Source organism: Brachycentrus maculatus, unplaced genomic scaffold, assembly GCF_059751285.1.
Source record: "Brachycentrus maculatus isolate JH-2025_06_01 unplaced genomic scaffold, ASM5975128v1 h1tg000614l, whole genome shotgun sequence".
Taxonomy (NCBI): domain Eukaryota; kingdom Metazoa; phylum Arthropoda; class Insecta; order Trichoptera; family Brachycentridae; genus Brachycentrus; species Brachycentrus maculatus.
The window spans coordinates 174,742-287,500 of NW_028281352.1; the positions used below are offsets into that span (position 1 = coordinate 174,742).

At 31.1% G+C, this 112,759-nt stretch overlaps 13 protein-coding genes and 1 non-coding gene across 21 annotated transcripts in view; 5 read left to right on the forward strand and 9 right to left on the reverse strand.

Annotated features, from left to right (window-relative positions):
* Positions 1-2,005: 2,005 nt before the first annotated feature.
* On the reverse strand, positions 2,006-5,521 carry LOC148301069 (prefoldin subunit 3-like). Its single transcript, XM_088273849.1, has 4 exons — positions 5,291-5,521; positions 4,802-5,044; positions 3,147-3,301; positions 2,006-2,338 (listed from the first exon to the last, which is right to left on the reverse strand). Exons 1-4 carry the CDS (start codon positions 5,366-5,368, stop codon positions 2,245-2,247), a joined length of 570 nt encoding a protein of 189 aa, XP_088129975.1. The 5' UTR covers positions 5,369-5,521; the 3' UTR covers positions 2,006-2,244.
* A 688-nt stretch (positions 5,522-6,209) lies between these two features.
* Positions 6,210-8,003, forward strand: LOC148301070 (uncharacterized). The gene has a single exon (XM_088273857.1). It carries the CDS (start codon positions 6,423-6,425, stop codon positions 7,203-7,205), a length of 783 nt encoding a protein of 260 aa, XP_088129983.1. The 5' UTR covers positions 6,210-6,422; the 3' UTR covers positions 7,206-8,003.
* A 1,745-nt stretch (positions 8,004-9,748) lies between these two features.
* Positions 9,749-13,467, reverse strand: LOC148301071 (superoxide dismutase [Cu-Zn]-like). The gene is made up of 4 exons (XM_088273846.1): positions 13,162-13,467; positions 12,608-12,658; positions 10,997-11,200; positions 9,749-10,135 (listed from the first exon to the last, which is right to left on the reverse strand). Exons 1-4 carry the CDS (start codon positions 13,225-13,227, stop codon positions 9,992-9,994), a joined length of 465 nt encoding a protein of 154 aa, XP_088129972.1. The 5' UTR covers positions 13,228-13,467; the 3' UTR covers positions 9,749-9,991.
* A 1,236-nt stretch (positions 13,468-14,703) lies between these two features.
* LOC148301072 (uncharacterized) lies at positions 14,704-29,000 on the forward strand. 2 transcript variants are annotated; one of them, XM_088273859.1, is made up of 4 exons: positions 14,704-14,847; positions 15,069-16,230; positions 23,664-23,742; positions 27,724-29,000. In XM_088273859.1, exons 3-4 carry the CDS (start codon positions 23,685-23,687, stop codon positions 28,548-28,550), a joined length of 885 nt encoding a protein of 294 aa, XP_088129985.1. In that variant the 5' UTR covers positions 14,704-14,847; positions 15,069-16,230; positions 23,664-23,684; the 3' UTR covers positions 28,551-29,000. The 2 variants fall into 2 exon arrangements, 1 of the variants encoding a protein (XP_088129985.1); XR_015838851.1 differs by lacking the exons at positions 23,664-23,742; positions 27,724-29,000 and having other exon boundaries at positions 14,815-14,942; positions 15,069-18,268.
* A 676-nt stretch (positions 29,001-29,676) lies between these two features.
* LOC148301073 (uncharacterized) lies at positions 29,677-34,146 on the reverse strand. Its single transcript, XM_088273870.1, has 4 exons — positions 33,873-34,146; positions 31,933-32,084; positions 30,901-31,017; positions 29,677-29,885 (listed from the first exon to the last, which is right to left on the reverse strand). The coding sequence occupies exons 1-4, from the start codon at positions 33,873-33,875 to the stop codon at positions 29,765-29,767; spliced, it is 393 nt and encodes a 130-aa protein (XP_088129996.1). The 5' UTR covers positions 33,876-34,146; the 3' UTR covers positions 29,677-29,764.
* A 1,216-nt stretch (positions 34,147-35,362) lies between these two features.
* On the forward strand, positions 35,363-39,877 carry LOC148301074 (dopaminechrome tautomerase-like). Its single transcript, XM_088273854.1, has 7 exons — positions 35,363-35,963; positions 36,040-36,161; positions 37,386-37,609; positions 37,709-37,823; positions 38,586-38,666; positions 38,864-38,974; positions 39,662-39,877. The coding sequence occupies exons 1-7, from the start codon at positions 35,516-35,518 to the stop codon at positions 39,800-39,802; spliced, it is 1,242 nt and encodes a 413-aa protein (XP_088129980.1). The 5' UTR covers positions 35,363-35,515; the 3' UTR covers positions 39,803-39,877.
* Positions 39,878-40,289: 412 nt separating this feature from the next.
* Positions 40,290-43,196, reverse strand: LOC148301075 (transmembrane protein 183-like). Its single transcript, XM_088273855.1, has 3 exons — positions 42,962-43,196; positions 41,987-42,693; positions 40,290-41,653 (listed from the first exon to the last, which is right to left on the reverse strand). The coding sequence occupies exons 1-3, from the start codon at positions 42,984-42,986 to the stop codon at positions 41,375-41,377; spliced, it is 1,011 nt and encodes a 336-aa protein (XP_088129981.1). The 5' UTR covers positions 42,987-43,196; the 3' UTR covers positions 40,290-41,374.
* An 824-nt stretch (positions 43,197-44,020) lies between these two features.
* Positions 44,021-46,271, forward strand: LOC148301076 (transmembrane protein 183-like). The gene is made up of 3 exons (XM_088273850.1): positions 44,021-44,255; positions 44,324-45,039; positions 45,872-46,271. The coding sequence occupies exons 1-3, from the start codon at positions 44,216-44,218 to the stop codon at positions 46,148-46,150; spliced, it is 1,035 nt and encodes a 344-aa protein (XP_088129976.1). The 5' UTR covers positions 44,021-44,215; the 3' UTR covers positions 46,151-46,271.
* Positions 46,272-48,105: 1,834 nt separating this feature from the next.
* On the forward strand, positions 48,106-57,013 carry LOC148301077 (uncharacterized). Of its 7 annotated transcripts, none has more exons than XR_015838847.1 (12): positions 48,106-48,519; positions 48,811-48,922; positions 49,026-49,101; positions 50,036-50,284; positions 50,499-50,672; positions 50,745-50,930; positions 51,262-51,648; positions 51,729-51,806; positions 52,430-56,019; positions 56,120-56,184; positions 56,619-56,750; positions 56,875-57,013. XR_015838847.1 is itself a non-coding variant. In XM_088273851.1 (4 exons), the coding sequence occupies exons 1-4, from the start codon at positions 54,144-54,146 to the stop codon at positions 56,989-56,991; spliced, it is 2,190 nt and encodes a 729-aa protein (XP_088129977.1). In that variant the 5' UTR covers positions 54,051-54,143; the 3' UTR covers positions 56,992-57,013. The 7 variants fall into 7 exon arrangements, 1 of the variants encoding a protein (XP_088129977.1); XR_015838846.1 differs by having other exon boundaries at positions 48,822-48,922; XR_015838845.1 differs by having other exon boundaries at positions 48,867-48,922; positions 50,036-50,314.
* Positions 57,014-57,821: 808 nt separating this feature from the next.
* Positions 57,822-62,802, reverse strand: Fnta (farnesyl transferase alpha). The gene is made up of 5 exons (XM_088273853.1): positions 62,481-62,802; positions 61,766-61,889; positions 60,286-60,376; positions 59,244-59,383; positions 57,822-58,356 (listed from the first exon to the last, which is right to left on the reverse strand). The coding sequence occupies exons 1-5, from the start codon at positions 62,608-62,610 to the stop codon at positions 57,825-57,827; spliced, it is 1,017 nt and encodes a 338-aa protein (XP_088129979.1). The 5' UTR covers positions 62,611-62,802; the 3' UTR covers positions 57,822-57,824.
* Positions 62,803-81,424: 18,622 nt separating this feature from the next.
* On the reverse strand, positions 81,425-82,715 carry LOC148301079 (uncharacterized). The gene is made up of 2 exons (XM_088273843.1): positions 82,704-82,715; positions 81,425-82,091 (listed from the first exon to the last, which is right to left on the reverse strand). Exons 1-2 carry the CDS (start codon positions 82,713-82,715, stop codon positions 81,501-81,503), a joined length of 603 nt encoding a protein of 200 aa, XP_088129969.1. The 3' UTR covers positions 81,425-81,500.
* Positions 82,716-92,654: 9,939 nt separating this feature from the next.
* TRNAD-GUC (transfer RNA aspartic acid (anticodon GUC)) lies at positions 92,655-92,726 on the reverse strand. The gene has a single exon. It is a non-coding gene; the product is annotated as a tRNA-Asp (tRNA).
* A 10,753-nt stretch (positions 92,727-103,479) lies between these two features.
* Positions 103,480-109,806, reverse strand: LOC148301081 (putative cytochrome P450 6a14). Its single transcript, XM_088273856.1, has 4 exons — positions 108,415-109,806; positions 106,908-107,138; positions 105,870-106,121; positions 103,480-103,673 (listed from the first exon to the last, which is right to left on the reverse strand). The coding sequence occupies exons 1-4, from the start codon at positions 109,274-109,276 to the stop codon at positions 103,492-103,494; spliced, it is 1,527 nt and encodes a 508-aa protein (XP_088129982.1). The 5' UTR covers positions 109,277-109,806; the 3' UTR covers positions 103,480-103,491.
* A 2,898-nt stretch (positions 109,807-112,704) lies between these two features.
* Positions 112,705-112,759, reverse strand: part of LOC148301082 (cytochrome P450 6a2-like) — a 6,908-nt gene continuing 6,853 nt past the window's right edge. The window contains exon 4 of the mRNA XM_088273858.1: positions 112,705-112,759. This exon is cut by the window's right edge and continues 255 nt beyond it. The gene's annotated coding sequence lies outside the window, so the exon portion shown is untranslated.

Genomic DNA, 112,759 nt, shown 5'->3' on the forward strand with positions numbered 1-112,759 from the left:
TTAAAAATATTTGCTGGCATACCAGTTATAAAAATTACTCCTCGTGATTCATGCGTAATTTATATTCGAAGCACTAACTTTGTGATTTTCCATTTTTTAATTAAAATGTAACTTAATTGCAATGTCTACCGGTTTCGAAGCTAACCGCTTCTTTATCAAGACTGATTAATATTATGTGACCAATACTGATTTAACCAGGCTAGTCTCAGACAAGAGAATTGGATACTTAAGATTCTTTCGTCAACTGGAATAGGCAGTGCTTAAGATGCATTAGAAATAATAATAGGGTAATGGGCTGGTCGTATGGCATTACTTGGGCCTATATGAAAGGTTCTCTACCTGTTTTTACATACTGCCCCTCCACCAGAATCTGTGGTCAACGGGGGTAGGAAATTACCAAAATGTCCCCTCATACAGATATATTGACCACTTCTCTGTCCCCGACTGTCTCCTAGGACCTTCAGAAGACATCTCCAGCATCCACCGGAGGATGGTAAAGTCTCTTATATTCAAGATTCTCTTTGCAAAATATGCTAATCAAAAACAGGATTTTTAGTAAGTTAGCGAATCATTGCATTAGAACTTGGAGGCAGGTGATATAATTTTAATTTAGCTCAATGTATTAAAATTATACCAGATGTACATCAGTGATTGGCAAATACCTAACCAACAGTACTTGAAAAAAAATAACTATTTTTAACCATATCATAATAAATAGGTTGGCAATCTACAAAATATTAAGAATAAAAACACCTATTTTGTTAATATTATTTATTACATAGTATATAAAAAAGCAATGTGTGAATCAGCCACCGCAAATATTATCTGAAATTAAATTAATAACTTCTTTTGTGTTGGACAAAGAAGTTTTTTTACCATTTTTTAATGCGAATTTTAGATTTATTTTTTCTCAACAAAATAAATATTTAAAAGCAATTTTTCAACAAACATGTTTTCAATGATGGAAAATTTACTTTTCCAATGATATTTAACAACAAAAACAAACATGATTGAAATATATATTTAAGGAAATATGTGGTTAGAAATTTTATGGTGCTATATTTTAGAAATATGTATTTAATACCATCAAAGGTTAAATAAAGTACACACCATACTTTTAATATTTATGAAGAAAAAAATACACACGCACATCATAAACAAACATAACAAGAGGTTTCCGGCTCGTTTATATTTGATCTCTTGTGGACTTCAATATTACAAGCTTTGTGATAGTTAAAAAACAAAAAAAATCTTGAAGATTTAATGGTATGTATGTTGAATCGCTTACGCACTTTCTCATACTACAAAAATTTGGGACCACAGAAGCATTTTCAGCAGAAGCAAAGGGTCCCAGCGTAATTAGGGTAATCATAGGGACTGTTGAGGTAAGGTTCACAGAAGGGATATACCAAAGAATGGAGTTTTTTTTTATCAATAAATCGAGCAGATTAGCTGTAACCAGTATGGAACCACTTGTGTAAATGATAGAAGAATTGATTTGCAAATAAATCAAAATCACCCTGCCTTCATATTACTACAATCAACTTATCACTGCACCAATATGATGTGGCGAATTATGCACCACTTAAGGGTGTAAACATGGGCCAGATTTTTTTTTGTCATAGATATTTACGAAACTCAATGTTTTTTGACTAACCAAGATAATTCTTTCACCCATCAATCTTGGAAAATTGCGAAATAATATAAATGTATATCTTGTGTCTCTCGCTTTTGAAAATAAAATAAGCTGGAAACGATTCACGAAATACATATTGAATTTTTAATGTAGGTATATTTTGTTCGATTTTTGTACATACATACATCATTATTGGTTCAATAATATTTGTAAAATTGTATAAAAAAATGACATGCTATTTTTGAAATAATAATAATTATTATAAGCACTGGGCTAAAATCAAGTTTTCAGATTTCCAAATTTACATGTGAATGAGATATCACAGAACTGACAATTTGTTCAACATCATCCATGTACACAAGATATATATATGTATTGCAGTATACAAAATTTCTAGCTATCTAATGTTTGAAAGTATAAATTATGCGTTACATTTCAACCAAATTAAGCTATACCTGACATAATAATTGAACATTTCAAATGAAAAAGTGGACACACAGATTGAACACCGAGTTTAGTAATTTAATTTTATTGGACAACAGGTGTGCACGATTAATGAATTTCCAATAGCTGGTTCAGGAGTAAGTGTTAAAAGTATTTGAGTTAATTTACACGGCTACTTTGGCTTTAGAAGCTTGCCTTTTAGTCACATCCCAATTGTACACTCTGGCCATGTTCACTTCAGTCGTCGTAAATTGATCTCTGAAAAAATATATATTATCACTCAAAAACATGCAATGTGAAAATACCAAGGTCTAAAAATAATTTGCGTTAAAAATGAATAAATGCTTTAGGGGGATGATAATAAGAAAGAAGCAATATCTTCCAAACAACAAGAAATATTTTGAATAATCAGTATAAACTAGCTTTTGTTTCCAGATCTTCATGTGATGAAAGCAGCCTAGCCTGACAAATAGTACGAGTGATAAAACAACTCAGATATGACCATTTTAATGTAATTATAGGTAGAAAACAAACCCAGATGTTAGTAAATGAAATTGTCTCTTCACACTACAGACGGGAAAATATTTCTACCCGTTCTACTTCGAGGATTTATGTACTCACCCACTAATTGATCTACTAAAAATTTTATAATTTTCAAATGGCATAATGATTTTTCATTGTCATTTTTGTCGAATAAATTTATTTACAATGTTTGAGTTACATCCACAAAAAAAATAGTATACGCCACCATTTCAGTGATTTTCTTGATGAATGTATACCTATTGTTAATGTCGCCGCTGCGGCGCCATCGAGTTTTTAGAATGTTTTCTATGTCGCCGTGACGGTGACAATGAAGTACAAAGGGTTAAGAGTGCCGATGTGTCTTAGGTCAGTACCGTATTAGCCACTTTTTCTAAAATAGTTTTTAGTTACAAAAATACATATGCCCAGATCGCAAAAGGATCATTAAAGGCGGAGACTGGAGTATTTTGTCGTAACATAACGTTATGTTACGATGAAATGCTCCGGTCAGTCTCCACCTTAAGGGTTTATAAATATGGATTACCTGAGATAATCAAGGTCGTGTTCAACATAGCCCAAGTTTCTATTGGCATTACTCATATTTGTTTCTAATAATTTCTCTGCGTCATCCAATGAATATTCCAACATCACATTAGCACCGAGCCAAAGGCAAACAGTTTCTGTTGGAGGGACTGTGGCCTGCAAATAGAAAAAAAATTAAAGCGCCATAAACTCATGCAAACAGTTATTATAGTGATAAGTGCTAATATTCATAATATGTTTCCTTGTCATTCTATGAAATAGTGAAAAATGTAATTTGGAATTTGATTAAATCTATTTTTCACAATATATCATAAAATTTTAATTTTTGGATTTGTGGTTTGAGTAGGACAAAAGAGTAGAAATGAAAAAATTATAACATAAAAAATCCGCTCTTGCATATATTGTTTTGACCAGTTTTCTGCCTTAAGCACGATTATGCGCTCTCCAATGCCGTGCTTACCAGGCTGGCCATACAAAGTTATCGTGTAATTTCAATTTCACTTTATTTAATTTCAATTTATTTATTTGATTTACAATTAGAATTAGAATACTATTGCTAAAGGTGTAGAAGAATCCCGCTTCGGAAAACTCATTCAGACACATGGAACACATCAATATCCAATGAGATATTGTTCAACATAGCGGTAGCTCTTCCTACAGGCATAACCATCGGCAGGTTGGTCCTGTGTATAGGAATGTGAAACAATCTATGCCGACGCTGGCCAACGTCTTAGGTAACTATCGGGAACATACAGACCAATGCTCCGGATAATTTCAGGAATATCGATCAAGCGCTTTGAGCTTGTTTCTAGCCTGTGTCAAGCGCTAGCAATTTCAATTATTCAAAATATGGAATATATATGTATACATTGAAAACCACACAGTGCACATATTTGGTCTTAATCTTTTGACCGCGTTCACTTTGTTCCTGAGAGACGCTCGTGCGCGGCGGTATTTTGCCGTTTTTTAAATGATTACTTTTATCATGTATTTAATTAAGAAACGATTTATTTTCCTAAACAAAAACGTTCAATGGGATTCATTGTGCCTTTTTGGTATTCTATAATACACTCATGTCACATTATTCTTGAAATATATCGTAATATAAACAAATAAGATCGTAAGATAAATAAATCAAAGCTCGCATCGTGTGTCACTCTTACCCACTGGCGATGCGTAGCGTCGAGAGTGAGACAGATATAGGGCATGATTATGGCGCGGACTAATTACCGACCGCAATAAAAATCAGGGATCTGTTTTTTTATTTATCCTTGTGATGTTACAAATTATTAGTCAGATATTTCAACAGATGTCATAAGGCCAAGGATTGACGTATTATTTTATCCAAAGTTCCACACCATGAAAAAATCCCTCCAAGTTGAACTGAGGTTCGAAACTTGAAGTAAAGTAAAAACACAAACGGTTATGTCAGCCGCGTACGGGGAATGTTTTGTGAAAACACATACGGTTATGCGAGCCGCGTGGATCCGGTTAATAATATCCTGATTTTGTTAGGTTTTACTTTTTAATGTTCCCGGTAGGTAACAGCCTTACTAATACCTTTTGACACTTAAAAGGTTAAGGTGCAGTAACTCTTCATTTTAAAGATTGATTTAATACTTTTGTACATTTTAATTTCTTTTATAGGTGAATTACCTTAACAAACACCTGTTCATTGAGTAAAAATTGGGTGTGGAGATCTTCCTTTTGTTGTTTCAGTAATTTGATCATGTCCAAAGACCTTGCGAGATCCGGAATTTGCTGCTGCAGTCTTCTTCTCTTGGAGAGAAGGTTATACTCCATAAATTTGTACTTGCTGTGTTGCTCATCCAACCTTTTAAGGACTTTGTCGACACCGTCACCATTGTCCGGAAGAACCATAAAAGCGTCCACATCTTCCTGCAAACAATAATCAAATGCTCAGTCTACGAGAAGGAAATAATGTTCACATGCAACTTTAACGCTATAATGTAACGTCAAGCATTAATGGGTCAATGAAAATTAGGTGGGAGTACAAGAATGAGAATGCCATCATACGTATCATTTTAACTGATCACTAATGAGCTTTAGGTGGGAAATGAGTAGTTTAATAAGTGGAACATCGGGTACACTTGTTTCAAATAGTACGTAGAGCATCGATCTTACAATAAAATCAGCCTGCGGTATACCGGCATAGGACTTCACTTCCTCCTTGCTAGACGCTTCTGGAACTTCGTTGGCCATTATTTATTAAATAAAAAATACAAACAGATTGGTATTTTAACGATTTCCAGCCGAACTGACAGTAAATAAATATGATAAATTCTTAAACTGCGATAATCTTAAATCAAGAAGCACCATGTGTATGTACAATTTATAATTTATAAATTTAGTTCTGCGGTTTCCTCTTCTTCTTATTTTATTACAGATTCTGTGTTCTATGGTAAGCTCAAAGGCCTCGTTCAGATGGACAGCGACAGTTGCGCAACAAGAGCTCGCGCAGTGTTTAGGGGTAAAGTAAAAATTACATGAATATGATAGAAGTTATTTTCATAAATCATTTGAAATTAAATACAGCATTATAAAATCCTTTTAAAATATATAAATAAATATTTTTTTATGCAAAATGTGAAGATGCAAATGTCCTGTAAAAATTATTTTTAACTACGGGGTAACTTATGTATGGAGCGCTTGACCAAGAGACAAGAAATTTATAGTAAGTAACAGAAATTACCCACTTTAAAAACAGAACTGTGTGGTCCATTAAAATTAGGAGTTTTAAATTTGTGAGGTGTTTCATTGCAAAAGAAAGTTTGAAAAAACTCCCCTCTAGCTTAATAGGTAACAACAATAAACCCTAGTTCAGATTCAGCAACAGCCGTGTGTTTAGTGGATGTGCATTTACAGCACACATGGTCATTAATTTGAGATTTTTTTAGGCGCATGTCTAATTTGTATACCACGGCAATCGTCCAATATTCACTGTTTTTCTAAACGGTGCTTAATAGCCCATATTTGATCAATGTCTATGGTTACGACTGTGATTTTAGTACGTAATCGTGAATTAATCTATGTACTGATACGTCAAAATTACGATATATCTTTGAATTTTGAGTCACCTAAGCTGGAGACATACAAATTAGTTAGTCTTTGCAGTAGACTGCGTACGTTTAAATATCAAATCAAATACCGTAATTACGAGTTAATTATCAAGCTGCATTTTTTTCAGTGGTAAATCATTTCTTCTTATTTGGTATACGTTTCCTTTGATGTTACCAAAGTAAGAGCAAACAAAACCATGTCGGATTTCGCAACTCAACGTAGAAACATTGAAAGATTATTTAAAAAACGTGCATTTTGTGGCCATTATGTGGAACGTCGGCTAGTAGACGAGCAAAGAGGGTACCGCGATATTGTGTGGCTATCCCCAGAGGAGACAGAATTAGCGGATGATCTATCATTCGCCAGTGAAGGATGTAGATCCCTTTCGACCGACATGTTTACCTCGTATTCTACACACCCAGTGCCGAGTATGTGGGTGACACTTAATGATGTTCCACTCGGATGTCATTGGTTCCAGATAACATCGACTAACTTCACTGACAATGAATTGGTCTTTCACCTCAAAAGTTTGCGCTCATTCCCAGGTGTGAAGTATAAGACTCCAAAGAATGCATTTCCAGAAGATATAAACATCACCCTAGATGGAATTGTTAAATCGCTTCAGTACAATGTTAAATACTTTATTAGCAATATAAATATCGATACTATAATTGGGATTATCAAATTTATCCTTATACTTTTTACTACTTTGGTGACTGGGTTATTCCAGTTAATTTTTATCACGGGGGACTTTAGTATTAAACTTTTTAGAGAATTGAACATTTTCATGAGAGCTAGTACCCCCATGATGTTGGGATTTTTAGATCTTATTACTAAAACAATTGGCGGTTTTTATATTCTGTTAGCGATGCTTTGGCGAGGGAGCTCACAACCTCGTCAATACGGACCGCAACAATTTGTTCCAGCTATTGACTATACGAAAACTAGAAATCCTCCACAATACAGGCAAAACTATTAAGATATATTTTATCCATTAAACTGACATCTTGTGTGAATGTTCATTTCATTATTGTGTTGTTATTGACTATGTACATGTACATAGCATTTTTTTATAAGGGCTGGCTCCTAATTTTCCTAATTATCGCATTTAAATATTTGTATTTTTTAATGGCTGTGTGATTGTTTTACTAATACAATATTAGAAAAGCTTGTTACAGTGTCATATTTACGACATTGAATCGGAAGGACCGAAAGTCTGAATATTTGGTGTAGAATGCATTTTTTGTGTGTGCTATATCATTGTAGTTGGTTCGAAGGTGAATGTCATGGACAGAACAATGGCCTAAAACACTGTTGAACTATTAATTTATTTTTCGGACATTGTTTCATATTTTTAAATTAAATAACTCGAAACAGGACTACCCGAACACTGCTCGGGTTAGTCAATAAAAACAAATACATTAATATATTTGGCTCGGGCAAATCAATACCACCAAGTGGGAATACGATTTGCCCGAGCAGCATTCGGACTCATCAATTCAACACTAACTCCTTGCCCGAGTCAACTGGATAAAGTAAACATTTTACTGGTATCTTGACCAAAGGGCAAATTGGCTGTTGTGTTGAACTGTGGTTTATAAACGACATATCGCTCACTCATATATAAAAAAACTTGATTTTTCAGATCGTTTTTAAAGTTTAAGAATATAATAAAATGTATTGAAAATAAATATCAAGCTGCTTTTTGAACTTTTTACTGTGCAACAGATCTTTTTAGGTAAAACCTGAAGGTTATTTCTCCTTTTGAAAAATATTTTATTTTTTTATTTTTAATATGCCACTTTTGCTGGGATATAGTACATTTTCTGGGCATTCCGAAAACATGTACAACTGAAAATTTTCAATTTTTGATATATGACGTTGTTGAAAGGAGTGAGCGATATGTACCTTCCTTCACCAGAAGCGAGAAATAACAATATTAATTGGCATTATTATTAAAAATATTAAGTTGTTAACCCTTTGGTAATGTTAAAATCTGCTTAAATTACCCATCTATACAAGTGATATTTTTGTAATTATTTATATGATGACCACATGTGTGGTTATTGTACCTATCAATTGCCAAAGTGCTTTTCGTGTGTATGGTGTTAGCTTATATGATATTATTATTCCGTTATACAAAAATTATAATTAATATCAAGTGTTACCATCTATAAATCAAATTTCTCTTATGTTTTAATTTTTTAAATATTTTTTAGTTAATTTATACCACTTTATTTATTTTTAATATTACAATTTTTGCACTAAATATCATTTTCAATCAATTTTCTCTTTATATTTTTCAATGAAATTACAAGGAAGGAATTTCCTTTTTAAATGTTTCATTAGTTAATTTATACCACTTTTTGTTCATTAAATATTAAGATTTTAGCACTACAATATTATGGTTTTATGGCGGCACCTCTCAATCAAGTGAATTTATTTGTTATCATTTATTGCTTATGGTATAGATGTATTCTATACAATTGAAATTGTTAGTAAATGTATAAAAAAAATATTAACAACTTGTGTTTTATATGTATAGTCCCGTGTTTAGTTACTTTATTTTTTTATTTTATGTTTTTTACTAATTTCCAAAAAGGAATTTTTAAATTCCATCAATGCAAATTACAACAAAAAAACATACTATGGCAAGTTTTTACCCTTAAATACCCAGCTATTAATTTTTGGATTCCTTGCACTTTGTAACCATATTGTGTTCTTTATTGGAGTATTTTAACCCCAATACTGCAGGACCTTAAATATCAACAGCCCAGTTCATCTTTTTATTAAACGCTACTAAATTTGTATGAAATCCCCTTTTTGTGTTGAATAAAAAAAAACAGAAATTTTATCATCTTTTAGTTTTATCACTACAGGGTAACGAGTGATTAAATTGGGTTAAGTTTTACCTTTTGGTATTTAAAAATAATTTTATTGCGTGATAAAATATTTTAGGATAATTTTAAACTTTTAAAAACCACCCCACAGGTTAGGATTTAGTCCGGCCTACTTTGAATAATTATGAGCTTAAAAAACAAAAACAAAACAATCTTAAATTTATTGATTGTAGGGTCGTAGATAATAAGCACAACATTACGTACAACACATCACAGCAAGAAACTGACGTCGCTGGTTCAATTTCCACCAACTGCAAAGTAAATTCAAGAAAGATTTATTTTCAATTGGTCTGGGTGTTTGTGATGTATTTTTCACATTTACCTTCCCTATCCTTCCTGTCCTACCTGGAGACAACCCTCTAAATACAGAGGCTTTGCGGGTCATTCCTTTAAATAAATAAAAATGTGTCAGGCAGCAGGGTTTCCAAGTTAACAAAGCAAGAATAGCATATATTCGAGGTTGTACAAATGGGGTTTAACTGTATCTATTATGAAAATAATGTTGTCAAACAACATTGCAATTTGTTCTCCTTTTTTTGTTTCCTCAGCAGCTACAATTAAGTCTAATTACTTGAGCAAATGGTACTCAAAATCTTTGTTTTTTTTAAAAATAACAAAACAGTTGGTTTTTGTAAAATATTTTATATTCTCAGTTAAAATAAATGTAGGATGTAAAACAATTATAAAATGCCAAAACCATCAGGGAAATAACCGTAGTACAAATTTGGCTGTGCCAAATTTTAAAACAAATATGCATGCAAATAAATTTAATTTTCTTAAATTTTAAATTTAAGAAAAGCAGCAGGCAATGACTAATGGATTTGATGACAATATGCCGTCAGGGTAATAAATGGCAGTTAGGTTTTTATTGTTGACGGAATCCGATAACTCCGCAGGCAATACGTGCCCCGGCATTACCAGTTGTCTTGCTGAGTTCATGCCCACCCAAGCCCAAGTCATCAGGATCAGCGTGTACTACCAGAGTACGCCCGACGATGCTCAAGTCTCCCTGTAATGAAAAATATTGATTAAAAAGAGCAAATTTTTGGCTAGTACATATTTAGCACCATATAAACAAGATTCAAGCAATCCACCATTTACTTTTTATAGTGAAAAGCAACGACTATGAAAGGAAGTAATACTGACAAAAAAAATCATTACAACCTCCCATGACTGCCAGGCGATATGAGAATTTTTAAAAATTTATCTTTAATAAAAAGAAACTTTATAATTATTTGTTTTTTACCAGATTACAGGTTAAAAAAATGACTGGATAGTAACTAAACGCCCATTGTCTAGACTTACCTTTACTACAAAGGTCAAAGTCATGAATATTACCAGTATTGAATGGACAAATCTAATTATATGAGTAATCCATTCATTCTTTTATTGAGTCATCAAATTTTATTAAATTAAAAAAAAAATAAAAAATATATTTATTGATTTACAGTACAAAAATACCCTTCAACAAATACATAATTAACAACTGGTAACACAATAAATACTACATAATAATCTATAATCAATACGAAACAATATTTTAACGGCCATAATATTATTTATTTAATACATAATATGAGAATGATTATAATACGTATCGTAAAAATGAGCTGTAAGATTAAATCCTTAGTAAAAAAAAAACATTGGATCAACACAGTACTAACATGATCATTAAACCTTTGAGATATGATGAACAGTCCTATATTTAGGAGTGGAATATACTTCATAATTGTTTGTTCTGGTGAAGTGATTTTCACAGAAAACTTACTACATCAAAAAGCATATACATATTACTTTCTTCAAATCACATAGTTAATCCAATTTATAATTATTCTAAATACAAAATACTTTTTATTTTCAACAGTATTACCTGAAGAGATATTTGAGAGTCCTTGATGTTAACTTTGGTCACGCCTTTGTCATCACAAGCCACTATGTTGCCAAGGTCTCCAGCGTGGCGTTCGCTGGCATCCGGACCCCCATGAGATTTCTTGAATGGGTTGAAGTGAGGCCCGGCCGAGGTGCACCCGTTTGTGTTGTCCCCAAACTCGTGAATATGGAATCCATGGTCACCCTGAAAAATATTTAACTTAGGGTTACTATGCAAAAATGACAGTAATTTAACTATTTTAGAAAAAAACAATAAATAAGTATGCACAACTTGTGTTACCAAAAAGACATTGCTTTAATATCTTGGTGATTTAGTACTTGTGACCCAGACTACATCAGTGTTTCTTTTTCTTTACATAAAATATATGTATGTATATATTTTTTCTCAATGATGTGGACACCTCACATTAAACAGTATGGCAAAAATCAAAGTTAAGTGTATAAACCAAATATGTATGCATATTAGGTTGTATCATGTTTATTGATCTACAGCTACAATAAAACCGTTAAAAAAAACAACAGTAAAAAAACATTTCATCCATTGTTACATATTTAGAATTAAATGAGCATTTATAACCTTAATTAGTTGTCTTATTACAAAAATACTTAAAGAGAAATAAGAAAAACAAAGTACATTAAACCAATTTTGTTTCTGCGAAAAATAAGTTGTGTAAAACTGTGATATTATTCAAATAGAAACATTTTTATGTGTCAAGGTACAATACACAATAAATTGATACAAATATCATACATATATTGCATAGCTAAATTAAAATATATATATTTGTGGATTACTCACACCCCTACTCTATTTCTATGTCGTCAATTAGGTCGGGTAGTTTTTTGATGCGCACGATGTAAAAAGGAAGAGGACATTAAGCGATCAGGATTTAGTTTTAGTAGATTTTTTATAACCTTGCAGACATTTAGTTAACTAAACTGCGAGAGATATTTTCGTCGTGCCAGAGATGAAATTTAAAAACAGATTTATTTCAAGAATTGCACAGAGTATATATAAACTATTGAACATATTTTACTTTTGAATTATTTATGTTTAAATCGCGGTATTTCTAGCATAGTAACCTCAAAATTCCTGGTAGCGAAAGGTTTAACAAAATATTAACTAACATTATGAAGAAGAAAAAAAGTCATTTGCATGATAAAGTAATGTGAAAATTTTAGTCAATTTGAATTGTGGTATTGCAAATATTGGTATTACAGGTGTGAAAACTTCGAGAGGTTTCGTCACTGTAAATTATATTTAAAAAAAAAAAAAAAGAGTTCTTGAATTTTAAGCAACAACACATTGATACTCTTTTGGCACTAATATTTGTAATAAACTTATATATTTAAAGATATGTCGGATTGTGGTCCCGTGGTTAGTGTCGCGGACTCTTGAGTCAGAGTTTCTCAGTTCGAACGCACCTACCACAACTTGACACCTATTTCTAATAATGAGCGGCTTAGGCTCATAGAAATAGTATGTAATCGAAGTATTTTTGTAAATAAATAATAAGAACACAAATATTTCTCTTTTAATAAAAAATTGGTTTTAGAAGATAAATAATAATAATATTCAACTCAAATATACCTTGGTTAACCCTTCGACCTCTCCTGTTACCACTACCGGCTTATCGGCACTCTGAAATACATATTTTAAAAAAACATGAGTGATAAGAAAACATTGATTATTAACCGCGTAAAAATACATATAAAGGAAAAAGTTTAAATTGAATTAATAAATGATATTGACGAAACGCATGGATGGCAAGAGGAGGTTTATCAGTATTTGTAATAAAATGCATAAAATAAAGGAGACATTACATTGACATTGATATCAAAAAGTGACAAGTTTGATAACTTATATATGCCGTTAACCTTGAAAACTGGTTGTTGAAAGACAGATTCTACAATAGGTAATTATTATCTTAAGTTATTACAAATCTAAATATATATATATTGTTATGTGACAAAAGGTTTTTGTAATAATCATTACATTTTAAAAATCCAAACTACCCGCATGTAAATACAAAAATTGTTTAACAGTAAAAATTGCCTTTTTAATACTCGGAGTGAAATGTGTATTTAATATGTGAAAACTTTTCAAAACGAAAAAGATAAATTGCGTAATAAAGTTTAACTTGCCTCCTGTTCGAAGAATATTGTGCCGGTGACGTCTCCCTTCAGAACGCAAACCGCTTTCGCTACCATTTTTAGAAGAATTATATTATCAAATCACGTACCGCAAGGAATGACTTGCAAGTGCAAATGGAAGAAGCGCTGTTGGTTGCGCCCGTTGCGCCTTTTGAAATAAATAAATAATATCAGTTAGTACGATATAAAACCGGCACCACAGCGATCAAAGATCAACAATATAATTAAAATTTAAAATACATATAAAATTACAATATGATAAACCATACATGCACAAACGATATTTTTCTTTTCTATGTGTTAGTAAATTCAAAGACAATATTTAGACAAGAAGTCATGGATAAAAATCGTATTCCAAAAATCCGAACACCAGGCAACTATTTTTTTCTTCTCGCCTCTATTCATATTTAAGTGGTACATAGGGCATTGCATCGAATCAACGCAATGTTAATGTGATATTTATAATATAAAGGCAAACTGATCAATCTTACGCTACAGATTCGTGGATATAGAGTGGAATATTTTTAACAATATGCAGATGACGTAAGTAAAGGCTTATGGTGAAAGTTTTTATTACTTCATGGTGATGAAAATGGAGCAGGAATAGTTCTTATGATATATCCCTTAAGGACGTATTTTAGAATTAAAAAAATGGGAGCTCTAATATTTCTAGTTAAAAATTTAAAAATGTTCAATTTATGTCCCAAATATCTATTTACAAATAAAATATGCTGTTTTTCAAACAACAAAAAAAATCTGGAAGATCCAGAATATCCTTGCAAAGCTGTAATATACCATAACGCCAACAGATAAAATGTCCACTCAGAGGCAGCTAGCCATAATTATTCCCGTAAGAGATCATAAAATATCATCATGGGTACATCGCTTATTTTTTTTTAATAGAATAAGACATTATGTTAACTTTGAACATAAGAAGTAAAACAACTAATACTTAGGCATGGGCTTTAAGGGGGTTCTTTGGATGTTTTTTTTAAATGTATTAAGAAAACAATATTAGTCATTGATAGACACTATTTAAATATATTTAAAAAAAAAATAATGAAATAAATACAAAGTTTGTTTCTGTGAAAAAAAGAGTAACAGAGAGTACGATTTTGAATATTTAATGAAAATGACGTTGAATATTTTTTTATTTACCCACAAAGTTAGAGCATGATAAGTGATGTTGTAGTTTTAAGCTGTACCTAGATCTCACTTGGATATGTAATTTTAAAAAAAATCGTTGACATATTTTCTACTAAATAATCTTTAGGCAGAGGAAGACCGAAGAAAACTTGCCACAATCAGGTATGTCAGATACTTAAAAGCGGCCGGGTCGGGTATGTATGAGGAGATGCATGAATGTGGAAGAGACAAAGAATGTTTGCAAAAACAGGGCTGTATGGCGTTCTATTCTCTCTGCCTACCCCTTCTAAGAAGGGTGGGATGGTTAGTAATTTAGTTAGTAATCTTTGGGCACATCTTTATTTCGTTTGTCGCTGAATATACTTATTTTTCTATGTAATTTGAAGTGTCAAATTAATGTCAAATTTAGGAGCTGCTCATTTTCCTGAATTGGCATTATACAAATTAGTTAATCTTTGATTGACATTAAAATCGCTAACTTGGGCTTCTATTTCTTCATTGTAACTTAAATTAAGTCAATGGACTTTGAAAGTAAAAGCTTTTTACTAATATATTTACAACATTTGTTAATGTTTTTTAAATACTTTTATCGCTGATTCTTATGCACTGCCTTTCTAATTATAGTTGTGAGTCCTTCGTGATTTAATACGAACGCTCTAAAATTAATGAAAAACCTTCTCAAAGTTCGAATGAATATTATATGCTTATGTGTTAATCAAAAAATAATGTTCTTCGTTTTTGTTTTATTTTAGGCAATGGATCCACCTCCGTCATATTGTCCGCTTTGTGCTAACAGTGGAATAAAATCTAAAATTCTCCCTTTTAATATAAACTTTTCGGAAAGTGTATATTTGTGTAGTTCCGTAAAATGCATATATCCATTTGGGGATTATATTATTTCATCTGTACCATCACTTCCGCCTGAAGAGCAAGCTAAAATAAATGAAGAAATCTTCGAAGTAAATAAAGGGATTGATGTGTCTAATATTATATTGTCATTTGGTAATGTCAATGGTTCTGATATAAATGATTCCATTTCATTAAAAATATTACCAACAGAAACAAGCTGTTCTATCAATAATCTGGAAGATGTTGTCAAAGAAAATATCAGTCAAGGAACGGAACATAGCGACAAAATGTCAACAAGCGTGTCTGATATCAACAATGTTGATTCCATTTTATTAAATATATCACAGACTGATACGGGCAGTTCTAGCAATAATCCGGAAGATGTTGGAAAAATGGTTATTTCGGGGATTCAACATAGCGATGAAAGATCTACAAGTGAGTCTGATATCAATAATGTTAATTCCATTTTATTAAATATACCACATACAGATATAGGCGGTTCTAGCAAAAATGCAAATGTTTTAAAAGAAGTAAATGCTCCAGTACCGGCACATGACTCTGAAATATCGAGTGACTCTGATAACAATGATAAAGCAGATCCATTACTTCGTGAAAAGAAGCGCCTTGATGATAATATACCATATTTATGCAATAGAGAAAATTCTTCACTCGTTGAATTATTTCTCTCTCCGAGTAATATGAAAAAGCAAGCTATTAAACCTTCTAGAAAAAATAAAATAAATATGGAATTTATAGCCAGCCCGGATAAAAATCTAAAATATACTAAATGTGGGGAACCTATATTTTTAGATGAAATAACAAAAAAGTATAATGATATAACGAAGGAAACATTTCCTACAGATATATTTTTGGATATAGATATTAATAACAGTAAAATAAATAAATGTTTGCCATTGTCTTCTAAATTGGAAGTTGTCAAAAGAAATAGTAAATGCTCAAATACGAAAGCGGCTTCTCCGAAGAAAACGCAACAAGAAGAAGATAGTGAGCCAGATATAGAAATTGCTGAAGAAAAATCCCACGAGAAAACTGATATAGATTCAGGTAAAACCAAAAGACTTAGACAGAGAAATTTGAGGATTCTCTCAATGTCTCGGCGACACATGGTAGTGAAAAGAAAAACCTAACAGGCGTTTCTTATACGTATTCTCAATGTTTAAGTATGATGAGGAATTATAGCTATTTTCTGAATTTCATTTTATTAAGAAATTATCCCAATTGATTAAAAAATCACTAGCATCAAAACAACAAATGCCACGGTAACCTTTGTTTTAAAAGACGGGTGGTGAACCTTTTCGTTTCTAAAGGCCACATTCATCTGATTCAAAATAAGGCAGTGTTTGTAAAACATTCCTCACCACTGCTTTTCTTGTTTTGAGAACACATCGCTTACTCCTTTCAAGAACGTCATAAATCTAAAATCGTCAATTTTCAGTTGAGCATGTTTTCGAAACGACCAGAAAATGTACTATATTCCAGCTAAAGAGGCTTATTTTTAAATTAATATTTACCCGCTACAGGGCAGAAAGTTTTGTTTTTGCATTTTGAAGAAATGGTATTGTTTAATTATTTTTTTAAATATACTAAATATTTTTCAAATGGAGAAAAAACCTTCAGGTTTTACCTAAAAACATTTGTTGCTCAGTAAAAAGTTCAATAAGTGGCTTGATATTTATTTTTTATACATTGTATTATATTTTTAATGTTTTCAAGGTTTTTGATTTATTTCGTTCTTGAAAGGAGTGAGCGATATGGAAACTGATTTTTGATATGTAAATATATTCGCAGATTTATTTAAAAAAAGGCATAAGTCAAAAGGCTGTATCGGAATAGCGAATAGGCGGGATGTGGCCTTAAGGCCATGAGTTTCCTACTCCTGTTTTAAACACTAAAATATCAAAGTTTTATTTTCTTATTGCATTTTAATTTATCTAAGACGGTGGTTCCCAAAGTAGTTCTTACAGACCCCTAAGTATCCACTTGATCGCCAAGGAGGTCTGTGAGGCATAAAAATTTATTTGGCAGTTCATAGACACCGTCGAGTGGCCACGAATGTTTTAAAATAAAGTATTTTTTTATTTTATTATATATTTTTTAACCCATTTTCATCATTATGAAAGTTAAAATAAATAACGATAAATTACTGGGTAGCTATCTTTATATCGTTTTAAGTAAAGATTAAAGATGTAACTAATGGATACTTATTACTTTTTTGGCTGCCCAATTGGAATGATATTCATTACTTTTTTCAGTTTACATTTCTTTCCAGCTTAAGTTTTTTTATGCTAAATTGCCAATATTAGGAGATAGAAATATGCAAAATAAAAACAAATTGACATAATGGTTGGCATAATTAGTTTTAAATGATGCTTCTTTTAAAGAAGCAATTATTTAATTCACACATTTAAGTCCATAGAATATAAATGATGCTACAAGATTGACAATGAAATTTTATCATATTTAAAAAGAGAATAAAATCGTTTGCCTCTCAACTTTTTCTATACTAATATTATGTAAGGAGAGAAAAATGCTTCAGTTTCCAAATCTTTCAAAATCCGAAAACGAGATTGCTTCTCAACACTGAAGTCTTCACTGACCTCTGCCAAAGATTTGAAGATGTTTTCCACTTGGCTTTCACCGATTGGGGTGAATTCTTTTGCAAATAGATCCACAAACTCGGATGAATCCACACTAATACAGGACTAACTTGTCGAATTATTCATACGTTAGAAGCTGAAACAATTGTTTGAACAAGGATACCACAAATTCTGGTTACAGAAATGGATACCAATTTTATACCCTGCATTATGGATCAATGAACAAACGCCGTTGAATTTTTTTCTCTCTTCCTATTAAGTAGATTTAGTGCAGTTATGAGTCTATGAAAATATGTAACTGACTAGAAATACTGCTTGGCAACACTTACGAATGCTACTCACATACATAGAGTCAAATCATCTCATCTGGTTCACCTGTATTTTTTTGTTTGTATTTTTACACTATAATATATTTTTAAATAAATACTTTAAATAACAAAATATTTTGTTTAAATCTTATTTGTCACCATTTACCATTTAATACATCGAGGTTTAATTTTGTTTTTGTAAATTTATTTTATTTGTGGTAAGATTTTTGCTATAATAATGGTCCACAGGCAAAATAATTTTGGGAGCCACTTATCTAAGATTTTGTTCTCGAGGGATTTGTACGAGGAGAATAGAAAGCCACACTACTCTGCCTTTGCAAACATTCTTCACCTCTTCCACATTCATGCGCTTCTTATACATAAACGACGATTATTTCTACTCCTGGCCTGACCGCTTTCAAGTATTTGACATAACTGATCATGTCAAGTTTTCCTCGGTCTTCTTCTCCTAATTCCAACTACATTCGCCTCATTAAAGAAATTTAATAGTCCTGATGTTGGTCCCCCACCAACTAAAATGTTATTGAGTCCTCTGAAAGCTCTGCTCTGATATGGTGCATAGGGCACTGCATCAGATCGATACAGTGCTGACTTGATTGCTGATTTTACGAAGGCAAAGTGATCAGTTCCACGCTCCACATGCTCGGAAAAAAATAAAATATGTTTGATGCAATGCAGATGGTGTGAATTCAACTTAAAATGATGCCCCTTGCTTGGAATGTAAAACATTTCCGCTAAATCGAAAAAATGTGGGAGAAAATAGATAATATAGAAGAGAGAAAATAGAATTGCTGCAATGGCTAGGGCATTCGGAGTTGCATATTCGTACTCACACTGGCTTGCGTAAGTTGTGCATTGCTAATACATACGAGTCCCTTGAGAAATATTTATTTGGACCAGATGACATCAAGAAGATTATGTAAGGAGTATGCAGCCTAGAGACTGGACTATGCAACGAATGAAACGAATTGCTTAATCTTGAAGAGACATTGCCAAAAACATTCAAAATTAGAGGTTTGTTGTGCGACTTTCCCTGCGATTTGATTATTAATAATACCAGTTGACTTTTGGGTCTGGCTTCCGCATGTAAAATTTTGGTTTCTCCTATGTTACAAATAAAGGAAAAAAAAATTCCCATCAAAGTTTGCTTTTGTAGAAACTAAAGCAAATTTCCAAGAAAAATTACCAAAAACAACAATGAAAATTTATTTTTAATTGCAATTAACACATTGTCGGCGGCACACGGCATTTGCCGTTTTTCGCGGACTGTCGGTCAACTGCGGGACACTGCAAATGCCGTTTTTGCCGACTGTCGGTTATCGGCGGGAAGCGGCAATATACGGGTTTGTTATCAGCGTGAAATAAAACACGTTGAAGGGTATTCTGCTACCTGGGTGCTAGGCAATAGTCTGTTGAGTTATTTGAGATGTCTTGTCCAGATTGGCTAGTGTGTCGCTTGTAAAGGCATCCCTAGAAATCTAGAGTTTTTATGCGATCTCAATCTCAAGTTTAGTTTCAGCCATTTCACGTATTGGACTATTTTTTATACCGCTCGCACTTTTTTTTTTTTACTGTTTGGTATGTTATTATTTGATTATATTAGCATTGTATAGGGAATGATACCTCGGAAGGGAAGATTATTTTTTATAGTTTACAATGCTTCTAAAATTATGAAATACGGAATACTTAATTCAAAATTATGATTATAATTTATTTTTGATGATCAAATGTCATATATGATTTCTTTGAAAATTTCAATCGAAAATATTATTTGATTTAGAAATTGGGTCAATTTTAAGAAAGCGATATATTTTTGCGCTAATCGCGAAAAACACCCGCTATAGGCTAGAGTCTATTGTTCGAAGCGCCCGACTACAACGTGTTAACAATGCTGAACATCAAAGTCTTGCTAATTCAAGAATTATGATAAATAAGAGCATATAAATGTAAAATAACAAAAATGTAATTTCAAATGGAATATTTCTAGTAGTTTTCTTATGTTTATATGGGTCTTCTCATATTAAACCCCAAATGTAATCTCTCATCATATTCTCATTGTACTACCCTTGGTGATGTCTTTCCGAGTCTATCACATCTTCTTGACACTCTTCAAGAAAACATTCTTCTTGCTTCTGGCTCCCATATTGTCTTTCAATTGATCCAGGTAAGAATGTAGCATATAAAGTTTATATAACATTTTGCAGCCTATAATTTTAATGCTTTTAAGCATAGTTTCAATCAACTCTTTATAACCGTCGGCTCCATTATTACCAAGAACACTTGTTGAGACTCTCCCAGTCTTATTTTTCTGTAAAAATAGGCTTCATTAGCTTCGCAAACTTAAAAATTTGTTAAAAATGTTTTTTTTCTTCTTTTTACTGTTATAAAATGAACTCACTACTGTGCCACAAATAACATGCAATTTGCTATTGGGTTTTAAGTCTTTTTTATGTCTAAAATCAGAATTCAAGCATTAGAACAGAAAACAAAAACAAAAAATTGATTTGTGTAATATATTGTAGTAATAACATGTAGGTATTAGAATTTAGTATGTAAGAGTAAAATATTAGTCAATAGTATTCGCTTAATTTTAATTGTAAACCTTATATGCACCCAATTGTGCATAGGGCAATGCATCGTGCCGACGCAGTATTTTCTTCATCGTTATTTATTTGAAGGCAAGGTCATCAGTCTTGCGCTTCAGGTATTTTATGGTTTCATTTAATTAAATAAATATTAATTATAATAGCAGTATTTGTTTTGATATTTTTTTAAGAGAAATTATTGAGTTTTTTCATGGGTAACCGACACGGCGCAATTTGAATAATTCAAAAGATGGCACTGTGTCAACCACCTTATCGACGCGAGCGCGGGTTTTTTCCACTCGGAATAACAATTAATACATACAGCGCGTGTGTCTGACAGCTCAAAAATGAAGTAAAAATAAGGTAAATAGTTAGTGTCAAACGCAGGTGGCCGACAATAAATAATTTCAAGAAAGATTTATTTTCAATCGGTCAGGGTGTTTGTGATGTATTTTTCACATTTACCTTCCCTATCCTTACTATCCTACCTGCAGACAAGCCTCTAATAGAGGCTTTGCGGGTTATTCATTTAAAAAAATGTTTTGGTAAATAATGTATTATGGACGTTTAACTACCCTACTCTCGGGTTATTTTACAAGAAACAGGAAAAAATCATAATTATTTTTCTACAAAATTATGAAAAAAATGTTTGTTATAGGTATTCATACCTGCCAGAATTTTTACGTAATAGGTGCATTTAGGATGGAACTTTCTCGTTATCACATCACCCTCTCTCTGTCTCGTTCGGATGTTTACCACCGACGCATTAAATATTTTTGGGACAGATATTTTTGTTGGGTAATTAATACATCCAATATTAAACACGGTTATTGGATTGAATTGATTGATTCTACTTTATTTACATATATGATATGGTATCTACTTTATTTACATATCATATATCGCTCACTCCGTTCAAGAACGTCATAAATAAAAAAACTTAATTATTCACGAGAACGTTTTTAAAGTTTAAAAATATAATACAATGTATTAAAAATACATATCAAGCCACTTATTGAACTTTTTAATATGCAACAGATCTTTTTAGGTAAAACCTGAAGGTTTTTTCTCCATTTGAAAAATATTTTGTTTATTTGAAAAATAATTAAACAATACCTTTTCTTCAAAATACAAAAACAACACTTTTTGCCCTGTAGCAGGTAAATATTAAGTTGAAAATATGCCTCTTTTGCTGGGATATAGTACATTTTCTGGGCATTCCGAAAACATGCTCAATTGAAAATCGACAATTTTTGATTTATGACGTTCTTGAAAGGAGTGAGCGATATGTAAATAAAGTAGAATTCAATCTAATAACCATGTTTAATTTGAGATATATTACCCAACAATTCAATATGAAATTCCACCAACTGTCTGCAGTTACAATTAACGGATATTTTTGTTCATGCGCGTACTGAACGGGTTAGCGCGAATGGTGCAGAAAAACGTGCGTATTACGTACGTTCGTATGCGTACCACCCAAGCCAGCTCGGCTGTCCAAACTTAAAACACAATAAGGGTCATTTTTTGTAGAACGTTTTTTTTTGCATTTTTTGACTAAGTCGAATTTACTTAGTCCAAAAATGCAAAAAAAACGTACTACAAAAAAATATCCCTTACTGAGTTTGGACAGCCGAGCTAGTGCCAGCAATGGTCGCAAGCCCTGGGATGCTCATATTTCCATATTACTTACGTAAAAAATATCGTTTCTATTGAGATATCTATAATATGTACAGGCAGAAGACAAATATCCTGGACAAATATATCCGAAATATATGAGATTGGACGGGGATCAGAACCGTCGAGGCGCTGTTTAGAGCTGCTCAAGACAAGGATAATTACTCTCGAGTGATAGTCGACGTCAGGGGGATCTGATATCACACGCACAGAAGACATAAGATAATAAACATATCTCAAGAAAAAAAATGTTGAAAAAGTAGTTATGATTACTTACAAGTGTAAATGACCGCTTGATCAAGTTAGAGAAAAAACACGTTTGTTTTCATTCATGATAGGTACCTACTCGACGTCTACGTAAGTTGTAGGTTGGTAGAAAAAACGAAGAATGTAATTGGAGGTTACTTTTTTCTAATATTTCCTTATGAAAGCATTTTCTTCTGATACTTACGCCTAGTCTCATGTGCTCGAGATCTTCGACCCCTCTTTCATCTGGCGGGAAATCCTATATAAACGCGCTGTTGAAATTTTAATACCGACAGTACTTACTCTTATACCCGTTCTAATACATATCGTGTGAAAATGCACCTTGCGGTAATTGTTGGATTTCTTCGTTTAACAGAAACTAGACTCAAACTAAGCTTGTTTTAATCGAAATGATAAAAAATAAAATAGACCCCTTTGTATTTAAACAATAATGAAATGTTTCATTTTTAATTTAAATTTCACTCGATAAATACCGCTACTTCTAAAAATCTATTGTGGTACGTTTTCGATGCATTCCGCATCATTTTCAAACACTGTTTTTGAAAATGACGCGGAATGCATCGAAACATGTGCCACAGTAGATTTTTTTAAAGTGGTATTTACCGGGTAAAATTTAAATTGAAAATGGATAGATATTACCTTAACGTGACTGCCGAATCAAGTAATGAAATATTGTAGTTATTTTTTTTTAATGTAGCTTTCGTAAATAATATTTATTAAGATTCCCATAACTAATCGCTCCATAATAAAATAATGTGTATTACATAAAAATATTAATATTTCCACAGTTTTTTCTGCATAATGTAACTTACTTTTACCACATACTTTGTATTGCTAAAATATAATTGTTTGTTTTTGTATACGTGCGTTTTGATTTATTTTATAAAAACGCAATTAATCACGTTTACAAAACATTTGAAATGATCGTATAAATAATTAATTACTTTATTTATATGTGTGTATTTTTTACGCGCGCGCATATGATGTTTATCTTTTTATAATACTTACTAAATTATTTTCAGAATAATTTTCTTCCAAGTTCTATGATGCTCCTTTGCTGTCTTCAAACTGCAGTGGGGTTTCCTGGCTTTGGTGCAAAAAGTGAGTGATTTTTATAACTACTACAATGACAAGTAGACATTTTAGAAATAACAATAAAACATACAAAACAAAACCAACTCACAATATAGACGTGGCTAATTTACGACTCTGGGAAAACACGTCCCTGCCCTTATTTTTATATATGTTAAAGTATAAAAAATGCAATAATTGAGGCTTAATAATTATTATGGATAAATTTCAGAAAGTCTTTTAGCTTTACTAAATGATTTTAGGACATATTTTATAGATGGACCAGGAATTAAACCATTATTTGTAATGCCGAATTAAAGTTTATTAATATTTTTTATTGTGTCTCAAGTAACAAAACATAATTGCCACCGTTATTTTCAACCTCTCCCCACATATTTTATAATTTTTCAGTAAGTCCTTTATAAAAATCCAGTGGTTTTGAATTTAAATATCGGATTAAGTAATTTTTAATATCAACCACATTTTAAAATTTTGGAGTGCTCTAAAGATTGAAATGGACAATAATCAGACGAAGCAAGGTCTGGTGAATATGGAGGGTGAGGTATAACCTCCCATTTTAGGACTTGGATTTTTTCACGGGTCATTTCTGCTGAGTGCGGGCATGCATTGTCTTGATACAGTGTTACTCCACTTCGGTTGACTTAATTTAGGCGTTTTTTTTCTACTTCAAGTTAGTCTCTCCAATTGCCGACGATAAACTTTTGACGTTATTGTTTCACTAAGTTTTAATAACCCGAAGTTAATGATACCTCAAATAACCCATCATATGCACGAAAGAACTTCTTTTAGTGTTAATCTTTGTTCTCGGAATGGGTTTTTGGTTTTTCGTAAGACATAGTTTTTCCAACTAACATTATCATAAATTATCCATTTTTTCCGTCACAAGTTGTGCCAAATAACGTTTGTAGTAATAATCAAATAAATAAATTTGGATAATTTATACAGCGCCATTTTTGTAAAATACTATATCAAGGGCGCTTCACTGTGAGTAAATTGGGGAAAATAATTTACTGGAAATGATTTAGCAAACAAAAGTCTTTTTGTTTTTTTTTCTAAAGATCATTTGTATATGTTCTCGCTTATAGATGAACTGTATATGTTCACGCTTAGCGTCGAATAGCTCGTGTAGCATCCAAAAATCCATCTTATGCACTTTCCCAATCCGGTTTAAATAAAAATGCACTATAGACCAGGAAGATCTGAGTCTCTGGCTTAATTCTTGAATAGTTTGAAGTTGATCGCACGCAAACTGAATCAAATCTGACCGTTTTCAAATAATGGCGTAATTTCTAGTTCACCTATTATATTATTACACATCCATCTCCAGTTTTTCCACCTCCTGCTCATTCGTGTAAAAAATACGTTATTACATATTATTACATAACTTAATTGTCTCTGTTTCACTCACTTTGATATGCGAAGGAATAAATGCGATCTACAAAAGATTAATTTTATTCGGGGATGAACCAACTGAAGGGCCATTTCTATATTAATTTATTTTATGTATTCAGATAAACGACCGTATACGAGAATAAACGTACAGAGAAATATAAAAGAAGTACAGTAATAAAAAATAACATTTGGTACATTCACATACATACACATGTGTATATTATTTTAAAAAAAACGTGCTATTAAAATTAACAATACGTAAAGTAATAAAATGTACTTTGGTGGACTTGTTAGTAAGAAGCAATTTTTTATTTGTTTTTTTATTTTATTTTTATTTACTTCATAGATACATACATTTTTTTACTATATGCATTACGGCTCTTTAGGCATGGCTATATCTTCTAATCAGCTGATAACAGAATGGTGATACTGGTTGAGGTTTGTTTGTACCTTGTTCAGATTTGAAAGAGTGAGTTTGAAAGATGAAGTAATTGCAATATCATATATTTATGAAACTGTAAATAAATGAAAACAATGAGAAGAAAGGGAGTTGCGGGGGGCGAGGAATTATAACCAAGGATGGACTGATATGATGGACAGTTAGGGTTCCAAGAATACTGTGTAAGGCATTTCTTGAAAGCCATCAGAGAAAATGGATTTTTTACGTGATGATATATATCGCTCACTCCTTTCAACAACGGCATATATAAAAAATCGACAATTTTCAGTTGTGCATGTTTTCGGAATGCCTTTAGCAAAAGCGGCATATTTTTAACTTAATATTTACCCGCTATAGGGCAGAAAGTGTTTTTTTCATTTTGAAGAAAGGGTATTGTTTAATAATTTTTTAAAATAAACTAAATATTTTTCAAATGGAGAAAAAACTTTCAGGTTTTACCTAAAAAGATCTGTTGAGCAGTAAAAATTTCAATAAGTGGCTTGATATTTATTTTTAATACATTTTTTTATATTCTTAAACTTTAAAAACGATCTCCTGAAAAATCAAGTTTTTAGATATATGACGTTGTTGAAAGGTGTGAGCGATATTATATAGTCTGGCCTCATGGGCAGCAAAGGAATCACTGGAAAATGACGTATATGAGTATGTCGAGGAATGGAAAGTGTTCTTTACTGAGAAGAGCGAAACGGTAGACCATGATTATGATTTCAAAGATATGTACATACTTATGTACTTTAAATTTACTGCTCAGGCTTATAAGTACTATACGAAGTTCATTAACGGCAAATTAACATCTATGAGTACATTATGGATTACTATTATACCATACTTATGTGTATTAAACCACTTTCCTTTTTACTGCAGTGGATCATAAGTTTCTTGTAGATATTCCGTAGTCAATGATTTCTCTTGGCGTTGGTATCCAGTTTCCTAGGAATTTCTTTTGCGAAACCCGTTCTGAAGGATAAGTTCTTGAACTTGCACTAAGCTCCCCCCGTTACTTCCGGCCAATAGTTGATTTTCTACTTTAATCTCGTTTATCTGTACGGTGTTGAAAAGTAAGGTTATACGCTTTAATTACACAACACTACGATCATACATGAAAGTATAATCTTACTGTACTAATGATAGATGATAAAGGAAATTACACCCTTAAAGTAATTTTCAGTGGATGCTGTTGCGCAGATCTTGAAAAGGGAATGTAATCGGTTTCAAATTTTTATAATTACATTTTTGTTTGTGTTTTTTTATTTTATCATTATAGTACGTGGTTTCTCAGTAGTGCACGTGTGTATTTCCCTATTTGTCCTCACTTAATTAAATTTACCAATATCTACTATATTCAGTTTTAACATCCAGTATATTTTGTAAAAAGAAAGGTTCCTGCTAGAGCTTTTACTAAACTATACCTGAACCGCAAATGAATTACCGTGCAAATGTTGGTTTACACTTAATTCGCTACTACCACGATATGAGAATCTTTCCATTCCTTGGGAAGGTGACATGAGCGAGACAGAGTACGCTCGTAGGGGAAAATCATGCGTGAAGATAATATATCTCCGTGCAGTGCCTGCGCAAAAATGTCTTGGCGACAAGTCACTTTAAACATTCGTAACATAATCTGTGATACATAAGCAATGCATTATGGAATTTGTGATAAGTAATATACAATGTTAGCGCCATTAACATGGACAGATACACACATCCACACATCCACATATATCAATGCGATAAGTTAACGTGGCTATCTTGGGCAATTCAAAAGTGAATAGTTTAAAAAAAAATAGAAATAATAGCTATTTAATAATAATTATTTAAAAAATTATAGAAATTAAAATATTGCGATAATCGTTGATTTAGCTGCAAGAGGTCATAATGAGTGTTTGATAGATTTAGTTGTTTAAATTGTTTTGTTTATGAAGAAACATCTTCAGAAAGCATCTGTTTTCAAAGAAGTTTCTAAAACAATCCACATTGAATGCAATTTCACAAGTTTGTCACCAGAAATTTTAACATAAAAATTTGCAGTAGACCCATTTTATAAGCTACCATTTTTGAAGTGAAATGCACTGCCTACAATGTCAGTAACTGGTCGCCTCTGGTAGATATACCGATTTTAATATTAGTTTTTTTTTCAGTATTTCCAAATGATCGAGAATTGTACCCGCCATTTGAAGAACCGCCAAGAACACCTCAAAACCACCAAGAAAATATTGACAGCCCTGGATTTTACGACCCCAGTTATGGGTTCTCGAAAGAATCCATGGCTGGGCTCATAACGAGAGGAACGGACTATTCATCGGCAGAGCCAGTTGTTGACGAAGTTCCAGCCGAAGGCAGCACGTACTCGGACGATTTTCAGAGAAACTATTGGGATGAACTCAGTAAAGACATAAAAAATATATTGAAAACCGACCCGGAAGGTTTAGAGTCTAATCAGCAGATAGACGGCAAACAAAGCACGACATACAAAAATCCCATGACATTTTTTGACACCTTGGTTCAGTTGAAAAAACGGCAAGGGAAGCATTTTAAAAATAAACAGTCCTTAAAACATTCAGAAGTAGCGCTCGATGGGCAAGATTACTATCGTACTCAAAGCGAGTATCCGCAACCTTCTTTTGATCTGACGAATAATAAACACGCCAACGGATTTGACAAGAACAATTGGTTCCAAGGAAATCAATACAGAGAAAACAAACGGAATAACCTCAGAAAGCCTGGACATCATGGTAAGAACGGTCAGCGACCAGAAGTCGATCCTGTCAATGCACAAGAGATCGCCGAACTCTTCAAACAGTCTAAGGCTCTCGGAGAGTACCTCCACAGGCTGAAGGCGAGGGCGGAAGCGGACCTGGCTACTGATGCAGCACCGTGGAACGGGGAACTCCGTACAAGAGGAGGAAAAGTTGGTGGACCGAGACGTGGAGGAAGAGCTGCATTTAGGCCTAGATTTTACGCCTAAAGGTTATCGTCAATTTACCAAGAGTGGCGGCCCTCGCAATTTCTCGAGGTGGGATAACGTCTCCAAATTGCGACCCTAGTATCAATATAATTGATATTTTATAATATATCGATGTAGAATCTGTTATTTTTTATTTAATTTCCATCAAATAAAAAATGACAAATTTGTAATACTTACTTGGATTTGCTTAGTATTCGCGAGTATTTGTTTATTTAGGTTTTCTAGTATAGGGATAATAGTACCGCCGAACCTGGTTATAAAAGATTTCTTCATAAGTAAAAATAATCCCTGTCCTTTAGGCTCTCTTATATCCAGGTTCGACTGTATTATGTTTGTTTACCTAAATTATTGATTGTTGTCCATGTTGTTATAATAAACACCTCCTGTTATTTGTAAATATGTATATTATAGCGAAATGATTGATGTTTAATAAAAGTATTAAAAAACAAACGTTTTTATCGATCGAAAATACATTCCTAGTAATTGTAATTTTTAGTAATCTATACGATGTATGTATCATAAAATATGATAAGACAAAATATAATTTATAATACTTAACATTTTGAGGTTCATTTTTAAAAAATATTTGCGATCTTTGGAGTTATTTTATTATATAAAAATCGAAAAAATGACAATTACAGAGTGTATATCCGAAAATATGTGTACAAAGATTATTAACAAAATTTTGAGAAATTAACATCCAAATAATGAAAAGGATATTTTCTGGCATTCTCATGTATGTGATTATAATCCAGGATTCGGACTTCAAATATAAGAGTTTCTGAAGAATAAAAAAGCTCTTCGTCTCACCAATAAATGTCATTAGTGAAAATTCTAGTGATTCTTGTACAATGTTTCAAAATTGGATCATATACATATATAAAGAACTTCCAAGAATTTGAGTAGTGTGGTTGTCAATCATGCGTAGAATTGGTGAATGTTACGCGTGTGTAAAGTGATCACTTAAACCAGCGTATGACGGTCGTAAGCAAATGCCCAGACTTCCTTATTCTTCTTCCATGTTGAGATGACAAAAAATAATACAAATATTATGTTTTAAAACTGATGTTTGCAAACGAAACAACGAATTTTAAAATGGCAATTATGGACATCAGTAATTACAAAGTAATGGATAAAATCGTTAATATTACGACATTTTTATTTACAAGAAATATATAAATAGATCATTAAAATTAGGTACATGTTTATTTCGTCTAGTATGAGAAGTTTGGGTTGTTGTTTCCTCCAGCGGCATATGGTGAAGTCGGCTTTCGAGAAGTGGGGGAGGTTGAAAAGTCACCACTAAAAACGTTTTCGTCAATGCTTTCTGCTTTCCTGAAAAGTTCACCACTTTATTTTATTCAATAAAATGCAAAATTTGAAAAAAATTAACCTTCAGAAAGAAAATTGGTATCTTTTATAATGTGTACAAGAGTAATTATAACTTAAATGAATATATAATTTTAATGAATCTAAAAACTATAGTATTTCAATAAAATAAGAGAATGGGTGGAATTGCTGCAAAATTGAATGTTAATTAGTAAATTATATTAAATAAAATTGTTAAAATTACTCTGAACATATATAAGAGTATTCCCAGCGAATGAGAGTGCTAGAACGTACACAATAACCTTCCTTTCCAAACAGAATACAGACAACATATTTTTCATTTAATATCTTTTTCATTTAATCCTTTTTGTTCATACAATTTTCATTTTTTTAGTTTTTTTTTGTGTATTCGAATGTATCTGTAATTTTTAAACATTCTAGGCTCCAAGTTTCTTTGCTTTATTTCAGATTTTCTGAAATTTTCAATCACTCAATTTTTTTAAAGAATTCAGTGAAATTTCTTGACAGCTTTTTAAAATTTCCGGGATACCAAAAAATGATCAAATAAAAAGGTTTAAAATTAAATCCAGATTAAAATTCTTTTGTAGAAAATTTTTAGTCTCAGCCTAGTAGATATCGTTATGCAATATACAGCCTAGCAGTTATATATATATATATATATATATATATATATATATATATATATATATATATATATATATATATATATATATATATATATATATATATATATATATATATATATATATATATATATATATATATATATATATATATATATATATATATATATATATATATATATATATATACATATATATATATATATATATATATATATATATATATATATATATATATATATATATATATATATATATATATATATATATATATATATATATATATATATATATATATATATATATATATATATATATATATATATATATATATATATATATATATACATTTATGTGTGAGAATTGTATAAGAATACCCAGAATAAGGCGCATGCGCTGAATATCCTCTCTTCGCAAGATCCTCTCCCGGAACAATTGACGGACTTCCGTAGCTGTACACCGAATTGGCCTTCGTTGTCACGGCTTTTGGATTGCTAAAAAAAAACATTATTATATCCCATTAATAAAATTGTAACATAAGCGATGTAGAAATATGCTGGCCAGTGCCTACCTTTACTAGAAGATTAATATGAAAAATCAGTACCTACTCATACCGCGTACAAAAAAATATCAAAGGTGTTTATGGTTTAATTAATTAACATAGAAAGTATGTACAGCTTTTGCTTTCCATGAGCTGCGCACAGTATCTGTGAATTAATCTCTATTATATAAAAAGTGTTCGTTGATACTAACTAAAAAACTAGCTAAAGGAGTTCTTTCTTTAATATTAATATTATATAATATAATAACTTGATTTGATATGGATAAAGTAAAAAATTAAGGCTCCTAAGTAAATTATTATGTTTGCATTATATGTAACATATGTATATACAGAGTGGCAAAAAAGACACTAAAAATTTATATATATACATATATATATATATATATATATATATATATATATATATATATATATATATATATATATATATATATATATATATATATATATATAAATATATATTCTGTATACTAAAGTATTGTTAACTTTGTGGTATGGTAATAAACACTCTCCTTATCATTCATCATTCACTTGGTGTAATACCGCTTAAAAAACACTAATTCGTGACTACCGGTTTCGGAATAATCATTCCATCACCAGGTCAAATGTAGATGAAAGAGAAATTATTACGGTCTGACATTTATACAAAAATAAAATATTAAAAGAGAGAAAGAAAACAAATTGTAATTAGACAGACCGTAAAAATTTCATTTTCATCTACATCTGACCTGATGATGTAATGATTATTCCGAAACCGGTAGTCACGAATTAGTGTAAATAGTGTAAAGTGGTATTACACAAAGTGAACGATGAATGACAAGGAGAGCGTTGAAAATATAAGTCTTACTTCATGTACACTGAAGGTCTATTTTGACGGATTTGGGTTTTTTTCTTGAGCTTGGTGCAAAGCACCAATACACTTATGGCCAATACTACCCATAGTCCACTCAGGATTCCGCACCATATGTACACCAGATCTCTGTCGCTTACAGTGTCAGCCTGAAAAAAAACATGTTAAAAATATTCAAATAACTCACATTGTCATTTTTCATGATATAACATACAATATAACTCTCTTATAAAGTGACAATTATTAGTACCTAACTTGGATGTCGTTATACAAGCGTTAACGTTAAAATTCAGGAAGGTGTGTTGAGATGGTTTGGGCATGTGAATCGAATGAGCGAAGAAAGAACAGAAGGTAAAATCAATTTATGAGCTAAATATAATTGGAAATAGAAGCAGAGGAAGACTGAAGAAAACTTGGCATTACTAGTTTTTCGAGTACTTGAAAGTGGTCAGGTCTTTAGTCGGAATAATCGGCAGGTATGGATGACGAGATACATGAATGTGGAAGAAGCGATGGTTGTTTGCAGAGACAGATTTGTGTGGCGTTCTATTCACCCTGCATAAATCTGCGTGATGGTTACATTTTTTTTAGGTAAGTTTTATAGGTAGGTAGGTACTTATTTAAAAATTTATGACTCAAGAATACTAATGCTATTAAGTATTACGAATTCGGATATAGTACGATAATAATCGCAATCATAATGCTATGAGAATTTTGATATTTATCATCTACATTAAGTACCCATGCATGTTAGGTTTTAGTTATTAATTAAAACATAAAACATAACACATGTATCCAGTATTAAGTTGTATCTAATCAGATAGATAAGACAATTTAGAGACAAAAGTGGAACTCGTTACTGGAGGTTAATTAGGATTAATTTTTTCAATAAATTGAGACAATTATTTGAAATAACACTATCTGTAAAATACAATGGATATATTGTTTTGTATTTATTTATTGTTTATATTTTCAAATTAACCAAAACAATAAAAAAAATCTAACTATCCAAAGAAGAAGAAAAAAACGATGTTTATGGAAATAATTATTTGGATACTATACATTCAAAACAATAAAAATGTATTAAGAATCATATAAAAATAATGTAATAAAAAATAGGTTATCAAATTAAATTTTAAATATAGGTTTAACCCATTATGGTTCTATTGTAACGGCTTATCAGTAGGTAAGATATTAAACAGGTATTCCTGGATTTAAAATGTTATTTTTAATTATCTTAAATTACTGACGTAAGCTTTATACCAAATAAAGAAAAGTGTTTCATTTAATACAATAATTTAGTTTAATACAATAATAAAAGTTTTTATTTTACTCCTATATATTGTGAGTCAATGAAGTTGTTCAATTAAGTCTATTTTTTTAATTAGCAAAAGGTACAATCAAAATAAAAACGTTTTTTGGGGGTTTTTACTGGAATTTTTTAATTCTACGTCATATATATAAAATAAGGAATTTTTCAATAAGGATTTTTAAACGTGTGTTTATCACTGTCTGAAATATCAGGGTAACATTGAACATTTTAACATGTAAAACTTGCAAAATTGTATAATTATAGTCATATAAACCATTAATGTTATGAATTCCATCTCATTTGTACCCAAAACAAAACAATTCATGGTTGGAAACTGACATTTTTTAAGAATCACTACCATATCACATTACGTGGAAACTGATTTTCGAATTATTTTTTGATTGGTGAAAAATCTTTATTATCCAGTAAAAGACTTATGAGAAAATTTGTATTGAAAAAAAACAAATTTGCTCATAAAAGTTAATGAAAATGTTAGTATCTAGTATACAACAACAGTTACAGGTGGATAAAATTTATGAAATTAATTGTTTCTGCTTTGTTTTATGTAATCCAGGTAATCCAGGTTGATTGTATATTAAATTTACAATATTGTGTAGACTCTCACCATTTGAAAACGTTATATTGACAGATTAATGTTTACACGTAACAGATTTAAAAAGAAGTGACCAAACAAACACAATGCAAATACAAATAATACACTTTCAATCGATGTGTATCATCGATGCTCTTATTTTATAAACTAAACGCTATATTTTAGACTGTTATCTTTATTATCGGTATCTACGTAAATTGAACTTATCAGCAATAGTAATATCTAAAAGATAAATGATTTATTAAAGAATTACTATTGAATGATATCATTCCCTCAATAAAGTAATGGTTCTTTGTTTCACTTTCTCCTACTGTTCATTCATTTATAACATCAAAGGGATAAAAACGTAGGCTCATCTTATTATGTATGAATATATATAATAAAAAAAGATTTACTGAATACATTATGACGCAGGGTAATTACTACAACATGGTATCTCTTAAAGTTGATTTTAGGGAAATTGAAATATAAGATTGTAAGAGGTTTGATAATTAGTTTTTGTGTTTTTATAATATTTAAAAAAAAAACATCGTACTCATGACAGAAGGATCTATGAGGAGAGCTGACCCCAACAGTCTACCAAGACGATAAGTTGAGATGGAGCTAGGAATAAGAAGCAGAAGAATAGGCAGAAGAAGAAGAAAAAACATCATATTTTTGAAAATTATTTCAATGCGATGTAAATATGTACTCGTATACACAGATCAAAAAAGTTATATTTTTTGTAGCGAATGCAGGGATGTCAATGTTACCTAGTTTTGATTACGGTACGATATTACAATATTATGTACAAGTATAAGAAGTCAGTATACGGCGCGCCTTCAATGAGATTAGGTACAAAGAGACACCAGTTATGCGTAAAAGTTTGAAATTTGCATTATAAAACAAAATATAAATGACGAATTTAACTGTATCAAAAATAAAATACAATTAATAGGAATTTAAGACGTAAATATTAATCGCTGTAAAGCGCTGCGATTCGTGCAATATGTATTGCGCTCGGGAAATTCCTAAAAATTATTCATACATTTTTACATAGTTCATTTTGATTATTATGAAAAATATTTTCTTTATTACAGTGTCGGTACTACTAATTATGTATGGGACCTACTTTTGACTGAAAAAATACTATTTTGAAAATACTGACACGCATAATTTACGCTTAAAAAATCTGTTAAAAATACTGTTAAACAGTCTAGTACATCTGGAATATACATAATTATTGTGTCAAGCATATCAGATGTCAGTCATTCTAATTTTATTGTACGTCAAAATAACAAATTATCGCGAATTGAAATATTTTTTTTTAGATGGCTACAGGAAGGAAATTTATTATTCACAAAAGCCGCCACAACGCGAAAATGAGTTGTACTTTCAATGAATCCAGTAATCACGTAATCATCAACAAATTATTGCTAAAAATATGTTTTATGTAGCTAAGCCGATTAAATTCATTGCATTGACAATCGAAATTTTGTATTATAAACGTATGAATACAGCCTGCACAACTCAGTTATTTGGTTTACGCGAATAGACCTACAGCAAAAGGATTTTTGTATAGAAAACTAAAGGATAAAAAATTCTATATTGAAGACAACAAATCATAAAAGAGTTATTTTTAAATATTTAAAATTCTGGTCTCATATTCAAACAGGATGATTTTATTATTGCTTTGTACTTTGGTATTGATGGAGCACTCTAGAGCTGTTTATGTGGATGAACAGATGGCGTGGAACGAGCTAATTTTCAATTGGCCGAATGATACAATGAAAGCCGAAGCTATCAAGAATGGTTCATATATCCCTCAGAACAACTTACCAATTGGTATTGCAATCTGGAAAGACAAGCTCTTCATCACTGTCCCGAGATGGAAACCCGGAGTAGCGTCATCTTTGAACTACATCACTATAGGTCCAGATAAATCTCCACCGTCACCTACAACACCGGCTCTCAAGCCTTATCCTTCGTGGGACGCTAATTTTTTCCCCACGGGGCTAGAAAAAATGTCACAAAACTCCTCTGTAGTCTCTGCTTTCCGGGTATGGACTGATAAATGTGATAGACTGTGGGTAATGGATATGGGAACAAATAATGATAGCTTAGGTAATAATTCCCATGTATTAAAGAAAAAACACTCGGTATTTAAGTTTGTTGTCACACACTAATGTTTTTTTTTCAGGAAAAGTAAGTCAAATGGCTGAACCGTCTCTCCTCATATTTGATTTAAAATCGGACACACTTATTAGAAGACACTATTTTAATAAATTGGATGTAAAACGAGATTCTCTTTTCGCAAATGTCGTAAGTAAATACTATTTTATTTCAATATGGGTAATGATTTATATTTTATTAAATAAGGCCTTTTTATTATTGTTTTGTTTTGATTTATGCATTTTACGAGTATGTAGACGTTACCCGTTGATATGCATATTTTACAGTAAACAATATATCGCACGCTCGAATAAATATAAAGTGCTATTTATAAAATAAAACAACTTTGATTTTAACCACTTTTTAAAAAGAAGTAAAGTGGTTGAAAAATTAAGATAAACATTTTATAAAGTTTATAAAATGTGCCACAAATAATCTGTGAAAAACATTTAAAAAAATTAAGAACCCTAATTAAAACTTTGCTTTTTTTTAAAGCGATTTTCACGTATTTATGATAAAATAAAATAATACAACGAATTGACAATGTTGATGGTAATAATAAATATTTTATAAATTGTTTTACGTATTTACGGTAATAAACAAATGTGGTGAAAACATTAATCTCTCTAAAGTATTCAAAATCTGTAAATTTTTCTATAAGCTTGCAAGAAATTATCAAATATCCGAGAGCTGTTTTTCACCTAAAATCGTACGCCTTCAGGGCTGAAATCAGTAAATTTATTTACACTTACACAGATAAATTATGTGTAGATAAATTTAATTTTCCTACTGAATACTTATCTTAAACATTTGTATTTTGAAACCAATTGTTGATTCGTAATGCCATAAAATTTAATGTTCCTAAGTTGCTAAAGAAAAATGAGAATTAATTATAAGGTAAAAATTAAATTTATCTTCTTTTCTTTTAGCTCTTATTGCCACGTCACACAGTGTGTAATATGATCGATCTGGTTATACTTTAATACTATTAAGATTGTTACTGGCATAAAAAATCATTTAATAGACAATTGAAAATATATTTGGTGATAAATTAGTCCATATAGTTGGCTTGAGTTTCGTGCAGTGAAAATAAGGAAAATGTGCCGTGGAAATCCGAGAAAATTATATTAAAAACACATTTGAATTTGTTGCAATAAAATAAATAAAACACATTTGTATAACATTCAAAATATGTATATTACCAAATAAAATAGTACATAAACAGCTATTAAAAAAACATAGTGCTTTTTATTTGCTATCGAATTCACTGTCTTCAAGGTGACGCGCCACCTTGAGCCGATCACAAATTATAGGTTAAAAATCTGGATAAGCAATGATTTTTTGTATAAAAGATGCAACGTAATTTTGTTTTAGGTTGTAGATGTGAACACTGAATGTTCTGACGCCTTTGCATATGTCTCGGATCTCGGAGCAAGCGGACTGGTGGTCTACAGCTTCAAGACCAACAAATCTTGGAGAGTGGAGCACCATTACTTCCACTTCGACCCCGCAGCAGGAAACTATTCTGCCGCAGATATCAACTTCCAATGGGCCGACGGAGTGATTGGGCTGGCATTGGGAGACGTTCAGACTAACGGGTTAGATGTTCTCTTCAGATCGTAATTGTGTAAAAAAAGAAGGGTTGTAAATAGTTAAGGGTTGTAAAATGTATTTTAACATCATTGTATTATTTATAGATTCAGAAAAGTATTCTTCCACCCTCTGTCCAGCACAAAAGAATTTGTAGTCTCGAGCAGAATTCTCCAAAACGAGACCAGAGCGACCAGTACTGAAAATTACAATGATTTTAAGGTAATATTTACACATTTTAAGATATTTCAACAGCGATGAATTAGTTTGGAAAAGAAATATAGAATTGTACGCATCATTTGCAGGGCTTATGACATATCATCGTCTGGTCGAAGAGACCATTTTATAGACAATGTGACATTCACCATTTACCTTATATTAAATATACATATCTCTTGATTTTTGGAAGTTCTATATAATATGGTATTTCTCGTTACAGAAATCGTTGAGACATAGAAAGAATATCGGTTATACTTTCGTCAATCGAGAGCAGTCATATAAACAATTAAATTGATGTGAAATAATTTAAAAAAAAATCTTAATCTGTTTTGTAAAGAGAAAAAAATATGTGTTAATCAGTCACCAGTTTGATGATGTCAGAAATGACAAAACTTAGCCGCTGGGAAAATAAAATAAAAATGGAAAAAGCTGTTTAACTGTTATTTTCTTCTAATATAAAATGCAGTTTCAACAAGAATTATCAGTTTGTTTTACACTAACTATGGACAGAATTTGAAAGTTAATCATCTATTACAATTTGACATCAAATTTGCTGTTCTAAAACAGTTAAAATATTTCACTTTTCTCACATGCGCGTTGGAGCAATTTTTGATTTTCATTTTGACGAGTTTTCATTTCAAAAGAAGCCTCATTCTGCAAAGGTTTTTAGATTATAACAGCTAGGAAAATAAAAATATAAGCTCTAAAATATTTAAAACAAAGGATAATTGTTTAAAAAAGAAATCACCATTTTTTTTCTTACAGACTCTTGGAGATCGTGGTTCTAAAACGCAGTCTACCACAAGCTTTTATGATCCAGGAACAGGAGTAATTTTCTTCACGCAAGTAATTATCACATTCATCAACTACCTTTCCTTAATTATTTAGTGATTTGGGATTAATTTTGTGGACTAACATAATTATTTAAATATAAAAACGCCTGTAAAAGACTACTTTTGAGATTATTTATGTAACATGTTTACAATTTATAGAACTGCAGATGTTCTCATCATCAGATGAAAATACAAAAGTATGTTTTTTAGGTTAACAAAGACGGACTGTCATGTTGGAATACAAAGAAAACCTTCAATCGAAAAAACGTATTTATTTTTAAACGCTGCCACGAGGTCTTACAATTTCCAAATGATATAAAGGTAAAGGTTTTTTTTTTAAATATCTGCTATTTTTAGGCATCTTTTATTTATTTTATGACATAAAAAAATCATGTTACTGGATTATGTAAAAAGTGTATTATCTTAATCTGATTAAAAAGATAAAGATTGCATGAATAAATAGATACAAACAATTTGAAGTATATAAAAAAAATACAACAGGAAGAAAAATAGTATATTTTAATAATATGTAATATATAATACTATAGTCATTTTCAGAACCTACTTATTACTTATTAATTGATATTAACTTTCTAGTATAACATGATGATTTGAATATAAAAATAAAACTCTTGTACAAGATTATTATTGATGTAAACACGACTAGTTTCGAGAGCTACGGATGTTCTCATCAATAGGTGAAAATACAAGCTTTGTACTCTAAATCTGAAAGGTCTAAATATCTCTTGAGATATTTAGACCTTTCAGATATTCTCACAGGTGAAAATGCAAAGTGTATAAGAGATATTGATATACCTGTTGATGAAAACATATGTAGTTTTTGAAACTTGTGGTGTTTACTTTAATAATATATGATTTTTACGAGTATGTAAAACTCAAAAGTGGTATGTATGATACAAGATTTTTTAAAACTTTTAGTTAGTCATACAAAAACTAAAGCCATTTTATTTCCAAATTACATTATATTAATGAATTTCGTCATTTCAGATTGATGAAAATGGAATGATTTGGGTATTATCTAACCGTTTACCAAAGTTTCAATACTCATCAATGGATCCCAATGAAGTTAACTACAGAATAGTATCTGCTAAAGTCCAAGATTCAATTAATGGCACAGTTTGCGAATGATTTAAAGCATTTACTTGGTTTTGTTAAATATCATAGATTGTTTTGTGAAAAATATAAAAATTATGCTTTACTAAATTCTGTATTATTAAGTCATCGTGCTACGTCAAGTGGAAGCTTCAACTACCTACATGGTTTGGATAAGTGGAGCGAATATAATATTTAAAAATGAGGATATCAATCGAAATCTCTATTTATAAGAGGTGTCCTGTCTTTTCTACTTTACTTTATTTGCTTACTTTCATACGAAAACTCCTAATAGTTCTATTCAGTAAAGGTGCTTTGCAACTCAATAAATAAAACATACAATAGTCGTTGAATACTTTATTTCATCAAAAATCGTAACATTTTGAATAAATATATAAGGTACAAATAATTTATTATTTATTTCGGTTAAAATAGTTTCATATAAATATACTTTTAAAAAGTTATTTCAAATAAATAATAGTTAATACATTTATAAAACACTTATTAATTGTTGACACATATATTTTTTAATTTTTTTTACTCTGATATACCATACAATTTATTATTATAACACCCATTTTAATATCTAATACTGGTTATACCATATAATTATGATTATTAGACACTGATATAGCTTAAACTGTATACAGCAGGACCTCTTTAATCCGAACCCCCGCTAATCCGAACACCTCTGTAATCCGAACACCTACTCATCTTAAAAAGGTAATCTGTGCCAGGGAAAATGTTTTTAGGTAAATTGCGAGACAAAGCTTTTTACTTGTCATTAAATAAATCTCAACCACCTAAAAAGTTTTATTTCTTTAAAAAAGTTTAGTAAATGCATTTATAATTTGACAATACATTTTTATTTCGCAATAATTTATTTGATAAAAATTCCCTAGAGATTCTCTGTGCTGTAATCCGAACGCTCCACTAGTCCGACAAGAGGGTAAATTTTCGGCGTTCGGATTATAGAGGTCCTGCTGTATTTGTTACACACATATAATTTTACATCAAACACCAATTTTCATTTACACTCTGTTTCAGCAGAAACCACATTTCATTGCTTTTCCATTATATTATAATGTTCACTACTGAGTATTATTTAAGTGTACTAATTGATTTAGCTTTTTTTTGTTTTACTTAAAGTTCTACAAAATATAATATTGGTGCAAACTCCCTCCCTAAAATCGTGCATTGCGCTATATTAGAGAGATAAATCGTTACTCGTCAAGTTTATTATATTTTGATTAATGTTATATTTATAAAAAATAAATAAACATCTATTTTTTTTAAGTACTAGCGGACCCGACTGACGTTTTCCTGTCTGAACGTTGATTTGCCTGGTATGAGCTGGTTCAGCAAACGTTTCCACGATATTCGAATTTTCGATGAACTACATACTGTAGTAACATTTGACATTGAGTTTGACATTTAATTTTTTTTCCGCCATTGTGTGATCGCAGTGCCACCTACGGGATCCAATTGTGAATCTTAACCAGTCCTTTTTTTCTCAAAATCGGTCCAGCCGTTTAGGAAGAGTTGAGTGGCACGTACAGAATAATTATATACATAAAGATATCACAGAAAATTATAACAATACTTATTCTATATATGCAATAAGTCCAAAATGTAATTGAAAGTAATGTTTTGTGTCGTCAAGGACAAAAACTCCCCGGAGTGCGGATAGAATACATTCCACCAATTTATAACTCTTATCTTTTTGATTGCGTCCAATACGATTATGCACTCAGGTTTCTCATGATATCCGGAACTAAAACCAAGAGTTAGTCTTTTACTCTTTCTGTTAGGGCAAAGAGTTGCTTCAAGCAGGCTTAATGTCATGCCTATTGTCTCCGGCATATTAGAAAAGCTTCCACACATTACCTGAAAGAAAAAAGAAATAAGTCGGATAAACAAATAATATTTTTTTTAAATATATACTTTCGATCAACAGATGGCGCTGCCATTGCGGTCGAAAATGTTATTTTTTCAAAAACAGCATGTTTTTACCTGTCAAATGCATATACAGAAACACGAGTGTATTCGGATACAACGTTGTGTTAAAATTTCGAAGCAATCGGTGAATATCTTCAGGAGATTTAAGATTTTGATCAAACGAACATTTATGATACTTATTTATTTAAATAATTCACGAAGGCAAATAGTCACAATATTTTGAGCAATAAGTTCGTGTGAAATATATATTTTTTTACCAACCTTTAAAATTCTGCAATCTTCCTCAGGATTTGCATTTATATCATCTAATATAGTTACCAAATCCCTTTTGGGGTGATTTGTGTGATAAGATCTATAGTAAAGAGGGTTGTCGATTAATTTCAATTTGAAAAATAGTAGCCAGTTGTCTTTGTACTTCTTATACCACATACAAGTGCATCGCCTTTTTAACAGATCTTGAGGAGTGTAGGATGGGTGCAGGAAGCGCCGGTCGTGGAATGGCAGATACGCCTTGTACAGACTGTAGATGACGAGCGGTCTCAATCCGTACTTCCGCAAGCTCTCGGGATGAAGGCGCTTGGGAAGCTTCGTAAAAGGCTTACAATATATTTTATGCAACCTGAACCAAAATTTAGCTAAGGTAGTTACATAAAGAGACCCTTTACATATACCAGCAAATCTTCCTACATCCTCTGGCCGGATATATTCTGATAATATAAACCATAAATCCAACGGATAATCAATCCCCTCCTCTTCTACTAACTTAATATTTTCACACTGTTTTTTCTTTAAATCTATCTCGGCTTCAGTGGTTTTAGTATCATCTTTGTTTTCCGGCTTTACAAGATTCAAGTTATCCCTAATTTCATCACTGGACGGCTGCTGCACAGGCACAGGGATAGGAATTGGCTTTTTAGGACGAAAACGAGTTGCATATTTTGCATCCGCATAATCACTTAGCGTCAAACCTGAAAATGCATTGTATATTCATATTTTTATTTTTTTTAAATTAGAGGCTATGAATCTATTTATATATTCGTATTTATCTATACTAATGCATAATGCATATTCCTTATTTCAAGGCCACGAATATATAACAATACGTATTATATTAGTTTTAAGACTATGGATAATAAATTTTAAAGTAATCAGTGTTACTTCTATGTGAAAAAATTACAGTTTCAATAAAACTTTGATGTAAGAATTTGTAATAAAATTGTACATTATTTCTCTTACCAGTATAAATGGTTTGTCTGTTCATCGTACGTACATAATAGTGCAATTTACAAAAAAACCTTATCACATATATTAATCTGAGAATATGTTTTCATTAATTTAGATTCTTGGAACTTATAAATCACCGAACGTAATGTTTCCCGGCTGATCAGATGTCAAATCTGAATTATTGATTTTTAGTTTTCTCCCTTACTCGTTTTTGAGCGATGGAGTCAACAGGTCTTGTAACGTAGTCAATGATAACGTAACATCTAGACAGCCAGAATACGTGAGTTTTCCGCCGGCTTTTACCTTTTTATAAATTCTAAATTTAAGTACGTATTCCATGCAAAAATTTCGCACGCAGAATATTTTTCACTCGGAAAAAAATACCATGTGCTTCGTACATAGTTTTTGTATGAGATCATAAATTTGGATATATATATATACATATATATATATATATATATATTTATATATATATATATATATATATATATATATATATATATATATATATATATATATATATATATATATATATATATATATATATATATATATATATATATATAAATGTAATAAAATACCTAAGTACCTACCTATCCATTTTATTAAGTACTTACATATAGTACCTACATAAAACAGATCTACCACCAGATGTCGCATGCGTCGCACTGAATAAAACAAAAGACATCAGATAGAACAAATATAATATTCTGAACTGTCAAATCAGATAGATATAAAAATATTATAATGATAAATTAAGAATAAACTTTAATTACAAAGCAACATATCGTTTATTTTATTATTATACATCCACTTTACATTTTATTTACACCCAATTTACGAAGGAAAATATTACCACGTTATATATATTTTTATATTTAAATATTTAATGTTAGTTAAGTGTAAATTATAGTTTATATTAGTGTAATATAAGCTAATTAAAGAAATAAAAAGATATCCTTGTTTGGTATACGAATTAGTACGGAATTTAAAGAGGAAAACTCGCGTATGCTGGCTGCTTAAGAGCATTCGTTATCTATGGTAACTTTGACAACATTTCTAATATAATCTGTGGTTTATATTTGACATTTGACTCGACAACTCCAGATAAATAGTTAGTCTGTGAACTCCAGATAATTGGTAGTTTGATAATCGCATATTACGTTTGCTAATTTCTGTTACGACTTTGATAAGTCCGGGTTTAATGAAGGCTATCATTTTGAAACATTTATTTGATTATAATTTTTTGTTGTAATTTAAGTTATTATGTCCCGTAAAAAGAATAGGAAAACAACCTTTTCTGCCGGTAAGAATAATAATATTTCACTATGTTGCGACATCTGACATAAAAAGTGAATAAGTGGTGTCTTTCAGATTTAACGCTAAGCGATTTTGCGGATTCAAAATATAGTCATTTTCGACCCAAAAAGTCAATTCCTGTACCATCAGAAATGCAGAAGGAGGTCGAGTGGGCGTGGGATGATGATAATGACGATGATTTGGATCTCGTGGAGGAGGAAAATGAAGACGGAACTAAGACTGTTGTAGTCAAGAGACATTCTAAGAAAAAACAGTGTGAAGATATCAATTTAGTAGACGAGGAAGGATTGGAGTATCCATTGGATTTATGGTTTATATTATCGGAATATATCAGACCAGAGGACGTAGGAAGGTTTGCTGGAATATGTAAGGCGACTCTCTACGTAACTACCTTTTCCAAATTTTGGTCCAGGCTCCAGAAAACCTTTTGTAAGCCTTGTGGAAAGCTTCCTAAACGCCTTCACGCAGCAAGCGCGCGGAAGTATGGTCTGAGACCGCTAGTCATCCGCAGCTTGTATTATACATATCCCCCTTTCAGCCAGCGTCAGCCCTCACAGAGCTTCGCCACTCCTCAAGACTTGCTGAAAAGGCGATGCGCTTGCCTCTGGTATCAGAGGTATAAATGTTACTGGGCTTTCTTTTTTAAATTGAAACTAGTCGATAGCCCTTTATACTATCGATCTAATCAGAAAACTGCCCCTAAAAAGGATTTGGTTACTATATTAGATAATATAAACGCAAATCCCGAGGAAGATTGTAAAATTTTAAAGGTTGGTAATATATTTGTATTTTATTAAGTTACCATGATTTTATTGCTGAAAATATTATGACAAAAGTTGATTTTTTATTTTATTTTTTTGTATTAATTTTAAATCAAAAAGATTTTTTGAGTGTATTAAGTTGTATTTTAATAATAACAAAACCACATAAAAAATTAATATTGTGACAATTGTTTCGCCTTATCAGGGCATTATCAAACAAATGTCTTGTTAGGGCATTATCATTCCTTTGATAATGCCCTAATAAGGCAAAACAATTGTCACAAGATTGATTTTTTATGTGTTTTTGTTAATAAAATACAAAATCTATGTTTGATTGAAAATTAATACATAAATTAAAATGGAGTTCTACAAATTAAACGCCAAATCAATAAATAGTTGGTTTATAATTAAAATGCAATGTTGTTTTAAAATCACTATAAATATTTTATTATAACTTAATTATAATTAAAAAGAGCTGAGTCGCGAAATTGCTTGATGTATAAGGGTTTAAAAATGTATGATGAGATGCCTGAATGTATGAAGAATGAAAAGTGTCTGAAAGAATTTAAAAATAAATGTCTAAGTTACTGTAAGGAAATGTAAATATATAAAGATGATGTAAATGTATATAATAGTTTATATTAGTTTTAATATTAGCTAACTTAAGAAATAAATTTAAAAAAATAATAATAATAATGTCAACTCTTTCAAGACTGATTAGTACTAAAACACTATCTACTTAACAAAATTCAAAATATTTTGGCCCCTAGCCAAAATAGATTGGGTAGATCACACATTTGATAAAAATAAAGGAATAAATGGTAATTTAAATTTTTTTCAGATTATATGTGCAAGTTTTTCCGATGTATCGCATGCAATGGGGATGACATTGAGACTTCTTCAAACTACCATTTCCCCAAGTATGAAGAGTCAGAGAGTAACTATTGGTTTTAGTTCCGGGTATGAAGAGAAACCCGAAAGCGTGATTGTATTGGACGGGGTTGTAAAGACAGAAGTTTTGGATTGGTGGAACACTCATTATCCGCACTCTGGAGAATTGTTATCTTCGATAGCGCAACAAAGTGCTTTCAATTGCATTTTAAACCAAATGAACTTATAAAATAAGTACAATGATACATTTGTTCTGGATAAAGAAGCTGTGATATGTAATATAATATAAGCTATTATTTTTTAAATTCACGTCACAAGATATGATGAAATAAACTATTTTTCACAACTAATATGATTTTTTGGTTTGTAAAGCACACCTTCTCCCTGATGTTTGTATATCTGTTAATTTTTTTTAATGTTTGTATATTTACAGTATTTTCAAAAAAATGTATAAGTATGGAATGCAACCCCGAGTATCCTAGCCATTGCTTCTATTCTATTTTTGAAAGCCATCCCTTTTACATTTCCTTTCCCATATATCTTAAAATCATCAACCAGTTTAAAGATGCAGTGCCCTATGCACCTCTTATGTTTAGTTAGGGGCTAAAAGAAAAATATTATAAGTACTTAATGGATATTTTGAGTGGTTTGAGCACAATAGCGTCACATTAAAAAAATATCTATGTGGACTATGTCCATCATAAGAAAAATCTATGGGCAATGTGACAATTCGTATGCTGTATGGGTTTGTATATATTTAACATATCGCTCGCTCCTTTCAAGAACGTCATAAATCAAAATACTTGATTTTTCAGGAGAACGTTTTAATAGTTGAAAAATATAATACAATGTATTAAAAATAATTAAACAATACCTTTTCTTCAAAATGCACTTTCAACAAAATGCAAACCTTTTCTTCAAAATGCACTTCAAACAACACTTTCTGCCCTGTAGCAGTTAAATATTAAGTTAAAAATATGCTTCTTTTACTGGGATATAGTACATTTTCTGGGCATTCCAAAAACATGCACAACTGAAAATTGACGATTTTTGATTTATGACGTTCTTGAAAGGAGTGAGCGATATGTATTGTATAGCCTCAAAATGAATTATGGTAGGCCAGTTATCCTTTTAATATAAGGTTTATCTTACCAAGCACTATCATTTGTATTATTTTCACTGAAGCTATAATTTTTTACTTTCATTGGTAAACGAATAAGAAAATGTTGATTAAAACGTAAGTTTATGTTTTATGTAAAATTGTTTGTTATTGTACTTCTTAGTCCTTTTTATTACGCATAAATTAACTCCAGAATTAATTCAATCATTCACAGATGGTCAGCGGTCTCAAGCATACTAAATCTCTTAGAAAATCAAGGTTTGCAGTGGCCTTATGGCATGCTTTGCAATTATATGTCAAGTTTGAAATTCAAGGACGGACCTATACAATTGTACACCTACATTAAATGCACAACTTATTCTTGAAGAGTAAATTCCACGGACCTGATAAAAAAATATTGTCAATTTTTAAACATGAGGCTGAGAGTTGAGTGTAAGATGTTTTGTTAAAAAAGTACACATGTCACTCACTCCTTTCAACACCGTCATTTATCAAAAATCGACAATTTTCAGTAGTGGATGTTTTCAGAATGCTCAGAAAATGTACTATATCTTAGCAAAAGCGGCATTTTTAAACTTAATATTTACCCGCTACAGAGCAGAAAGTGTTGTTTTTGCATTTTGAAGAAAAGGTATTGTTTAATTATTTTGTAAAATATACTAAATATTTTAAATAGAGAAAAAACATTCAGGTTTTACCTAAAAAGATCTGTTGCATAGTAAAAAGTTCAATAAGTGGCTTGATATTTATTTTTAATACATTTAACTATATTTTTAAACTTTAAAAACGATCTCCTGAAAAATCAAGTTTTTGGATATTTGACATTGTTGAAAGGAGTGAGCGATATGTGTCAATACCTCATTTTGGTCCTTGAAACTCAAGTGTGTCCTTTTGTTTTACAATTAATACTATATTTGGTGGTGTAAACACCTAAATTATAAAATTATCGTGTATTATGCAAGTACTTTTTCTGACATATTTTTTTGCTGTTCCTGATAACGATCTTTTTATGTTCAAAATTTGAAATATTTTACTTATTTGTAATGTGACAGTTGTTTCTTTATCAAAATATTTAAAAACATGGAGAATTTACAGTAAAATTATTAATTTTTGATAGCATCTTTCGACGTATGTAGTTTTAATTATGATTGACGTTGATAAAGGAACTGAGATATATATTCCATTCATTTATCTATCCATTACAAATGTGAGATAAAATTTTGTGAGACATGTTTATATTATTGTTATCATATCTTTAGAAGAGAAATACTAAAACAATAATGGATAAACAACATTGTTGGAATGCTATGCGTGATAAAACAATAATTATAGAATTGAATGCTGGTCAAAATAACTCGGAAATGAATAATGAAGCAGACATATTGAATAAAATAATTATGCTGGAAAAATCCATTCCTGCTCTTATTTACTTTAATATGTGGAATGTAATGCAACAATATCGCAGAAAACAAATAAAGGTTATTTCACATATGTATTTTTGTTTAAGTATGATTTAACTAATATAATTGAGATGACAAAGACATACTTGAGTGTAATAATTGTATAACCATTAAAGGCTGAAGTGGTGATAACAAACAAATACATCATAATTTATATTTATTTGCCCAGTTTGTAAAATTAATGCCCAGACTTAAAACATCATATTCCCATGAAAAGTAATTATGTATTTAGTTTTTTTTTTTTTATGTAATATGGCTAAAGTAACTTGCATCGCAATTTAAAATTTATTAACCTTTAAAAACTTATAGTGATTTTTTAGACATGTAAATTTATAAGGATTAAAAATATTTATTATTCTGTCCAGACAGAAAACATACACAATGGAAATACTATTGAATCACCCTTCAATTATAAAATAAGGTGGGTATTGCTTCCATATGTTTATAATACTGTATTACACATTGAAAGACCACTATTCTTTTCAATATGTGATGCATATAATGTAATTAATTTATTGTTTTAGGAAATGCATTAATTATCAAAAAAACCAAGAAGTACAAACTGAAAGTGATTTTGAAACATTTACCAATTTTAATCAGGTCTGTTTAATAACAAAAGTATTTCTGTAAAAATAATTTTGTAACATTTTATATTAACTTTAGTTGTTTTATAAAATATTTATAAAAAACAACAGTTATATGAAAATACTATGCATAAAAAAACGCCATACTGGAGACCACAGTTTGACTGCAATCAATTTGTTTTTCTTCATTATTTTTTGGCAACCCCACGCTTCACTTCTATACATTAGGGTTGGTACTAGGATTTGATACCATAGAGCATATTTTCACTTTAACAGTCATAAAATGAATGCAGAATTATAACTTTTGGATATATTTTTTTTTATTAAGATCCTTGAAAATTATTGTTAAATACCATTATCATGATTCCTATTTTGTTTTACATACTTTATCAGAATTTCAGGCTACAGTGGAAATCTGTGTTATAAAAAACCTCAATGTAATTCAAAACTAAGCATAAAAAAATATGGGACAAGCTGATAGCTTCTATCAAATTCATTTGCTGAAGTATTTGCAAAGCTTATTTGTTTTGAAATAATTACATAGTTTGTGTACAGCTTAATAAATGACAGTCTACTAGACTGTTGCTGAGTTTTCATATAAAACCAAATACATGCCTCATATTATAATGCGATTATTTTCTTTCTATTTTTGATCAGGACATGATAAATATTACAAGGACATTATAGCAGGACACGATAGTAGTAGAACACAATGTCTTTAATTTTTCAATTACATTTTGTATTGTCTTGTGTTTTTGGGAGGAGTGAATTGGATGGTTTGTGTAGCTGATAACAAATCGTGTATCCACTCAAAATATTGAAAAAGATTTTTTTTTGTCCTAAACCGTCCTATTTAAATCTCACAAAAACCTTAATGGAACTAGTAAAAACAGTGTGAATGGTAACCTCAGCATACTCACATGCATATTAAAGTATTTGTTTTAATTAAGATATACAATTGTGAAGAGGGAACCCAAGAATGCAAATGGAGGCACGCGGTTACAGAATATGAAAGGAGAGAGCAAATATTTAAGAGAACTATTTCTGACGGAGACGAAATGTGGGCGGACATGGAAAATTCATATATTAGAAAGGTGAAGCAATTGCTAGAAAAGGAAACAGTATTTAAAAGTCACTTAACTGAGTTAGAATTGGATAGAAATATGTGGAAAGACAAATGCATACTATTGGAATTTAAGGTAAAAAAAATATTGTACATATTTGGATGTGTAAGTATCTACATTTGTATTATTTACTTAACAATGCATAAAGAAAATTTGGAATTGTATAAACATGCAAAATTGTGCGGCATAAAAATATGTAATATTAGAAAAAAAATCTAAAAACTGCAGCATAATAATATAAGTGAGATCTTAGTAATATGAGAGTATATTCAATATCATGTCTTTGTAGATGCAAGAAATGGAGGATAACGAAATTGATAATAATGTTAAAAATGAAAAAATGTTACACAAAAATCAAAATTTGGAAAAGCAAAATATTATGCTCAAATATCAGATTGAAAAGTTTCAAGAAGAAGCTCTGAAGCATAAAAATAAATTGAAAGAAACTGAATCATTGCTTCAGGTAATATACTATATTTATTTTAATTTTAACCTATTTTAATTTTGTATTGCAATATAAAACACTGTATTGCAGAAAGAACTAACATTAAAGAAAAAGCATGAAAAAAGTTTTGAGGAAGAAATAAAGGAACAAAACATTATTTTGAAGGACATTGAACAAAGTTATTTGAAGGATATTTTAAAGCTTAAAGAAGAATTGGAAATATCGAATGATTTTCTCAAAAATCAGGCTGTAAAAATAAATTTTTTGAAGGAACAGGTAATGCAACATTTGTTTATCATAAGATTCAACCCAATTTTAGGATTGTAACTGTATGAGTACCGTACAAACATTGTCGAGTATCACTAGTCTATTTTTAGTTGGTTAGAAGTATTGATTTTTATCAATAAATCTGCCAGTATACATTAATTCTGTTCAAGAAGTAAGTAGGTAATTGAATTAAAAAGTTAATTACTTATTATTTGATTCATAAAATTACTCCTAATCATAACATCAGTAAAAGGGTTTAAAGTAATAAATACAGTATAACTGACTATAATGAAAAAGGTCATATATAATTGATAAATTACACGAGTTATTATTATTTTAGATAAAGTCTCAAAAAGACATAGGAACTGATTTATCCTGTAAATTTTCCAAATTAAGGGAAGATCAAGAATCTAAGACACAGTCCCTTCTCCAAGAAATCAATAGCAAAAGTAAAGAAGCTGAAAACTTACTAGAAGAATTAAATAAATATCATGATTTATCATCTGCAGAGGAAGAACAAAACCAGAGTAGCACCGACAATCCAAATGTCAGTATAGGACTTCATGAGAGTTTCAAAATACATATTCAAAATGAACCCGCATGCTATAAGTTTCCGCGTTCCTCCATGAATAACAAGATAATGAAAAGTCGACAGGAAAAAAGTAAAATTTTATCAAAGAACAATAATCTCTTGAAAAAGTACTCAGTTATTGATGACAAAAAGATGGTCAATATGTTTACATAATAAAATAAATATTTAAATGCGAATATAATTTTAAAATATAAATAAATGTTCTAAAATTTCAGATGCATAACAATGAAGGCTTTGAATTAAATGAAAAAAAAGTATCAGCAAAGAAATGGAAAAAACCCATTGCAGAAAAGGTTTTTATTAAAATTTCTGTATTTGCAAGTCTTTAAATTGTGATAATAAGAACAGACATTATATAATTTGATTATATTTATTAATTCTTCTTCCTCTCATTGCGCCGATCCATATTGAAGATTGGAAATTTTTATTTTGCGAATTCCTCTATATCATTACACACTGTGCTATCTTGAGTGAGAATCCAGCTTTTGATGACATACAGAAGCACCGAAAGGATGTAGCATTATATGATGCTCATGTCCGAATTGAGGTTGAAGTGTCTATTTCTATGGAGATCTCGCATTTGAAAGAAATGGTTTCTTCCCATTTTTCTCCTGACTTTGATCTCTCGGGAGCAGTTTCAGTGGAAGATTTCTGCAAAGGCTCAAATAATTTATCAGTTTTCGCTGTCAAATGAATAATGCTAGCTATAACATGTTTTGTGGGTGGCAATCCGTTAAAAAGTTCTTTTTTGACCAACAATATACAAGATTTAAAAATTGTAGGGTATAGAACGGAGGGGTGGGGGTCTTAAAATTGGATTGAGCTTGGGGCCCCTCAAGTGCTAAATCCGCCAGCCAAGCCAAGCCGGCCCCTAAGCCAAGTGGGTTAAAAAGCTATCTATATATTTATGTTTCAGCTAAGCAAGGAATCAAACAACATTGGTAAAAAAGCTCTGAAAGTGAATAAGAATTTCTATAAACGCTTAAGATTAATGAAGGATGTGTTTATTTCTGAAGGAAGTAGCAGCGTAAGTTATGTACAAAAACCAGTCAAAAATCACAGAGAAATCAAATCAAATCAAATCACAGAGAAAAGAGTAATTTTCCATAAATGTTCCTCGGTTCCAACACAGCACAAAGATTACGGGCCTAGTGTTAGTTTAAGAAGAAAGGCAAGAAGTGTTGCGAGTGCTTCTACTAACAAATCAAATATTTCTATTTCAAACACCAGATGTAAATCCAAGAGTCTTTATGCCTTCAAAAATAAACTCAGCATCCAAACTCTTCCCTGTGATATGAGAAATTTTAGACAAAAAATAATAGCAAATAAAAGTGTTATAAATTTGTCTATAGTGACCAACGTTCCTTCATTTCAAGAGCAGTCGAAAAAACCGAACATTAAAAGAAAGAAAAAAATTAAGAATAAGAAGGCCAATTTATTAATTGAAGGAAAGAATGATTTGGACGAGGAGCAGAATGTTTTAGCTTATGAACCTCAGACAAATATAGAAATTGTAAAAACTTTACCAAATGAAGATGCGAGTTCATCAGTCGATTCACTTCATGATCATCCTAAACGGCAAAGATCTATATTAGATTTCTTTTTGCCATTATCTAATCACAATGTCAATGAGTGCCAATCTGTCAATCTGAAGAAGATTGTATCTGTTGATGAAAATTTACTCAAATCAAAAGATGAAAAAATATTACTCAGGCCCGATGGCGTATCGGAGGCAGAATTTAAATCGTTAGAAGATTTTTTAGGGGCAATATCTATAGAGAGTGATCAGTCAGCCCATGAAACTACGAGTATATGTAGTCATTCTAACAAGTCATTCATTAATCAGAGTCCAGAAAAAACATTGTTATTGGGCCGAACGTCAAGTTTTAATTTGGTACCAATAGATTTATCAGAAGAGTGTTTAAAAAGCAACACATGCAAATACAAATCTTTTGACAGCTGTCACGGCAATAATATTTTTTCACAATGCAGTGAATCATCCAGTAGTTTTACTAACTTGTTGCAAGAATCTGTATCATTGCCCTGCCACTTTGATTCAGAATATCAAAAAGAAGATTGGTTCGAAGATAAATCACTTTTTAAAAAGCATGAAAGTGCATCAGACTTGATTGCGCATACCCTGAATATCAACAAAATTAATCTTGAACCTAATATTTGTGAAGCAATTGTCAGTTCAAAGATCGGTTTGCATATTGTGATTAGTTTTATAACTGTGTATTGTTTTGTAATTTACACTTTTTATTTTTTATATTTTTTGATGTTTATTTTATTTTTGTATGTAATTTACTCAATACGAAGATAGTTAATTAAAATGTATGAAAAACAATTTTCAAGTTTTATTTTTACGAGCGTTTGGAAGGAGTGTCATTAAATTTTGGTCAAGGTGCCCTCGAGCACATGATAACATGATTGTATGGGTTAGGCTTCAAAGTTATGTCTCTTTCATTATTTTTTATTGAGTAGGTAAGTATATTTATTTTCACAATAAATAAATGGAATACATTGGTTATTCAAATTAAGTTTAAAGATTGAAATTTTCTGTCCCATGTTTAGTAAAAGTTTTGTGTTAAATATCTTTGAAATATTTATTTTAAAATTTAAATTATAAAATGAAAGCAAACCCATGTCCATGTGTGCGAGAGTGGTTGCAGGGCGAGCAAAAAGAAGATCTTATTTCCGAAGGAGATTGTTCAACAAGTCAAATTATAATGAAATCAGAGCTCGCCAGAAAGTTAAAATTTGGAGATATTATATCAGATATTATTAAAAATATCGAGGCCAGATCCGAGACCAGTTACAACAGAGAAGGATTATCATGTACAAAACGAATATTAACAGTAAAAAGTTCAACATTATTTTATAATTGTTCAGAAGACAACAATGCGCAGAAACCAACAAATTATTTGCAAAACATCTATGAAAGCATACTCAATAACGATAAATGTGTTTGTAAGGAAGAAGAAAAACCAATCAAATTTACATTTCCAGTCAAGTGTACCTGCTTACGAAGGGGCCAAGTTGATAAGTGTGGAAAAGGTAAGGAAGAAGTTGAAAATCTTTATGTCAACAAGCTTCACATTACTGAAACCAAATCAAGTTGCAAATGTACCATTGACAATGGTATACAAACATGCAAGTCAAATGCGAGTGTGCTTTCAAACCTTGAAAGTAAATACGCAAGTGCTAGTAGTTTCGGTACTACCCATCACTGTGAGGGGGTAGCTTCCTCAAAGATCAAGCCTCATTCTATCATGAAAGCACCGAGAACATCCGCAGTAAATAAATGTTCCAGTGAGCCCAGCTGTAATATATACAGAGGTAAAAAATTGAGCAGGAAAGAAACAAACCTAGAAAGCGAAGATGACGAGTCGAGATCAAAACAAATATGCGGAGCTAACACAACAGAGGTTCCGTCACCGCACAATGCAAAAATAAGTAGAAATAAAAACGAAATTACAATATGTGACTGCAAATGTTGCAAAGAAGATGATGTTGGTCAAGAAAAAAATTTGAGTTGTGAAAATAAACTTTGCGTGATGAATAAAATATCCGACAACGACATAACTAAAGAAAATACAGAGACTTCCAGAGTAAATCAAAACAATGAAAAAAGTTGCAATGTGACCACAGTAGATAAAGATGATGAAATTGATAAAAAATCAACACCGTGTATAAAATGCGATAGAGAAGTTTGTGTAGTTAATGAAACTTGCGGGGTGTGTGATGCCACACTAAAAAAACCTGATGAAAAAATAATATGTAGGAATTGTAATAAAGAGGTGCACCAACCGCATGATAACATCATGGAAAATAATGCTGATAAAAAAACAACACCATGTAAATCTTGTAATAGAGAAATTTGTGTTACAACTGAAACATGTGTAACATGTGATACAGCAATGAGAAGTTCTGATAATAAAATATGTAATGACTGCCACAAAAAAAATCATATTACTTTTGATACAGAAAAAAATAACAATAAAAAAACAGCGTGCAAAACATGCAATAAAGAAGTATTTGATGCTTCCGATACGTGTTCGACCTGTGACACAGCACAAAAAAGTTGCATTTGCAAAAATACGGATGGTCTCTTAGAAAAAATTAAAGCACTTATCACTGAGCACATGCCCGAATGTGACTGCGCATCGCACAATAAAAATAGCCAGAAAAATGAGCCTCTCCAAAATTTTTTCAGTCAAAGTAATTTACAAACTGAAAATTTTCAGACTGTTGATGGAATGCGATGTTGTTTATCCAATAACAGTGTGGAAACCCCGTGTAAATATAAAGGGAACTCAAATAGCGCCAGTGGAAATTTGTCAGCACGTGTTATCAAATCTCGTGATGCTTCATACATGCTGTTTAGCTGCAGTCAGGCTTTTGATAATTTGATTACGATGATAGCTAGTTCCTTTCCGGAATGTGACTGCCCATCGTCACGGAGCTGTCAGCAGTCATCTATTGATGAAGCGCTTATAATAAGAGGTAAGTTATATTTTTAATTTTGTTTTTTCCTTATCTTTATTGAAATAACTATCTATATGCATATATCTGTATGCATAATCTAATATATTGTAATACATAGGTGATGATGCTAAAAACACAATTTCATCAGGAATAAATGAAAACTGCAAGAAGACCTCGGCAAAGGTACGCAGTTCATTAATTTATTATTGTTTTTTTTAATATTTTGAATGCAGAAATATGTCATTTGAAAAGAGTGTGCTGTAAGGTTCGAAAGATGTCTCATGATAAATTGAGATATTCAGTGGAACCTCGGTTCATGAACAATAAGGAAGACAATTCGGGTTAAAAATAAAAACTCCTGTCAAATAAATTAATAAACACTTCAGTTTTTCTGAACTGAGTTTCAAGTTAGTTTGTAATCTGAAATTTTGTTCACATTGGATGCATTTTCATTTGTCGCCTGAATCACCCTTGCCGTTTTTAACTCAAGGTTCTACTGAATATGTACCCTATTTCATCATAATCATGCAAATCATATAAAAAACGTTCCACTGTAATTCGTATGTCATTGTATTTTTTTCACGGTGGTATTTAATCACTTTTGCTTAACTTTCAAGATATCTGAAAGCGATATTGGACAAATACTCAATGTGAATGAATTAGGATTGATGGAAATCAAAGAGCTCACAGAAACGTCCATTATGGTTAAATATGAGATACCGCAGTATGCAGGTATCAAAGGGTACAAGGTAGGTTATATGTATTGTGATTTTACAGAATCAGAATAATTACAGTATTCTTGGTTGAAAAACATTTAATATTTTTATTACAAAATACAATTAATTTAGTTCTAATGTAAGAACTTTATTTTAGCTGTTTGTAAATGATGTATTTATCCAAAACTTACGTTGCAATACAAGCACAATGGCAATCATTCAAGATCTTCCTCCTGTACCAAAAATATACAAAATTGTGTGCATCAAACAGTAATAAAAATGTACATATACTCTCATAAGTATGGATATCTATATGGAAAATACATTAACTGGATCCATAGTAAATACATATTCATACAATGATTGGAATAACTATGTCAATATTTGTGTTACATTCATAAAATATCCCTAAATATTATGTAAAAAGTGAAGTGTTGTGCTTGCTCAAATTGTGAAAATAAAAATAAAATTCAGTATTGTTAATCTAGTTTATTATCAATTATCTAAACGTACAAGTGTTGCAATAAACGTAATTATTTGGCGTAAGCACTCGCATTTAGTCCAATTGACATATGTTCTGGTCAGTACCATGGATACATCTGCGGCTGGTTAGTTTTAATTATTGTCCAATAACACAGTAACTCAAACCTATTTCATTTTCATATGCAGACGCATGTGTCACTCACCTAAGAAATAGAGCGATACAACCACTCAGGTGGCCTAATTCACTAACTCACAAATGTAATGTCAAAAATAATCACTTCTATGCTGCTGATCAAAGATTCGAGCGACTCGTCTGCACATATCTAAGGGTTGGTCCCATGTTCAATTTGAACAATAGTCACGTTTCTAAATGAAGGTTGATGCAGTAGGTAAAAATGTATAAAACAATCAATAGTAAAGTATCTAAATATTTTTGTACACAAGAATAAAATAGTGTGCTGTGATGAATATAAAAAAAAAAAAATTAAAAATTAAAACAACTGTATCTAGAGATATTTTAATGCTAAATATAATTTAAAAGTTAAAAAAGGTATCGATTATTGTTATAAATTTAGATCTTCATACTTTAAGTAAATTTTTAATACACATTTTTAAAGTTTAAAGTTACGATGATGCTTTTTCGTCTTTTGGCGGCTGATGAAATTGACAATAGTATGGTTTTGGTTTAACATCCTTATGTATAAATTTGCCAGCGATATATTTCCAGTACTTGCATCTAGTTTTATCAAACTTTTTGGCCAACTCCTCACAGAGTTCTATTCCCCTGGTCTCGCTGTACGTCGTGTCATCGGTGCCGTTTTTCATGGATTCCAGGCAAATGTCAACGATCATAGCCAAGAGGTAAGGAGATCTATTTGAATTTTTGTATAATTCTTGGCAAAACGAAGTGATGGTAGGATTCCCACTCAGTCCACGCTTGTCAAAAATTAGAACTCCTCTTAGATAATTCCATGCGCTCTCATTGGTTTTGGCGAAATTGATTTTTTCCAGAGTGTATGTGACTTCGGTTTCGATGACTGGTTCTGTGAATCCGGTTGTGTTTGATATAACAAAGTAGCGTTGGTTCCAAGCGGAGTTATTCCTTATATCAGCCGATAGAAGTTCTTCAACAAAAATAAGCTCCTTATCGTACAATCTGAAAGGAACATGATTTAAGTAATTCCAGTTTAACAAAAGTAAAGGAATGTATATTATAAATATGAATAATACATTCTAACAGATATTGTAACCATCACCAAATGTTAAAATGGAGTAATAGTAAATATTAAGTATTTTAGAGAATAACACAAAAAAGCTATGCAACTAAATATATGTACAAGGTTGATTTTTTGTTTTTTTCATACTATGCTCTTGATTCTTCACTTTTTATTCAGTAATGGTATTCTTCCATTGCAAAAATTCATTAAAAAAAACTAACGTCAACTTGCTTTTGCATTTCTTTCCCAAATACCTATTAGGATTTGAGGCTCGGGACAGCATATTAGATAAGATCTCTGATAGCTACCCATCTGGTTGAAATATTAACATTTCAATTATGTATTTCCATATCAGATATAACTTTCAATTTAATCTAAATCAATAAATTTGGATGCAATTAAAAAAAATGATATGTAAAAAAATTGTAGTCCCTTTATTTTAAAATTTACAATTTCAGATACCACAGTTTAAATTTAATTTACAAATTTAAACAAAGTATTGATTTGGCCCCTAAATCTTTTTGGCATTCAGTGAGTCATATTGCAGAATCTAATAAAGTGCAGAAAATTATTTATTTTATTTTATCACACATGAGAAAATAGTTAGTAATGAATTTTTAGATAACACGGAATTACCACTCATGATACAATGGAATACTCTAAAATCATGATACACAATTTACACACAATGAAGGTTTGACAGTCCCAAGAATTAACAATAAATATGGGAGTTAAACACTGCAATATGTATATCGTTCCAAACATTTTTAATTGGTTGCTGACGGAGGTTAGTAAATATGATAAAGTTTAGTCAAAAAACACTTACTCGAAAGTTTTTATCACCCATTGTCTATGCTGCCAGGCATGATAGTTCTTTGGATCCTGATCCAAGATATTTTCCGTCAATTGTAACTCCAGAGAAGGATCTTTCATCCATTCAATCATAACTCGGCGATGATGCCAAATCTAAATAGAATTTGATATATTAAAAAGGTTAGAGGAAGATTCACATCAAACAATAAAAGTAAACTAAACATGTAAACAGATTTCAGAGTTACGTGGACATTGGGCAATTCAAAACCGTGATTTCTCAGTGAGGAATAGACGCGAGTCGTTTGTGAATGACCGGGTCTTAATGATCTGTTTAGATACACTGAGTGAAAGATATGGACCCCAATTTCATAAATGAATCACTGTACTGGCCAAATAAAAAAACCTAGCAAGACAGGGTTGCTGCACTCTATGTTTTTATTTTATTTTATATTTTTTTATCCTTGTGATACTATTCACAATAAAAATAATACTCCCTGCCATCAGTAAAAAAAAAAATAAAAGTAAGGTTTTATGGTAGCGACTTCCTGGGAATTTTTTTCCCTAACGGAATGAATCAAAGGAATAACCCGCAAAGCCCTCTGTTTTAGAGGCTCATCTGCAGGTAGATAGATAGTAAGGAAAGAGAAGGTAGATATGCATCACAAATACCCAGAATAATTGAAAATAAATATTTCTACAATTCATTTTGCAATTGGCGGGAATCGAACCCGCGATGCCATATTTCGCAGTCGAGCATCTACCCCACTACTACACGACACCTGTAAAATATTAAATAAATATAATATAATAATAATTATTGTATAATATTAATTGTATAAGTAATACTTATTGTATAATAAAAGGTTTTTATTTGATGATTTAGCATTGACTCGTAGAAAATTACTATGAGTTTTATTAAGGCAGACACAATTTTTTTTACCAAGCTTTTGAAAAACTAGATTCAAACAATATACAAAGTTTCCATTATTACGTTTATCAAATGTATAAGCGTATAACTTTATGTATTATTGAGTATAAAAATTAATAAAACTTACCTGATAATTTTTAGGATTTGATTCTATAACCTGCTGCAAGTAGTTCAATTCCTCTTTTAAATCTAAATCCAGAGCTTCGAGTAACTCTCTCCTGTAATAGAATAAATTTAGAATACAAGGCAGTGAAATAAAACTTGAACGCCACATGAGTCCGCTCTATAGCTTTGTCCTCTATACACTGCTCGTCATATCTGGGGTCTAAATTATTTTTATCAGTCAACCTGGTAGCCTTGGCATCTATTTGAAATAAGATACCAAAAGAAGGAAAACAATTTTGAAGTTATAGGGCGTTTGTGCACTACACGGTATTTTACCATCCGACACTTCAGTTAGCGTGATAAAACGATGATTGGCTTGGATTGGCTTGTGCTTTTGTCCATCTTTCTTCGGATCTGTGCTCGTGATCGGTGCGTGAACACCTTTGTGCCTAAATTCGATCACGCTAAACTGTCGTAGTTGCTATTATTTTTCAAAACCGGACTGCCGGACAGTAAAATTCCATGTAGTGCACAAGCGGCTATACTCTCGACTTTCAGGAAACAGATCGAAATTTCTTCTAATATTTCTTAGCATCTTTGAGTCGGTAAAGCAGTTCCTAACTATGAGAAAGTAAAACCGAACAATAATTATATTTTTTGGTACGTATATATCGTGGGTACACTGGCAAAAAACGTTAACTCTAAAATCCCTGTTTGAATAATACTTGTTATTTAAAGCTTTTAGCCTGATTAAAATACCCGCAATTTAACTTAAAGTTGAATTTACTTCTAAAACCACATAAATATACGACATTGCATATTTTCAAATATAGTCAAAATTGCATATTTTCGAGTTAACGTTTTTTGCCAGTATACCCACGATATATTTAAAGGATGTTATGAAAACTTACTAAATATGTACACTATGTGGTGTAAAATATGTAGATATGTCGCTCACTCCTTTCAAGAACGTCATTAATCAAAAAACTTGATTTCTCAGGAGAACGTTTTTAAAATTCTAGAATATAATACAATATATCAAAAATAAATATCAAGCCACGTATCGAACTTTTTACCGTGCAACAGATCTTTTTAGGTAAAACCTGAAGGTTTTTTCTCTATTTGAAAAATATTTAGTATATTTACAAAAAATATTAAACAATACCTTTTCTTCAAAATGCAAAAACAACATTTTCTGCCCTGTGGCGGGTAAATATTATGTTAAAAATATGCCGCTTTTGCTGGGATGTAGTACATTTTCTGGGCATTTCCAAAACATGCACAACTGAAAATTGACAATTTTTGATTTATGTCGTTCTTGAAAGGAGTGAGCGATGTGTTTTATATATTAAATGGTTAAAATTAATGCTTGACATAGGCTAGAAACAAGTACAAAGATGGCCGTATTTACAAGCTAATTTTGTATGCCTGGCCTAACGAATATGGTATAGAGGAGCGCGCAAACGCGCTTAGGGCAGGGAGCCGGTTACATGAATCAATACCTGTATTGCCAAACAGTATAGTTCGCTGGATTGAGGTCCAAGGCATCTTTTGTCAAGTCTAATGCCCTCATTGACTTTTCCTTATTTTTTAGCACAGCTCGAAAATAGTCATAGACGTCTTTGACTGAAAATTATATAAAAAAAGGTCATTTAAAATTTTTCAACACAATATTTTATCAATTTTTCATTATTTATTTATTCAGTTATTTCATTTTGTTTGTTCGGGAATTGTAAAGCTTTACGTATAAAAAAAGTATATAATAAACAATAGTTACATTAACAATAATAAACATTACATTACATTAACAAAAATAGTTACATTAATAAAAATAAAGCCAATTAAACAATTCCACATTTATGTTATAGTAACTATTAGAAAACATTCACAGATTAAAAAAAGGGTACGGTGTAAAAAAAATAGATTTTGCAGGAAGGAGAAGGAAAAGAGAGGAATTTATGAGGGTGGTTAAAGGATTTTTTTCTAGGTAATTTCACCAGGTATTGGATTATTCACCCTAGGGATGATTTCTCAGCTGAGTCACCTATAAATATTAAAATATTTTATAACAGAAGGCATTGGGACGCATCCGAGAGATAAAATCTGCAAGGTTATGTATAAGTTTTATTAGTATTGTGTTAATTTGTACAGTGAAATTTACTGGTTCATCTGTCAACGTTACGTGAATTTCGATAAATAAACGTGAGTCATTCTTACATTTTTCTGAGTAAGCTATCGCAACGACAGGATTGGGACCGTCATCTTGAGGCACCGGCGTAACATCACTCCACTGAGGCCGATCTCTGTAGAAAACCCAGTCAGCGCTGCTTTTCTCGTCGTCGGACATTTTTCCAAAGTTTGAAACACGTCAGCAGAAGGCAATTAGACGCAAATAATCTTATGAAAATATTACGAAGGTCTAAATTTACTATAATAGGCAATTTAAAGATTATATACTAGTAGTAATTTAAGCACAGGACAAGGAATTATGATCGAACTTGACTTTGACATTTCCATTAACATTTAAAATTAAATCTATGGCATTAAACATAACTTTATCTATGATCTAAATATTGCCAGTGTGCTCAAAGAGGTGGACGGGTACCTACTTTCTCTCTCTCTAAAATTAAAATACGTTTATAGGTTTTACAATAATACGTAAATTATTGAGTAGAGTTTATATTTAAGTTTAAACACAAAGTGCATTAAACTCAAATAACACTCAATAAACATTTGTGGAATATTTTATCGGTGCAGGCGGTCGAAATACATAATTATTTTCATGAAATGAAAATGCTATTTTGCTCGCCTCTATTACTTAATATACTTATTTACTATTCGATTTCCAGCAGGGTAAAAATTATTGTGATCCCTATCTGGATCCAGTGGTGCATAGAGCACCATATCGGATCGATGAGGTATTATCGTAAATTAAATCGTAAATTACACGAAGGGAAGTCCTGTGGTTCAGTTTCTTGGAGTGGAATATATTTGATTTGATACAGTTAAAAATAGAAGGTCAGGTCATAATTTTTATAAGAGAAAATAAAGAAAAATAAATTGGCCACTTTTAATGCGGGTTGGTTGTTTTAAGGCAGCGCTATTTCTCGGGAATGCGATAAATTTTATAATAAAATAAATACTAATAGAAATGTAACACTTGAGCCAATGTTGTGTGTATAAGCACAGGTATTTTGTATTCTTGTAAATTCAATATTTGACACGAATGCAAATAAACGAAACAATGAATATTCGATATGAATGACGTTGTTAAATTTAAATCAACGGTTTTAATTTGCTTAATTGATATTTGGTTTTCATTGTGTTATTTTTTCTTTTATTGCAGGCAGACCGTTTGAACCCCGGGCATGGTAAATTATTCACATTTGATTTTACAAAAATAGTTGATTGATTTTTAACCTCAAGAGACAAGTTATAAAAGCATGTATGAGTATGGTTGCAACCCCGAGCATGCTATTCTCATGCTATTCTCGTTTTCCTACTTTCTTTCCTTTTTCCATTTTTCCCTTCATCTTGCAGTAATGTCTTTCGTCCTGGTGATTCGCTTTCTTCATCTGTATCTCTTTAAATATATTTTGCACCTCTTAGATCTGAACCGCAGGGTTGATCACTCCCCTTTTATATAATTAACGATCGTTTTTAACAGTGTTGATCCGATGCAGTGCCCTATGCACCATTTTGGTGTCATTTGGGTCACAAAACATTAAGTAAATTATGATATCTCAACAAAGACGGAGAAAAAAACAAAAGTCTGGGTATTTACAGGGCTTAAAACCTGTCGTAGGCTGGTTTAAGTAATGACTTTATACACGTGTAACGTTCACCATTCTAGCCATGATTGACAACTACACTACTCACATTTGGGATGTTGTATTTATCCTTCAATTGACACCTTCTTTCAAATGCTAGTTTTCGGCACTATCCATGGTTGAGTTGAGTAAGTTTTTAATTAAGCAGAGACCTTTATGAAACGTATATCAGAATCTTCGCGAATTATTTTACATACTAGTAGATGCTTGGAAATTTGATTTTCAATTTTAATTAAAACATTTATTTTATTTTATTTATTGTAACTGCAGACAGTTAGTAGAATTCCCTATCGAATTGTTGGGTAATATATCCAAAATAAAACAAGATTTGTTGGATTGAATTCTACATTTATGTATGTAAGTATATGTTAATACGTGACGCGTTTCGTCTTCTTAGGACATTATCATTATCAAACACTGCAGTGTTATAATGTCCTAAGAAGACGAAATGCGTCACGTATCAACATATCCATAAATAAATATAGAATTCAATCCAACAAACCTTGTTTTATTTTGGATATATTACCAAACAATTTTTTGTATTACTTTTTTAACTTATTGGTTGTCGTGTTTCATTCTAAAAATAATGAAAATCAACCATTATTTCGAGCTGAATAGAAACTTGACTTATTTCTAGAAACCTCCCTCTAGATATGAGAGTAATCAAAGTGTAGGATATTATTTTCCTTTAGAATTCCTTTTATTTTCCTTTAATTATTATTAGGGAATTCAGGAATTAAGGGTGGAATAGGGTTAAGCAATAAATTTTAGTTTTCACTAAATACTGAAAAGGCACCGTTCATTCATGGAAATAATACAATAAAAGCCAGAACCAGATCAGTTACAAAATTTAGTTAATTCAGGTATAGGAAAATTTTAGGTTTAGGAAACAGTTTAGGAAAATTGTCATGAAATACATATAAAAGTTGTTTTTCTGATTTTCTCACAGTATATATGTAGTTTCGTCAGCCTTCATAGTGTAGTGATTAGCGCGTTAGACTACCCTGCTGGAGGTATAATTGAAAAATAATGTGCGACCCTCTAAAAATCAATATTAAATGATTTTAGTTTTTGCATATGATACTCGTATTAAGTATATACAACTGTTTTTTTTGGCATCTTTTCGCAACTAGATGGTGCATAGGGCACCGCTTCCAATTTACCCATGTCATGGTGTTAATTTGATCATTCATTATACGAAGGTAAGGAGAAATAAGGATGGACTAAGTGAATGGGCTAAGGTTGAAGGACACTACTGCTATATGGAAAAGAAAATGGAGGAGGAATAGTAGGAAGAAATAAAGAATAACGATAATGGCCAGGGGATTCAGGGTTGCATACCCGTACTCGTTCTTGCCTTTATAACTTGGACACTTCTTAGTCTCACAAGTTCCTTCAAGTATAAATGAAAATAACGAATAATTAAATTACACCAACTTCAAACCAATCCGTATCTGTGAATTTAATATTTACGTGTAATAAAACCCTTGAATAATTTTAATTAATTCTAGTCCCTTTAAGTATTACTTCAAATACGCTAGTAAATTGAATTCAGAAAAATTCAAAAAATTTAAAAAATAATGCTTTTCTGTACAATTTTCGTTTGGATTGCTTCTGCTTCCGCGCAAAACACGTTCATGAAATATTTTAAGTTACCATCGAATAATAGTACCGATATTGCAAAATTTGAAGAATATTCTAAGTTTATCGGACATTTGTTTTCAGAGGACTGTTTCAATTTTTGGATAGTCCATTCCACTACCCCAAATAAATTTGACAATGATTTTCTGATTGCGCTAAACAAAAATAATATTTACGTCCCGGTTAGTTTTTGGGGAGTGGAAACATACGTGAAAAGTTCGCAATTTTCCAGCTACTCTAGACATATTTCTCAGCTTGTCATCATGAAACAGTTGACAGTTGACACGGCTAAGTATATACTGTCGAAGCTGACGCAAAATCCATTCTGGAAACGCAGATCTAACGTTGTATTTTTAATTAAAAAAGACGTTGTCGCGAAAAACGTAACGAAAACGATTGAGAAAATATTTCGATTACTTTGGAGTGACAAAATTTTTAATGCGTATATTGTTTTCTGGAATTTATCGATGGAAATTTTTACTTATAACCCATTTACGCCCAATTTTTGTCAAAACATAACTGGAGATCTAGAGTATAAATTGAATGAAAAGAAAATGAGGAATATCAATGGATACGAGATAAATATAGACTTACACGATGATTTCGTCGATTTGATAGTCGGAAAATTATCCAATGGAAAAGATCGCGTGAATTCCGCTGACAGAACTTTTTCTCACGTCTTCATGAAGGACGTTAATGCAACTTATAAGATTAAATCAAGTAAATCAGGAAAAGGAAAGGTTCTGAAAAATGGATTGTTGACGGGGAATGTGAGACAACTCGCTTCTGGAGAGATAGACATCGGGTTCAATTCAAGGATACTTATGGAAAACTTCGGACAATATCTCGAACCCTCTTATCCTGTGACTAGAAACGACCTCTGCATTTTAGTTCCAAAATCCAAAGAAAGATTGCAATTTGAAAGTCTGCTACATATAACAGGATTGCCAATATTCATAGCCTTCATACTCATGTTTATGTTGTTGGTAATTGTTTCGTTCGTATTACAGAAAATAGAATACAATATTTTACCCAGAGAGTTTAATACACTTTTAAAGCCGTTTTTAACAGATGCGATGGAAACGTTTACAAGTTTAGTGAGGCAACCACACCCTCCTGGGAGGACTGGCATGGGCTGGAAATGTTTTAAAACGGCTGTTTATATGTATGCCCTCATTATCGGGGCTGTAATAGAGGTAGGTCAACCAAACGATTGTATATATATCGTTGTGATTGTTCTAAGCAATAGGATCATTTTAATTTTAATCACTCGTATAAATAATTGACAGCATGTTGCCTTATGTATACTGACAATGCTGTACTTTTGCACTATGGCAGAGAAGACAGAAGGCAGAAGTGCATAATATGTGCAAGGAAAGTGATTTAATGATAAATGTTGACAAATCTAATGTTTTTGATTTTGGAAGAAATTAATGTAGATCTGGGTGTAAAATATTAGAAAATGGAGAAATTGTGGAACAGATAGATGATTTTGTTTATTAGGGAAGTATGTTTTCTAAGGATGGAAAGATTGATAAAGATATTAAAAGGATAGTAAATGCTGGGAACTCAGTGAATGGTACGGGTATATATGAGGAGATGCAGGAATGTGCAAGAAGCGAGCAATGTTTGCAAATACAGAGAGCTTTCTATTCTCTCTGCCTACCGAGGTTAGTCAGCTATTTAGTTAGTTATATCTGATATCCTCGTGTTATTTTTATATTACAGGCGTTGCTGACGAGTTCTCTGACTTCTCCGCATCACCACGATGAAGTCGACTCCATCGACGAAGCTGCGAAAGAAGGATACACAATTATAGTCGACAATAACTACATAGATATGTTTAACGACGTCGTGGAGGTGTCGAGCGAACTTCGCTCGAGAATTAAAGAGTGGCCCAAGTCTGATATCCTGCGGGAAGTCGTCAAGAAGAATTCGCAATACGCGTTTGTTATCAAGAAAGACGATTCGATTTTCATCACTAAATTGGCTAATTTGTTCGACGGTGGCAAAAGGCTTTATCATGTGGGATTGCAGTGTCCCATTCCGTGTTACATGATTCTAGGCGTGTCATATGGTTCTCCGTACGTGGATGTATTGAATGACCTCATCCTGCGGTCGGCTCAAGCGGGCTTGAGGAACCACTGGACCGAAATGAGGCGGTTTACTCTGACTAACAGGGGGTACATTTTACACGATGATGATATGAAAACTAAGAAGCCTTTCACCTGGGATGACGTAAAGTTCGCGTTTTTAATACTGTTCGCCGGGATTATAACGAGCGGTGTCGTATTTATCATGGAATTGATCATTTCGTGTGTTAAAAAATGAATAATTTTTTTATTACTTTATAAAAATACTAATAAAATTAGGAAAAATTAACAATAAAACAAAAAGTTTTATTGTTTGTTTTTCTCAAAAAAGCGTTATTTTCTCATAATGTGTTTGGCACTTGATATATAATTTTGCAACAGTAGGTTTCTTAAAAACAACTCTTCTCTGCCTTATTTTATAATTTTTATTGTATGCACCTAAAATATAATATGTATTATATGGTACAAAAAATAAAGGTTGCCTTTTGTAATGTACACAAAAAATACAAAGTTAAAATATGTACGTGGCACATTAAAGCATAAATCAACGAGGATTTTAATTAAATAAAAATATATCACTATACATAAATAAGACATTTTCTTAGCATTTCCCACACAAAAAATTAATTGAGGTATAACTTATTGTAATTATAACCTCAATCAAATCCATCTGAGACAAATTTGTATTACGGGTAATTTTTTTCTTCAACATAGATGAAGAAGAATATGGAAGTCTGGACACTTACGGGGCTTACGACCGTCATTGGCTGGTTAGTTTAGACATCTCAACATAGATGAAGAAGAATATGGAAGTCTGGGCACTTACGGGGCTTACGCCCGTCATAGGCTGGTTAGTTTTTGTTTTTTATTACATACGCAAGTTTTTCGATTTACTTTTGACTCATTATTAAAAAAAAATGCGTATCAAATTGTGCCTCGAACCCTGAATAATCGACTAGGAGTGATACGATACTAACCACAAGACCACATCCCGATACCATATTTAATTATAATATGTATGTACTTTATATCAAATACTATGTACTAGCATATAATTTTTTTGAAGTAAGGTAAGGTTTACTTCAACTATAAATTTTAATGTACAATATAACTGAGGTATTAGTCCTTTTCTACTCGCACCATATTCGACTGCGATCAGTTTTGTATTTTAAATATGCAATTTTGAGTAAAGTTAAATTTTCAGGTAGTAAGATCAATAGCGCGCTATCACAGGCTGTTTGTAGAAATATACGCGATTGAGCTCAAAGGTGGTATGAAATGAATGATTTTGAGACACTTTTAAAACGAATCATATTGTGCTATTTTAAATCAAAATGTAAGTACATTTTTTAAAGTAAATTTACTTACATTTTCAAAGCCCTGCGAAATTGATATTTCTCAGATGATTTAGAAAAATTCTAGAGATATACGAGTACATACGTAACACTTAAAATATCTCGTATTTAAAATGATAAAAAATATAAATATGTTTCTATATAATGTACAATCAAGGTAAATATAAATATACTATCTCTGTATACCGGATACATTAAATTTGATTATGTACGCATATGTCAATTTTCTTATCTTTGACATTTAGACGTGATTGGACTGCCTTTACCGTCCTTACCTGCTAATCATAACTGGTAATAAAATCGTAATAATAATTTCAGCTATGCATTTTATTGCAAAATTATAACAGATATTTCACACATGATTAAAATAAATTCTACACAGAGGAAATACATAATAAATTACAACTTATGAAAGTCAAATAACTGTATGCTAAAACAATCCTCACATGTGCATATAAGAATTACTATCACGTATGACAAGGAAGCAGCACCTCTCAGCAAAGCACACAAATCACAATTAACACACTTTATGGAAACGTACACAGAACAACAAGATATAAAACACCAAAACGTATCAGATAAAACCATCTGACTGGTCTGACTAATGTCGGTAACGACGAAACTCAGTCACTTGTCAAATAAAATAAATGTAGAAAAAATATAAAGTTGGTATTTTATTATACGAAATGCAGTTCCACATGAAAATGTCAGTACAAAATTAAAAATATCTTTTTACAACATTTTGAGTGTGCCCAATCACAAATCTGGATTATCTCTAATTATAGGAGATAATCCAGATCTGTGGACAAATATTTGGACCCATTAAAAATGTTATAAATAAATTAACTGGTCAAATTATAAACTGAAATAATAAAATGAAAAGGATGTTTTCTAGCGTTTCTCACGTATGTGAATATAATCCAGGATTTAGACCTCACATACAAATGAAAGAGTATCTGCTCAAAAAAAAGCTTTCTTCATCTCACCAATAGATGTCTCTTGTGAAATTATAGTGATTCAACCACAATGTTTCAAAACTGGATCATATATATATATATATAAAGAAGTGCCAAGAATTTGAGTAGTGAGGTTGTCAATCGTGGGTAGAATTGGTAAATGTTGCACGTGTGTAAAGTGATCACTTAAACCAGCTTATGATGGTCGTAAGCTCCATAAATGCCCAGATTTCTATATTTTTCTTAAAATATGGAATAAAATAAAATAATTGAGTATCTTTTTACAGCCAAAATCCTAAAACTGTTAATATTACAATTGAATTGTTTTTTTTTTTAAATAACGAACGTGGTTGTTTTTTGTACGAAGTATACTTTTTGTGATCTATGATTACTAATTTGTTAGAGATTTAATTGTTCTCAGTACATAAAAACGGGTTTTCTTATCTCCTGTCTCACATTCATTAGGGACTACTGGGGATATTCCGAAACGTGTTCATTAATATCAATGTACCATTATTGTTTCCTATCCTCTACTAAATTCTTTCAAGATGGCGGCAAATTCTTATAAATTCCCCTTATAAATACAAGCTGTGGACATTTATATAGATAGGCTTCCACAGATAAATACCCATTAAATTCCTATAAGCACCTGCATAAATTCCTGTTAGGCACATATAGTCACTGCTGATTTTATATGGGTTGGTTATAGCTACATATTAGGTCTATGGTTATATGAAAATTTTTTTTTTTAAATAATCATTACTAGGTGTCTAAAATGTCTTTAAGATGTATTAACCCTTAAAGCCATGACCTTTAAAGGCTTGTCTGTTAGTAGTATAGTAAGGATCGGGTAGGTTAATAAAATACAACACGAATACCCATATCAATTGAATATATTATATATGTTTTCCAATAAGATTAAGAAGAATAAGGGTGTACGAGTATTTATAGGACTTCCGACTTGCCTTAGGCTGGTTTAAGTGATAATTTTGTACTTGATTTTCCCTTCTATCCATGATTGTCAACTATACTACTCTAATTTTAGGAACTCATATGGCTCACTCCTTTCAACAACATCAGATATAAAAAAACTTGATTTTTTAGGAGATCATTTTTAAAGTTTAAAAATATAATAAAATGTATTAAAAATAAATATCAAGCCACTCATTGAACTATTTACCGTGCAACAGATCGTTTTAGGTAAAACCTTAATGTTTTTTCTCCATATGAAAAATATTTTGCATTTTTAAAAAATTAATTAAACAAATTTTTTTTCTTTAAAATGCAAAAACAACACTTTCTGCCCTGTAGTGGGTAAATATTAAGTTAAAAATATGCCGCTTTTGCTGGTATATAGTACATTTTCTGGGCATCCCGAAAACATGCACAGCTGAAAATTGTCGATTTTTCATATATGACGTTGTTGAAAGGAGCGAGCGATATAATATTACATAATTTGCATATCGCTTCATGTATGATTCCGCGACAGCAGTTGATTTAAATGTTTTTAAAAATATATATATTTTTAGCAGATATCCTTGTTGTTAAATGTATGCGAGATCCTTCCCGAATTATTTACATACTGGGAGATGGTAGAAACATGATTTAAAAATTTTATGGAGCTTATTTTATAATTTGATCTGTTATTTTATTTTAGCATCTATATTATTTATTGATTCGGCCTTAACTTTGTGGAATGACATGTTGATTATTAAAAAAAAACAAACGCTTGTAAAATTCCAATTATTGAGTTTTATTTCATTACACACGAAAGTTTTGAAAACAATAACTGTTTTCATCGACAGGTGGATAGTAAAACCAACGAGCAAAAAAAAACATAATATAATATAAATACATATAGATATTTTCCTTGTTTTGATTATGATGGTGATTTTAGCTAAGTGAGGTAAGAACCGTTAATATTTTCTATGTTCGTACTTTTAACGTTAACGGACGTGTTTTGAAATAAGTTAATTTCAGTTAGTAATTCGCTAAAGTTTGCCATTAGCCGTGTTTAATGGTATCACGATAAGTGCCCCGGGGGAGTTGGTCATAGGTTACAGTTATTGCGTGTGATGTCAGAGTTAACTAATCTAGTCTCACTCATTATGAATATTGTTTATCTTGGTACTGTCTCGTAAACGGGTCCAACTAGAAATCTACGGAGCTGGGCTGAGCAGCGAGGTAATCGAGATGTGAATTGTAATCAATTGAATTAATAAATTAAATTCTAAACGATTAATTTTCAACATAACGAAACACAGCAAAAAATATAAGACTTCAGGAGAATCGAAACGTAATGTAAGTCGATGTTTCGATACCAACCCGAATATGTATGAATGTAGACTGAATACAGTCAAAATACGTTCTCTCAGACGAATGTGGGACAAAACTTTAGATTATAGATGTTCGAAGATGTCAAATACTTGAGAGTGGTCAGGCCAGAAGTCGAAATAATTGGCTGGTATATATGAGAAGATGCACGATTGTTGAAGAGGCGAAGAATGTTTGCAAATAAATAGTGGTTTGGCGTTCTATTTTCTCCGCCTGCGGGGAAGCGGCGTATTAGTTAGTTACATAACACAAATAAATGCAAATTGTTAAAGAGTTTGTGGTTAAAAAGTCATGTGTCACTTAAACCGGCCAGCGGCAGTTTGTTAGCCTTTTAAATGACTAGATTTATATATTATTAATAAATTTCTCCATAATGTTGATATATCAATAAAAATCGCATTATTTATTGATTTGGTATTTACTTTAATTTTAAAGAAAAAATGATGATTGAAATAATTTTGTATGGAAACATTGTTGAGTTTATTAATGAAAAGACGACTGATTTTTTATTTCTCGTAAAAATACTGATAAAAATAATTCATCAGCGGAGAAAAATCTAGAATTTGTGAAAACAAAGTGATGACAAAATGTTTAGACAAGCTTAAAATTATGGCAGAATATTTTTATTTCGTTAAAAGAATGGATGCCGAACTGCAATAAACATAATGGATATCCAAAGATATAAAATACTTCCATAACTGCAATTTAGAAAACGCTCAGCAGAACTTAATTTAATTCCAAATTGTGCCTCGCCTCGTTTCAATAAGGAAGAAACAATTTTCCCCTCGACTTGATGGAAAATGCTTTCCTAGAATTTTCGCTATTTGTTGCAAAAGGATTTTGAATTCAATCGTGTTGCTCCACATTGATCGGGTTGTTTTTTCTCTCTCGAGTTTTGGGGTAAGGCGTACAGTGCGCAGAGCGTCGATTGTCTGAGCACACACTGACCGCGTTATACTCGTATTGTAGATACCGCAAGTTACCGAGCACAAAGTCGGTTATGGGATGCAAAGGGAGAATGCAATATAAGTAGGTACATATGTACTGCTCCAAACTGCACTGTCTGAATAGGCTTACCCATTCCAAGTTCTTAGTTTTCTATGTGAACTGTAATAACAGAATGTTAAATTTGTTTTTCATCTTAAAAAATTATATGAATTCATTAAAATTATTTTAATTTTTTTCCTCATCTGTCTATCCATCTTTTTGGTGGTCTGTCAGAGAGTCTACCTACACCTACAGGACTAACCCCAAGGTAGACGACCTTGGGGTTAGTCGTGCAGTGCAAAATGGAGGAGTCAGGATGGTTCCATTCTCCTCACATCCGCATACCATTGTCTTCTTCGTTGCTTTCTCCACCTAACGACATCTTCGATCTCACATATTTCTCTTATCCTAGTGTTATTTATCTCGTAGACTAACTGAACTAACTACTAATGCCTTTCACTACCTACACCGGGGCACTTATAGAAAAATTGATAGTGACAGGGAAATTGCAAGCTTTTAAATGTAAGTTCACAGTAAAATCGGGATACAATTTTGTTTCACATTTTCACTAAATTTCGCAACATCGTTCATTAAACAAAAACAAACAAAAAATTGCTTTGCATGAGGTCTTTCAGGAAGCCTAGGTGCTTCTGTATCGCGGTAATGCGGTGGGATAGCTTTCAATATATCTCGTATACATCTCCTTAGAGTTTTCATTTATGACACTCTTGGTGCGTTTTTTTTGCTTTAATAAAAACTAAAAATGCATTTTTTATCTTGATCCGAAATGCAAATGAGGTAATTGTTTCAAGTTCATAAAAAAACGACCCGATTGTGGTTACAACGTGAAATGGTTAATTTGTCATCCTGCATCTAAAAGCATTCATTTGTGCAATTCACAAAGCGATTTATATTACAATGTAAGTCTAATTTCACAAGCAAGTAAACCATCACTCAACATGACCGTCACCTTCCTAAACGAACATTTGGACAAAACAAACAAAAACTATATAAGGCGGGCATCTGCCAACATGCGGTTAAAATTGTGTAGATAATTGTTTAACTAACAACAAAATCATTGAAGATGGTTTTACATAAAGTAAGTGATTGTTATAGTTATTTAAAATCAAATGTTAAATATAATAATATTACAGGTGTCTCAATTTGATATGAACCATATATCGTTCCTCTTTATATGAAAGAAGATGGAAGTTTGAGCTTTCCAGGGCTTATAACCTGGCTAGCTTAAGCTATCATTTTATACACTTGTGTAACATTCACCATTCTGCCCATTATTGAATAACCATAATGCATTAATTATTGAAACCTGTATATATGCAATAGTCTCGGAACCTTTCACATGTGGGTATAATCTTCGTGTGCCTGGGACGCGTACGCGTGCATTGCATTGTTGAGGAGTCTGGATGATTCGATTCTCCTCATATATGTATATTATTGTCTTCATTGTTGCTTTTCCCGCCTAATGACATCTCCCATATTTATCTTTTTCTGGTGTTCCTTATTCTATTTCGTAGACTCTTGCTAAATATGCTCCTTGGAGTCACTCTTGGGGCGTTTTTTTGTTGTTATTGCAGGGTCCGCTATGAATTAGATCTTATATGTCATGATGGGTCGTACACATGTTTTCTATATTTTTGTGTATTTTACAAATATCTGAATAAATATATTATGCATTCCGTAAATTTCTAATGCAATATTTTTTTAGGTAACCGTTATATATTGCATTGTTGCTGCAGCCAATGCTATGCTATCTGGGTCCGCTATGAATCAAGATCAGAATATCTACAGAACATTCAGTAATCTGGGGCAAGTATCTTCGTTTTCCAAGACCATCGACACTCCGTACTCCACCATTAAGTCAGATGTCCGTGTCAGCAATCCTGGATTGACTTATGCTCACATTCCGATGTCATACTCCAATCCGAATCACTTGTACCAATCGCCAATGAGAAGTTCATCAGGATATCCAGTTCAGATGTCTCAACAACCCATGGAGTATACTGGTGGTGTTGGGCAAAGTTCTATGGGGTATCCTGCTTCTTCTTTAGCTTATTCGACCCCGACTCGTTTGGCCTACAGTGAACCCCATCATTCTCTAGCTTATCCTGGTCATTCCCCATTATCTTCCCCTTTAGGCCATTCTCGTCTGGCGTATTCCGTTTCGCCTCCGTTATCGTATTCCGTTCCTGCACCTTTGGGATACTCTGCTCCAACCTCTCACGTGCCTCTGACCTACTCTTCTCCCGTTGAACACTCTCACCTTTCTTACGCTACTCCTATTACAAAGGTTGTGGCTCCTACACTTCTGGGAGTGACGTATTCTGCCTCTCCAATAGCACATGCTTATCCAAACGGTCTTGGACTAGCATATTCGTGGTAAATTTTAAACTTTGTGAATGTGATATAAATTTTTCACTTTAATAAATCAATAACATATTTTGTAAAATGTTTAAAGTTAGTACTTGAAATATTAATTATGTATATAAATTTGTTTAATAGAAATTATTCCGTAACACGTAACACAATAAAATAAAAATAAATGTTACGAATTGATTATTTATTTGTTAAATTAAAGTGATTTATTCTTTTTAATAAAACCATTTTTTATATAAACTACCATTGGTTATTATTGTATTTTGTAGTGAATCTTTTTTGCACAATATTTTGAGTGCATCCAAATCTTTTTCATAAATCTGTGTTGGTCCATTGAGTTATTTTATGATGATAATTTAATAAAGATAAATGAAAATTTGGAGTCTATGCATTAATAGGACTTATTACGTTACCTACCATAAATTGGTTTAACTGATTACTTTATACGCGTAAAATATTCACCATTCTATCCATGATTGAAGTTATATTTATGCTTCGACTGAAAAAATCTTAAGCATACTACTTCTTCGGCGACATCTATGGTAGTAAAGCATGTTAAAAAATATTTAGGAGAGATCTTAGAGAGAAATATGTTTTTTTTTTAATCAATTTTTTTCTAGGGCTGAAAGGTCTAAAGATCTAAAAACGGCGTCTTTTTAAAATCTAAGCTTTTTATGTTGATTTAGAGATCTAGTCTTCCAAAAGTAAAACACCTGTTGATAATATAACGTTGGAGTTCAAGCTTACATAATTCAGAAATTAATTTTATATAGGTAAATAAATCCGCATTACTCAAGCCGTGATTTATTAAATAATAAATACTCGGATTCATTAACAAACAATTTTTATTAGTGTGTCTTAAACCATAGGTCGGCAAAGTGTGGCCCCGGAGCCGCACGCGGCTCTTTGACCTTTTAAGTGCCGCTCCGGCACAAATATTCGCTGAAGATTCTTCGACTCTACGTGTTCATGTGAACATTTTTTTTAAACATAAACTTTATTAAAAAATGAACTGCGAAATCGTCTTATTGATGAGAACATGAAAACGTGCTAAAATATTTTAATAAATCTGACTTGATCAAACTTTCAAAGGAGATCAAAGGACATTATTTGCAATAAGTAGTGTTCTTATAGATACTTTACATTCCAAATATTTTTTTATGAATGAATAAAATCCTTATTTTGTGTGGAATCAAGTTATATTGAGTGTGTTCGTAATTTGATAAGGGCCTTAAATTAAAATGAAGTTGTACTTGGATTGTAAAAAGGTTTGGTTCATAAGAATTTTTTTAATCATTGTAATTTGACTCTTTTGCTAATAAGTTTTGCCGACCACTATTTTATTCTATAATACATAAAACTATAGACACTTCCTAATATGTTCACATACGTATGTACTTGTTTCCAAGTAGAAATGTTTTAATGTTTAATTATTGCAAGATTTTTATTGATATCTCAGCAAAGTTGAGAGATTAACTATATAACTTACTGGTAGTAAGAGAGATTAGAACGCCGCACCAATCCGCCTTAGCAAACAATCTTCACCTATTCCACATTCATGTTTCTCGTCATACATTCCCGCTATTAATCTTTGTAATGTGGATATTTGTCTGTTTAGCTGATAAGTTTGCCAACCAATGTCTTAAACGATAATTCGCGAAACCCAATTTCGCAAGAGTTGCTCCAAATTTACCAGTATCTCGATCACACGTGAATAATATATGACCTGTACATATGCAGCGTACATAATTAAGCAGTTGAGAACAATTGATTGTTGCGACAGCGGTCCATATAGAGAGAGTTGCGACATCTTACATCGAGTCCGATCCTACCTATTATTAAATCACTTATGCGACCGATTACAAAGCAATAAAAAATAAATAATCACATGAGTTTTACCACACACCCTCTCGACATACTCGACATTCGGTCTGATTAATACAATGTCGGTAACAAATTAAATTTTAAGAAGGACACACTACATATTAGGGCCTCGCATATTTTATTTATCATTTAAACTATATCCGCTCCCTATATAGAGCATATAGAGACCACAAACTGTCTCCAAGCTTTTCTGTCGGCTGCCAGCTCCTTTGAATCCTCCCAAGTCAGATCCGCATCCCTAACTTCTGACGAGAACTGCCGACAAATTGTCAGCAGTGGTCGTCCTGGGCGGCGCGAACTTGTAAAAGAGGCAAGCTTGATGGCGGCTCTCGGGAGGCATGCGGAATACATGGCCAAGCCAACTGAATCGCCTTTTCTTGACGACAGTTGTGACTAAGATTTGTTGCGTCCTAAACCTTATCTCTTCATTCCTCAGAAAGTCAAACCACCTCACGCCTAAAATCCCTATTCGTTTTTAGAGGTGGTTCATTATGCAATAAGTTCGTTACGCGAAACGCGTTTTCCCATAACAACCTTCAAAAAATATCTGAAAAATTATTCACAACATTTTCGGGTGTCCTTGTTCACAAATCCGGGTTTCTCCACTCGGAGTTATTTTTACATTTTTGACATCTCAACATAGATGACGATATGGAAGTTCGGGTATTTACATGACTTACGACCTGTCATAGGATAGTTAAGTGATAACTCAGATTATGCCATATACTAGATACCCAAACTTCCATATTCTTCCTCGTCTACAAAGACGAAAAAGAATATGGAAGTCTCAATATTGAGATGTCTAAAATTTTAAAATACCTAACTCCTAAGTAGAGAAACCCAGATTTGTGAAAGAGTATTTGGACACACTCAAAATGCTGCATTTATTTTTTTCTAGTAACTGGCATTTGGTTCGGAAAGGGTTTGCTATGGTGAAAAAAACCATGCTCCATAATTTATTTATAAATTTATATAACTACACTGAATACCCTTGGGTACTTTGCAAAACAAAAACAGAAAAGCGACTATTATTTAACTATAGAATAGTTGCAAAATATGTATTTTTAAAAGGTTTTTGTAATAATATATGTACTTAAAGGCAATACTTTCTCAAATATAAAATTATCACCTATGAAGTTTACAGAACATACCGACTTGTTATTACATTTAATTTGAGACCGAGTTTGGAAATATGTAAGGTTAGTAGGTGTTCACCTAGGTTTTATAAAGAAAAAATGAATCAAATTATTGTTGATTTTTGTTACGTAAATATAATATAAGATCGATTCTATATATAAAAGTTTTCACGAAAGTTTTTTTATGATACCTTGTTATGTCACTCATATTTGGTCTACCATAATACCTTTAATCGAACGAGTGAAGAGAGTGTAGCACGACGAATTAATGGGGCGAAAGTAAATGGTAATAGAAGAGGAGAAAGGCCGAGTAAAACTTGGTATGATGGAATATTTCATATACTTGAAGTGGTCAAATAAGGAGTTGGAATTATCGGTGGGTATGGATAAGCTGATGTATGAACCTGAAAGAGGCGAATATTTTTTCCACAGATAGATTGGTGTGGCGTTCTATTCTTTCTTCCTACCCTTGCGGAGAAGCGGCGTTATGGTTAGTTAGTTTAGTTTTTAGTACCTTTTTGCATTTGTTACCAAAAATATCGCATGTGTTTGACATTTAAATCGAGCATAACTATATTTTTCTTCTAATACTAGAAAGGAATCCAAAAAACTTAAATACACAAAAATTCCATGCGTTATAAACGAGACTTACCGTCAAATTAACGTTTATAAATAATTTAAAGGATTGAGGAAGTAAAAAATAAAAAGGGTTTTTCCAAATTTCACCACGAGCTCCATGTGTGTCATTCTTTTACATTCATATGAATGATAAAAATAATTATTACCATTTTTGATAAAAATCAAATGAAATGCATATTTTGATGTTAATTTTAATTAAAATCAGAATGGAACTTTACTGTTATAACCACGAGCCCCATATATATCATTCTTTTACATTCATATGAGTGATATAAAGAATTATTACCATTATTGATAAAAACATATCAGATGCATATTTTGATTTGAATTAAAATTAAAATCAGAATAGAACATTACCATTATAACCACGAACCCCATTTGTATTTATTTTGTACATTCATATGAATGTTAAAAAGATTATTATTTTATTTTATAAAAATTATATACTTTATGGTGTTAATCTATTTAGTTGTATTTACAACATTTTGAGTGTGTCCAAATACTTGTTACAAAATCTGGATTATCTCCAATTACAGGAGTTATTTTCATATTATTTTTTGACATCTCATCAAAGATGAAGAAGAATATGGATCAGCAGAAGAGTTTCTGCTTAGTAAAAAGCTTCTTTACATCTCACCAATAAATGTGTATAGTGAAGTTCTAGTGATTCAAGAACAAGGATTCTAAATTGGTTCATATATCGCTCACTCCTTTCAAGAACGTCATAAATCAAAAATCGACAATTTTCAGTTGTGGATGTTTTCAGAATGCCCAGAAAATGTACTATATCCCAGCACAAGCAGAATATTTTTAACTTAATATTTACCCGCTACAGGGCAGAAAGTGTTGTTTTTGCATTTTGAAGAAAAGGTGTTGTTTCATTATTTTTTTAAATATATTAAATATTTTTCAAATGGAGAAAAAACCTTGAGGTTTTACCTAAAAAGATGTGTTGCACAGTAAAAAGTTCAATAAGTGGCTTGACATTTATTTTTAATACATTGTGTTATATTTTTAAACTTTAAAAACGCTCTCCTGAAAAATCAAGTTTTTTGATTTATGACGTTCTTGAAAGGAGTGAGCGATATACAGAACTTCAATGAATTTGAGAAGTGTGGTTGTCAATAATGGGTAGAATTGGTGAATGTTACACGTGTGTAAAGTGATCACTTAAACCAGCCTATGATGGTCGTCAGCCCCGTAAATGCCCAGACTTCCATATTCTTCTTCATCTTTGATGAGATGTCAAAAAATAATAGTTGTATTTAATTAATATCTACCCCTTAGCACGGATGTTAACAGTGTTGAATTTTATAGAAAATAACAGCGTATTTATTCAAAAGACTTTTACATTTCTTTGATTAAGATAAACATTATATTGACTATTGAAAATATAAGAGAGTATTTTTTCATACAAATTGTTTCATATGAAAATTGATAATTGCAATATTTTGAAGGTTTATATTGTGTTTGGGTTTGATAATGTATTTTTAACTATTGGTAAGTATTGGTTGTGTATAGGTTACGTGTTAGAAATGAGTTCAAGTTTGTTTACTATAGTAATTTATCTGATTTACGCTTAAATAATAACATGTGATTACAGACGTGTTCTACAATTTCATTTAAAGCGTACTTCCAAAGTACTTCCTCCTAAAAATTTGTTTTAATTTTCTTTGTATGCACAAAAGAAATATATTGGGTGTTGATAGTATCTAAAGTTACAAAATAAAAATCAATATTTTTTCATTAGGTTTTTTTATTACAATATACTTAAAAATAAATAAATAAATAAATGCAACGAATCAACAATCTTAAATAAGAACAGATAATAGTCGGATGTACAGAATACACGAGAATATGAGAAGGGTGGAAGGAAAAAGTAAACAGAATAGGAAGTCAAGAAAGTTATCAGTCTAATGCGGATTCTTTAGGTATCATCACGCATCATTACTGTTTCTGATGAAACGAAAAGAGAAAGAATTCACTGTTTACCAGGAGTAGGTGAGTCCAACTCCGTTGGAGTAGGACATGTGGGAGACGGCGGGGGCGGCAGAGTAAGCGACTCCGAGGAGGGCTGGTCCGGCTGCGACCTTGGCTACAGGAGCAGAGTAGGCGAGGGGAGCGTGAGCAACGGGAGCGGAGTAGGCCAGAGGAGCGTGAGCAACCGGAGCGGAGTAGGCTACAGCTCCGTGAGACACGGGAGAAGAGTAAGCCAGAGGAGCGTGAGCAACTGGAGCGGAGTAGGCCAGAGAACCGTGAGCAACCGGGGCGGAGTAGGCCAGGGGAGCGTGAGCAACTGGAGCAGAGTAGGCCAGAGGAGCGTGAGCAACTGGAGCAGAGTACGCCAGAGGAGCGTGAGCGACTGGGGCGTAGCCGTGAGACACAGCCAGGCCGGGGTTGCTAATGCGCACGTCGGACTTGCTCACGCTAGAGAAGGGAGTGTCGATGGTCTTGGAGTAGGTGGACACCTGGCCGAGGTTTCCGTGACTCCTGTAGATGTTCATGTCCTGGGTGGTATAGGCGGGAGCGGCCAGGAGACCAGCGTTGGCCATGGCGAGGACGCAGGAGAGGACGATCAGCTGGAAAGCAAAATGCAAATTAAATTAATAAAACAAACAATACACGGGCTTTAAAGGCGTTTTGAAATCTGACTCATATCAGGTTCTAAAGACTTTTGCCTGAACGTGCGTTGCAGTAAACTGGATGAGGACCTATTCGACATCGGATCGTGATAGTTCAAAAGGAACTCTCACGTTCTTGTGGAACGGAACGCCTGTTGACGACAGTCAACAGACCGGTTTCTATTGAAGAGGTTTACGTGATTTCCTCCTAGCAATGAACAAATGCTGAAATGTTCCTGATCGGACCACGCTAGATTACCCTTCCTGTTCCCAACACAGATTAAAATAAAACCACTTAATGATCCATAAACCTCGTTCATAATTCTTCAAACCCTTATCTGCACCCGATGGTTCATAGGGTACTGCTTCTTTTAAACGCAGTGTTATCTTGAGCGTTAACACATAAAAGAAAGGTGATTAATTCTCCGCTTCAGGTAATATAGAATAAACATTAGGGTGAAAAAAGCAAGGTATTGAATAAATGAAAAATGAAAACTCCCAAAAAGGGCGTTATGAAGAAACGAGAAATAGTTTCAAATTTAAGGGTAGATTAGAAAAAAGCCTACTCACTTTGAAAGCCATTTTGGGTTTGGGTAGAGCGTTCAGTTTGCTAAGATCAAACTAAATGATGCAGAATCCAAGATCTCGGGCCCATTTATACTGGTCCGCGCCACACGGGGCATACTCGGAGCAAAGGTGGACCCTGAGGGTACCGACACACACAGACGCAGCGTGTGTGGACACACCTGAACCAAGGTGTCGGCTAGATAGTGTGAGTCATTGTACTCTGCATGCAAACCAGTTGACACGAGCAGATTTGAAGGTCCTTGAGATAATATCGCATAATATGTAAGGCACTTATGCAACTGCGAAATTTATATATTATATATAGATTTATTACTCAATGCTCTTTTGGCAGTGAAGTTTCGCTAACGGGTTTTTAAGTGACATTTTATGAATGCCGAAAGTAAAGTTTATCGCGTATAATTATATTAGTTCATTCATAAGTTTGTAGCCAATCGTAGTGGAGAGTGCCTTCACGAATTATCAGCGTATTGTGGATTTAAAAAATATTTTATTCGGATTATTAAATAAATATAGGCATCATTACACACAAATCGCTCACTCCTTTCAAGAACGTCATAAATCAAAAATCGTCAATTTTCAGTTGTGCATGTTTTCGGAATGCCCAGAAAATGTACTATATCCCAGAAAAAGAGGCATATTTTTAACTTAATATTTACCCGCCACAGAGCAGAAAGTGTTGTTTTTGCATTTTGAAGAAAAGGTATTGTTTAATTGTTTTTTTAAATAAAATAAATATTTTTCAAATGGAGAAAAAATCTTCAGGTTTTACCTAAAAAGTTCAATAAATGGCTAGATATTTATTTTTAAAACATTGTATTATATTTTTATACTTTAAAAACGGTCTCCTGAAAAATCAAGTTTTCTGATTTGTGACGTTCTTGAAAGGAGTGGGCGAAATGTCTGACCGTAAAATTTGTTAAAAAAAAATATGAACTTTAAATTTTGGATATTTTGAGTGTGTCCAAATACTTGTTCACAAATCTGGGTTTTATTCACTTAGGAGTTATTTTAACATCAACATGTTGAGATGTGTTGACATCAAGATGTCAACACATCTCAACATAGATGAAGAGGAATATAGAAATCTCAGTATTTACAGGACTTATGATCTGTCAAAGGCTGATTAAGGTCTAGTTATTACTTTACGTACATGCAACATTCACCATTCTATCCATGATTGACAACCCCACCACTCAAATTTTCGGTACACATGAGTTTACAACGGCCATCTTTGTTGGATTGAGAAAGCTTTATTTACCAGATACCCTTCTATTTTTATACAAGATCCAAGCCCCGGATTATTTTTTTAAATACCGGGAAATGCCTGGAAACAAGATTTTTTTTTATGAAGCTTATAATTTAAATAGTGTGTTTTCAATCATGGGTAGAATGGTGACTTCCACACTATTCTTCATCTATGTTACGATGTCAAAAATGTAATATGAATTATATATATTTATATTAATTGCGTCGGAGTGGTCCACGATTTTTGTCTGTGACTGTAGAAAAAAAATATTGCCATATTAAATGTATCGGATAAAACGTCGCGAGGGGCGGATACTTGACATTGTTTAATATTATAAACGCTCCGTGATCATTAAAATGTACCCACTAGTCGCCAAACTGGAAGATCAAAGAACTAAAGGTGGGTTTTAATTTCATAGGTTGTAAATCATGTATAGGTTATTATCGCTTCGACATTTACTAAATTTATATTGAACCCATTAAAAATATGTTTGAACAAAATGTGTTTTTATGGTTTTGCTCTGAATATTTTAATTTTAATGACAGCTGTTTCATATGCAGCTGATTAAAAAAATACGTCCTTTCATTTTTTTTATCTGAGTGATGTAGACGACAATTTTGTCGACAAAATTGCCTACATTTGGTAGGCAATCTTTTACTCTTTGTCTTCAAGTTTTCATAGGGGCTATTAGAATAAAGAAATTGTTACTTGAGAAAAATTTCTGGTCGTACTGCCAATTTAACATTTAAGTATTTCGTAATTTTCTCTACAAAAACCGTCGAATTTATGGATGTTGGTATTGATATAATCATTTATATTATCTTATTTCTTAATTATTTAATAACATTTCCTCCTTATTTTTTCAATAAAACTATTTATTACTAAAAAGATCACCTTTGCAGGACAACGCACAAAACTTATTTATAAAACAATATGAAAGAAATTTTTTTATGCCATAACACGACATAACAGAAAAATGTGATCTATTTCAGATCTACCCATCTTCATTATCCATTTATGAGCACTATTATACTTTTTTATTGACTTTAAGGATAATGGAAGCAGGTTGTACAACTTTATTGTATAACTATCAATGTTTTTTTCAAACAAAAGAGGTATGTGTGATATAGGTTAAGTGTGATGTTTTTTTCAAGTCAATTTAAAATACTTGACCAAGCCAAGTTTTCCTCTACCTTCCTCTACTTCTATATCTGACGACTAACAAATATATAGTCTGATTGTTGTTTTACCATTCTTTCCCCCCTTATTCGTTCTAAATGTCCAAATTATTCCAATATATCTTTTTTAATTTCATAGACAATGCTTATCTTAGCAATGCATTTTTTACTTATTTCACCATTCAAACATCTATACTGCATCGTTTTACCGCACATTCGTCTAAGTGATCGTTTGCTTTTATCCTTATTTCGCCAAATCTATACTTCATTTCTATGCATTAGGGTTGGTACCAGGACTTATACTCGTACTGCAAATATATGCATAAATATTGGTATATGTATATATTTCAATTATATTTCTTGTACCTCATCGACGTTGTAATACATTAGAGTATTGGAGCCTAGGTGTTTAAGGTCACGACCGTATGATAGATCACATTTTATCAGCAAAAGTGACAGGTTAAGTGGTTAAGAGATTTATTATTTCCTTCAATCAATCACTCTATAGGGTTCAATGGGAACAAATTTTCAATTTCTTAGCACATGGAATACACCAGTGATCCCAAAGTGGTAGATATAGACCCTTTAAGGAGAGCTATTACATTATGAGGCCGAGAATTTAGAAAATAAGATTTTTCTAGATATTGTCGCATAAGTTTACGATTGCTCTAGTGTATTTGGCTCCATTTTTATGTACAGACGCAACCTACAAATCGCAACTTAATTTTCTTTAATTTTGAATTTAATTTTTATTAAGGAAATACACACGACAGCAAAGTATACAGACCACAACCAACACACTTCATGGTAACATGCAGATATATAAGATGCAAAACACTGAAACACATCAAACAAAATTTACCACATACCTCTTTTGGTCAAAATCTCTTTGATTACTATGCGATTAAGTTGTACAACCTGCTCCCATTATCCATAAAGTCATTAAAAATAGAAACTAAATATAAAAGTGCTATTTATAAATGGATAATGGAAGCGGGCATATCTGAAATACATCGCATCATTCGGCCAAGGTTATATTTGATTGCACAATCAATTTTCTTTCATTATAATTTTAATTTTTAACATGGAACTGGCAAAGGAAGGATGAAAGCAGAGTGAATGCTGTTGAAATGCGCTCCCTCAGACGAATGTGTGGAAAATCATTGTATGACAGAATTAAAAACGACGATATAAGAAAGGAATGTAAGGCTGAACGAGGAATAATTGAAAAGATTAGAAAGAGCTCTTTGCGGTGGTATGGACATGTGGAGCGAATGGATAGCGAGAGAATGACTAAGAAAATATATGTGGCGAATGTGAGAGGGAAAACAGAACGTGGACGACCGAAAAAGACTTGGCACGATCAGATCAATCAGAACCTAAAATCTGGCGGTGTCAAAAGTCTGCGTAATCGGAGGGCATGTATGACTAGATGTATGGATGTGAAGGAGGCGAGGAGTGTATGTCAGGACAGAAGAGTGTGGCGTTCCATCCTCTCTACCTACCCCTGCGGGGAAACGGCGTGATGGTAGTAGTAGTAGTAGTAGTAGTATATTTATTAAATGTGCTGAAAAAACTCAGTGAGGACCGTAATTTGTAATATGTAATTATGTACATATATAATGAAATAAATAAAAATCATTTTATTTATCCTAGGTAAAAATCTTGTCACCTGTTAATACTTTTTTTTATTTTAGATAAAAAAAAAAAAAAAAATTAATAAATACCTATATGAGATTGAGGATTTGGAGAAAATGAATAATTACATATTTATTTACATACACAGATAGTCAAAAACTAAAATAATTCTGTTATACAAGCATTTTATTTTAATATTTTAACAATTATATCATTCGAAAAATTTATTAAAAATCGTTAAATAATTGATTTGCTAGCACATTTAAGAGAATTAAATTAAATTCCATTTCTCCTGTTACCTATTCCAATTCTAAAAAGCTTTTTTGGAGAACAAATATTAACTTCTTCAATATTTACAAACGAAAGTTTGCACACAAAGTTTTTAAAAGTAATTCTGAGAACATTGCTTTAATATTTGGATGTTTCTGTTTACTGACGGTTGGTTCTTTGGATTTGTTTGAAACCAATTGAAAATACAAAGAAACTTTAGATTATATTACAAAGTTTGGCATATTTCTCAACAAAACAGTGTTGCTTTGTTCTTGATTTTATATGTATTTTCAAAATACACATAAAAACAAGAAGGCAATATGCACATGACCACTTTTATATGGGTAAAAACAAAAATAAATGTTTGTTTAGCTTAGTGGTTAGATATTGAAGTTTCTCAATATATTAAGATCATAGACGATTTAGGAAGAATTGCAAATCTTATTTTTACATCACTCTGTTTAAAATTTTAAATATGTGTGTGTAAGAAGAGTGATCATTTACTTATATTTAAATTAACTTAAGGTTTACTTGGTAAATATACCACTATATCTTAAAATGTATTATGACACGTGTTACAATACATTCCGCATTATTTTCAAACACCGTTTATAAAATGATGCGGAATGCATCGTAAACGTGTGAAATTACATTTTAATAAATATTGGAATTTACCAAGTTAAACTTAAATTAAAAATGGATCGATGTTACCACAAAGTGACTGTCGAATCAATTAATGAAGTGAATCAATTTAATTTAAGTACTACTTAATCTTTGTTTTAAAATTACACAACTAATTTAGACTAAATGTTAGTTAAGTCAGAAGTAATAATATATAATATATATATATATATATATATATATATATATATATATATATATATATATATATAAATATATGTATAAATATATATATATATATATTTATATATATATATATATATACATATATATTTATATATAAATATATATATATATATATATATATATATATATATATATATAAATATATATATATATATATATATATATATATATATATATATATATATATATATATATATATATATATATATATATATATATATATATATATACATATATATATATATATATATATATATATATATATATATATATATATATATATATATATATATATATATATATATATATATATATATATATATATGTAAGAACATTCTATCGCCGTTTATCTTTCTATCATAATAGCAGGCGCTGTCGTATAATACAAATTTATTCATTCTATTATTACCTTTCCGTCAGGTTTTCGCCATTATTCTAATTCGTTTTTTCGACCATTATACAATCGTAATATAAGATTATTGTATTGTAATATATTTACCGTATTATGTGTAAGCCACGCCGGTATACCAGTTATCATATGCGTTATTAATCTATTTCAAAGAATATCGCATTAGTAATATGTCATATAGAAACCAGAATGATATCGATCTTAAATCAGATATTATTGTTAATGAATAAAAAGGATCTGGTTTTCAATGACCCAAATTTTGTTCGCGTGAATGCAATGAATTATGACAACAATAAAAAAAAAATGCCAAAGAGAAAAAGTGCTCAGTAGCTTGTTTGTCAACAACATATAATTGATTTACATTCATTGTCGAGTCATTTAAAGTATTTTAAACTATGCGAATATCATCCTCGGATACATCGATTCGCAAATATTCTCCTTTTTCTTGCATTGTCCTTTGGCATCCAAAATAAAGGTCCCGGATCATGGTTTATACCCTTTTCCCAAAAAAAAGTCTTATAAACAGTGATAATCAATGAAATAATTTAGATATGATTATTTACAATGACGAATAATTTGTATAACTAGCGAAATAAAAGCTTCCTTAACGAGCAACATTTCGTATATCGAGTAACACAGAAAAGCGTTTTTGTAAGAATTGTGTCTTTTGCCAATACCATAAGTATTAACATATAACATACATGTTTGTTCAAAGGAACTTCGCAATTAAATCTCATTATCCTTTAAATCGGTAAACAACGAAATTATTCCTTAAACAGCTTTTAATAAACAGCTAATAAATACAATAAATTAATGTAAGAAATAAATCGCAACATCGGTTGCCATTAACGGTTGCATGACTTATGACTCATTAAAGACAAATAACGAACAAATGATTTTCTGAACAAGTATGTATTGTTAAATGTACCCTCGGCATTGAGTATATATTATAACGAATATCTTTGTGATGAAATAAAAAAAAAATTAAGCTAAAACCGTTGAAATATGTTGTTGAAAATTTTCGTATAAAACTAAATCCTGTTGACTGTTTCATTATCGACGGATATGTCAATCTAAGTAATTAATTAAAAAAATAGTGTGTAAACTAAAAAAAAAAACAAATGTAGGTAGAGTTAGTGTTCCTTGGTGTAGAATTAATTGACACACATATAACATATGATATTCGTAATACAGATTACAAGGTCGCAGTAGTATAGCACCAAGGTGAAACGCATTAAGTTGATGGGGTCTGGAGCGGTCACTTGCGGCATGTAGACTACTTACTTCTCCGTCAAAATGTCTCTTGATCTGTTATAATTATCCACACGGTGGTTCTAAAATCACCATACTATATTTATGTGTAAAAAAATATTTTATACTATTTTATTATTGATTTTCTTAAAATTATGTAGTGCATATCGTAGTCGTACGGGAAAAAGTGATCACGTAAAATGTAAAATGTTAATACTTTTGCTTGGCAAGAAAATAAACATCAATGCAGTTAATTATTTTTACCAAGTCAATATTTTATACATCCAAGTATAAAATCCTTTGGGATTTTTTAGGGCAATATATATATATATATATATATATATATATATATATATATATATATATATATATATATATATATATATATATATATATATATATATATATATATATATATATATATATATATATATATATATATATATATATATATATATATATATATATATATATATATATATATATATATATATATATATATATATATATATATAAAAGATATCAAATAGTCAATGATCACGTTTCTGTAAATAATCCCGAATTTCCTGTAAAAAGGAAGCGAATAGGATGACGAAACAGCCCCTCATTTCTAGTCTTGAAAATGAGAAGATGGACATGGTTGGGACACATCCTGAAAATGAAACAGTTAACTTCTTAATTGATTTTTTTCATTAAATGTGTTAACTAAAGTGATGTTTACCTTGTAGTTTTTAATGACACTTACCATGAATTATTATCATGTGTGACCTAAAAACCTTAAGCAGTTTCACTTTAATTTGATTAAAAATTTAACAACAGCTGACGGTGCGTTATTATTTACATTGTATAATATTTGTTTGAGTAGTGACTTAAATATAATCACACACGTTCGAACTAGATGTTATGTACCTGACAAAAGTAGGCACCAGTTTTTGATAACTATCAAATGTATTGTATTTAATTTACAATACAATTGCATGACCTTACACTATAGGGCAATAATAATTAAAAATGAAACGCTTGAAGGCTTTGTAATTTGATAGAGTAATCGATGATAAATGATAATATACACGATTCTATTATAGTACATACTTGAATCCTACATGTGTATGCAATTTTGAAATGGTATATAAATTCAATGTTGAAATTCAGAGTAGGTACGTATGGCCTATAATGTTTCTGATAATTACCTATCTAGATAGTGTCAACAAAGAGTGATGTACTTTCCAATGCACAGCATCAACATGTTATATGATATAAATATTTATATATAACCACTCACGGAGATTTTTGTCTACTAGTTTCGAGATGTTTCTGTTCCTCTGTCAATACAATCACTACACATAAATACTAAATTTTAACTTTGTTTTAAAATACAATAAAACGTCCAGTTTGTTTAGCAAAACGTCCAAATTGATTAGTAAAACGTCCAAATTGATTATTAAGGCGCTCAATTTAGAATGTGAACCAATTTGAAGTGGAAAACCTTTGTTTTATGTTCAACGTTGTACAGTATCGAACAGATTAATTGAAACAAAGCTTTTTTTTTCTTCGTATTTTCAACACCCTCGAAAAAATATTTTAAGAGTGTTTCTCGTATTATGGACCAGAGCTGGTGCTTTCAGTGACTGAGATGATGAATGGCGAAAAGTATCACTCAATTCTATTAAAAAATATACTACCAGAGATACAAAAACGAAGGTCAAATGGTAATTGAATATTTCAGCGAGATTTAGCCACAAATCCAAAATAATTATGAAATTTTTCACACAAAAAAAATGAACTCTGTTAAACTGGTCACGAATTTTGCCAGACATAAACCTAATTACAACATTTTGAGTGTGTCCAAATACTTGTTCACAAAATCTGGATTATCTCCAATTACAGGAGTTAAACCACTTACAGTTAAGTTACACTTAAACCAGCCTATGACGGTCGTCAGCCCCGTAAATACCCAGACTTCCATATTCTTCTTCATCTTTGATGAGATGTCAAAAATTAATATAAACCTTATTAAAAATCTATCGCCAATCTGTAAGAATCGGCTCTCCAAAATTGATTGCACTTCGGTGGAAAGCTCATTTTGTCCATAATTCAGGTATGGTTTTGAGACGAAAAAATGGCATCCAAAACCTTATATAATAGATGCCAAGAAGAGTAAAATCTTTGATTGAGCCAAAACCAGATCATATTAAATACTAATTTGTGATATAACTAATAAACAAAACATTTTACATTTTTTAACGAAAATACAGCAACAAAAAGTTTTGTTTAAATTAATCTGTTCGATACTGTATGTATTTTCAGCAGGATCATAAAAAATGTATGTATTCTATCTAGATATAAAAAGTAAATTAATGATGGAACGTTTACAACTCCATTCGAACGGAAACAATTTGGAAATTCCGTACACAAAGGAAATTTTTTATTGGCGGCATTCTTCCTCGCAAATTGATTTTAATCAAAACTCCGTAAATATTTCTACATATTGTAAATATGTTCAAGCCTAAAAATATATATTAGTACAAGCAAAATATATTTATAAATCATTTATAAATTTATATTTCTGCATTGAAAACATAATTTAATGATTTTCACTAAAAGTTTTACTTGGTTAATACCACTATTTATAGAAAGTGGTCTTTACCAACAAAAACTCAAATTAAAAATGGATAGAGTGACTGCCAAATCAATTAAATAATTTTATGACTTTTGAAACTTAAAGCATTTGTAGATAGAGTTTAGAAGTTATTTATGAAAAAAATTCGCTGTACCTGGCAACGATTTGTGTGGCTCAATTCGGTTAAATAAAAAATGAATAAAATATAAATTTATGTTCCTTATTTATTACCTTAAATTTATGATTTAACATTGGACTGGTACCTAAATCACAAAATCGATATCTTTCCTTCATATAATTTACGATCAAGATAACGCTGTGTAAAGTGTCACACGAGCTATAAGGATAAAATACATTTTATATTTATTTTTCAAGGTTTTTATTTTTTCTACTATTTTGTGAATGTGAAATTCGAATTGAAGGAAAAAAAAATTCTGTGTTCAAAAATGAAAATCTCCACGGCGGGGAATCGAACCCCGGTCTCCCGCGTGACAGGCGGGGATACTTACCACTATACTACCGAGGATTGTGACCCGATTGTCGAAAATGTTCTATTCAAATTGCTTCGACTAAAAATAGACTGTGTACGTGTACAGTGAGTTGATAAAAGTTACCGTGTGTGTTTTTGACTGAAAATGTGTTCACATAGTCAGCGTCGCGCCCGCATCGTTTTCATTACATAAGTGTATATTTTCGGAAGCAAATTTTCAGAAGAATGAAAATAAAGTTTTTCGCATATTTCAATTTTGGCTAACTAATTAACTAATCTAACGCCGCTTCTCCGCTAGGATATGTAAAGAGGATAGAACGTCGCACCAATCAATCTATTTGCAAACTAAATTCGCCTGTTTCACATTTATGCATCATCTCTTCATACAAACCCACCGTTATTCCAACTCCTGACTTGACATCTTTCAAGTATCATATGACATACCAAGGTTTTTTCGGTCTTTCTCTGCTTCTTTTACCAACCACGTTCGCTTAATAAATTTGTTTTACTATTCTTCTTTTATTCATTTGATTCACATGCCCAAACCATCTCAATACACCTTTCTCAAATTTGTCAATAATGCTTATCTCAGTCATGGATTATTTTCTTATATCAACAGTTGAACATCTATCATACATCTACGATTTGACGTACATTCGTCTGAAAAATCGCATTTCAACTGAATTCAGTCTACTTTCATATTTCTTTGACAAGTCCTTTGGGAAATAAAACTTAAAAATGAGATTGACTGTGGGGAAATTATGTATTGTATATAAACAAAATTATAAAATATGCTGAAAATATGTTTTTGTCTAAAATATCGCATTTGGACTGCTTTCAGTCTTTTTTACTTTTTATGTCAAAAAAATCTGTTTTTATACCTAGCCAATAAAGATATTGATTAAAAAATTTAACTACAACATTTTAAGTATGTCTAAATACTTGTCCACAAATCTGGATTATCTCCAATTATAGGAGTATTTTTCATATAATTTTCTGACATCTAACCAATAGATGTCTCGAGTGAAGTTGTAGTGATTCAAGAACAATGTTTCAAAATGGGTTCATATATATAGAACTTCCAAGAATTTGAGTAGTGTGGTTGTCAATAATGGGTAAAATTTGTGAATTTTACACGTGCGTAAAGTGATCACTTAAACCAGCCTATGACGCTCGTCAGCCCCTTAATGCCCAGACTTCCATATTATTCTTCATCTTGGATGAGATGTCAAAAAATAATATGAATAAAGATATTGATTAAGAAATTTAATATTATGAGGAGGTTTATATTATTTTTCATTGGCTTGGGGTTTTTTACCACATATTTGCAATACGAAGGGAAGGGGTTCATATAGTGAAGATGCTCTTTTATTTGATGAGTTGATTAATGGACACTAAAACGATTCCAGACACATGATACTATGTTGGCTAGGAAATCATTATGGCTAGTCAGACAAGTACTTAGACATATTGGACATTGATGAAGTGCTTGTGTAGGAGTGGACACAAATAATAATCACTTGGGAAAAATAAAAGATTGACTAAATACGTGGATGAAAATTAGCGTCTTGCTTTCTTAAATGCGCCATTAGTATAATAACTGACTACCACATAATAAAATTATTTATTATTAAACCATATCCGCTCCCTACCTGGAGCATATGGAGTCCACAAACTGTCTCCAAGCTTTTATGTAAATAAAATTACTAATACATCTTTCTAATTTTAACAATCTTAATACTAATAACATTTTGAGTTTGTTCAAATACTTGTTCACAAATCTGTATTGTCTCCAATTATAGGAGTTATTAATCATATTATTTTTTGACATTTAAACATAGATAAATAATAAAATGGTAGCGTTTCTCACGTATGTGAATAATCTATCCTTTTATAATCAAGAATCCTGAATTATAAAATCCAGGATTCGGACCTCACATACAAATATAAAAGTTTCTGTTCAATAAAAAAGCTTCTTCGTCTCACCAATAGATGTCACTAGTGATTCTTACACAATGTTTCAAAATTGAATCATATATATATAGAACATCTAAGAATTTGAGTAGTGTGGTTGTTAATCATTGGTAGAATTGGTGAATGTTACTCGAGTGTACAGTGATCACTTAAACCAGCCCATGATGGTCGTAAGCCCCACAAATACCCATACTTATACTATTCTTTATCTATACTGAGATGTAAAAAAATAATATGAAAATTAATACTATTAATTAAATGGGATATTGGATTATTCACCCTATGGTTGAAATGTCAATTTTAAAGGTGTCTTAACTTTATATGAAACATGTATCATTCTTCCTTTTTTTCAATGATTGTTTGCAAAGGCAGATTGGTGTGGCGTTCTATTCTAACTGCGGGGTGAAGCGGCGTGATGGTAAGTTTGTTTTTTAATAATGATAATTTATTAGTCACTTAGTTTTACAATCATAATATTTCTAAAAAGGTCATTTATGTTAAAATATTTGAATGTATTTTGTGTTGTATTGGGCTTCCGTTTCAAGTATAGTAGATTAAGCTAAAGATTCGTGGTTCAACCCCACTCAATTTGGTCTGAAAACTTCAAATACAAACTTCAAATTTTTTGGTTGGTTGGAAAATATTGCTTTTTAGCAATGTACTTGTTGGTTTTCTGTACATGAAGTTTAAATTAATAAATAAAGAAATACAAGTCGCTTATGTTTAATTGTATTGAAACATAGATTGATCATATTAAATTTTCTAATTAATGCTGCGTTGATAAATCAACCCCCAGAAATTATATGATGAATGAAATCATAATTGCATCCAGATTACTACAAATGACAGAATACTCAAAGGCTACATTAATTCCTTAATGACCTTTGCAATTAAATTAGAATATTAAGCTCTGTTCAAATTCCCACGTCTCTTTTTCGCGACAGCTGAAAACGGTAATGACATGATATCATAGTATTACGTAAACGTAGATAAACAATGAGTGTGCATGGGTCATAGAGTAGAAAAAATGTTCGTAGAAACAATGTAGCTGGGTAGAAACTCGACTGGGAAACTTGCGTTGCGGGTTCGATTTCAGCTAAATGGGAAATTAATACAAGAAATATATTTTATCTATTATATGAGTATTTGTGATGTATTTTTCACATTTACCTTCTCTATCGTTACTATCTTACCCCCAGAAAAGCCTGTAAAAATAGAGACTTTCTGGGTTATCCATATTTTTTTAAATGAAAAAAGCATTATAATCTCGATTTTTATTTTTTATTCAAAATATTTGGCGTCGTTTCATTGTCCACAATGAGTGCATTAAATTAAATATTTTATTTAATATTTTGTTTCTCTGAATAGTTAAAAAAAATATACTTGTGTTTTTATTATTTACAAAAATACTTCAATATCATACTATTTCTATGAGCCTCGGTTCATTATTAGAAAATTGTGGTAGAGTGGGTTCGAACCGAGAAACGCTAACTCGAGAGTCCGCGACACTAACCACGGGACACTTATTGAAGATTATTTACATATTATATATTATATATACTCCATATGATTCTTACATGTTTGCGCACCTTACCTCAACGTTTGGAACAAATATAAAGAAATAAATAATTGATATAATAACCCATTTTTTCGTTCCTTCGTGGCTCATTTTTTGTAGTTGGAGGGTCGATTTAATTTTTTAATCGACCAGAAATAATTTAAACTAAACTTTAAATTAAACTTAACAAACTAAAATTTAGTTACTCTAAATTTCACTTTTACATACTCTTAATTTCACTTTTACTTGTAACCTGTCTGTATACAGATCCACATAAAAAGGATGCTTAGCATTTATACGAGATTTTAGGTTAGAAACGTACTACTACGTAACGACTAACGTCGCGGGTTGCTAGTACCGAGAACACGTTACCGTTCTAACGGCCGCCCTTACGTATACGTATAACGCTGTGATGCACATAAATAATGAAATTCTGGTGTTGTTTTTAAAGCTCCGGATTTATTACCCTGTATATTTTACGTGCACCCTGTATATTCGCCACACATGATAGACGCCGAGATGGAGAGCTAAGTCATGTAAATGCAAAGAATTTGAGATAATGTAATTTTTATTATGGTTTATTCTGATAGATGGAATCCTTAAATCTTCATAAGGAGCGCTACGTATGGATAAAGGAGTATTTATAGCGACGGATTGTATTATTTTTACCAAAATATTTAAATGTACCTACCTACCTATAAATATTACTTTCTTAAAAAACCTTTATAATTTAAAGACAAATTGATGAGTAATGTGTATAAACAATATATATGTTTTACGATACAAACATTATTATATTTTATAATGACGAGTTACTTTTCTAATAGAGGTTACTGTTGTCCAAACTTTATTTAAAACTAAAATTTTAAAACTAAATTTTAAAATAAATAGTAGACTAAAAATTAATCTAATATTATATTAAAGTAATAATGATTAAAGAGGCGAAGAATGTTTGCAAGGACAGAGTGGTGTGGCGCTCTATTCTCTCTGCCTACCCCTGCGGAGAAGCGGCGTGATGGTGAGTTAGTTAGTTAGTTATGATTAAAGAAAACACTTCGTTTTTTACCACTTGAGTTTTATTATAGACTACATGTTTCAGAAGTTAAACTTCCATCATTCAGGTAAATCGAAGATTTAAAAAAAAAATGAAAAAAAGAAAGCAGTTTTATACAATATAACAATATTTACCGGCTAGTCTTATAAAGGCTTGTCTGTTAATTGGAAATTAAAAAAAGGAATAAATAGTAGTAAAAAAATACATTCCAAATACCCAGAACAATTGAAAATATTTTTTTCTTGAATTTATCTTGCAATTAAAAGAAATTGAACCCGTAACGCCAGTTTTGCAGTAAAGCGTCTACCGATTTAAATATTAATATTAAGTTATTGACATGAATATTAAAAGTGTCTTATTTCTTTCTATCCCGACGCTTTATTATTCAGATAAATTATTCTTTTAAATCTGAATAAACGAGGAAACTTCCAATTCCAAGGGAATTCCAGAGTTGATTTTTAAACCCGTACAACTTAACGCCCATTTTTTTGATGGTTGGCAATGTTTATTTAGTATTAGGACATTTGTATTAGAGTTTTCATTATGCCATCACGAATTTTATTAAGGTTTAGAGGAAATCTTAAAAAAATGCTTCTGTGATTTAAAAAAAATCACTTTATTTTTTTAACAGCATTGTATTAATTTATTAATTACATTTTTGATTAATTATCCCAAAGCGTCTACCGATTTAAATATTAATATTAAGTTATTGACATGAATATTAAAAGTGTCTTATTTCTTTCTATCCCGACGCTTTATTATTCAGATAAATTATTCTTTTAAATCTGAATAAACGAGGAAACTTCCAATTCCAAGGGAATTCCAGAGTTGATTTTTAAACCCGTACAACTTAACGCCCATTTTTTTGATGGTTGGCACTGAAGTTTATAGTCGAATCACTATTTCATCACTAATCTACAGCGTGATAGTTCCCAGAACGAAATTTATCAAGCGTTACTTTCCATTGGGAATAAAGAATGCTAATCCGGAAAATTTACGACATGAATTTTCTTTGAAGTAAACAGTCCGTGTAACCGTTACGTGAGCCATGAAACCCTGCCCACAACCGAGTTCTGACTATTCAACGAAATTATTATATATATATATATATATATATATATATATATATATATATATATATATATATATATATATATATATATATATATATATATATATATATATATATATATATATATATATATATATATAAATATATATATATATATATTTATATATATATATATATATATATATATATATATATATATATATAAATATATAAATATATAATATATATATATATATATATATATATATATATATATATATATATATATATATATATATATATATATATATATATATATATATACATATATATATATATATATATATATATATATATATATATATATATATATATATATAACTAAAAAAAAACTAGCTAACCATCACGCCACTTCCCTGCAGGGGTAGGCAGAGAGAAAAAAACGCCACACCACTCTGTCTTTGCAAACATTCTTTGCCTCTTCCACGTTCATGCATCTCCTCATACATACCCGCTATTTTTACTATTTTTTTTAAAGACTATTTTTTTAAATAATCTGTTTGTCGGACGTCGTTGAATGGATATTGTATAAAGTTAAAACGTTTGTTGAATTATCGTGGTAGGAACTAAGTATTTATTAACTTCGACTAAACTTTTAAACGAATGGCTTTAGAGTGCAGGTTGTTTAAAGCGTATTGGGAACAGTACGTGAACTTTTTTAATTCCCCTGAAAGTATCGATGTTTCAGGCTTATTTTTTCCACTTCCGAGAAATTTCAACCCTCGTGTTCCTAGGATTTACCTGAGGCAATGTTTATTTAGTATTAGGACATTTGTATTAGAGTTTTCATTATGCCATCACGAATTTTATTAAGGTTTAGAGGAAATCTTAAAAAAATGCTTCTGTGATTTAAAAAAAATCACGTTATTTTTTTAACAGCATTGTATTAATTTATTAATTACATTTTTGATTAATTATCCTAAGTAAAAAAAAAAACAAACAAAATAATCGTCATGCCGCTTTATAAAAGGGTAGGCAGAGAGAATAGAACGTCCTTCGCTTTGTCTTTGCAAACATTTCTCACCTCTTCCACATTTTTTTTTAAATAAAAAGAGAAATGTTTGTATTTTTATTATTTACACAAATATTTCAATTTCATACCATTTCTGTGAGCTTAAGAGGCTCATGATTAGAAATACTTAATAAATATTCTTCCCATAAAAAGCTTCTGATTATTTCGATTCCTGACCTAACCATTTTCAAGTATTTGACATACTTGATCATGACAACTTTTTCTTGGTCTTCCTCTGCTCCTCTTACTACACACACACGTGTTACATACGGTAAGCTTTGGGATGCTTAGACTTCCATTTTGTTTCGAATAAAAGCGAAAGATGCTTCATTTCTATATACCTATCAAATAATAATTTGAACCAACGTAAAATAAAATAAATAAAACATTACTCACAGATTCACACATCTAGTAGAAGAGATAAATATTCAAATTACGAAAATCTTACTTTTGCGAGTTTCATATAGCTTTACAAAATGTTTCTTGACGTCATAATATGTTAAATTCCTTTCAGGTTTTCCAGCTTTATGGCGTTTACGGCCATTATTTTGATAAGCACCTGGAAACCATTTTATTAAACGCGCTGAAATATTTCAGAGGCTTAGAATTATAAACTTCAGAACATATTTTTAGACTTTAATAAATCCTTTCACCTTTAACAGTTTCGAGGCATTTTCGACATTCCTCCTTCTATTTAAGAACATAAAAAAGATACATTTCTTTACCTTATATCATAAATCTTATTTTACTAGCTAGCATCATATTATCACCTATTACTTGAAATGTGGTGTTGGAGGCGCATGCTCCGAATCCCATGGACAGCTAGACGTACCAACGAGTCCATTCGTCAGGAGTTGCACTTGAATGGCTTGACTCTGACCAGTGTCTGCACACGATGGATTCTTCAGTTCTTTGGACATGTTGCGCGTGGCAATAAAGATACCCTAGAACGACTGATTGTGATTGGTAGCTTGGAGGGGAAGAGAGGGAGAGGAAGTGCCCCACAAGTTAAGACATCAGCAGGCACCGGGGTGGTTGGAACGCTACAGTGAATCTACAGTTATTTTACCTGTAGTTGTTATGTTTGCTAACTACATATAAATCAGAGGTAAAATAAATATGAACGTAAATATAATAAATGCGTATAATATAAATATGTATAAAGTCAAATAAATATGATTATAAATAAAACAAAATAAAATAAATATGAATAAAAATAAATCAGAGGTAAAATAAATATGAACGGATAGTACGTGCAACGCAGTCAAGGGATAACTGGAGAAGAGTCATTGCTTCGACAAAAGTTACAACCCTCAGTATTGAAGAGACATGAATGAAAACCAGTTTTTATTTAGCAGAAACCAGAAATCTATGTAACATTTTTCATGAATTATTTAACATACTAAGAGAGATATATGAGCAAAATACTAAATGATAATTTTTTTTTGACATTTATAATTTGATCAGCTATTTTATTCACAATATTTTCAGTTTATTCAAATTTTTTCACTTAAAAGTTTCTCTTTTCTTTGTTATTCTATTCTATTCTTCTCAATCTTTATTAAGGTGTCAATAAAAAAAACTTCTAAGTGGATTAACCCAGATTTGTCAACAAAGATTTGGACATATTCAAAATGTTTTGAATATTTCTGTGTTTGCTTTTACCACCCTCAAATACCCCTTAGTGCGCAAAACAAACAGTTCGATATCTTTTATTTACATGCGAATGAAAAATGGTCTCTATGAACATCGAATTCGGTTTGAATAATCACAGCCCCTTTGGATATGATTGATTGAAGATATGGGCACGAGACAGCTGAATGGAGTGATAGGCGTAAGTGATACGTAGATACGTAGATAGGTACTTGAAAGCCTAACTCACGATCTACCAGCATTTTCCACAAATTTATTTAATATTTAGAAGGCTCGTACATTAAAAATCAACAACTGAAATTTGATGAAATAATAATAAAAGTTAACTGAAAAACATCCTCAATTTTTACTTTTTGCATAAAATATTGTTAAATAAAAATCAAAGTAAAATTTGCGTCGGAAATATTTTTGAAGTATCCAAATATTTCTTCACAAACCCAGATTTATGATCAAAGATTTAAAATCACTCAATATATGTTATAATTAAAAAAACTGGTCAAAATATAGGTTTGATAAAAAATTATAATCATGTTTTCAGGTGTCTTCTTGTATGTAAAATACTTCGGGAAGAATGGGAAGAAAAGACAAACATTTCGGAAAGGTCTCTGGAAAAAAAAAACTTTTTTAACTCAACCATAGACGGTGTTGAAAATTCACATGTTTATAAACGTGTCAATATATTATAAACAACATCCGAAATTTAAGTATTGTAGTTGTTAATCATGAGATAAATGGTGAAGGTCGTAAGCCCTGTGAATTCCCAGACTTCTTCATATTTTTTCATCTATATTTAGATGTTAATATAAAATAAATAATATTTGATATTGATAAAAAGAGAGATTTTCAATAGAAAAATACAGTATCCAGTTCAAATATACCATAGTTTCAAAAGTTAAAAATTAAAAAAAAAAACGATAAAATATTTGAAACTTTAAAATTAATGTGTTTAATAGAATTTATCCTAAAATAGATCAGTAAGCGAGTGTTTGGTTTGATAATGAGGTGAAACAGACTGTAAAGATAAAAATGATTTAAAATTCATATGCAATACTTTGTAGTACCTTTACCAAATACATATGTACACGGTGTGGTATTAAATATGTACCTTCTTATGTGCTCCGAGAAAAACAGCCTAGAAACAATTACAAAGATGAGCGCGTTTAAACTCTAATTTTCTGGCGAGTTCGGCATTGGAGAGCGCGTAAACGCGCTAAAGACAGAGAACCGATTAAAAATGATCATGCATGAATTATGTAATATAGCCACACGTATTGGAATTTGTGGTCCTTCGTCGAACGACGATGAGGAAAGTTTAGGCTTTTCAATCAAACTTTAGAGGACAAAGTTATGCGACTTTTCGGATTCCCAGAAATTATATAAGTAATGCGAAACAGTTTTTCAATCTCGGTTTTTTATTGTTAAATGTATCTTTGAGGTACCTAATATTTCACTTTTTTAAAGGAAGTACAGTAATTTTAGTATTAAAGTATTACATTTGTTGTTGTTTTTTATTTAAAACCATTAGATGTGGAGAAATAAGTAAACAAATTTGTTAGTTGTATTATTTTATTTTATCATCTCAATAATTTTAAAGTTTGTTGTATAAAATGTACTAAAATAAAAAGAGATCAAATATGTTTATATTAATAAATCTTGATTTCTTAAAACAAATTAAAATAAAAAAATATCAAAACAAAAACAAAAATAAAAATCCTGGCACAAAAACTTTTAACAAACAATAATATAAAAAAATAAAAATTTTGGTTTTTCCAAAATCAGTGTCTTTTTGAGATTTACTTTGATACCTTTTGTCATAGGGATATTGTTCACAAGACAAATATAGGAAAATTGTTCAAAGATGAAAAAGATATTTACAAAATTCAATTTGTTTCTTTGGATATATTTTACAACCGTAATCAACCGCGAATGGTGCATAAGTCATTGAATCATATTGAAGTAATATCATCTTGATCGTGAAGTGGATGAAGACAAGGTGAACAGTCATGCCCAAGAGCAACCAGTAGAGGGTTGTATTAAATAAAAATTAAATGAAAAAAAAACAGTTAGAAATATTTATTATGACCCCCCTTAGAACCCAACCCGGGAATTCCAACGTGGTAACTATGATTAAAATATAAAAAAAAGAACACTTGTGCAGTACCACTTTTAAGTTTACTAATGTAAACACGACAAGTTTTGAGAACTATATATGTTCTCATTAATAGGTGAAAATACAATGTATATAGTTAAATAAACTTGAATATTGTTTTTTATTATTTTATTCCGCAAAGTTAATGCCAAAGGAATAAATGTGGCCATACATTGAAGTCCACATTAAAAATAATTTTTATTACATTTTTACAGTTGAATTTTATTTAATGATTTTATATGTGCCATAAATTGTGAAAATATACTATTTACTATTGGTTTACATTACCTCTACGTTTTTACAATAGTTCTGGGAGTGAATTTTAGCAACATTTCTCCTTTAGAGATAAGAATGAATACAGACGATACATCAAATTGGACGGGTACATTTGTCTTCTCGCAGATATCCACATCGAAGTGTCGGAGAATCATGAACAAAGCTAATTTGACTTGCATGATCCCAAATCGGCTTCCTGAAAAATAAAACAAAAACAATATTAGCTATGTTACTCTATCAATATTTTTTATTTATACCTTAACGAATCTAGGCCAGAGGCTTTCGTCGTAAGCTGGTTTAAGTGTTCACTGTATTCACATATAAAATTCAACATTCTATCCACGATTAACTATGGTTGTAAGTGCTGTAAAAGCAAAAAAAATGCCAGACTGATGATATCCGTAACGACGAAACCCGGTCGCTGTCAAATAAAAATAAAGTGGAAAAGCTAAAAATATTGGTTTTAATCTAATTATTCCAAAAAATGTATTGGAGCGAATTGTCGACGGTACTCCAAATATTAGGAATGAAAAAATATAATCTTCTTGTCATAAGACTGATAATGTAATATGTTTGGATAGTATAATTACGTTAAGAAAAAAACATCCAAAAATGTCGCAGGGATAATATTTATTATGCGTTCGTGTAAATAAATAACTAACAAATCATTATGCCGCTTCCATTTTAGCTGTCAATGAGCGAATTTATTATTCTAATTATGGAAACTTTAGCTGAAAATCTTGACCAAAATTTAGTACGTTAAGTTAAGCAATTAATCATACACCTTTACTTTGTAACCATTTAGTTATAAATTAAGTAGGTATGAAGTCAGAAATACAATGCACTTTATATAATTTAAGTATGTACACTATTAATTTTATAAAAATACAAAGTATCAATTTTACTTGGTTAACACCAATATTATAACAGTGATATTGAATTTAAGTAAATTTTTTATTAAAAGTAGATAGGTATTACAGACAAAAGAGGCTGTATGTAACCAATTATTATGTCTTCGCTAAATTCACTAAATTCATCTTAAAAAAACTATCAATTAATATAGCAAACATCCCAGTTACGACGTATTGATGAATATTACTTTTTATTACGTTTGTAGAACGGTTTTTGTATGAATACGATTGTTTTAAAGTTATTATACTTATTATTATTATATTATTAAACCCTTATCCACACCCCAGTGGTGCATAGGGCACTGCATTATATAAACACAGTGTTATCTTGATCGTTAACACACGAAGGAAAGGTGATCAGCCCTCCGCTTCAGGTACCAGTCCAGGGTAATATTAAATAAATATTAGAGTGAAAAATCACTTATATTTATTTGACCCCCCTGGGAATCGAACCCGGGACCTCCAGAACGGTAGCTGAGCGTGCTGACCACTACACTACGGAGGCGGACAAATTATACTTAGTGACCGCATATTACAGGGCCAGTGGTCATACATATTACGTACAAATATCAAATTTAAAATCTAGCACAAATATGAAATTTCGTACTTGGCAAAATGGTAATGCCGTAATTATGTACATCGTAATTGCGTTTTTATGCATATTCACAACAATAGAAATGCCAAAGTACTGTTTATATAATGAATATTATACTCATATGTATCCACCTAAATCGTTATTCATGGGAAATTGACACTTAAATCCGGATTAATGTGTATATCAATGTCCCTGCAATTATTCATTGGATGTTGAAGCGTTTATGGTAGAAATATTCACATTGTACGATTATATATAGTAACCTAATTTAACTGTTATATAACAGTGATGCAAATCTGTGACCGGGACACTAAACCTTGCAGGCTTTTTAATGACCCAAGTGATGATTTTCAAAAATTTAATTTTTAAAACATAAAAAGAGAAAACACAATAAAAAGTATATTTTTAATAAAAAATAAAAAAGTCGAATTTATAATAAAAAATTATTCAAAATAAATATTGCTTAGCTTTATTTTAAATTAAAAATAAGGAACTTTTTTTTACAGGATTTTAAATATGAGAACTGAAATAGTAAAAAAGAAATTGGCTTAGTGACCCGCGAGCATGTACTGAAAAAATCATTAACAAAATTTTACTCAATTTTAAAAATGGTTCGCACTTACTGCTATACATATAACCTCAAAGTATGAGACATTAAAAAAGGGTTATTTGTAAAAGAGTTATTTAAACAATAAAAAAACATGTACATACATACACACACACACACACACACACATTCAGGAGAATTCAGAAAGTCATTAGAATTCTGGAGAAGATTATTGCATACAAAGTAAAAAAAATATTTTTGTTAGTTACTGAGTTTACACAGAGGCTGTCGATATTGTATGAAAAATTGGGTAACTTTAGTTTCAGGTTTAATTGTTACCTATACATATCCTAGGCCCTTCACCGAAGTACAGCTGGGAAAATTGGTTTCTTCCTGCTGAATTTTCAGGACTAAATCTGTCAGGATCAAACTTCAGGGGATCAGGGTATATGTCGGGGTCGCGGTGAATCCCCATCACGGGGATGATGACTCGCGTGCCCTTTTCTATGACGATATCAGTATTTGGTATTGTAAAGTCTTTATTACATTCCCTTAATAACTCCGGCAGTGGGGGGTACATTCTCATGGACTCTGAAAAAGCATAACATTTTATGTATTATTAGGCAATTCATTTTATTTTATTGTATTGTACTGTATTTATAACTAAGGCAATATGCCTAGATATGTAGGTACTAAATGAAGGACTTTTAGTAAACATAAAACAGAAAAATATCTGAATGTTTTTTTTTTCATAACTATGAATATTCGAAGAAATATCTTTTAGAAGAAATATAAAAAAAAAAACATATAACTATTAATATTGGAAGAAATATCTAAAAGATTTTTTATAACTATGAATATTTCTCCATTTTAAGTTTAGTACATATCCATTCGTAAAGATGACCCGGCACTTATCGAAACCGGTTTGAGAAATGTACCAAAAATAAAAGCGGTCAAAAAAAAATATTAAGACTTATTTTATAAAGTAGTTTAAAAAAATGCCACATATACGTAGTTTTTATCAACACTTTGTTTGTATGTTAAAAGCATTGTCAACTATGTGGTATGGTAATATTATACCATCCTTATCGTTCATCGTTCACTTTGTGTAATACCATTTAAAAACTCCTTTATGATACCCGGTTTCGGAATAACCATTCCATCATCAGGTTAACTATAGACTGCGGGTCTACAGTTGACCTGATAATGGGATGATTATTCCAAGACTTTTGATTTTGAAAAAACGATTTTAAGTGGTAATACACAAAGGGAACAATGAATGATAAGGAGAGTGTTTTAAAAAAACATTAAAGAAATGATATGTTAAATAAAAGAATATTAAGACAATGGTTTAAATTTAAAGAAATTTATATTTACCTTCAACAATCTGAGTGAGATAAGTCATCTGATTCAAAATTTCATACGTTAAGTCTTCACCGTTATTTTTCTCCATGACTTCGTCTATTTGCGAATGGACCTTTTTCTGAATGTGGGGATTCCGAGCCAACTCGTAGAAGGCGTATGTAGCTACTGTTGATGAGGTCTCAAAACCAGCGATGAAAAATATGAAAACTTGAGGAATGATTTCTTCCATTGTCAGGCGATGCCCTACATAAACAAAAATTATAAAATTATAAAAAGAAAGATCAAAGTTTAAATTAAACTATTATTATTTAATTTAAAAATCCATCACATACTTAAAGATTTCTTTAAGAATTTCATTTGCGTATTCGTTAAAATAATATAATATGCGTACAAATACATACATATATGCATAAATACATTTATAAATACATAAACACATTGATTATATGACCCACCAAGCCACCTTATGTATCTTATCGGTGGAGTTTATTTTATAATTTTATTTAAAATATTTTTTATTATCTACTTTAACATAAAAACTACCATTTTTTAAATGATATTTACCCATTGATATTTACTCTTCATAATTTACCCATTCCTTTACATTGTCTTAGGTCCATTTTTTTGTTTGCCCTCTTACATCCACCGGCAACAAATTAAAAATGAAAGAAGTACGTATTGAAGTGTTGTTCACTCTTGGGACCATCAACCCTTCGTTGTGGGTGAATCGGGTATCATAGTCGTGGAGTAGAGAATTTTTATAAAATTTGTATTTAGGTTGCGAAACACATCTATTTTTAGGGTTTTTTATACTTTCTTGTTTCCTTTATTTTCATGTATTTCGTCAGAATATAATAATAATAATAATAATAATAATAACTCTTTATTCCAACTTGACAAGTGGTGGGTGCAATACTTAGTCAGCCATATATGTTTTACAACATTTTTTTTATAAAATGAAAATAAAATTACAATAATGAAAAAAAATAAAGAAAAGAAACCACGAAAGAAAAACAATAAAAAAAGTTGTTTTTTGGAAAGATGTAGTAGATGAAGATCAATCATCTCGCTGGCAAACGCAGCACTGTGCTCCAGTAATAAAAACGTTAGAAAATTCCTTTTCTTTCTACAATTAAAATAAATGTAAATGGTGTTTTATTGTGTATACGTCGCTCTCTTTTGCACCTTTCCCGTGGCGTACGCAAAGCTTTCTTTCTTCTGTTCTCCACGTTATATCTTTCTTTTCTCTCATATAATGAAATGTGCCTAATAAACGTGATAATTGAAATTTCACTCGCTTTCCAGTAAGTACATATTTTTGTAATATTTCAATGACTCAGCATATTAAATGAATGTTTATTTTATCAAATTATATAAACGATAGTAAAACAATATTTTTTTATCTCCTAAATAATACATTTTAATTTGATAAAGATAAAAGCAATAATCTGGCCTGCCAATAAGCATGTAATTGCTGAATTAGGTATTGTTTAAAATGATTATGTAGTCGCGTACTTACCCGATTTATCTTCATTATTTTTCATATCAATCAACAACTGCAGAAAATCGTTTCTTCTTTCGTTGCTATTTTCTCTCTGCTGGATCGTATCTTCGATGATAGTCTTGAAGTAAGTGGAAGTAGTCTTCATCAAAATTTCTAAAACTGTTTTCGGTATAGTTTTCGGCGCCAAAAACAACCAGAGGTCGATGAGAATTTTAAAGCGGCCAGTTATGAGAAATTTCTTCCCCATCTTCCTGAACTCCGCATCGGGGTATTTGAAACAATTGGTCTGAATTCCGAAAGCGCACGACCCTATGACGTCTGTCCCGAACCTAGCGATGACCTCCTTAATATCGACATATTTTCCAGATTTCACAGTGTCCTCAATATGCGAAATCATAACTTTAGAGCAAGATAGCATGGTTTCGTACATGTATCTCATTTTGCTGGATGTAAATGTAGGAGTTAATTTCACGCGGAGTTTCTTCCACTCTTCTCCGTCTAAATTGAACAGATGTCCTCCCAATGGGTCTGTATCAGATTTTGCCATAAGTCCGTGACCTTGGAAATGGTCGAAGTTTTTTAGAAGTACGACCTTGGCCATTTCTAGGTCGTTGACAACCAGGGTTTTTCTGAACACCATAATCAATCCCACGTACGGATGTTTTTTAGTTTTTTCATAAACGGATTGGAAGTATTGACCGATGGATTCCGTCAACCCGATCATGCCCATGTGTCCGAATGGGAATGTGGCAGGTGGACTGTAGACTCCTCGGCGCTTCCAGTATCCATACTGGTATTTCATCCATAAATATAAGACTCCGAGTACAGTTAGCAAGAACACCGCAACGTTTGTATTACACGCGCACGATGTAAACATCACTTTATATTATGTAATATTTACTTTTAGATCACAACACTTTGGATACAACAAAACATTTGGGGAAAAGGATCACAGTTTTTCTACACGTTCATCATAGCAACAGAACAAAACGTGTCGTATTGTTGGGTAAATACAATAATTACTTTATTAAAAAAAAACTTTATCCGAAATAAAATTCACACACAATTTTATTCAAGAGTGAATATCACAAACTTTACGTGTCAAAAAAAAAACAAAAATATCATTAATTAATATTTAAAAGTCAAGCTCCTATTATTCTTTCATTTATATTTCTGTAAAATATTATGTTTGTATTTATTATGTTATGAAAATTATAGAGGTTTTGTAATTAAAATAAAATATCAACTTTCAAAAAGATTTCATATAATTTATCACTTCTTTATCAGGTATTTTGTTGTATTAAAAACGATATTTTGGTTATAATTTATATACAAAACACATATTTGCCATACTTTTATAGGAGTGGCTCTTAGCGATACAACGCTAGATAGATACTAAACACGAATGTTTGATGCTAATACACAAGGCCAAGGTGAAACATGTATGTTATTTTCAAAGCATATTTTTTATTGATTATTATTACACCATGGACGAGCCATCTGTTGGTGGACTTTGAAACTAAAATACTAATCACATGATCTTAACGCGTGACCATTCTTTTGAGCGATAAAAAATAATATTTCCATGTTTACTATTAGATTTTGATATTTATAAAAAAACAATTCATTCAAAATTCTTCATTGTACATGCTAAAATATCTTTTAAATACACCAGATTTTAAGGCCCATTCAGAATAACTTTAACCAATGATAATATATATATTAACTTTTACTTTCCATTTTCACAAAGAATACTACCAGAGATTATTTTTCATAGATTTTAATTTTAAAATTGTTTAACTTAGTTACAAAAAATAATACAATTTATAATAATTGCCTACACATAATGTATCTATGTATTTATTTGAAAGTTTATAATATTTACACTGTGCCTCTTTAAAAAAGAGACTAAGCTCTTGTGCTTGTAGAGGGATACCTAATATTTATTTAACTTAATTCAGGATGTGATATAATATTTTTTTTGTTGCTATTTTTTGTGTTTTCATTAATAGGTTGTTAATTTTTTGAATAAAATATATATTTTTGGATACACGTAGGAAAGTTATTAAATAGATTATTCTTTAATATCACTTTTGATTATTTTTGTAAAAAAAACCTTGGTATGTGATGAGATGAAAAACAAGGCAAAAAATAATAATGGCACATTTAACGTTTAGTAAATCCACCCCTCAAAACAAACTTATCTTTTATGATTGCAATTATTAACCTTTTTATCTTATTTTACCTTTTATCACAAACTGTACTATAATTAATCGTTACGTATAAAAAAATCTTATCAGTAAATAATTTTATTTTAATTTTAGTTTTATTTGGTTATACCACTATTTCTATTGTGACACGTGTTTCGATGTATTCCGCATAATTTTTAAACACATGTCACAAAACATTTCAAGAAATACTCGTAGTGGTAAAATTGAAAGTGGAAAAAAAATAGATATTACCACAAAGTGGCTGACGAATTGGTAAATGAAAATAAGTGATTTCTTAATCACTGCGTCCGTAGTATAGTGGTAACCACACTTGGCTACCGTGATGAATGTTTCAGGTTCGAATTACAGGGAGAGAGGTGTTAAAATAAATTTTGTTACCTAGGCTGTATATATATGATGTATGTTGGTTACAATATAAAACTACAAAATCCATTTATCGTTAACTAAATTTTTACATTAACTTTTTGACAATACGGGTCTACAACTGGTTAAAAAATGTCACTATAAATAATGTTAAGCGTCAAACAGCATTGTAAGTGCGTCTAAATACTTTTTTACAAATCGTTATGCAGTTATTTTTACGTTTTTTGAAATCTCAACATAAATGAAGAATAATATGGAAATCTGTGCTTATGACCTTATAAATTGAAAATCACGTTTTCAGACGTTTCCCAGTACGTAAAATAATCCGGCTAGGATTTTGCATACAACCAAATAAAAGGGTCTCGGCTAAATTAAAGTTTTCCCAATCCAACCAAAGATGGCTCTACTGACATGTACAGTGTCTTGATATATGTAGGAGTTTTAAAAAGGTGAGTAGTGTAATTGTCAATCATGGGTAAAATGGTAAATGTTGCACGTGCGTAAAGTGATCAAAAATCAGCCTATGACAGGTCATAAACCAAGCCATGTAGCTCAGGACGGTCTTACCTTTATTAATAAATGATCAAGAATACTGCATCAAAATAAAGCAGTGCCCTATGCACTTTTAGATGTGGAAAAAGATAGAAGAATAATAAAAAGAAGACAATAGTTTTATATCTAGGTATTAAGAAAATATTTTTTTTTAATACGATATCTTATTTTATCTTTTGATAGCTTAAAATCATCTTGGCTTAAACTTCAAAATGAAGCATGCAAAAACGGACAGTATATAATCCCAATTTAAATTGATAACAAGAAAACAATTATTAGCAACATTTCGTTGTAGTTCTCGTTGTAGCAGAGGAAGACCAAGAAAAACATGGCACGATCAGGTATTCTAAATACTTGAAAGTGATCAGGTTAGGAGTCGTAACAATCGGCGGGTATGTATGAGGACATGCATGAACGTGGAAGAGCCGAAGAATGTTTGCAAGGACAGAGTTGTGTGGCGCTCTATTCTCTCTGCCTACCCCTGCGGGGAAGCGGCGTGATGGTTAGTTAGTTAGTTTTTTTTCGTTGTAGTTAGGTACTAATGAAATCTATTTCTAATAAATGATAAAACATTTAATTATTTAGTTTATCAATTAATAACACTCTCCTTATCATTCATCGTTCATTTTGTGTAATACCACTTTAAAAAACATTACTTCGTTACTACCGGATGAATAAGGTCGAATGTAGATTAAAATGAAATTGTTATGGTATAACATTTGTACAAAAATATTTTTTTTTGTATAAATGAAACCGGTAGTCACAAAGAAGTGTTTTTCAAAGTTGTATTACACAAAGTAAACGATGCATGTTAAGGAGAGTGTTATATCACCATACCACAAAGTTAACAATACTTTTAACATACAAAATATATCAACTAATAATAATTCATAACGTTTTGCATTTTGTTATATGTTTAATTCTTTCGAAATCATATTTGTCAGTTTTCGCGAAGGCAAAAGTTCAAAGTTGTGGATGTAGGTATTGTGGCATAAGTATTCTATGTACATGTCACTCATATATAAAACCGTGGGACTGATCACCTTGCCTTTGATCAAAGACAAGGATTTGGACACACTCAAAATGTTGTGATGTAGAATTTGTTGTACGTTTGAAGGAATGTGTGTATAAGAAAAACAACCCAATAATATAAAAAAAACTTTAAATATTAAATTAATTTTCTAATATAAAATGAATTTTCTTAAAATTATATT

Bases quoted from the DNA above. Each gene is read 5' to 3' on its own strand.
- Fnta (XM_088273853.1), bottom strand. From the start codon at position 62,610: ATGTCCGACGACGAGAAAAGCAGCGCTGACTGGGTTTTCTACAGAGAT. The intron at 60,377-61,765 runs GTATTGATTCAT...ATTCTATTACAG, and splicing joins TATACTGTTTGGCAATACAG to GAGAGAGTTACTCGAAGCTC. The intron at 59,384-60,285 runs GTAAGTTTTATT...AATTCTATTTAG, and splicing joins CAAATCCTAAAAATTATCAG to ATTTGGCATCATCGCCGAGT.
- LOC148301073 (XM_088273870.1), bottom strand. The intron at 31,018-31,932 runs GTAAGACTTATA...GTTTTTTTTTAG, and splicing joins AGACCTTCAGTGTACATGAA to CAATCCAAAAGCCGTGACAA. The intron at 29,886-30,900 runs GTATTCTTATAC...TGAACTTTTCAG, and splicing joins GCGCATGCGCCTTATTCTGG to GAAAGCAGAAAGCATTGACG.
- LOC148301069 (XM_088273849.1), bottom strand. From the start codon at position 5,368: ATGGCCAACGAAGTTCCAGAAGCGTCTAGCAAGGAGGAAGTGAAGTCC. The intron at 5,045-5,290 runs GTAAGATCGATG...TATTGTTTGCAG, and splicing joins TACCGCAGGCTGATTTTATT to GAAGATGTGGACGCTTTTAT. The intron at 2,339-3,146 runs GTAATCCATATT...ATATTTTTTCAG, and splicing joins CACGACCTTGATTATCTCAG to AGATCAATTTACGACGACTG.
- LOC148301077 (XM_088273851.1), top strand. From the start codon at position 54,144: ATGAAAGCAAACCCATGTCCATGTGTGCGAGAGTGGTTGCAGGGCGAG. The intron at 56,020-56,119 runs GTAAGTTATATT...TGTAATACATAG, and splicing joins TGAAGCGCTTATAATAAGAG to GTGATGATGCTAAAAACACA. The intron at 56,751-56,874 runs GTAGGTTATATG...ACTTTATTTTAG, and splicing joins CAGGTATCAAAGGGTACAAG to CTGTTTGTAAATGATGTATT.
- LOC148301075 (XM_088273855.1), bottom strand. From the start codon at position 42,986: ATGAACAGACAAACCATTTATACTG. The intron at 42,694-42,961 runs GTAAGAGAAATA...ATGCATTTTCAG, and splicing joins CAGACAAACCATTTATACTG to GTTTGACGCTAAGTGATTAT. The intron at 41,654-41,986 runs GTTGGTAAAAAA...TTTTTCTTTCAG, and splicing joins AAGATTGCAGAATTTTAAAG to GTAATGTGTGGAAGCTTTTC.
- LOC148301076 (XM_088273850.1), top strand. From the start codon at position 44,216: ATGTCCCGTAAAAAGAATAGGAAAACAACCTTTTCTGCCG. The intron at 44,256-44,323 runs GTAAGAATAATA...GGTGTCTTTCAG, and splicing joins GAAAACAACCTTTTCTGCCG to ATTTAACGCTAAGCGATTTT. The intron at 45,040-45,871 runs GTTGGTAATATA...AATTTTTTTCAG, and splicing joins AAGATTGTAAAATTTTAAAG to ATTATATGTGCAAGTTTTTC.
- LOC148301072 (XM_088273859.1), top strand. From the start codon at position 23,685: ATGATGCTCCTTTGCTGTCTTCAAACTGCAGTGGGGTTTCCTGGCTTT. The intron at 23,743-27,723 runs GTGAGTGATTTT...TTTTTTTTTCAG, and splicing joins TCCTGGCTTTGGTGCAAAAA to TATTTCCAAATGATCGAGAA.
- LOC148301071 (XM_088273846.1), bottom strand. From the start codon at position 13,227: ATGGTAGCGAAAGCGGTTTGCGTTCTGAAGGGAGACGTCACCGGCACA. The intron at 12,659-13,161 runs GCAAGTTAAACT...TATGTATTTCAG, and splicing joins CAATATTCTTCGAACAGGAG to AGTGCCGATAAGCCGGTAGT. The intron at 10,136-10,996 runs GTAATACTGTTG...TTTTCATTACAG, and splicing joins ACTCTCAAATATCTCTTCAG to GGAGACTTGAGCATCGTCGG.
- LOC148301070 (XM_088273857.1), top strand. From the start codon at position 6,423: ATGTCGGATTTCGCAACTCAACGTAGAAACATTGAAAGATTATTTAAA.
- LOC148301074 (XM_088273854.1), top strand. From the start codon at position 35,516: ATGATTTTATTATTGCTTTGTACTTTGGTATTGATGGAGCACTCTAGA. The intron at 36,162-37,385 runs GTAAGTAAATAC...ATTTTGTTTTAG, and splicing joins ATTCTCTTTTCGCAAATGTC to GTTGTAGATGTGAACACTGA. The intron at 37,610-37,708 runs GTTAGATGTTCT...TATTATTTATAG, and splicing joins GGAGACGTTCAGACTAACGG to ATTCAGAAAAGTATTCTTCC.
- LOC148301081 (XM_088273856.1), bottom strand. From the start codon at position 109,276: ATGTTTACATCGTGCGCGTGTAATACAAACGTTGCGGTGTTCTTGCTA. The intron at 107,139-108,414 runs GTAAGTACGCGA...TTGTTTATGTAG, and splicing joins AAATAATGAAGATAAATCGG to GGCATCGCCTGACAATGGAA. The intron at 103,674-105,869 runs GTAACAATTAAA...TTTATTTTTCAG, and splicing joins AGGGCCTAGGATATGTATAG to GAAGCCGATTTGGGATCATG.